Source organism: Echiichthys vipera (assembly GCF_963691815.1).
Source record: "Echiichthys vipera genome assembly, chromosome: 6".
NCBI lineage: Eukaryota > Metazoa > Chordata > Actinopteri > Perciformes > Trachinidae > Echiichthys > Echiichthys vipera.
This window is the reverse complement of record NC_139831.1, coordinates 31,857,513-32,001,691: the sequence shown is the minus strand read 5'-3', so window position 1 is coordinate 32,001,691 and position 144,179 is coordinate 31,857,513. Positions and strand designations below refer to the sequence as shown.

Here is a 144,179-nt window from a genome sequence, read left to right as displayed (position 1 = left end):
AGCAACAGCCGTCTGTGTACAAGTCTCTGGCACCATCAATTGCTTGTGCCTGCAAGTCAGGTCGCACTTTTTCATCCCTATATATTATGTCAACGCATGTGTGAGGTTCTCCTGTTCCCATTTGATCGGCCATATTTATTCCTTCATGTGTGAATGTTAGATTCGGGGCTTCGAGTATATGACTCAGTCTTCGTTGTCGTAACGCCGTTAATGTGAATGCTTGTGAGTTGACATATGCTACCACACTGTGTGACGTCAAAATGTGTAATTGATGGCCCATGACGACATGGGCCGTTTTCTGAATGATTTTAGCCAAACCTGCTGCGTGTCGAGTGCAGTCATGATGTCGTTTTTCCATTTCGTCTAACATGACGCTTACATACATTAATACTATCCTATCTCCCCCTTTTCTCTGGAACAAAATGCCGTTGGCACAGGCATTTGTGACAGAGACATCGAGACAGAACGGTAACGAGTAGTCTGGAATGGCCAATTCAGCGGCGGACGAAAGTGCCTGTTTAAGATTGATAAAAGCTTCTTCCGCCTCCTGGGTCCAGTCAAGAGACGCTGAGAGATTCCGCATACCCTGTTCTTTCACGAGGTTGCGCAATGGAGTCGTCAGTCCAACATAGTCAGCAATATACAACCTACTATAGCCTGTGAGTCCTAAAAATGACAGCATGTCTTGTTCCATCATGGGTTTTGAATGATGCAAAATGGTGGATTTATGCTGTGGAGAGAGGCTAGTCCCCTTCTGAGAAATTACCCCTCCCAAAAAAGAAACCTGCTTTCGACAAACTTGCAGTTTGTTTTTGCTGACTTTGAATCCCCCTTTTGCCAAATGAATCAGAACGAGTTGCGTCGCTTGTAGGCATAACGTGGCCGTTGGTGCAGCAAGTAGCAGGTCGTCTACGTACTGAACCAAAGTCACTTGGACGGGTAAGGGACAGTCGACTAACAGTTCCTTGAGGGTCTTATTAAACAGTCCAGGGGAGAGGGCGAAACCTTGTGGTAGGCGGGTGTATCTAAGTCGTTGTCCTTGGAAGGTAAATGAAAAAATGTCCCGTAACTCATTGGCCAAAGGTAAACAGAAGAACGCATTAGCCAAATCAATACAGGTGAACCACTGTTGGTCCGGAGCCAAATTCGTGAGCGCAACATATGGGTTAGGAACTGGTACTGTGGGAGTACGAAGGATGTCATTGATCGCCCTCAGATCATGTGCCATGCGATATTTACCTGTCCCTTTCTTTTCAACCGGCAAAATGGGCGTGTTCCATTCGGAATGTGATTGCTCCATGACCCCTGAGTGGAGAAGGCCCAGGATTGTGTCAGCTATCCCCTCCTCAGCTTGAGGCTTATGCGGATACTGCCTGATCCAGATAGGATTGTCGTCCTGTATCTGGAAAGTGACCGGCGAGCATTGTACCATGCCGACGTCCCTCGGGCCATTTGCCCATAAACTAGCAGGAAGTCCGGCAAGTATGTTGGTGGCCTCTGGGTGATCTGTCTGCTCGCGACCATGATGTCTGGACAACTGTGCATGTTCTAAGATACCCGATCAGTTCCTGAAACTAAAATACGATAAGTGTTAGTCGTATTCGAATATTGGACTTGTGGCAGCGGTGTGTCTACCCAATCCGTTTGCTGTATTGCCCTTTTAACAATGCTCCCAAGTTCCTTGGCCTGATGTTGAGGATGCAGCGCCAGAGAAACGTGTGGCGACGCCTCGTCATCCATCATGTACCAGGAAGTCTGTTCAGGTGTTAAGTTAACCGCAGCAGCCACACCCTCTGGTGCAACATAAATGTATTGTGTGTCAATTTCCCAAGTCTGCCCTTCAAGGCAGCTTTGATATTTATCCTGATACCAATCAGTTTGTGCTCTATCATAGAACAGTGTGACATGTGGTGGATCCGGAGGAGAGACGTAGGGCTCGATCTGAGCTATCCAGGGTTTCCAGAGAGAGTAAGCCGAAAGAACGCTACCCTGCCCCGGCGTTTGTGGTTGTATAGTTCCCCAGTATATGTCGACACATTGTTCGGTTACAGGTTGCAGCAGATATTGTCCAGCTGAGGCTGGGCCGTTCGAGCATGGCAGTCGAGTACCGTCCGGTAGAGTGACAACCAGTCCATCAGCACAACACAGGATGGATGCTCCCATTTTAATGAGCATATCCCTCCCCAGGAGATTCATAGGGACCATGGGAGAATGCACAAAGGGATGCACAAAAGTCTGTGGGCCAATTTTTGTTAACAGGGGTTTGGTAATCGGCAGAGTTTGTTTTTCCCCAGAGAAGCCCACAAGTGTGATGGTGTTTGAAGATAGAGAACCGGGAGGTAATGATTTTATCGTTGAGCACGTGGCCCCTGTGTCAACCAAAAATGGCAATTTGGCCGTTCCTACTTGTACAGACAACATTGGTTCTGCCGTGGGATTGTTGTCCGTGTGGTTCTCAGGGGTGTGTCAATATTGGCTGGACTCCTCCCAGCCACCCTCCCACTGTGGAAACTGGCCGGGATCATTGTTGCTGCCCTCTGGTGGGGCCTCGTCAGTGGCACGCCAAGGAGGACATGGAGGTCGTCGTCCTCCAGATGCACGGCCTCTGGCCCGGAAACGTGATGGACCGCCCTGTCCTCTGGGGCAGTCTCTGGCCCAGTGTCCTTGGTCACCGCATACAAAGCAACCCTCCCTCGACTGACCACACCCTGTACTGCCCTTTCCATGCCCTTCTCGGAACCTGCTGCCACCCCTCACGAATCCCCTGCCACGCCCACTGCCCCTCGTTTGTTGTGGGTGTGGTGGCACCCATGGAATGTGATCAGAGTGGAATGAGTCGGGCGTGTATGCTGCGGCAACCATCACCTTCCCAGAGTCCTTATTAGACTTCTTTTTGTCATTTACTTTTTGTCTCGCATCAGATAATTGTAATTTCAGTAGTTGTGTGTGTAATTCTTTAAGATCCTCTGTCTCTTTTTGAGTTTGGTCTTGTGCACGAGTCAAATGATGTATGAGATGTTTTTCCCAATTAGTCGACTCCGCCCCTAACATATCCGGATTATTGACCATAGCCACTCTGACTTCCTCCGGAACTCCCTCCAGTACCGCCTGTCTAAACCATTCACGTTCTGTACCTTCTTTGCCAGGGTGCATGCCTGTATATTTTAACCATAAATCTTTGCCTTTGTCAATGTATTCTCGCGGATTTTGCTTAGGATCCCACCTCATTTTGGGCATGGCGGCTGCGCTGGGCAATGGGTATTTTTCCCTTAAAAACTGACCAATCAGAGTGCTCAGCGCCAAAAATGGAGTATCATCACTTAGGCCAACGGTCCCTGCCTGTTGTTCAAGAGACGCTAAGTCTCCTCCTGTCATGCAACGTGCAGCTACTGCTCGGAAGTCACCCAGTCCTAGTTTCTGTCCCGCAGTTAACGCATCTAATTTGGCTAACCACAAGTTACCCCCTTCGGACATAGGTGGTAGTTTTTCAACAATGGCGCCAAGGTCTCCCTGACTATAAGGTTTATATTGTCCTCTATTGTTATTTGACGTCACCAGCGGATAATTGCCATGTGCCCCTCCAGAAAGATTTTCCTGATGGGTTGTGCGATTTCTGGCCGCAACCCTGCTACCAATAGTATTTTCCAGGGCTCTAACAGTGGCTGTTGATTCCCAAATTCTCTCCTGTAAAGCAGACCTCTCGCGTTCTAGTATTTCTGTTACAGAAGGAGACTGACGGGCAGATGCCGGATTGTTATTGTCCTAGGATCCTAACAGATCCATAGAGACAGGAACGACATTCCCAGTCTGTTCTTCTGCCCCTTTCCCCCTAAAGGCGGCCCATCCTCGACCTGTTGAATCGTGTGGTGGTAAAGGAGTATTAGAGCTCAGTGTGGGGAAGTCTGTAGGCTGCGACGGTGGCTGTGCTGTTGGAGCGGGGGCAGTGGTGAGTGGTGGAGGTTGGGGTTGGGTCTGTTGCTTCAGTGTCGAGTGGTACTTTTGTAATTCATTTTCTAACTTTGCCCATTCTTCGGCTTGTTTTTCACGTTGTTTGCGCAGATCAAATGGAACAGTGTCCATTCCGCCTGAGCTGGTATTAACCGTTGGTGGCGGGGGTGGAGGTGGCCACGAGGCCCCTCCTGTTGCCTGTGAGATGGAGCCTGTTTGTAGGCTTGAGGTGTTACTAGCAATATCCTGTGTGTACACTTCCTCCTCTTCACCGACCGTGAGGGTGCCCTCAGTAATATACAATGTTGGATACATGCCAGGGGTTTCTGAAATTTGAGTCATGGCTGAAGGGGAATACGGAGGTGGACATGACGAAGCTGTGGCAGAAATGGCGAGTTGTTTTTTAGTGGGTGTGGTTTTTTTGTGTAAGTGTTTTGTACTTTGCCAGTAAAACCCTAGTTCCGACCACTCCCTTCTATATTCCTCCAGAGCTTCCACTTTTTTCTTATATCCGGAACGTTTCATTATTCCTGCATTCTTACCCTTGTCGTTCATTTCATCCCTTGTCACCCGACTTTCACACTCCTTCTCCCATAACCACTTGCCCAATGATCCTTTCTCACCCATTTCTTTCCCTTTTCTCTTCACCAACCCTTCCACTTTAACTCTTATCTCTGACAATTTCTTTTCTTTCCCTTTCGGTCCGAGGGTGGTATCCGCTACTTTCATCATATTGTCTAACTGGACTGCAAATGACGTCCATCTGGAGTTGGGGTTAACCGGACCCCAGCCTCCATCGTCCTGCTCGGGATCAAATTCTCCGTTCATTATTTTCTTATATGATTACTGTCTTCTGAACCTTATTCTGAGACGGTGACTCATCCACGGCCAATCAGCTCTTGCTGATCCTGCTGACTTTGTTCGTTACAGATCACCTCTGATTGGAACAGCCAGGACACCGTGTTATTCGTTCACTTCGCTCTTATTGTGAGTCAGAAAACAGCAAGCCTGATATTTAATTATTGCAAAATGGCGCCTAAGTATCTCACTCTAAATATTCTGGTGACGTATATGGTGCAACCATAAATGAAATTATAACACTTTGCTGCTCTCGTCAACGGGGGTCATTGCCGGTAATGCCGTTCTAGTAAAGGAAGCTTCTACACAGACTCACGTCTGTGCGCCTTCACTCTCGGGGTTACCCCAGAACGTGCACCACTTTTCCCGTTTCAGATAAAAACAGCGACAGAATTACACCTCCCTCTGTTGTCCCACAGAAATGTGTATTCTTCAGAACCTGAGTCTGATGTCAAAGTGGATATACACACAAACCTCCCACACTTCGTTAAACACACATATGAGTCCCAGACTCAGCTTATAGCAAAATTTGTGATGCCTCTGTGAGCTAAAACTCACTTATAGAATTCGGGGTATCCTCAGTTCCCCGGGCCTCTAACCCAGTAACCTCCTAGGTTTTGTCCGTATCCTCGTCAGAATAACGGTGGGGTCAACCACGACCCAGGACCATTCTCAGTTTACCATTCTCAGTTTTGCCAATATCTCAATTTAAATAGTTTACTCACTGTGGCGCAGGCAAGACACAATGTTTTAGAATGCCCAATGTGCAGAGTTTCGATTAAACAGGTTCTGCTTACCTTTACTGATGTGCCGGCTTGTGTCTCACGCTGTTCCCCGTGAAGAAACCTTTTGGGTCGAATTTGCCTTCTCCTCCTTCCGATCCCGGACGGGCCCCCAAATTGTTGAGATCAACCTGCAGTTGCCTCCCCGGGTTCGTTGATCGGAGGATGGAAGAAGAGATCTTGAGACAATGGCTTGAGATCACACCAATATCTTTATTGGAGCACTTTGCAAAGCGGAGACAAGTTCTGATACAACACCAACCAGGTCATACATCAGACGAGTCTGTTGTGGTCTAAGAGTAGCCGCTTTAAATACACTGGTGGGCTGATGGTAACACCCCCAAGGTAAAAAAGGTGGCAACAGATGTTAACCTCTTCTTCCCTGAGACCCCGCCGGCGGGGGCAATCAGATAGTATAACAACATCCCCCTCTGCAGCAACATGTAGCTTGCATACAGACACACATGCTGGATACCACCAGAAAGCTAAGAATCTCTTCTACATGCTCATATAAACCATTTGTATGACCAACAAACACAGTTACAACAGCGAGCAATCAAACAATATGAGGCGAAAAAACAGAAATAAGAGCAACACAGACAAATAAAGCTGGCACAGTGGCTGTTCTGATATCAGCAAGATTTCACTGCATCCACTCCATAGCAGAGTCTCCACACGTTCCAAAAATACTATTTTTATCACTCTACGACCAAGTTTCACTGATCCAGCAGCCAAATATGACAGAAAACAACAAGCGCATTTGAAAACCAAAACCAGAAATGCTGTCTTACCTTTGCAGTATCACAGTGAAAAGTTTAATCCACAGACATAAAAACCGCTGAAATGGAAGGACAACATCTCCCAGCATGCTTTGGAGGTCTTTCCGCCTTCTTTGACCTGCTAAGCCCGCTTTTCAAAGGCTCTGATTGGGTCATAGCGCCTGCCCGTCATGTAGTGTAGCTCGTCCTTATCCCTTTGTGATTCGCTAGTCGTGTGGTTTAAGTGAAAAAAACGCCCACAACTTGATTCTATTGGTTCTTACGATTCCAACGAGGTGTCATGCTTCAAGATTGACCAATGTGGACGGAAGATATAGCCCCGCGTAAGGGCAAAGGGACTCTGTCGCGCTAACGGCGCACAGAGACACACACTGACACACTCGAGGCTGGCGTGAATACACGGACTGACACTCGCTGTTCTGCTGCTTTTATGCACTTTATCTTCCTGTGGCTGTGCAAGCCATGGATCTGTGTCTTGTAAATAGTTGAATGTACAAACTTCAGTTTAAAGCCACATGAAGAGAGCAGCTCATTTCTCTTACTTCCACACTAGTATCAGGTGCATGCCACAAGTCTCTTCTAGTTAGGCCAACTCAGCTACTTTAGTTCGATCAACATGATTTGCCTATTCCTCTACAGGCTTATTTAAGTTAAACCAACTTAATTTTAATTGTGTTAAAATTACTCCTTTTATTTAATCTAACTTATGTATCGTCCTTTCATTCTACTCAGAACAGTACACTTGCAATGCAAAAGACCTATGTAAACAACACATTGCAAATAATGATCTATATTTGAGGACTGCATAAATGTCTTAACTTTTAACACTACACCAACTGTAAACAACACACTGCAAATAATGCAATATTTCCTCTTAATTTGAGACTGTAAAACAATCCCTGAACAGTACAGATACTATACAGTATTTAAAAAACGCATTGCAAACACCACATCATCAACCTCACAGTTATGTGTCTTCAAGAATGTCTGTAAAATTGTCAAGATCTGTTTCTGTCAGTACCCTCCTCTCTTCCGTTTCGTGTGAGTTTGTCTCCCTCTGTCTGTGTTTTCCTGCATGTGTCTTCCCTTGTCCCTGTCTAGGTCCGGCAGGCGTTTCCCCAAGCTGCAGCCTGTTATGCTGATTACCCCACCACCATAAATACCTGAAGCTGACAGGCATGCAGCGCCGGACCGTCGTCGACCCTGTATTGGTAAAACTATTCCCCCCGGACTGGCATCCCCTTTCTTGTTGTGGTTTTCACGCTCCCCGAAGTAAGTTGATTAATCGTGTTTGTTTTCTGTTTTTCTCCGTAGTTTCCCGTGTTCCTGTTTCCCGTCCGTCTCCCTGATCTTCCGTCGTCTTCCTGTTCCTGTTATTCTCGTGTTCGTTTAGTTAGTCTTTGTATTTGTATTCTCTGTAGTGTTTTGCGTTGGTCCATCTATTATATTAAACGTTTCATTTGTAACTTTACTTTTTGTCCGTGTCTGCATTGGGTCCACCTTTTTGTGCTATCAACATGTGCCATAACATGGACCCTGCGGACATCGAAACCGAACCCCCGGGTTTTTCCGTGCGTCACGCGGTCACTTCCCAAGGAGTACTCCTCTGTAAGCACTCACAGACGCTGGAAGGAATTCTGGCAAGTCTCAGTCAGTTGACTGCCTGCGTTGTTCGTCTGGAATCAAGACAGGTGGGACCTCTCCTTGCCGCTCCTGTGAATGTTGAGTCACCCGCTGTTACCGTGAGTACACTCCTTCCTCGTGAGCCCTATGTTCCGGCACCAGAGCGTTATTGTGGAACGCTGGGTGAATGCGGGATTTTTCTTTTCCAGTGCTCTCTGGTGTTCGGTCAACACCCCCTCACATACACTAACGACAGCTGCGTTTTGGAACAATCCCCTGACTCGGCAGGCAACGTTCCAACAGTTCACCAGTGAGATCTTGTCTGTGTTCGATCACCCCCTCCCTAATAGCTATTCCAGCAATCGGTTGCTGGATTTACGCCAGGGTTCCGCTTGTGCAGCGGATTACTCTGTGGAGTTTCGCACATCAGCGGCAGAATTAGGATGGGATGATCGGGCTCTTCAGAGCATTTTGTTTAAGGGGCTTAATGAGGAGGTTAAGGACAGTCTAGGGGGTAGATCTGAGACTGCTAACCTCCAGGAGCTCATTAACCTAGCGATCAAGATTGACAACCGTCTGCGTGAGAGACGCCGCGAGAGACGGTCAGTGTTCCCCATAACTCCTGGTCCCCCTAGTTGTCTTCCTGAGCAGATCCCTGTTGTACCTGTGAGTAGTCGGATTCCTCTGTCCCCCGCTCCTGCCCAGGAGGAACCCATGCAGCTAGGTCGTAGCCATTTGACTCCCGCTGAACGTGAGCGGCGTTTTCGTAATAGGCTATGTATTTATTGTGGAAGTCCAGATCATCAGATAGCTCATTGTCGGAGACGGTTAAACGGTCAGACTCACCAGTCTACAGGCGGGGTTCTGGTGAGTCGTTCAGTGGTCCCAAATAATCCCCGTCAGCGCATAAAACTGGAGGTTATTCTGACTTGTGAGGGCAGGGAATATTCCCTTCAGGCACTGATTGACTCAGGTGCCAACACTAATATAATCGACTGTGATTTTATTGCCACCAACGCTATCCCCGTGAACCAGCTGGAGACTCCCTTAAGTGTTAACAGTCTCAGTCCCGAACGAGAGTCGATGGAGACCTACATTAACAACTCCCTCAAGTCAGGGATTATTCGCCCTTCGTCTTCCCCACTGGGAGCGGGGTTCTTCTTCGTAGCCAAGAAGGATAAATACCTGCGTCCCTGCATTGATTACCGGGGACTTAATAACATCACCATCAAGAATAAGTACCCGTTACCGTTGAACAATTCTGCATTCGAGCCGTTGCATGGCGCAACCGTCTTCTCGAAACTCGACCTCCGCAATGCATATCACCTCGTGGGGGTGAGGGAGGGGGACGAGTGGAAGACAGCCTTTAATACGCCACTCGGGCACTTTGAATACCTGGTCATGCCTTTCGGGTTAACCAATGCTCCGGCTGTGTTTCAAGCTCTAGTTAATGACGTGCTTCGGGACCTGCTCAACCGCTCCGTATTTGTGTACCTAGACGACATCCTGGTATTCTCTAAGGACTTGAACGAACACGTGGTGCACGTTCGTCAGGTTCTTCAGCGTCTCCAGGAGAATCGGTTATTTGTAAAAGCCGAGAAATGCGAGTTTCATGTATCGTCGGTAGCCTTCTTGGGTTATATTGTTGAGAGCGGACAGGTGAGGGCTGACCCTGCAAAGTCACGGCTGTGACTGAGTGGCCCACACCTACCTCTCGCAAACAACTTCAGAGGTTTTTGGGTTTCGCCAATTTCTACCGACGATTTATCCACAACTACCGTCAGGTAGTTTCTCCGATGACCAGGTTGACCTCTCCCACTACTCTGTTCGACTGGTCTCCTGCCGCCAACAGCGCCTTTTTGACTTTGAAGAAGCGTTTTTCATCCGCTCCTGTGCTAGTGCAGCCTGATTCTGGTCTTCAGTTTATCGTTGAGGTGGACGCTTCGGATCTGGGAGTGGCGGCAATTTTGTCCCAGCGAGCCAAGTCCGACAATAAGGTTCACCCCTGTGCTTTCTTCTCCAAGAAACTGTCTCCTGCAGAAAGAAATTATGAGGTCGGAAACCATGAGTTGCTGGCTGTGAAGCTAGCGTTGGAGGAGTGGCGACATTGGCTGGAGGGGGCAGAGATTCCATTTGTGGCCTGGACGGACCACAAGAATCTGGCCTATATCCAGAGGGCCAAAAGGCTTAACTCCCCCCAAGCCCGATGGGCTTTGTTCTTTGGCCGCTTTAATTTCACGTTGACGTTCATTCCAGGAAGTAAGAACGTTAAGCCTGATGCCCTTTCACGGCAATTTGGACCTGCCGAGGAGGAGGAATTTGGTATGGAGAACATCGTCCCCTCGTCTTGTGTCATGGCAGCATTGACCTGGGAGATCGAGGCTACGGTCAGGCAGGCGCAGCGCTCGCATCCCGATCCTGGTGGTGGACCACCAGGACGCCTGTTTGTTCCTGCCAGTGTTCGCTCTCAGGTACTCCAGTGGGGACACTCGTCTCGTCTCTTCTGCCATCCCGGAATCAACAGAACCCTCAAACTTCTTCGGCGCCACTTCTGGTGGAAATCCATGGTGCCGGATACAAAGGAGTTTGTCCTGGCCTGCACCGTCTGCGCCCGAGGGAAGGCATCTCATCGACCTCCAGCTGGTCTTCTTCGTCCTCTCCTGGTCCCTGGTCGACCATGGTCCCACATCGCGTTGGATTTCGTTAACGGACTCCCCGTGTCACAAGGTAAAGACACCAATTTACCTCCCGGGTCTGGAAGGCCTTCTGCCAGGCCTTAGGGGCTCAGAACGGCGGAGCAGAACCGCAAGATGGCAGATCGTCATCGCACCCCTGCACCCAAATACAGACCTGGACAAAAGGTGTGGCTGAATTTGTGTGACATTCCCCTGAGTGTCTCGTCTAAGAAACTCGACCCTCGTTTCATTGGACCCTTCGAGATCGAGGCTGTCAAGATCTGTTTCTGTCAGTACCCTCCTCTCTTCCGTTTTGTGTGAGTTTGTCTCCCTCTGTCTGTGTTTCCCTGCATGTGTCTTCCCTTGTCCCTGTCTAGGTCCGGCAGGCGTTTCCCCAAGCTGCAGCCTGTTATGCTGATTACCCCACCACCATAAATACCGCATGCAGCGCCGGACCGTCGTCGATCCTGTATTGGTAAAACTATTCCCCCCGGACTGGCATCCCCTTTCTCGTTGTGGTTTTGATTGAGTTGATTAATCGTGTTTGTTTTCTGTTTTTCTCCGTAGTTTCCCGTGTTCCCGTTTCCCGTCCGTCTCCCTGATCTTCCGTTGCTTCCTGTTCCTGTTATTCCCGTGTTCGTTTAGTTAGTCTTTGTATTTGTATTCTCTGTAGGGTTTTGCGTTTGTCCGTCTATTATATTAAATGTTTAATTTGTAACTTTACTTTTTGTCCGTGTCTGCATTGGGTCCACCTTTTTGTGCTATCCCCGTACCGTTCCTGACAAAAATGTCTTTTAAAATAGGTACTGAAGCTGTTTAAGAAATAAAGTGCAGATCTTCAACTAACTCATCAATACACCGTTGTGGTACATTGAATATGCTTTCCAATTCAAGCAGCAGGTGGGTTACATGTTTTTCTATTAAATTAAGCAATTCTCTCATTTCATCATCTTCAGCATCTTCACTCACTGCACCCTCAGTATCATCCTCATCCACAGGATGTCCACTGCATTGATGGGGATTAACATACCTCTCCATAAACTCAGGCTTAGAGTCACTAATGGTGTGAGGAATGTGTTTCAGGTTCCTATGAGAAGCAAATGTTCCATAAATGTTTGCTTTGAAAGGAACATTTTCAAAAAGACACACAGTTTCCTGTTTCTTTAAATGACGGCCAATATATTCAAAATATTCTCTTTGCACTAGCATTCCCAATAAAGACAAGGGAGAGATTCTCCACCATGACCATGTCTTAGTCTACAATGCTTTAGCAGATCGGTCTTCCTTGGTGATTCACATTTGCACATTTTATAGGACCACTTCATTTTTTTAAACAAGCAGTTCAGTTCACTCACTCACTCACTCACTCATCTTCAACATCTTGTCCCTATCAGGGTCGCGGGGGGGGGGGCTGGAGCCGATCTCAGCTGACATCGGCGTGAGGCGGGGTACACCCTGGACAGGACGCCAGTCTATCAATCAGAAGGCTATGATGCCTACAATTTGCAACTCGAGAACAATAAATTTGATTTAACCGTTTTTTTCAAGATGGCAAACAAAAGAAAACCCGCACAAACTACTGCAACTAAGGCATCAATATTCCTGTCGTCAATGCAGATTTTAGTAGGCACTATTGTTGCTGCAATGGCTGACGAAGTTAAAACAACCCAAATGTGTGAAGTCACCTACAACGACTTAGTCATGAGGCTATTTCTGCTCAAACATTACTACAAATTTTAAATACATTTGAAAGAAACAAAGTTAACCATTGCCAACACTTATCAACACTTGCCACTATGGTTAGACTGAGTTACTACAATTAAGTAACTGCTAGCTTACACAGTAGCCTACCACTGCTGACCAAGAAAAAAATACCTAGTGTTCTGTAAAACTATTTTTTATATCGACTACTGATTAGTTGCTGGAACTAATATGAGTCAATTTTTACTCACCAAACCGCAAAGTTAGCAGATGTGTGCTGAGCTCTCTTGCGTCCTCCAGTCTGTTTGCTCAGCCTTGTACTCAGCTATAAGTAACACGGACCTGGATTTTCAAGTTGTGCCAACTGAATATACCTATATGTTGAGTTAAAGCATGCATTATTGAGTTAAAACTTTTTTATTTATTTTCAGTTAGACCAACTTATTAAATTAAGTTATCAACTCATTATAATGTATAGACATAACAAACTTGTTTTTTCATACAGAAAAAGCTAATTAGTTAATTTTGAGCTGTACTTACTAACTCCATGAATCATCTCTTAGAGTGTACTCTAAGAGATGATTCATGATTCTACATGCATGAATACTTGCGTTACTGGAGAACTTCTCTAGGTCTGTTAACCCGGGTATGAGAACTCAGATTTTTAACCATGGTACGGTGTTTACATGGTGTTTGAGAAACTGGAGTATTGCCTTAACCCGAATATAATCAAATTTTTAAACTGCATGTAAGCGCTGCATGTGTTACACCAAGACACAGTACATGCAACATAACTACCCTACCTTATAAGACAAATGTATAAAAACTGAGCTAGTGGTTCTTGGAGCAAATAGATGTGTGTGTTGTCGGACCTGTTGTTTTTCTGTTCGGCACCCACGTTGACAGGTTGGAGCAGCTACAGCATGGCTTGGTTGCGTGTCGGAAGCAGAACATCTAACTATGCGAGGTCTCAACTTTTTTTTTAAAGTATAATTGGCAAGCTTAATGGAGAAAGGAATGTAGAGCTTCAGCAGCATCCACACACGTGTGCTGCAGCATTTTCAGCAAGGAAGCCATCACTAACAACAGGGGTTAAAAGTAGTGGTGGGACACTATTAAAAACTTTTATCTAATTAACTAGAGGCTTTGTAATGAATTAGTCGTGATAAATCACATTTTTCAATTTAAATGGATTTTGGTATGTGACTTAATCAATGAATAGACACAACAATGAGTTTAAACAATAAAATGTGTTTATTTTTATCAGTGAGCACTAACTTTGGTAAACATTTACATCCGAAACACATTTGATTTTGTTTATAAAAAATAAAACAGTGATTAGTACGGTATATTCAAGAAAAGTGGAAACCTAACATTGCAAAAATATTTAGAATAATATCTTTGGCATAAAATAAAGTTTAACACAGCGTGCTTTTTCTCCCATGTTTTCAAAAACACAGAAACAAAAATGATCCATCAACTAATGACAGTCCCTCTTAGGAGCGTTGTCTGTGCTAGCGTTAGCAGCAGCATGTTCAGTGTTGTCTGTGCTAACTTTAGGTGCATCATGTTCAGCATTGTCTGTGCTAATGTTAGCTGCAGCATGTTCAGCATCGTCTGTGCTAACGTTAGCTGCAGCATGTTCAGCATTGTCTGTGCTACCTTTAGGTGCAGCATGTTCAGCGTTGTCTGTGCTAACGTTGGCTGCAGCATGTTCAGCGTTGTCTGTGCTAATGTTAGCTACAGCATGTTCAGCGTTGTCTGTGCTAATGTTAGCTGCAGTATGTTAAGCGTTGTCTGTGCTAACGTTAGCTGCAGTATGTTCAGCGTTGTCTGTGCTAACGTTAGCTGCAGCATGTTCAGCGTTGGGGTGGAGCAGGGGCTGAAGAGCTCTGGTGGGAGGTGAATTTTTACACAGCCGTGCTCTTGTCCATGTTTCCACTTGGTTGGTTTTTGAGGGTTGGTCGCCCACTGATCCCAGCAACAACTCATCATCTCACTTCGCATCAGTTTAATTTCTCTCGTGTTGTGTCCTGTGCGTCAGTATTACGGGCGGAACTCCTGCAATGAGCAACGTTCCGCACTGAGCGCAAAAATAACTTGCGATTAATTGCGTTATTCTAACCGGAATTAACGCTTTAAAGTCCCAGCCCTAGTTAAAAGACTTATGTCTCAACAGGATTTGGAGAAAACAGGCATTTATCTTTAGTAGACTTGACTACTCTAACCGTGTCTTTACATGTCTCCCTAAAAAAGAAACCTGCAGGAAGAGCTCAGCAGGGTTTTTCTTGGTTTCTCAGAAGCAGACTGTTTAGTGAGCAGAAGGGGGGAATGAAGATATTGTTACTGAGGCTTGGATCTTGCTGTATCAGGCCATTTGTGTCATTTGCAATCTGCCCGAAGGCAAATCAATCTGCCTGTAAAGTCAAATTACAGCTATCCCTGCATGTAGTACGTGTGCATCATTTTGTATGTGCATGCTTATTACTATGGCCATATGTTCAAGCAAATGCCCTTCCCAGTGACTGCGAATACCACCCTGTCGTTTGGAGACTTGATTAACACAGACTCAGATGCACAGAAATGTTTCCTCCTCGTCATCCATCTGTTTGCACCACATGCTGCCTCACATGTTCAAAGCTACAGTAATTGTGGCTGTCAGTCTCATTATCCTGCAGCTGTAATAAATCACTTTTGTTCACTGAAGTCCTTCAATGTCTGAATTTCGTTTTTTCGGTGAACAAAGACAAAACACTGTTATAACACATCTGATTACTATGTGAGACAGAGTTAATAACAAAAAATGAATCATCTTTCTCTTAAAGTTGTACTCCATAAGATTTAACAGATCTTGTTTTTAGCGGCCTCTGTGGCAGTAAGATGTAACTGCAGGTGTGTCTGTTCTTTCAGAGCTTCCATTTTGTCACGTTCATGGTCAATATGTGTGTCGACTATTTATTTTTAATTTTTTTGTGAACTTTATTGAAACACATTCACCTCTCTACTTCCATTCCGTCCCTGATATGTTCCCCTCTTAAATCCATACATACACACACACTTTCTTATTACACTTCTGTCCTTACTACAAGCCTGACTCAGAAGTTGAGGTTCCATATTTTCAATTACAAGTGAATGCAGCATAGCCATTAATGACGATCTGGGCCGACAGACCAACTGCTGTCAGCAGTCACTAACAGGGAGGATTATTTACATCTAGAGAAGGAATGTCTCCACAGACACACAGATATTGGAATACTCAAAAAGTAGTAAAGGCGCATTCATTGGTGGGTCATGTGATCAATCACCATTGTTTTAACTCACTCTTTCATAGATAGGAACTTAAAAGACAATTACATAGATGAAACAACTTCAAGCTTGCATGAAAGCATTTAAATCACCATAATTTTCAGATAAAAGCTTTTCACATATACAATAATACAGTGCTTTATGACATATGCTACTGTTGACTAAGTTCAGCAGCACTGTCATGTTATCACACCTGATCACAGTTCAGCCAGTATGTTACAGTCTATTGTCTGGATGAAAGCAGTAGCCGTTCGACTGTTTAGTGTAAAGCAAAAGAAGGGAACCATGTACATAGAGATGTAGGAACAGATTGTTTTGGTGGCTCTGTTCTCTGTACATGGGGTTTGAAATGAACAGTGACTATGAAGTTAATGTGCTGATTCTCATTTTGAATTTTGATGGTGTTAATCACATGAACAGTATAGAAATTAGTGATGCCCAGATCGCAGTTATGTCCAAGGCACCACAGTTAATCTCATCTATCTTGTGGGTGGGTTCATAAAAAATAACATTCAGAATAACAGCAGATAGGTTGCAGGTTTGTGAAATAATACATCATTAAGGAAAGGATCATATTAATTACATTCTAGCAATGTAGCAGAAAGCAGAGCTGCTGCCCTCTCGAGCAGCCAAACAACTGATAATTTCTCATCAGGCATGTGTGTTTGTGTCCCGGTGTATGTTTGCATTTACAAACCAGGAACAGCTTAATGTTTAGTTCTGCTTCCTCTGTCGCATTTAAAACTATAGAATTTAGTATTGCTACTTAAAGGGATACTTTGTATGGATACTTTGCGACAGCGGAGATGAACGGTGAACGTTCAACAGATCAACCTCTTTGTTCCGTGGCACTATAGCATGGAGCGCTGAGGTCAGTCAAGAAACTGTCCATAAAATCTAGCTGTGTATAAAGGTTCATTACCCTTCCCATTATTATACCTGTGTATTCACTTGTATCAAGGCAGATGTGAGGATTTTATACAGACTAATCTGGGAAAGTAGGCAGAAGTATATAAACACAGCAGGAAATACAGAATCTATCCAGATTTGATAGAACCTGCTACATTTACAGATACTCTGAGCATCTCTCCTCTCTGTCTGTATCATTCATTCTCATCAATTGCAATGTTACTAATTCAACTTCTTCCCTGGAGTTGTTTGTACTTTGTCGTCTCGCAGACTTTCTTGACTTACAAAATTATCTTTTTGATCTACAAACATGTAATTGTGTAATTCATGGCATAGTCTGGCTTACCGGATGTACAGTGCTGGGATAAACATGTGGATGGGTGGGTGTGGGTTGCTGTATAGAAAGAGCTACACTTACTATACTGTTTATCTAATGAGTAGGAAGAAACTCAATTCAAGCTCAAAGAGACATTTTAATCTCAAAGTTACTTTTATATCCACTGTGATAGAGTATGGAGAAAAACAATAACAGAGACAGCAAAATAATTTCAAAATGAAGAAAAACTAGTCTCACATTGCTAGACCTGCATGAGTTATCATTCTGGGATAGATGAAAAATACACTATGGGCTGTTAGTATGTCTTTAAACCAATCACAATCTTCTTAGGCAGTGCTAAGCAACAGTTAAAGCAACAATGCTCTTCAAAATGGATAGCAGAGATAGCAGAAGGGACCTGAGATCTGGTGTCGTGCGTAATTCCCAGTCCCTACATCCTGTATCCAGACGAGAGAAGAACAGATACACTTGAAGTCCATGTAAGGAAATGTCAGCATGTACATTTATTTTATTAATCAGAGGTGGACACAGCAGAGGCATGGAGTGTTTCATATCCCCTCGAGGGCACATTCAGCAGGGCAAAACATCAACAAATGATCAGAAACAGAAAAACTGAATGCAGGGCCACATATATGCCCCCATTGAGACAGAGATTTTCACCAACACAGTTTTAAACCAATCAACCACTGATCTTTATCAACTGGAGTCAATGCTTACTTTTATATATTTTTTTATGTGTGCAATAGAGTTGGAGTTCATGTGCCGAAGAAATAGTCAAAGTTTTACCAACAGTCCAACAGGCAGAAAGCACAGACTCAGAGGAGCGTTAGGATGGAGATCACACGGAAATGGCAGAGTGGGGAAAGCCCTGTGGTGATTTAGCTCCCTCACTCTACCTGTAAACGGACATGCTGTAGGCAGGAAGTGTGCTTGGGGGCTGTGGCTGATGGGTGTGTGTGTGTGGGTGTGTGGTGGTGGTGGTGGGGAGGGGGGGTTCAGCCTTGGTCAGTGTTCTTTAAATGGAGTACATTTATCCCCACCTGCGACTGCTTGTCTCCAAGGCTTTAGTTTGGAATTACCCAAAGGAAAGGTTTACATTTGACAGAAAGAAAGAAAGAACGAAAGAGAGATCTTTCCATTTTCACAGAGGGATGAAAGAGCAGAGCAAAGTTCCCTTCAAGTGACAGCTCAATCCACATGGTTGTCTTCCCTTTAGAGAGACAACTTTTCATTGAGTCAGACTGTGCACCCGCCCGCTCGTCTCATTTCCGAGTCTGTGACTGTATGTGTGTTTGTGTGTGTGTGTGTGTGTGTGTGTGTGTGTGTGTGTGTGTGTGTGTGTGTGTGTCATCGCTTCAATCTCTATGGCGATGATGTCCCATTCAGCCAGGCACCTGCCAGGATAAGAGGTGGGGGGAGGAGGGAGGAGTAGGGGGCTCAGTCAATCAGTCAAGCAGGAAGGGGGGGAAGCATCAAAATGGCCGTCGCTCCCTCACCAGGTGTTGATGTATTGAAAAGAATCACACTTGCCGAAGATTATTCAGCTCCATTTACCTTTTGGGATCACCCAGGGCGCAGCAACCTAGGTGAGACCAGGATAACCATGGCAACGTATGTTGATGGTGACAATCTTGTGCATATGTGTGGGCTGAAAAAACATTCAGCAGAAGACAAAGTGACTTCGCAGAAGCACATCTGAAATATCATTTCATGTGTGATGCCGTAAAGTGGTCCCCAGGGAGTCCAGGAAGTCCCCAGAATCCCCCCCTCCCGGGATTGTATAACAATTCATTGTTATGGAAGTCAAAAATGAACTGTTAAATTACATGACATTGCACACAATTCCCTTATTACACACATCATGATACAGTTTTTTTTCAAAGTGCAAAGCTGGTTGAAAGACAGAGTCATAATGAGTGCTTGTTCAAAGGGTTTTAGACTTTTTGACCGATATACTTTATATAATAAATGATGCATCAATATATATGGCCAGGAGGTGTGGTCTACCTTCACAATGAAAGAGGTTGCTCTCTGACCACAACTGCTACAGTGTACATGTGTTGTCATTCTTTCCCGTCAGATGAAGCTGATGACCCACTTGATGCGAGACTATGGTCCTTCTGAAACAGGATTTAACACGTTCTTCCTTGAACAGTGAACAAATCAATTCATAACACATAAAATAAAAGGCTCAAATAAATAGAATTTAAGGTATTTGCTAACACAGCCTCATGGGCATCTCCACCAGAGAGCATTTATTTCCTATAGCGAGTAGGACAAGCTATCCTATAGTGCATTGTGGGATTGTTACGGTGAGATTTCATGGGGGTTACAGTGCGTTCGCCGATCTGTATTTGCATGAAGTTGACAAGACCTCAACTTTATACAAATGAGAGCGCCCACAACGTGATGAGGCCGGTTCATGGAACATGGATCAAGTTGTCATTCTAGGTCATTAAAAAAAAAAAGATTCAGCAGTGGCATTGCTTATTTCTCACCTTAAATGTTTTCGGAAATAGAATCTGTGGATTGTTTATACAGAATAACAAAAACTTTATGAGCAGCTGTTGTTTCCTGTCTGAAGTGGGTATCAGAAAGCAAGTTTAGGTTCAGGTGCATTCCAATGTAGGTTGTGTCACCTACTTTAGAAGTGGCCAGTTGGGTGGATCAGAGCATCAATCCAGCTGTCGTAACATCCTTTCAAAATACGATTTCCGGGTCCAATCGCTCCGTTGAAACAAAACAGTCAACAGCAACCAAACTTGTGAACTATAACAATCATCTCTCATCAGTTGGACATATTTTTCATCGACAAGAAAGAGGTAAAATGACAATTACGTTGTTTTTTAAAAACTCAGATCGGTTCAAACAACGGGGGGCACTGGGTGTTGTAGAAATACGAGGCTTGGACCCGGAAATCATAATTTGAAAGGGCGTTCGAGGTGGCTTAACAGCCAGATACTTGAAAATGCCCTGTTCCTTGATCTGGTGTGAGCGGTAGCTTATTGGCCAATGTTAGCTAATGTTGGCAAACTATTGATACTGCTGTGACTGACATTACTGAATCAGTCTTCTCTACTGGTGCTATTGTTACACTCTGATTGGCATTTACCATTATCCCATTAACGTTACTTGTGGATGACGTGGCTACTGTTGAACAAAAGTCTCCCTTCATTAGACCAGATCAGTGGAGTGTTTGTGCGCCCCATGGTGTAAAAGCCGTTTATAGGGACTTTAAGCAGCAATGTTTGAAGGGATGGCTACAGTGTTTGAGGAAAAAAAATGTCCACATTCTCAGCAAACATTACAGATGTAAGTCATTATGTTCCACCTGGTTTCCCCATGATGAGGACAGCTAAGAGGACCAACTAAGCTTGGCTCATAAAAGCATGCATAGGTTCAAATGTCAAGCAGCTCCTTCACATAGAACGGCAAGATACAATAACATCAAAGTAAATACATAAATAACAGGGCATCTTAGCAGAAGATATCTGACATCTAAAGAAAAATGCTCAAACCATATTGTAATAAAACAGATGGCATAATGGATTTCCTCATGTTTCCAGATATCTGTCATCCAGTCAACCTCTTAAGGAATATTTATGTCATGAGGTCTGATGATTAATCAAAATTATTCAACTTTGAGGTGAATGCTGGAATCCAAGAAACAAATATCTCGAAACATGCAGGGCAAATCAATGGGCAGATATCAGTGAAGGAAAGTCCCCCCCCCACACACACACACATGATTTGATGATTTTGAAGCATAAATATAATCTCCAGAAGTAAAAAGCTAATGTTAGGCTATAAATTAATTCCACCACCCAACAACTTCCAACTGACTTCTCTTCTACGGTGTGATGAAGTTTGTAGTCTTCACAAACTATTAAATTCATGGGTGGGGCATTGACTGAGGTATTTCATGTAGAACAAAACGTTAAAATCTCTCAAAATTATAATCCGTAAGATTTGAGATCCCTTTTTCTAGCGGCCTCTATGGCAGTAAAGTGTAATAACATTTAGGAAACAAAAGGTGTTGGTTAGTTTTAGTCCTTAAAACTACCGTAACGTTAGTTTAGGGGTTAGGCATCAAAATTACTTGGTTAAGATTTGTGGTTTAGCTTTGTACTTCTAGGACATGAACACAGCCACCAGTACATGAACCCTGTCCTCTGGGTGAAAGTCTGGTGTTTTGAGATGAGTTTATGGTCTTATGTTACGTCCCCTGCTTTGAACACGTGGAATACACACAAATTACTGTGCATTACTTGTCATGGTTATATGTACACAACAAAGATCTTATTTATCCCTTGTATGGTCTTCACTTTCAGGATCCTCTGGTATCCCTCAGGTCAAACTGACTATTTGAATATTTGGGGTTTTAAGTGTGAAATGAAATACATTCTCTTAATCTCAATTTAAAACAATAGAGATAGCATATATGTTTAATAATTGGAATCAGTCTCTACTAGATCACAATTAACAGTGGAAGTGTGACTAATTTTTTGTGGTGGTGGTGGAGGTGGACTGTATAAAAAATGGATTTAGCCTCTCCGTTGGGGTCCGTTCTCTCAACTTGATCCAATCGTCCTCGCCTACAGGAGTCTTGTCAGACTTTGACTCCGTCCTTATTTCCTCTTAACAAAAAAGGGCATGTATGTGACGTTGGGGGGGTGGGAGATACGTCCATCTGGCTGACGTTTACCTCCGAGGAGAAGTGAGGGCCAGAGGCTAGCTGTCACTCAAGAGGCCACGCCCCTAATTATTCATAAACTTTAACCTCCAATAAAATTAAAAAAATCACCACCCTTAGTGTTGACATGGAGATATGACCTAAACATACAGACTAGAATAGGACACATGACAAAGGGGAAATAGTGGGGACAGTGAGAGCAAACAGCTTCTATGTGCTGAGATTATAATAATGTAACATAATGTAACATTACCTGAATACCATACAAGGGTTTAGGCATCCAACCAAAAACCATTAAAAAATAAATACGGACTTTGAGAGGAGGGAACTTGAAGTGTCTATTGTGATGTCTTGTAATTAACCCTTGAGTTGTGTCAGCGTTTCCTCACCCTGACTCACCTCTGTGTATCAAAGTTGGTCAGTGGAGCAAAACAGCAGCTCTGGGAAGAAGCTAACTCTCCATGTGACATTACCAAAAGCTGTTTTAAAAAAGCACTTGCATGTTTTAGAGGGGACTTTTTCTTAATGTTTCTTGAACTCCAATGTAATAGATTCAAAGCAGGGGTCCTAAAAGTAGAGAGAGTCGAGGGCAAAAGCTGCAGGAATTCCATCTCAGACACTGTGACTGTGTTTGTGCATCTTTGTTAATCTGCGTGCATGAATGAGAAATGGCGGCGAAGGACTGTGTGTGTGTGTGTGTGTGTGTGTGTGTGTGTGTGTGTGTGTGTGTGTGTGTGTATGTGTGTGTGTGTGTATGTATGTGTGTGTGTGTGTGTGTGTGTGTGTGTGTGTGTGTGTGTGTGTGTGTGTGTGTGTGTGTGTGTGTGTGTGTGTGTGTGTGTGTGTGTGTGTGCCGATGCACCAGGACCTACAGAGTGTGAAATGGAGCAGGGAGGTTCAGGCTTCAGCCGTGACACACTGCAACACACACATCTCTCTCTCCATTTCTATCTCTTGCTCTCTCACCCATTACCCTCCCCCCATCCACAACCACTTTCTTCTCCTCCCCTGCTTTTCCCACTCACATTTTCATCCCCTTCCTAATCATTTTCTTCTTTTCCTCCTTCCTCTCTTTTCCCCCCTCTCTTTCTATCTCTTCAACTTCTGCTGTATCTCTCCGTCGCTGCTTTATTCTGCCGCTTTATCTCTCTGGATAAAGCTCTCCCTGCCGTGGAGTTTGTTTTTCCCCCTGCTCTGCCTTTATCTTCCGTTTAGATGTTGTGTATGTGCAGCAGCATGGAGAGACACACAGACTGAGAGAGAGAGAGAGTGATAGAGAGAGAGGAGAGAGACCGCATCCCCATGTCAGGCCAATGATGGATTAGAATACTAAAATACTGGAGAGAGAAAGCAGACACACTAGACGCTCAAATCTGACATGGTGTGTGTGAGTGTGTATGCGTGTGGGCACTTTCGTGTGTGTAAATCTACTGCACGGTAATAGAACAATAAAAAGAGAGCTTCTTTCACACACACACACACACACACACACACACACACACACACACACACACACACACACACACACACACACACACACACACACACACACACACACACACACACATCCTCCTCTATTCTTCTCACCCCAGAGGCTTTCTCTCTCTCTCTGAGTTGATTTAACGCATGGCTTCTCTGCTTGTTTATTTCAGTACATATTAATGTAAATCACCAGTGTCCACTGTCTCATCTCTCTCTCTCTTCCTCCACTGTCTCTATTTCCCCCTCTGTCCATCCCTCTTGTTGTCCTGCCACCGGGTGTTGGCCTGACGACAAACAGCCGAGACAACAATTAAAACAAACAGGTCGTGGTAAGAGGCTGCAGCTCCGGCCACACCATTCTGACTGCCGCCGTCCCCTGCTGATCTCAATTAACCCCGACTATTGGATGGGTGGGGGTGGGAGGCTTCTCACCAGGCTATCTAATTGTATTCGGGGGAGGACGGATAGAGGCAGTGATTCTGAGGTCAGAGGAAACTGCTTGTCGTCTTTAGAGCTCATTTACTCTTTAAAGTTATAATCCGTAAGATTTCACCTATTTGTCTATTTAAGTTCCTCTTTATCACAGAGTGAGTTCAAACAAAGGTGATTGATCATGTGACCCACTAATGAAAACAATTATGGCTTTTTTGGTGAATATTCCAATATCTGTGTGTCTGTGGAGACATTCCCTCTCGAGATGGAAATAAGCCGCCATGTTCGTGACAGCAAATACTAAAATTTAAACATTTAAAAAGTTGTCAACACACATAGTGACCATGAACGTAACGAGATGGGATTTCTGAAAGAACACACTTGCTTGCAATTACATCTTACTGCCAAATAGGCCACTAGAAACAAGATATGGCAGTACAACTTTAAGACTATTTGCTCACTTTTGTAGAATTTAGGAGAGAATACCCTTACTGTTACACACAGAGCTGTAGTTGTGTAATCAGACTGCTGCTTCTCTTGAGCAAGGCACTAAAATCCACATCAAAAGTGGTTCAACTAAGCCAACTTTTTCTCGCACTTGAATCCGAGCATCATTCCTGATCACTGCCCTTTCGTGCTTAAAAGAACCCTGTTCAGACTGACTGCTGTGATAAGATACAGCCCTTAGGCGGTGTAAGACCTCCAACTAGCTGCACCAGCTGAAATCTCAGCAAACCGCTTCCAACCGTTTTCCCCCACTGAATTATGTCTAACCACATATCTGGGCCATTTGGTCAATGTTGAGACTTTCACTTATTTCTGTATCAGCAGACTGCTGACCTGAAACTAACACATGATGTGCATGAAACTAATTACTCATGATTATTAGTGAGCTCATTATATAATTACAGTTTTTTTTCTCTCAGATTTAAGATTTTTTACGAAAGTAAAAAATCTTAAATTGGGTATTTTGGGTCGCGATTATCTTCATCATCATCATCATCATCATCATCATCAATCGTGGTGGGACAGAGACAAAAGGAAATCTGCTGTAGAAAACTGCTGGATAATCTCACACAAATCTTCTCTATGAGCTACAGTGAGTGTGTGTGTGTGTTCATGGTAATGAGCAGTGTGGCTCATTGGTGTTTTTCTAACAACAATGAAGCCATATGGCACAGAGGAAGAAGATACACAAAATACTTGTGAGTTGATACATTCCAGCGCATCCTCATACCTAAACATCTGAATAGGTCTATATACTCTCAAAACAACACGCGACCGTTCTATTAAAGGTTGAGAAACGGTCAGCAAACCTGGGTTTGTTTGACCCATCCATCCACCCGCCATCCAAACCTCTGACCTACACGTATCTTGTTGTTCTTTATACTACGTTACTTGACTTCTGCCTTTGGTCCCATCTTAGTTACTACGGCAACTAGAGGTCCCTGCTACTATAAGCATAAACATGGGTCATAACCATAGACTGTATAAAAAATGGACGTAGCTTCTCCGTCAAGGTCTGTTCTCTCAACTTGATCCAGTCATCCTCACCTACGGGAATCTCCATCTTGTCAGACTTTGACTCTTCCTCATTTCCTCTTACCAAAAAAGGGCATGTATGTGACGTTGAGGGGAGGGAGATACGTCCATCTGGCTGATGTTTACCTCTGAGGAGAAGTGAGGGCCAGAGGCTAGCTGTCACTCAAGAGGCAACGCCCCTAAGTATTCACAAACTTTAACCTCCAATAAAATAAAAACTAGCCTGGTACAAAAAAATTCACCCCCCTCATTGTTGTCATGGAGATATGACGTAAACATACAGACTAGAATGGGTCAATGAGAAACTGCTCTATTATGAAACCTGCCCCTAGTGGACACTCAGAGAACTGCAGTTTTTGGTACTTCTGTATTGGATCCACCAGGAAGTCGCTGTGGTGGGGGCCTAGTCATAACCATAGACCATATAAAATATGGTCTAAGTCTTTGTGGTCACCCATGGGTTTCTTAAAAAGGCCAAATGAACATCAAAGTTGGTGAGTCCCAGCAGTACGTAACACCTTCTTCAAAAATGGGCCAGTAAAACCATTTAGTTGTCATAAAGGGAGAAAGCTATGAAAATGCAAATATTTCTGCTATAAAGTTGGGGGTCTATGGGGATTGACTCACTTTTTGAGCCAGTTCACTAGAGGAACTGCAGTCTTTGGCACTTCCACAGAGTGCTACGAGAATGAATCCTAAAACCCTGAAGGGAGTCAGGATATTTGCACTTCCAGTTCCCTCATCTCAAAGTCAGTTGGGCTTTTGAAAGAGGGTTTGTTAGATGCCTTAAATAAGGAATGTGGTTAACACAGGCTTAAGACATATTAATGTGTTGATCAACAAATACATCAGTAAACACCCTCCTTGTGAAATATAAAAAAGGCCATCCCTTTACGTTTTAAAAATCCTTGAAGTGATCTCGATTTATGAAGATTACCTTGCTGGACAAAACGTGTAAGTATCAAATATTGTATTGTTCACTGCAGAGTTTATTTTCTACAATAGCTATGGTAAAATCAGGGCCGGCCTACAAAAACACTTCATACGTACACACATCATGAGCACTTCATAATTCAGCAGCGGCGATTGCTGCTTAGTCGTAATGAGCTGTTCGTACAGACGACCTACACCTTTTTCTTTGGTGAGGAAGGTCTGATACATTAACTACTGGTTTAGGTCTACGCATGGAATTTATTTAAACCAAAAGTTAGCTGTTCATGTGTGCATTAGCTCTCTGATGATTCCCCGTACAGCATAATGAAAACACTTCATGGACACTTCCCGATTGCTGTTTATGACTCTTAGTTAATACTTTGCCAAACACTACATCACTACTTAGTGCTCAGCCGCCTAAATGTAAGAGAAGTGTCTGAGGTGAGCTGCACTCTGTCTCTTATGTCACTTTAACTGATGGACAGGTGCTTTGTCTGAAGGTTGTGTTCACACAGAAAGGCCTTTGAGATTGTGTGTGTGTTTCTCAGCAGTTCACGCCAGAGCAGTGCCTGCGGAAAGAAAGAGGTCAAAGTACACTGCAGACCTGTCACCTCTATCTCTCTATCTCCCCCTCTTTCTTTCATTCCCTTTGCACTTTATTTCCTCTATGGTTTCAAAAGGAAACTTCTCTTCCTCCTTCACCCTTCTTTTCCCTTTCTGCTCCCCCTTCTTCTCCTTCATGTCCTTCTCCACTTTTACTCCCCTTTCTCTCTAATTTTCTTGTTCCCTTCTTCCATGCTCCCCCTCCTCATCCTTTCATTCCCCTCACTTCCTCACTTTCTGTCCTCGTCTTTTTTTCCTTTTTCTCTTATTCCACCTTTGTTTCTGCCTCTGCCTCTGTTCTTTCCCCTCTTCTCCTCTCATTCCTTCCTTTCCTCTCCTCTTTTCTTCTCCTGTCCCCTTATCTTACCCTCTTTCACTGTTGATTTCTTCAGTGTCTCTTCCCTTCTTTTTCCTCATTCCCTGCTTTCCTCCGTTGTTTTTTGCCTCTCTTCTGTCTGTCTGTGTCCTCTTTTTCTTCCCATTCTTCTATTTCTCCACCTATTTCCTATTCTTATGTCCTTCATACTTCCTCTCTTTTATGTCTTTTCTTTTTGACTTCTATTCCCTCTCTGCTCTCCTTTCTCTCATCTACCTCTTTTCTCCTCTCCTCACCTTCTTTTTTCTCTTCCTCTCTTTCCACCCCCCCCCCTCTCTCTCACTCTCTCTCTCTCTCTCCCTCTCTCTCTCTCTCCTTGCCCTCCACAATCCCTGGCTCCCCTGCAGATGGAAGTTGATTTTACACGTTCCAAGAAATAGGGAAAAAAAAAAATTAGTGTCAGCAAAAGATTTATAAGACATGGAAAATCAAGAGCCTGCGATTCTCTCTGCTATGTTTGTGCTCCAGGGTCTTTTCTGTTCTCGCTTTGGCGCACTATTTCTATCACTGCCTGAGACCCCCCACATCCCCCTCCACACACACACACACACACACACACACACACACACACACACACACACACACACACACACACACACACACACACACACACACACACACACACACACACACACACACACACACACACACACACGCACACACACACCGCCACCTAGGAGCCTGTCAGATGATAAAGAGATGTTGTCAGGGACTGATTATCAGCATCCCAACTAAAAAACAAGTAAAACATCAAACGCATGGAGACCACACAGGGACTTGGCCTTATTTTTTTTCCTAATTTCTCCTCCTCACATCTCTCTCAATATCTTTCACCCACTCCTTCTCGAACACTTTCATTTTGTCCCTGTGTCGGTATGAGAAGTAGCACATGTTTTTTGCCTGCTGGGGAGCTATTTGATTTGTTCTGCCATTTTAGAGCTCATATTGTTTCTGGTGTGTTGTTTTTATTATGACGGCTTTATTCATATCGGTGCCTGTGGCAGCTCGGGTCCTGGTCCTGACTCACCGGGGAGGAAGATAGGGATGGGGATAGAGCAATAAAGCAAGAAAGAGCTGCATCGGCTCAATGCATGGCAGGCAGTATGTGTGCAAATGTGTGTGTGTGTGTGTGTGTGTGTGTGTGTGTGTGTGTGTGTGTGTGTGGCTATGCTGACGCGGGTGGGAACGATGAAGTGCAAGATTCAAATTATAAAAAAAAGCTTTACCTTGTTTTCTCTGCCTGATCCCTGCACAAACACACACATCGCACACTCTGCACTTGATGTTCATTAAACAATGAGAGACAAGCGTGTCATTTGTCATTCACCGCGGCTGTAGTAAAGGGACAGGGAAGAGGATCACTCCATTCATCACCATGATAAAGTTAGACTGATGCGTCATATATCAGCACCCCTTCCCCTTCACTCTGGGTTAGCATGACCCACAGACGAGTAGGTCGCAACCAGTGGGACAAATCATCCATCAATGAGTTACATAAAAAACAACATCAAGGTCCGACTGCAGCCGTCGGGCGTAGCTGGATGTGTGGGCTGTTCACATCCAAGCACCACTAACTCCCTTTGTTTTCCTGTTTCCTGGCCCATCATCTGCTTTAACTCCAAAAATATAACATGTTTCCTTTTTCTCAACTTTTTAATATTACAAATGACCGTAACATTTAAAAAAAACATTGGCCAAATGAAGGAGTTTGAAGTGTAGACGCACTGAATTTTGTACTTATGTTCCCTAAAAGGGTCTTATATTCCCTGGTTGCATAGACCTCTGCCTTCGCTGATTTAATTCAGCATTTTGTTGGGGTTAGAGGTTACGGTTAGGGTCAGGGTTAGGGGGTAGTGTTAGGGTCTACACAGGCCTATTTGCCGGGTATTCAGCTGTGATTGTGGAAAAAATAACAAACCATAACATAACATTACATAACATAAGACCTTTTCTGTGAAAAGCGAGGAACATCAGACCCTTTGTTAAAAAAGGATCCGATGTTCCCCAGTCTCATACAAAGCGGGGAACATAGGACCTGGGGAACATAGGACCTGGGGAACATAGGTTCGCTCCTGAATTTTGCATAGCTGCTAATGATAGCTAGTTAGCAGACTTTGTTGGACGTTGATTATGTTCATTGTGAACCCTATAAAAAGTAGTGGTTGATTTTGGAGAAGGCTAGCTATACATCAAAACAGCCTATATCATAATACTGATGTATGTCTAGTGTAGGACATCATATCAAGTTAACTAACTAAGTTCCTTAGCATGCTTAAACGCTTGTCTGCACTTTAGCAACACGGCATGTAGCCTACTAATCTTTTCAGATTTTCTTTTTCTGTTGCAACAATCCAGTAACATTTGGCAGTAAACCAAATGAAAGAGTTTGGAGCTCGTTTCCATAAAGCTGTACTTCAATTATGTAGCTAGCATAGTTGATAAAGCTAGTCAGCTAATTATTTTTAACTGAGCCCCTCAGGTAACATAAGCTGTGCTTAAATGAGGAACACATTGAGTTAAATAGAAATGGAAATAAATTATTCCAACAGTATACAACTTCATAGTAGCTATGTGCTTACATTTGTTTCATTACATGCTTGCCGTTATTAATGCACTGTATGCAAAATGGTAAAAAAAAGAAAACACTATTGTTATGACTTGAGAGGGTTCACACCATGTGTAAAGAACACTGAATACGGCATTGCAGGCAGGGCACCTATTTATTCTTATGAAAGTTGGCACATGAAGCCAAAACAATTCAACTGCTGTGTCTAAAATTACCCGATTTATCGGCACTGCCACCGCATTATGGGGCTTTAGAGACTTCCGCCGGCTGGCAAGGCCTGGTTTCTTGCTCCAGATAAACTGAATGGGGATTAAATTATTTAATTGTGCTGCTTTTTCCAAATGTTACTGGACCGAATTAATCAAATTCTGATTTCTGTCATTTTGCAGGGGTAGTGGCGCTCGTAAAAATTATCAACAGATTTACAGACATGTCTTTTGGGTCAGAGGGCATCACGTGACCAACAAGGAAGTTGTAATTTCACTGTTTGGCCACGGTGTCAAACTGGCTTCAAAGCCCAGCACACTTTCTGGGAGCCTGGTTCACACCTGATATTCCCTCTTCTGCTAACATTAGGCACACTAGATAAATGGAAATATAGCCAAGCTAGTTGGCTAATGTTATTATGGTACATACTTGTAGTCTCTTGATAAGAAGTTGAAACAGACATTTACTGTACGACGCAGGTCATTTTTAAATAGTTGTATGAAGTTTAATCTAAATACTAGGTATGTCATTGTGTTGGACTGCAAGTATTTGTAGGTAGTTTGTGGACACTTGGTTGTTTCTTTTTGGCCACTGGGAGATATGATAATCACTACAGTTGATTAAAATTAGGAGGCAGCTGTGAACAGCTTTCTCCACTCAGCTGCTCGCAGTTGACTGATTTGACAAGCCAACATTTTATTGAGCTAACGTACCTTGGACTGCGAATACTTGTGTTACAAGAACCTAGCAAGCCACTCAGATGAACACATTTTTTCTTGACCAATGACAGGAACTGCAACATTATGCTCATTAGCTGATGGCGGCATGTGAACACCTACCACCCGGGACATTAATGCACCACTGCAGCTGCAGCCAAACCATGTTAAACAAAGTGCAATTTTAAAGGAGGAAAGGAAAAAAGCAAGGACACAAGTGAGGAATCAAGATGCTACTGACACAATGTGAAGTCCATTTCTTCACTATGTTTCCTATCATTTTACAGCGATCAGTCCAGGATCGTTGGCAGGTCCATCAAATGTGATTGTGTGTGTGTGTGTGTGTGTGTGTGTGTGTGTGTGTGTGTGTGTGTGTGTGTGTGTGTGTGTGTCTGTGTGTGTGTGTGTGTGTGTGTGTGTGTGTGTGTGTGTGTGTGTTTGTGTGTGTCTGTGTGTGTGTGTGTGTGTGTGTGTCTTCTCTGTATCCCCTGTTCTACCCCCAGCTGAGGGAGGCAGATAGAAGCAGAAGGAGCAGTAGAATGGCTTTAGGAGGGCTCGTGGTGAGGGATGCAGCCCCACTTGTCCCAGGGGAGCCCAGGATGGAGACAGTGGCCCTCTCTGAGTACAGCGGAGGCATGACCTCAAACTCGCCTCCTTCATCACCCTCCTCCTCTGTCAGTGTCAGGTCCTCGTCTTCCTCACTATCCACCACCTGACAAGGACAATGTCCTAATTTAGACATTTTCACATTTCACAATGGTACAAAGACAAACAGATACAAGAGTCTTACTATAGTACAAAATGTCCACCTCCACTCAGATGGTAAACTGCAAAGATCAAGTTTAAGTACACTGATTTATTTGGGCAGATATTAGTGCCTGAATCAAATTGAATATTGCATGATTTCTATTACATTATTTGGAATGGTATATCAAGTTTTAAAATTGAATGTTTCATGTCACACCCTTAGACATGCATATTTTTGTTCCAGAAAAAAAAGGTCAAATAGAAAACATAGATATACAAAGATGGACAATGCCTCTCTACGTCCTCCCACTTTACAAAAGTGAAGCTAAAGTATCTAGGTCAACCAAGTACTGTCCATACAGTAGAGAAGAGAAGTCATTTAGGACGTTTCAACCTGTTTTTATAGCATCAAATAACTGTTTAAAACCAAACACATCAGAAACAAGACACTTGAAACATCTGCTAAAAACGACCTACTTTGACAGAAACCATTTATTATCAATTTATTAGAGGTGTACTTTGCCTTTTTAGTTATTAGTTAGTAGATCCATGTCTCATCCACTAACATGGAGAGGGTAGGACTTGATCTGTGGTCTGTGATCTATACTGGAGCCACCAGCGGGTAATCCAGATGTTTTGCATTCACTTTTCGGGAGTTACAAAGGATTTCATGTTTTGAATGTTCCTTTGCAGGGAGACATTTTTTTACCTTGTCCTTCGAGCCAGGTCTGACATTTCCCCAGTAAACCTTGGCATTCTGTTCACACTGGAGGATGCCATGATGATTTAAATGCCAACAGTCAGTGCGAATGCGGGACATTCAGTCATAGACATTTGCATCAAGGATTAGCAGAACTGGTGCAGAGACTTGTTCCCGAGAAGCATCAAGGACTAAGTCCTTTTCAACAAACACATACATCAGCATTACATCTTTTTCCGTTGGATAAATGAGGACTCATGATCTGTTTATGGACTTGGTGATGTGTATTGGACTTCAAACATCAATGAGGCCTTTCAAATATATATTACCTATCCTACATTTACTGAAAAGTTTGCAGAAATACAACTGGTGCTGGCATTCATGCAGCAGTTGTGGCACTGATATTTCTAGCTGCTTGTTCACTATCAGTTATATTTTCCAAAAATCAACATGAAAATAATGCAAGATAGATCATTTTAATAATTATTATATTGTATATTCCCAGTTTTTAATTAGGGAGTCTGAGACCATACGTATTTCACGCACTGAGATAGCAGTCATACAGAGCTAGATCAGGTTATAATGTTAGGTCTGTAAACCTGCATGCATATGATGAGTTGAGCTGATGGATGAGCCACTGATGTTGAAGAATGAATGAAGCAGCTGATGCCAATCAGCGAATGCAAGACTTAAGTGCTCTTTCTGAAGGGACATTAGGAGTGAGATGTGATGTGTTGCATGGCCAACTTTCAAGCATAAGACTTTAGTTTTGCAACAACAAACGTTTTTTTTCTGTGGCTGCCCCCTCTCAGTCAGTTAGTCGACTAATCAGTCATTATGGTCTGAGTCAATTTCTTTCGTCGTTTATTCGTCTTTTGTGCTTTTCTCACGCTTAATGACTTATTTCCAAGATACTTCTGAGCACATCTCTGATAAATTTAAGATTTAAAGTGGGGATTTTTAATCATTCTTTGTGGAGAAACTCAGTTTTACAGCTCATCCATCAAGTCGATCAGTCGATTAGTCGACAAAACCTTATCAGCGTTGACAAAGAATTTCTGTAACAGAAAACAGACAACGATCTTACACTAAGCCTAACCATGCTGAAGTTGGAGACTGTTCTGCCAAGAAGAACATCTATATGACTCTTGCTCAAGGACACTAGGACAGGTGGACAAAAGGAGCCGTGGATCGCACCACCAATCTTGTGCTTGTGCTTGAAGGACTGTCTGAGCCCATAATTTTATAGCGTACGACTAAACCATGATCTTTTCAAATCAGAACAGATTTATGATGACATTCTGCAGATGAGGCATCAGAACATAAAACCCTCCTATGTGTTGTAATAAACGGCAGTCACAAACAACATATGAGGTGTGTTTCTACTATGGTTGAATACCCGGAATGAGGCGGGCCTATCTTGCCGAAATGCCCCTAATTTGCATGAGTTGCTTGAGCGTTTGTTGGCGCTGTGGGAGAGCAGGCCGGGGATGTGGTTTTTGTTAGTACAGACGCCACAACAACACGGTGAAGTAGAGCAGATACTTTTATCCAGTGGTGAAGAAGAACACAGCGAAGAAAATGATCTGTGCACGAGCATCTTTGCAAGGGCTTGTTAAAATGAGTGCTGCAGGGGCCGGGTTGGATTCTGTGGTCCTTTGCTGCATGCTCCCTCTGTCTCTCTCTCTCCCATTTACACACACACACACACATACACACACACACACACACACACACACACACACACACACACACACACACACACACACACACACACACACACACACACACACACACACACACACACACACACACACACACACACACACACACACACACACACACAATGTACTGCAGCAGGGTGACAGTCTGTCTGTCAACAAACACTTCTACAGTGCCCAGAATTTTTAAGATGGAGTGTTTTCTTTCATGTTACTTGTTACATAAGTAGATGTTGTGAATCATACAGTCCACCTTAAATCAAACTTCAACTTTTCTGTATTTCTCATTTTGAGAAAGAGCAGCGCTCCGCTGTATCACTGATCACCGGTGATCCGAACCCATTCAGAGTTATATGTCACCTCCAGAGTCTCCTAAATCTCTCTATTTTTTTCTATGGAAACACGGAGAGTGAATGACCATTTGAGAGGGCGTGGCCTTAAACTTTCAGAGTGGACACATTTTACTCTGATGAAAACATCTATTTTGTCATTTAATTTGGTGGATTTTGTTTTATTCATTTTGTTGTGTAGCTACCATGTGCAGATACGAGAACTCATTTCAAAAATGTAGGTTTGAATTTTACAGATGTCATTGAATCAATCTTCTATTCCGTGAGAGGGTTGTGGTCTGAGAAAACATTGAAATTGAAGAACTGAATTTGAACGAAGTTCGGCCAATTGAAATCATGACATTATTTGTTTTGCTATCAAACATTAATGTATCATACGTGAGCACTTTGATCAAGAGACGTCTTTTTAAAGTTTAAAGCTGTTGATGAATATGACCCAGTGCAGTGTTATTGGTGCTGAGTGTTGAGGATACCCAGCTGTTTAGCCTCAATGATATGCACCAGCATCTGGAGGTTATTAAGTGCAGATTGTTTTCTGATTGATAATAATCCTGCTTGTTTCGTGGTGTTGCTTTTTTTTTTTTGAAAGTTTAGTTTTCATCATCTAGTATGACAGTTGCAGAGGCTGTAAACAAGGCAGTTGTCTGGCTCTCCTTCAGTCACACAAACAGGTTATGGTTGGTCTTTTCACTTTTGTAAGGTGATGATAATAACAATAAACAATAATTTTGTTTGTTAGTATTGAAACTGATTCTAATACGTGTTGTACACAGCGTTTGGCAATAATATAAAATGGGAAGTTTAAAATAAGACCAGCTTGCTAGTAAGCTTAAACTTTTCCTGTAAGTCTCAATCTTGTACTGAGAGTCATATGACCTTTCCTTTGATCTGCTGCTTTTATTACACATTGGCGTGAAATAGAAAAAGCCTGAAGAACATTGTTAATATTTCTTTGAAGATAATTGGAGTGAAGAAGACAGACTTGTATTATTTTAGGATCAGCACATGGGCAGGGAACTTATAGATATATTTGTTATATACAGTGTTGTTATACAGTTTAATATTGCAGGTCATCTTCATCCACTGTTTGTTCATATGTCTAAGAGTAATGCCCTGTAATTCATATGTAATCCACATACTTACTACTATAGAAATTACATCCGAAGCAAAGAATTAAATCAGTTAACATAGTATAAGAGAGCTAGAATCCACATATAGACGAGTTTCGGGGTGGAGGATGGGTCCAAAACACAGGACTTTAACCATTGGACTGGTGTTTGTGTCCTGGGATTACTAAACCAAACCACAACCTTTTTTCTAATCCTAACCAAGTTGTTTTGGTACCTAAACTTTACCGTCACCTTTTGTTGTCTAAACAATTTTTCTGTCTACAACATTTCCATCTAGTTAATTGTCTTTTAAGTTCCTATCTATCAAAGAGTGCCGAAGAGTACACTTGTATTCGCTGCTTTGTACAGAAATATATTTAAGTGTCTGTGGTGACATTCCTGCGTAGAAATTCAAATGCAGCGCTCTATTAGTGACGCTTCTACGTCAGTCAGCAGTGTGGTCTGCAGGTGGAGCTCGTCACAAGTGTATGTTATGTTTCATTGTAATCTGAAAAGAGGGAACTTTCAACTTCTGAGTCAGGCTCGCACTGATGTACAAAGAAAAAAAAAAAAAAAATCTAATCAAAGAGAAGAAGGGCAAATAATCAAGAAGCATAGCAACAACAAAAAAGGGTGAGGAAAGGAACTCTGAGAGATGAGGTCCCAGAGGCTTGCCTGCAATTACATTTCACCACCAAAGAGGCTGCCAGAAACAACTCATCTCAAATCTTACAGTTTATAACTTTAGGGGCGTCTGTTGCCTGAAGGGGCTACAGGTAGAGGTAGCATAAGACATAGCATAAGTCTCGGTGTGTGGGCATTTTTTGGTGACCCTGTGGGTACTGAGAAACCATGGGCACAGAAGAAGAATGTTTATGCTGCCAAAAGAGCCTCATTTTTCACTGTGGCCTGGAATCATTAAATGCTGCAACACGCTGTGTGACTGCTATGGAGGATTCACATCCCTCATCAACGCACCGTACTGGACACTTGTTTTCCCCCATGTCCCCAGAATGAACTGGAAGAGGCGACCGATTCATAAACAAAGCACCAATGGGATCCTTCCTTTTGGACTGACTTTGGTAATCCACTTGAATGGACTTTACTATGATAGGAGCGGGTACAGGGGCCAGTAGGTAAGTCCTTAAAACACTCTTTTAATAAACTCTGGGTTCACTAACTACGTTGTGAACACACTAACTACCTCATACAGTAGACACTGTTTGATTTCCAAAGGAACTTTGACCGCCAAAGCGGCCGCTAGAAACATATTTCAATTCTTACGGACAACTTCAACTTTTATCAGCAACGTTTTGGTGCCTAAACTTAACTGTCACAGTCACGTACCAGTCACTGTTTCACGGAATTAAATAAAACGTCATATTTCGTAAGATATCATATGAGTTGTGCATAACTTTCCGTAACATATCAAACCTGCTGAGAATACTTGGAATATTGCTGTCTGTTGTTGGAAGTTGTCATGTTTTCAGTTGATTCAATAAGACTACATATAGTTCATCAGCCAGACCACATTTTCTGACTGTCTTACTGGAACTGCGATCACATCTCAAATAATTAAACAAACAAAAATATATGTTATTTTCACATGTTCACTGATTGGCTGGATAGCACAATGTAGCAAAAATGAATATCTCTACTTATGGGAGAATGAACATGCTACTGGTTTTTAAAATCACAATGAAATCCTACCTCACTACAACATATCTGATTGTATTCCTTGTAGACATGTAGAATTTAAAACAATGTAGAGTCATCTGTCATTCTAAATGTGACTTTTTCCCCCCACTACCTGAGCGATACTCTGCGTTTTTAAATGAAAGCTTCTGGAAGCTAAATCAAGAGACGAGGGAGAGACAAGACTAAGAGCTGAGCGACGGACTTTGAAAGACTGAATGAACTGAGAACAGAAAGAAAAGAATGAATGCAGAAAAGGTAGGATGGAGGAAAAGGACAGAAGAAGGGAAGTGGGGGATTTGGGGAAGGAAGATAAAGCAGGGGGGAGACATATGGGTATGAATAAATTCATACTAATGAAGCCTGACTGATGCGTTGCTTCCAACCAACACCTCATCTAATCCGCTCACTGGTAGAGAGACACAGACAGACACAGAGGGGGAGAGAGGGGGGGGGGGGGGATCGGAGGAGGGCAACTGATCAAGAGAGAGAGTTGGAATCCTGGAATCCCCTCTTTTCCCCTCTTGTCTGGCGGCCCAGATTATCTCTGGCACTGAGGCATGCTGGGAGCCAGGGAGCCGCAGCCACGGAAGATTGTGGTCTGGCCAAGGTTACAGTAGCCAGGAGCACAATTGGATTGGACCACATTTAATGGTCAATGTTGGACAAGGACAGCCAGGAGCTTTAGAGCCCTCAAAACATATGTGTTCACAGCACATTTCAGCATGTCTGTGTCTGCACATTACTGAGCTGGCACACTCAGTCATGATCCAGGACTGAATCAAAACACTGCAGGGCCAAGAGTCTGCTGTGTGAAGCCTCATTGGTCTAAAGAGGACACACTCAGCACAGTTTCAAAATTTGTTTAGTTGTAGTTGAGGTCTGACCCTGATAAAAGAAATATATGTAGACTAGGAATTGAAGGATTACTTCTTTGAGATTCGAACATTTTCACTCTTGAACTGGCTCATGGGAACGAAATAGGCAGACCACATATTTCTTCCTTTTCCCTGACGCTCTGAATAAGTCGCTAATTTGGTCGCTAGTCGCTTTTTATAAATAAAGTTGCTAAGAAGGTGTGAGCAGTTGCTGTATTACAGAGTTCTGAGTCGGTTTCACTGGTTTCATGTGGACACAGATATTTCTTGAGTCGCAGCCATTTGACGGAAAACTTTTTAAGTACAACAGAGAAAAAAGGTCGTTTTGAAAGAGAAACTGAATCCAAATGCTGTAGTAAACCTGCCAGGCCTGGAGGTGGTGCTGTAACTGCCACAGAAATACACCAATCAGGAGAAGAAGAGACAGGGGGATGCTGTGGAGAATCCAAACACCAGAGAGTTTCTCTCCAAATCGGGAGACTTCCCAAATCCTCCTCCATCCTAGAGAGAAATGTGTCACTGTTTCTGGAGTTAGTGGAGACTTTTGTGCTGTTTTGGACTCTGATGCACCAATCACTCTGCAGTTAGTGTCCTCAACGAGCAGAGGGTGCTGCTGGGAGCCCCTTCCCCGCCCCAAAGCACTCACAGGCGCCACTTTCTAACTAGATTTAGAGACTTTTAACACCTTCTTATTAACTTTATTTAGAAAAATCATCTTATTCAGAGCATTAGGGAAAAAGGAGAAGCATCTGGTTCGACTAATTCATTCCAATGCATGCAGTTCAGTAATCAGTCTATGGGTCTCTCCTCTCATGCAAGAGCACTGTTGTTGTTACTGTTGTTCGATGGGCCCTTAGTGCCTCCTCCAATGCAAAGGTGGATGCAGAGATGGATGCAGAGATATTCTTGCTTGTCCATGTAGTTGGGATCACAGCTAGAGTTCACCTTAATCACCTTTTCCTCTGTGGTTTCTCAGCTGTTAACATTTGAAAATCTCCACCAGGCAATCATACCAATGGCAACGTGTGTTGTCTTTTCATTTATTGATTGCATTTCTGAATGTCAAGACTAAACAATCATATCCGACATTTAGGTCCTATGGAACTAGAAAGCTCAGTCTTTTTACCAGGTCTTCCTATGTGACTAACTTCCAGGATTTGGGCCCTGACTGTAAGTGAATCAGTATCAGTTTTCATTTGAACAATTCATTTGGATGACCAGTGAAAACAGTTGGGTTTCTCAGCTGTTGAGATTTTCTACTCTGAGATGGCAAATTATTTTTATATTTCTCTATCAGGCATTCTGCAGGTTTATAGGTGAATGTCGTATATGTTCTGAATAACTTCAACTGTATTCATGAGGCTTCTCCCATTATCTGGATCTCAGCAGTGCTAAAACCACTGCTCCTGTTGGATTGTACGCACTCCGTAGAATCTTTTGATGGCTTGCCAAACTACTTTGATAACTCCTGCCCCAGAACTGCTCCTTTGATCTGCATCAAATGCTGACTCACTATTGTGTTATTTTACCACAATTTTGATCTCCTCGTGAGCATGACAACTGTCATTAGCCCCTTTCACACAGAGATTCTGCAACAGCACCGTAATGAAGCCACAACTGCGCTTTAGTTTATACAAACAGAACTAGGCAAAGGCAGCGTAATGTTGCCTGTGTCGGATTTCACACAGCAACCGGTATTACAGAAGCAAAAGAGATGTCGATGTCTAGTGTGTGTGTGTGTGTGTGTGTGTGTTTGTATGTGTGAGTGAGCCGATCTGCACAGTTAAAGTTGTACTCCATAAGAATAGAGATACCTTGTTTGTTTCTGTCTCTGTGGCAGTAAGATGTAACTGCAGGTGAGCCTGTTCTTTCAGAGCCTTCATCGTGTCAAGTTCATGGTCACTTTGTGGGTGTTAACTATTTATTTTTTATTTCTTTTGTAAACTTTATTGAAACACATTCTCCTTTTTACTTCCAGTATATGTTATATATATACCGGCTATATGTTCCCCTCTTAAATCCATACACACACACAAATGTTCCTATTCCATTTCTGCCTTTACTACAAGCCTTACTCAGAAGTTGGAATTTCCAATTTTAAGTGAACCCAGCATAACTGTTAGTGATGATCTGGGCCGACAGACCAACCTCTGTTAGCAGAGTCACTAACATGGAGAATTATTTACATTTAGAGAGGGAATGTGTCCGCACACACGGATATGTAATACTCTGCAAAAAAGGCAACAAGTGTTTTCATTAGTGGGTCATATGACTCACTCTTTGACAGATATTAATAGGCCGCGGGTTCGACTCCGACCTTCAGCCATTTGCTGCAAATCTCCCCCTCTCTCTCACCCCATTTCCTGTCTGTCCTATCTGATAAAAGTCTTGAAAACTGCCAAAAAAAAAAATCTTTAAAAAAAAAGATGGAAATATTACGGAAATATTACGGAGTACAACTTTAACCAACCAGTTGATGGCCATATATGGTTGGGGCGGCTGTGGCTCAGAAGGAGAGCTGGTTGTCCTCCATTCAGTGAAAGTAATTTCAACAATTATATTACATGATGAGCAGATGGCCTCTGCCATCAGTGTAAGAATGTGACAAGTAGTGTGAAAGTACCTTGAGTGGGCAAAGAACTAGAAAGTTGCCATGAAAGTATGAGTCAATTTACCATTTAGTAACATGGCTTCTGTAAAATGTCTGCATTAGTGCATTTCCTCTTGTACTGTACTGCAGGGGCTACCATTCACATCTGCACCATATGAATCTATCAGTGCAGACATCATTCTCAGCACTTCCTGCTGCTTCACAGTAAAAGCCTTCCAGTGGCATTTCCTTGGAGCTGTGCATTAACATGAACATAAAATATATTGCAATCTTCATGTCAATCATTTTATGATAATACAGTATGTCTCTGAGGTCTTTATAATACAGCCGATAAAGTAAACCAATCAATATATTGAATTCTGCAAGGTAACTTAAATATACTGCTCTTTTAAGTATTTAAAGATGTCCTGTGGAGTTTTCCCGTAAACAAACAAGAGTTATGTCATACCTGGGCCGCTGCGGCGAGTCTCTGTTTATGGGGCACCCGCTCTACCAGTTGAGCTAGTAGATTAATTTCATTAATTGATTCAATTTGTTTAATCATGGTCCCCAGACAATGTATTGTAATAACTGTGATGATCCTCTGACTTTACATCTAGCACCATTATTAGTAGCAGGACTGAAGACAGTCCAACAGCCTCAGCTGTACTTTGTGTCTACTGCCAATTGTTATTTTTTTACACACTAAAGTAAGATGGTGATTTCTGCATGTTAGCATTGTCACTGTGAGCAAGGTACATGCTAAAATTTGAATTTAATGGGTAGTTTCTGTATTTTTCAACCTATTTCCCCATGTACATGTAACAGAGTCTAGATGTGCAACACTGAATAGTGCCACAAGGTGGTGGCGCTTACTTTTTGTTTGAGTTATGTACATGGTTGTGTATACGGAGCCATCTTGTTGTTCACCCTGTCTCTTGCTCCGTGAACTTCCCCCAAGAAAGAACTCTCAGTAACGAGGTGGTGTAGGTTACGCTGTCTATGAATTACGGTACATGTATGACTTGTGAATGTTGTGCCATGGAGACCTGGCATTGTATGGTCAATACTGTATATTTTAGAATAAAGTTGCAGTGTGGAAATCCCCAGTCTGCCTATCGACTCGCTGAGGCTAATCTGCTATCCAGAGCCTCTGCTAACAGCTAATTCCGCTAGCCTCTCCGCCTTCACCGACTCCTGTTACAAGTGGCACCTGAACATCATTCTCTGGACCTCGTTTCAACCCTCTGTCTGAGACTAGGTACTGGACCGGACTGCTTTCGGTATCTTTTCGACGTGGGACTCCGCGTAAGTGGATGCTTTGCTGTTTCACCAGACATTACTGGGCAGAGTCTGAAGCTAACATCTCCTGGAGCAAACCTTGGAAGACCGCAGTAATACAAGGAGACTGGAAAAAATAAAATAGATAAATAAAAAAATGAACAACAACATTCCATATTCAGTCGGGATCAGAAGAACATTCAAAATTGAGACTCAAGTGTTTCACCTCTACCAGTAGTGTGGACATTCATGCTGCTTATGCTTAATGCTTATGGACTTGACTGAGTGAGTAGAGGACAGTGTAATTCAAAAAAAGAAAAAAAAAGAAAACGTAAAATTGTGATTGCTTATCTATTGAATAGTACATTATTTTCCATATAATTTTTAAGTCATTCAGCCAATTTAAGAAATAATAATAATAATTTAGTGTTTATTGTGCCTTACAGTGATGGGATTATTCTGCATTTTTTTCCTCAAATAGCATTTCGTTTATAGGTAAAACTTGTTGTGGTTTTGCTACATGTGAAAATCATATACACGCAGTACTAAGTGTAATTTGTAAGAGCCAGTATTATTTGATCCATTCGAATTACGGTAAATGTATGTCTTGTGAACGCAGCGCTGGGGAGACCTGGCATTGTATGGTCGATGTTGTATATTTTAGAATAAAGTTGCCGTGTGGAAATCCCCATTTTGCTTATCAACTCTCTGAAGCTAACCTGCTATCCGGAGCCTCTACTAACAGCTAATCCCGCTAGCCTCTCCGCCTTCACCAACTCCTGTTACATCCTGCACGAATGTATTTCTGTGGCAACAACCTTTTTTTGAAACTGGTCCAGTAGTGAGCACGAGCGCGGCAGCATGCTCACTGCGAACTGACCTGCAATGTAGTTGAATGGCATGGTATGACAATATACACTAAAAGTATAAGTTTTTGCCACTGACAGAGTCAGATTGTTATCATTGTTGTCTGACTACATTATGGAAAGATGGAGAACTTTCCATTATCCTGCCATGCTTTGGTGTGTAGCGACTGATGCAGGTCAACACAGTAACTTTAGCTAAAAGCATTAGCTTACCTGTGATCTGTTCCTCGGGTCCTATGTTCCCTGCTTTGTGAACACCTGGTATGTGACCCGGGAGCATCAGACCCTTTTTTCCCCGCTTCTCACGAAAAGGGTCCTATGATCTGTTATTTTTTCCACAATCAGTGCCAAATTCCCAGACTAATAGGCTTATGTAGACCCTCACTGTGTTTACACTGCCTGTGACAAGATCCACTCAGTCACTGCAAGGCTGCAGACACAGCACCATGAGGCATTTATGATCATCTCTGGGGACTTAAATCATGCAACTTTGGATTCTACCTTGGCTGTTTTTCACCAGGTTGTACACTGTCCCACCAGAAACAACAGAACAATTGATATCCCGTATGCTAATGTAAGGGATGCATACAGAGTGACTCCCCTCCGCCCACTGGGGAAGTCTGATCACAACCTGGTTCGCCTACAGCACCCCCTTCGTCCAAAAGCAGCCATTGACAACTCACACGGTCAGGAGGTGGTCCCCTGAGATGGAAAGTGCGAGAGAGACTGTTACCACACCACAGTCTGGGATGTGATGATCGACCCGCACGCTGAGGACATAGAGGGGATGACACATTGTCTTACAGAGTTGTCAAGACTCGGCTCTGTCAGTATCCTCCTCTCTTCCTTTCTTGTGAGTTTGTCTCCCTCTGTCTGTGTTTCCCTTCATGTTTGTGTCTCTCTCGTTTCCTGTCGTCTAGGTCCGGTAGGCGTTTCCCCAAACTGCAGCCTGTTACGCTGATCACCTGGTCTACTACTAATACCCTGAGCTGATAGGCATGCAGCGCCAGACCGTTGTATTCCTTAATTGTTATAACTATTCCCCCCGGATTGGCATTCATTTTCTCGTTGTGATTATCACGCTCCCCGTCATTAAGTATATTCTAATCGTTTTTTGTTTTCTGTTTTCTCCGTAGTTTCCCGTGTTCCTGTTTCCTCGTCCGTCTCCCTGATTTCCGTCGTCTCCTCGTTCCTGTTTTTCCCTCGACCGTCTCGTCATTTGTATTACCTGTTTACCCTGTAGTGTTAGCGTTTTGTTTGTAGTTCATTAAATATTTGTTTGTACTTTTACTCCGTGTCCGTGTCTGCATTGGGTCCACCCGTTTTTGTGCAGGAGGTGAAACACTGTTTGAGGGAAGCTAAGGACAGCTACAGTAGAAAGGTGGAGCAGAAGCTGAGGGAGAACACCATAAGGGAGGTCTGGGAAGGTGTGAGGACCATCGCAGGTCACAACACAAAGACCAGAGCTACAGGGAGGACAATGGAGAGGGCGAACAAGCTAAATGATTCCTTCAACAGGTTTAACCAGCACTTGTCCACCCCAACCCCAACCTCACTGCAGCCATCTCTCCTTCTTCCCTCTACACACCACAACACCCCCCCCTCCTCCTCCACCACAACACAATCCCTGCCTCACATCACCACAGACCAGGTCAAGCTGGAAGCCTGCTGTGGGCCAGGAAAGCAGCAGGCAGGGCGACACAGAGAAGGAGTATCGGAGTCTGGTGGGGTATTTAGCTCTCTGCTGCCACACTAACCACCTACAACTCAACACCTCCAAGACAAAGGAGCTGGTCATTTATTTTGGGAGGTCCAGACCAAGATCGCAACCAGTCCTGCTAGAGGGAACTGAGATGGAGGCTGTGCACTCATAAAAAATACCTCGTGCTGTGGCTGGAAAATAAACTGGAACGGACAACACACACCAGCCACCTGTACAGGAAGACACAAAGCAGGTTGTACTTCCTGAGGAGACAATGCCAGCCACCCCATGCACACCGTCATCAGCACCCAGAATAGCCTGTTCAATGGAAGGCTGCTCCTGACCAAGTGTAGGACCAACAGGCTCAAGAACTCGTTTGTCCCTCAGGCCATCATCCTCTACAACTCTTCACTCACAGGGGGAGGAGGAAATAAAGAGGACAAGGGAAGGAGTAGGAGCCACTCACTGTGCAATTAATAATCTACTCATACATACCTGGACACTTATCTTATTTTCTTTTTTGTGCAATAACTTTATCCACCACTTAAGTGCAGTAATTTAATCGTACTGCTCATTCCTGTCATAAACAGTCATACATATTTTATCTTATTCATTTCCTCTACATTTAACTTATCTGATTTCATTCTTAAATCTACCTCATATACATTTGACTAAAAGTTTATTGTTAACTGTTTATTGCTTTTATATATATATATATATATATATATATATATATATATATATATATATATATATATATATATATATACTTTCCATATTTATTTAGCTAAGAGTTTATTGGTTATCTTATACTGTATTTTTTCATACCTCCCTCATGTTTTTATAAGCTGCAGGGAATTTTCTAGCAGGACTCATCCCGAAGGGACCAATAAAGAGAAGTCTAAGGCTCATGGGACTGGGGAGCGTAGGGATGACCCCCTTCGAAGCATGTTTATGTAGTAAAATGGTCTTTGGTGGGATGTCTTCTCCTCTTTTTCTGGCAGTAGTGTCCCAGTCAAACTGCAGACCTGATGGTCTGAAGGTGCAGTGTTTTTGGAGTTATTAGGATCCATTTGGAGCACAACTAGACACAGCTTCTGCCTGTCTTTATTCAAAAGTCTATGAAAGCTTTGTGAAGTGGAGCTCCACTAACCTGACTCTCACCAGATGAATTCTGTTCTGCCTTGCTTCACTCATCCATCATTAGAAAGTGTTTTCAGGAGGCTGGGCCTTATCAAAAATCCTTGATTGGATAAACCACTTATCCGTCATCTTTTTGACATGCTACTTCAACCACTCACATAGAAACCAACCTGTGACGCTGATGAGAGCGATGCAGGGAAAACCAAAACAGAACACCCAACATCGTTTCCCCCAACAAAAGCCTTCACAGCCGTTCTCTGGTGTTCTTTTAAAAAAGAAATATTCTCTAGATTGGACAACACGGAGGAAATAGCAGCATCCAGGTTGACGCCTGCTTCCTCGATGTGGGCCGCCATTGTTGTCTGAATCATAACAGTCGCTTCCTCGCTACGTCACATCTATAAAACCCCCTGCCCGACGGTGCTGATTGGCTCGACCATTTTTTACGGACCCTGAAATCCCCCTGCAATGGAATGATCCCAGATGGTTGAGTGGAGCTAGGTGGAATAGAAGCGAAACAAAAGTCATCTGGCGATAGTCATGTTAGAGTTGGCACAATTCAGAAATGCACCAAAACAAACCATTATCTTTCAGAGATGGGAATTGTGGCTTCAACAAGTCTCCATGCCATGTATTTGTTCTGCTCAGTCACCTGACCAGCTGACGGCAATCAGCACAGCTCTACAGCCAGGGAGATGAGCCAATTATAAAATGCACCTTGTTCAGTGACTGTGCAGAACAAATACATGGCATGGAGATGACTTTTTGAAGCCGCAATTCCCATCCCTGTTATCTTTATTGAAACATGGTTTAGATAACACAAAGCTACGCTTCACAGCAAACTCTCTCAAGCCTCTCTCTAAAGTTTCCCTCCAGTTTAAACAAGTCATCTCACAAGATTTCAGAACGAGACTTCTAGAATGTAGACGGACTCTTGATAAAGTGACAACAATCTAAGCTTGTCAGTGGCAAACCAAGCATTTTAAGATGACATTTATTGTTGCTGCACAGTTCACAGTGCCCAGGCTGCAGCGCTATATACTTGACCAATTCTTTGAAAAGTTGCTACTATTAGTCACTTAGTCACAGGTTGAAAAACACAGAAATTCCTATTTAAGTGTGGTACAGGCTCATAGTGCTGGATGCATGACTTGAGATTGTTAGGGCTCTATCCTCCACCCAGGGCAAAGTGCGCAGTGCAGCGCATCTGTCATTGCTAGTTTCAGACCGTCCTTTTCACACCCACGTTGTGTAAGTAACAAGTTTACTTGCACCCATTTGTGCACCTAGGACTGTGTTGGCCTTATGATGTGTGGTGAAGTGCTTTGATGGTGAATTTCCATCTTGAAGCAGCAGAAAGAGATTGCACCACTGACAGCACAGTTTTTTCCTGCTGTTTAAAGGACGCTTCATTCAGATTGCAAGATGTGCCTACATAGACGGGTTCACAACCCATTTACACTGTTGTTACACACACAGGGACACAAGTAGTGCTGCTCCTCCTCCTCAGTTAACCAGGTTATCAGTGCACTTACTTATATGCAGTCAAATGGAGTTGATGATAATAGACTGACGACTGGGAGATAGCAGAGGCAGATGTTTTCCGATGAGTGGGGAGCTTTTGTTTTCCCTATCTCCTGAAATCATTATACCATTTTTTGTGGGGTTTTTTTTGGCATGGTGTGGTTGTTCTGGTGTTGTGCTGCAGGCACACCTGGCTTTAAAGCAGAGCTCTTCAACAGGGGGTCCTCAGAGTTACTGCAGGGGGTCCACCAAACTGTTTCATAATCTTTCAAAAATAGATTTAAATATGTGCAACATATGCAACATATTTTTTATCAAAGATATATTTGTTAAAAAAAATACATTTAAAATACATTTACATTACATTTATCAACCTTGATGATAGGCTCACTGGCTTAAAGGTAAGGTGGCTACTAAGGTAGACATTAAGGTAGACACTAAGGTAGACACTAAGGTAGATACTAAGGTAGACACTAAGGTAGACACGGGTAGTCACTAAGCTAAACACTAAGGTAGATACTAAGGTAGACACTAAGGTAGATACTAAGGTAGACACTAAGGTAGACACTAAGGTAGACACTAAGGTAGTCACTAAGGTATATACTAAGGTAGTCACTAAGGTAAACACTCAGGTAGTCACTAAGGTAGACACTAAGGTAATCACTAAGGTAAACACTAAGGTAGATACTAAGGTAGACACTAGGGTAGACACTAAGGTAGTCACTAAGGTAGACAGATACTCCATCTTTTGTTTGTTTTTGTTGTCACAAACCTAAAGTTAACAGTAACATAATGAAAGTGATATAAGCCGTAGCCCCAGTTATGGAGATAAAACAGCTACAGTGAATAAACAAAACACATACCGTATGTGAATGTGACGAGATGAGCTCAAAACAAAGATAAAAGAAAAGACCTTGGGATAAATGTCTGAAAGGTAGTTTAAAATGTGAAGGCGATGTGGTGATGAGCTGAAGTACTCACGATGTTGTTGTGTTCAGGCAGGTGGTTGTTGCTCAGCAGCTCATCCTCCTGAACCAGCGGGGAGGGTCTGGGAGCAGGAGGGGGGGTGATGTCTGCAGGCAGGGAGCCAGGGCTTCCCATCCAACTGATAGAGTTACCTGCACGGAGAAACAGCCCCATCACTGCCTCTGTGTGTGTGTGTGTGTGTGTGTGTGTGTGTGTGTGTGGCCTGCGTGCTGCGATGCTGCGGCTTAGTGGGTGTAAACCTACATATCTATTTGGCAGCTTTATTGTTTGAGCTGTCAGCAGCTTGATAAATCACAGAGCTTTATGGGAAGTGTATTGACGCATCGATCCAGGCTTTAGTGTTTGGACAGTGTGTATCGACAGCTTTATTGACAGCAGCTGTGATTGAGTGACAGCCGGAGGGCTTTACCCCCGGGCTCCCCTCCTCACATCTCTTCAGCCCTGCAGATGCCTCAAGCTGCAGATAGGGATTGTAAGACTGTTATCAAAGCTAAGGCCTTAGCATGTTGCAGACGTATAAAGAGGTAGAGCCCGGTTCATAATGTGAACATCGCTGCAGGAGCCAACCAGCCCGACACATTCAGCAGACTTTTTTTTCTATTTATTCTCTTTGAGTTGTTCCTCAGAATATCTTTGGTGGTGACATATTTATTCTGTTTTTATAATTCTGGTCCTCAGATACATTATTTAAAACAGGTTTATAAAAACAATATGGATAGCAGTATTGCGGATAAGACTTTTTAATGTGACTTCTGTGTTCCAAATAATCCTCAAAATTGGGGTAGAATGCATCTAAAACCATAACAAATAGTCATTATATCAAAATCGTTTCCTTTTTAGATCATTCCGGATTAGAGAACTTGCACAAAATTAAAGATGCAATGAATAATCAATTAGTTATCAGCTATTAAATTAATCATCAGCTATTTTGATTTTTGATTAAAGTCCGGCTCCAGACAAATGTTAAAGTATTTAAAATATACAATGATTAATATTTTATTTAATATGGATGAATCACATCCACACCTACTGTTTCTACCTCACTGAAGAATTCTGGATCCCCCCGATTTAGACCTTCTCCGACTTTCTTGGTTGCCAGCCTGTGGACTGACTTCTATGTAAAGGACTTGGAAAAAAAATTCTGGGAAACTCCAAAGGATCTGACGTTATGCGCTACAGAGTCCACCGCCTGTCTTCAGCATGCCAACAATCAACAGTGATAGGTAAATGGAGTCCACTAACATCACTACATAAACCGGCAGACTGTATAGTGGACTTTATTGTGGTGCTAAAACAAAACCCTTTTCCATCGGTGCTGATAAAAATCCTAGAGGAAACACTGATATGTGAAATATATCGTGCTTTTAGCGACTGATGTTAACAGACTTGCTAAAGCAGAAAAATTGCTAGCTACTGTAGCTTACGTAGCAAAATACTGCCTTGAGTGGATAACGTCAGTAAATTCATACAGACGACCGGGGCCAATCTGGCTGGCTGCTTGCAAATGACCTAATCAGCTAATTACAATGCTAACAACATCAGACAGTAGCGTACCTATGTTCCCCGGGTCCTATGTTCCCTGGTCTGTTATTTTTTCAATCAGTGCTGAATTCTACGGCAAATAGGCCTATGTAGATCCTAACACTACCCCCTAACCGTAACAAAATGCTAAATTAAATCAGTGAAGGCATTGGCTTATGCGATTAAAAAAAGGCTCTCATAGAACCCGGGGAACATTAGCGTTAGCTGGCTGCAGCTCAGCTGCATGGCATGAATCTGCCCTTGGTTGCTTCATGGTGCTGGCTGGTGGAGCGACTTGCAAACAGCAGGCTAGTGTTATTGTATATATGATTGTAATTCCTTTTACAGTATAATATCAACATGATGCCGGTCAATTTTGTTCAGTCTCACTGTTTTGCCTGGCACTCGCTCGCAGTAATGGAGTGTGCATGCACACAAGCCCAAGCACCATGATGCTGAGTTCACTAAAGGCCACGTGTGTTTTTTTGAAAGTTACACAGTGAACCTCTATTCGTCAACCTTTTTTGTCTTTTTTTGACGAAACTTTGTCACCTTTTTTTGTCTAAACTTACCGTCACAATTCACAACATTAAATAGAATGTTATATTTTAAAAGATCTCATACAAACCCATTAATGAGAAAACGTTGGCCATACTGGAACATACATCCAAACAAATTTGCATTTAATCAAATTACCACAATCACACATTATGAACCAAAGGCTTGTTTGTCCCTGGGGTTAAACACCAGTAGATAACATGTGTATAGGGTGTAGACTCACGAAGGCAGGTGTTGTGGGTGAACATGCGCTGCAGTCTTAGGCAGTCCTGCCACTGGTTGCCACTGCCTTCACAGTTACACCACAGTGATACGTCTGCTGAGCTGTTACTGATGTAGTTTGGTGTCATGATGGTACCTACAGGTCAGAGGGGTCAAAGTTAGCAAGTTAGCTTTGGACAAGTCAAAGAACCTTTTTTTTTTACTTTAATGGTAATAGCAATTTGGGAGGAAATCAGCTAAATTGATTCACGGCATGACACAGAAAGAGGATACTGTTTTTTTATTTCAAACAAAACGGAAACATGCTACAGCCTGTAGAAAACATGATAGGAGCTGAAGGGACAAAGCCTAGAGGTGGTATTTTTCTGCTCAATGCTATTTTGGCAAACTTTAAATGTCGACATCTGCAGCCTGTATGAAGCTGAGACAGCACAAACTCTCAAAACATCCCACTTTTACGTCTTGTAGAAAGAGTTCAACATTTTGGGAAATATACTTACTGGCTTACTTTTTAATGGGCGGACGCATCAATACATTTTTCTCTCATGTCTGTGCATTAACTTCCAAGTTTGAGCCAGCCTAGCTTAGCATAAATACTGAAAGCAGGAAGCAGTTTGACTGTCCAAAGTTAAAGTCCCAGTGAAATGAAAAATACATTTTCAAAGTTTGTGTATATTTTTATCTTGATATTTATCAAATGTTTCAAAAAATCTCAGCCTTTTCTCTTCAAATAAAACCAAATAAATAAATAAATAAAAAGTTCGAGGACTGCACTTGTGTTTGTGGGTGGACTGGTGGTTGTACTAGCTAAAAGAGCGATGGGAGAGAGATGGGAAGAGATATATTGTGTGTATTTGGATTTAATTATATAACATTTATCCATAGAATCTTGGGTTACCGAATATATAACCCACACTTTCATTTCCAACACAATGTGACTGAGGTCTAAATCATTGGAAGCTATATTCATAGAATCCGGGGTTATGGTACATAACATTGCTTTTAGTGACACCTTGGCCAAGGACTACAGAGTCAGTCAGGACCCATGTGAAAATGTTCATTTCCATGTGTATTTATTTAGTGTCCCTTTTCAAATAAATGAAAATAAACTAAACCAGCTTTTTTATTTCCAAAACAATGTGACTGAGGTCTAATTCCTCAGAAGTTGTATTCATAGAGTCTGGGTTTACCATGAACCATGCTAAACTTTTAGCCTTATGAGACCATCCTAATTTCTCAGCTCCATTGTATTTTACTCTCAGATCAGTCTGGTGACATGCAACATAGAAAATTTGGATATATATATAAATATGGATATGCAGGGAAAATGAAATTCAATCTGTTGGAGTCAGGTCACTGAACTTTGTCAAATGTGAAAGATTTGATTTAGGGCGCAATCACACTGTCCTTCCGCACCGCGCCCCGGGCTTTAGGGTACTTGCCCCCCCCCCCTCTCCCCCCGCGCCCCAGGCCCATTTGTACTCACATTGCCTGGGCCTCGCGCAAATGCTTCTTGCTGTCCATACGTCATCATGCCGTAACACGTCACATGCATTGATTGACATCATTGCGATGTGACTCTTTGTTTACAAATCTTTCCATAGACCTCAGAGTTTTTGTGCGTCTTGTCCGACTGTTTTTGAATATTTTCATCTGACCAAATCTGCAGTAAACACTCCACCTCCGCATCACACCAACGTGAACCTTTCGCCGCCATTGTTGTTGTTGTAAATGTCCGCGCATGGTCCGTCCTTCTATTTACTATGTCTGAACAGGCGCACATAAATGACGTCAGAACCGCCGTAGGCATCGTGCTTGTGCTCGTACACGTACACGTGGACGCGCTAGTGCTCGTACATGTGCAAACACGCTCTACAAAAGCCCACCTCTCTCAGGCGGGCCGTGGATGGCCCGCTGGCCGCAGTTATGCACGGAGCGGGTGCACTCACACTGGCCAAACGCACTAGGCTTTAGCCGAAAAAATGGTTTTGGCCCGGTGCGGAAGGACAGTGTGAGTGCGCCCTTAAGTCCCTCTTGCATCTGGTCACAGCTCAAATATTCAGTTTCACAATACATCATAGTAGAGATTCCTAAGACGCTTCACCTTTTATTTCACAGGGACTTTAAAGAATACACCAACAACTGTTGTTTTATTATCTCTGGTAGCTCCCCTTTTATAAATATATGGATCTGCAGGTTGTGCCTTTAAGAAAGCTATGAGCCTGATGGAAAAGTCATTCATCATTGTCAGAGCAAGCAGAAAGCCACTCAAGGCCTCTCCATTCACCTCTCTTGTCAGCTGTCATGCCTCCTCACTTCTATCACGCTGATTTTCACGTCCACTTCTGCTCTGCCTGATCACCTCATGACTCATGACTCATGACTCTCCCATCGCAGCCATCTATCCTTCCACTCATCCACCCCACTCCTTTCTGGACAGCCACTTTTATTTGGAGAGTTGCACGTTATGTGCTCTAGAGAGTCTTAGGACAATATACTCAACTTTTTTTTCTGTTTGTCTGTCACCCATGATGGCAATTTATTTTTCAACTTCTTTGTCTTTTCTCTTTATTTCAGTCCATCTCTTCATCCAAACCAGCATGCCGATGTGCTCTTGTTGACCAATTGATTGAAGTTTATTAAAGTGGACCTTTGCTTTTCCTTAGTTTCTGTCATGCATATTGTTATAATGTGGGATGTTCACATTAAACATAACCAAAGCCTCAAATAATGAGGTAGACATGTGTATGGGTAACCAGTCTAACCCTCAATGAGCCGATCCTCTCAGGACACAGACTGTTTTTTCTACTTTCTCGGTGGTCAGACATCAAGTCATCAAGTCAGATTTTTAAATAAGGTCATCTGCTTCAGACACGACACGCCTGGAACGCCCATGAAGTACAGCTCAAACAGCTCTGGTAGCTACAACGGGCTGCTGTTTACTACATGGAGCTACATGCTAGCAGCAGAGAAGCTGTAATATTTGTTGCTTTTGACTCCCTAATTTCAGATCACACATCTGCTACAACATGTCCGGTGTTTAGTTTAGAAGGTAATTGGTGACTTTTGACAGGAGACAATCCCACTATGCACTCAGTAGCAGTCAGTCCTCTGCAGTAGTACAGAGACAGAAACTGAATAGCGGAGCAGAGACCAAGGCTATGGAAGGAGGCATTGAAACCAATCAAAGATGCCGGTGCTTTGGGGGTATGACACATATGCAGTGGAACTGGAGCTGACCCTACAATTAAAGTGATGGTTCCTGCTCAGGAGGTTTGGGTGCATTTGAACTGTTTCTTCTTTTATTTTTATGATAGTGCGCCACCTATTGAGCCTTATCGCAATTGCAGAACAGATTTTACCTCGCATGTGTCATACCCCCAAAGCGGCGCCATTTTGGTTTTGTGACTTAGCCTCTTTCTACTAGTCTCGGCAGAGACCAGAAAGTGCCTGACAGAGCAGACTGGGCTTTTCAGTAGGGTTTTTAAAGAGACAGGCGCTGCAACAAAGCGTCTCAGACAGAGGGTGAATACAGGTGCAGTAGCCATGAGCACTATGAGAAAAATAAAGTGTTTTTTGAACATTAAAGCATGTAAAGACCGCATGTTCATGTAGAAACACAAAATACATGCATGAATCTGAGTATTATAGGTCGCCTTTAATCACAAAAAACAGTTGCTGTGGATGCACTGTTCATATTATGGCAATCCCTTTAATATGTATCTGTAGTGGTAATAGCAACTGCTTTTTGACTAGATAGAATCCCAACAATCTACAACAAAAATATTAATTCTTTATATCAACCATCAATTTCTCACTTTTTTTTTTTAAAGATTATTTTTTTGGCAGTTTTTCAAACCGTTATTTGTAGCACAGACAGGAAAGCAAAGGGCCGCAGGTCGGAGTCAAACCCACAGCCGCTCCCTCGAGGACCTTCAGCCTCTTTACATAAGGAGACTGCTCTAACCACTTTGCCACCGGCCGCTCCAATTTCTTACTTTTGTACCACAGTCCAAAAGACATGCAGGTGTTAGGTTCATTGATGACTCTGAATTGCCCGTAGGTGTGAATGGTTGACTGTCTCTGTTTGTCTCTATGTGACCTGTAATAAAATGGCGTCCTGTCCAGGGTGGACCCCGCCTCTCATGCCCAAAGCCAGCTGGGATCGGCTCCAGTCCCCCCGCGACGTATCCATAATGTCAACTCAATTATCACTTGTCAAAATGTCAATTATTAATATTAAATTTGCAGTTGGCAACATTTGTTTGATCATATTTACTGAAGCTGACACTATGCTCCCATAGAAAAACATAAATCATCTGCTCTAGGTGAGCCTCTACGTGCACCTAGAGCCTGTTGTTTGTTTTGCAAAAATCCACAGCGCCTGTATCATTCCCCTCCCCGCTCACGCATGTTACAATATCACAGGCACACACCTCCAGCTAGGCATACACTAAATGACGTTAGCAGTTGCTATCTATGCAGACGTCAAACTCAGTCAAAATTATATTTTTGATTGGAATTTTGGTTTGGTCTGTTGATATATCTGAATATATCAGATATTATCCATCCATCTTCAACCACTTGCCCCTATCAGGGTCACGGGCTGGAGCCGATCCCCCAAAGGGCCGCAGGTGGGAATCGAACCCCGGCCACTGCTTCTAGCCTCAGTACATGAGGCGCCCGCACCAAGCAATGAGCCACCAGGGGCCCCTCATTTCATGTGAAAATATATTTGTAACATGTCAAAAATAATTTTACAGATATCATAAATAATTGAACATTTTAACTTGTCAAAATAAAATTTTTTGACATGCCTGAATGTCATTTCCACTAGTGAGAACTATATCCATACTCACCCTGACTACTTAAATTTTAAAAGAGCTCACTTTGACGGACCTTATTAGCATAGTAGCCTAGTAGTATAAGAGATAGCCTAACTAGTCAGATAATTTGATGGCGCGTGAATATCTTTCATAAACTTGAATTGACTGAATGGAACAGAAAAGCCAAACTTGAACCTTTTGGTTGGTTTGTTTCAGTCAGTTGTTGATACTGAGGCCTGCAATGGTGCACACTGTGGCCTGCTGTACACTCACTTAGACTGTGAGCTCCAACAGAATCTGGTGACTGTTCTCTTCTGCTTTGAGATGGATTTAAGCACTAACAGTGATCACAGTTCTGTCCTCTCTTGCTCCAGACCCATTGTTGCATGCTCTGACATTCTGACTTTTAGATTGGTTACCATTATGCTTGCTCAGTAGTTCTACTTCTACTTGGCAGAAACAACTTTTCATAGTGTCTAGTTTTACGATGACTTTCCAAAATTCATGCCAAAATATAATTTATAGTTAAAATGCCCAAAGTCTACGTGCCGGTCAAAAGTCCAGACTATTAGATGGGGTATTTGTATAGTCCCTTTGCTTGTTTTTTTGTCTCAGAAAAAAAAATATTCTTACTCTCAATGGGGCTCTCCTGGTTAAATAAAGGTTACACAAATAAAATAAATAAAAAGGCCTCTCAAATTTCAGGGAGTTATTAGGATTTTAAGCCTGGTGGAGATAAAATGCATGCAATTTCATGTAATTCTCATCATTCCTCCTTTCCCATCTCTTCCCTCCTTTCCCGCCCCCCTGTATCCCGTACCGATCAGTCCAGCGTAGGCTCGGAGGCACAGGCCTGCTGAGTCTTTCAGACAGCCGCTGGCCGTCAGAGGAGATGGCTGGCAGTTATTGAGGAAATCAGCCAGTCTGGACCTGGCAACAACACAAACAACAAATCAACATCAAACACAAGAAATGGGCTGGCCACGTGGATGTGTATGCTGGGGTGTGTTTGTGTTCATGTACACATGGATTCAACAGATGTAGGGTTCTCAGTCCATTACCAGTGTTCTAGTACTCCGTCCTTTCATTATTATTTAATGCTTGATAATTTCCATGTATGTACAGTAGGACTGGGGATTTATATGAAGTTTTTAGGGCAAATACCAGCTTGCTATTTTGTGCCAATCTTTATCGTCATAGGTATCACTATTTTACCCATACATTTAACATTACAGGATGGAAGAGCCAATTAAACCATCATAGGACACTAAAATGAATAAGCAATCATCATCAACATCATCATCATCATCATCATCATCATCATCATCATCATCATCATCATCACCACCATCATCATCATCATCATCATCATCATCATCATCATCATAAACATCCGGTCACACCACTTTTTCAAAAGGCTGTTTTGGTTCCTTGCACTTTTTGGCGTCTAAAAAAAAACGTTACGCTATAGTAAATAGAGACGCGTCAAGCACCACGACCAAGTGGAAAATGGCCGCTCAAGCTGAAGCCTCTTTCCCTTAGTTTAGACCGCTCACAAGCTCCTTGATTGGCTCGGCAGTTTCTTGTGTGATTGGCCGCCGCACTGTCACTCTATCTTGTGTGTGTGTGTGTTTGTGTTCTTGTATTTTGAGATGCAAATTGACGGATTAATTGATAATGACAATAATTTTAGTATTGTACCCAGCCCTACTCTTCCTCTGAATAGCTAGTGCTTGTTGCCTTCGTTGAATAGGTTATGACATGAGGAGTGAGATTGGTTCACCTTACTTATAGATTAACCTGCTGTTCAGTCTGACGTAACATACTTTCAAAATACGAATTCCGGGTCCAAACGCTCCGTTGAAACAAAACCGAAACAACGGCCGAACATGTGAACAATTACAATCACCTCTTTCTTCAGTTAGACATCTTTTTCATTGATAAGAAAGAGGTAAATGATAATAACATTGCTTTTTAAAACTCAGATCTGTTCAAACAACGAGGAACGCACACTATCCAAATCAGCAAACACAGTAAAAAAATATGCATCAGAGTTGTGAATTTCTGTTTCCTGGAGGTTTAGAAACCCCCATGGGAAAGCCTTCTCCTTTTTTTCCCATGTACGCCACACATTCTCCCGAATTGATTTCACCTTAATCATTAACAATCTCCTCGACTGTGTGAAATGCATGTGAATATCACCCGATATTCCTACCACAGTTGACATTAGTTTTCCACGAGATACAATTCCACGGTCACCGCGAAGGTTCAGCTCACACTTATTATCGGATAGGAAGTTTTAATATTTTGTTGCGACTCAAATCGGCTCTTACATAGAGTTTAATGACACCCCTGATGTCAGCAGTGGCACTCTGTGGGAAGCACTCAAAGCTACGACTCGAGGACAAGTGATATCCTATATTTCTCAAATGAGAAGGGCTGAACGGGCTAGGCTGGTGGAAGTTGCGGAGGAACTAGTAAAACTCGGTGAACCTTACTCCACCTCTCCATCCCCCCTCGGAACACAGCCTCTTAATGAAACGTCTAGTGGAGACACAGCTACGACAATCCAAAAAAAAAATTTTGAGCAGGGAGATAAGGCAGGGAGACACCTGGCACAGCAGGCCTGCGCAGCTAGTGCTTCCAGACTAATCTCTAAAATTAAACTACCAGACACTTCCGACTCAGTGATGATCAACAAGTCTTTTTCTGATTTCTACACCACACTATTTACTTCTGAACCAACCCAATGCATGAAGCGATCAAGTCTATGCAGAACAGGAAATCTCCTGGTCCTGATGGTTTCACAGTCGAGTTCTTTAAGGAGTACTCGATGCTTTTGCTCCCATCCTTGTGAGAATGTTCAATGACTCCTTTACTGAAGGCAGACTGCCAGTGACCTTGTATGAGGCATCAAATTCATCGCTCCACAAGACAGACAGGGATCCTACCTCATGTGGCAGCTAAAGAGTGGTCTCGCTTTTAAACGTAGATTGTAAAATCCCGATAAGGTCCTAACCCTCCGCCTCCAAAGTGTGATGTCATCGATAATTTCAAAAGAGGCCTTTTTTGCTATTAGCTATAGGCCTGTGAATGTTCTCATTCGTCCAGGTCATCGTTATCCTCAAAGCAATTTCAGTCAAAAACAACTGGACTGGTTGTTTGTCTAGGAAGACGTTTCACCTCTCATCCAAGAGGCTTCATCAGTTCATGTACGCATCTGACCAGGCTGGGACTGGTCCAACTAACTGGTGTGGAGATCCAGGTATTTAACCTCTCACAAGGCCGATGATGTCACTGACACCCTTTGGCATTTTTTACAGACAGAAACACGGCTGTGCCATGGGTTCACCAGTATCCCCTATTGTGGCAAATCTGTACATGGAGGAGGTAGAGGGCAAGGCTTTGAACTCCTTTAAAGGAGTAACCCCAAGCCATTGGTTCAGATATGTGGACGACACATGGGTTAAGATCAAATCCAAAGAGGTGCAAACTTTTACTGAACATATCAACTCAGTGGACAGAAACATCAAGTTCACCAGAGAGGAAGTTAAGGACAACAGCTTGCCCTTCTTGGACTGTGACGTCCATATGGAGAATGACAGGAGCCTCCACATAGGGGTATACAGAAAACCCACTCACACGGATCAATATCTACTTTTTGACTCTCACCACCCTTTGGAACACAAGCTTGGCGTTATCAGAACACTGCAGCATAGAGCTGATAACCTACCCACTAGCTCACAAGCTCAAGGGGAAGAACGCAAGCACCTGAGAGGCGCCCTCACAACTTGTGGCTACCCCAGCTGGACCTTTGTTAAAACGGCAGCTGCCTCCAGAAAGAAAACCATAGTGGTTGAGAAAGAAAAAGATAACAGGAGAAACAACATAGTCATTCCGTATGTGGCTGGGGTATCGGAGAAACTCAGGAGGATTTTCAACAAACACTGCATCCCTGTGTATTTCAAACCCGGTAACACACTCAGACAGAGACTAGTACATCCGAAGGACAGAACACCACTCCACCACAAAAGCAACCTGGTTTATGCTGTCCAATTCAACGAGGAATGCAAAGATCTTTACATTGGTGAAACAAAACAACCACTGCATAAACGCATGGCCCAACACAGGAGAGCTAACTCCTCAGGCCTGGACTCGGCTGTCCACTTACACCTCAAGGAGAAAGCCCACTCCTTTGATGACAGCAATGTCCAAATCTTGGACAGAGAGGACAGATGGTTTGAAAGAGGAGTAAAAGAAGCCATCTATGTAAAAGTGGAGAAACCATCGCTAAACAGAGGAGGGGGTCTGAGACACCACTTATCTCCAATTTACAATGCCGCTCTTTCATCCCTTCCCAGGAGATTGAACAATCTAACCTCAAAGGACAACTGTTCACACATGGCCCGGGTGACCCCAACGACTGTCGTTCAGACTCAATAGAGCACTAACGAAGTCGAAACCAACTGCCCACCAACGACTGTCACTCTAATGACGGGCGTGGGCACTTGGAGCACAAAGGCTGTCAGTGACATCATCGGCCTTGTGAGAGGTTAAATACCTGGATCTCCACACCAGTTAGTTGGACCAGTCCCAGCCTGGTCAGATGCGTACATGAACTGATGAAGCCTCTTGGATGAGAGGTGAAACGTCTTCCTAGACAAACAACCAGTCCAGTTGTTTTTGACTGAAATTGCTTTGAGGATATTAGCTATAGATTTCATTTTATTACTTATTACTTATGTTATATGTTGTTCAATTAGTTGATTACTGTGACCATGTCTGACATGGTTGTTTTTGTTCCTGTTTCTTCACTTTAAGGCAGATGCATTGACACACTGTACAACTGTTGTACTTTTTCTTCTTTGACCATCTGAAAAATTCATTAAAAAAATGTGGAAGAACACTGTGAAAAAAACAAAAAACCGGGAATGCGACGTTGTAGAAATACGAGGCTTGGACTGCCTTAGACCGGCTTGGACCGGCTCGGACCGGCTTGGACCCGGAAATCAAAATTTGAAAGGGTGTAGACGGATAGCTGCATTCCAACGCACACTGTACATAGACTGTACTCCCTACTCTCTGTGTATGTCAGTTAAGGGAACGAGTGAACCGTTGTTCAGTTCCTCCCTACACTGTTCACAGTACCCTTTGAACTGAGCATTGTTTGCTCCCAGCGGTTTGGAATCTTATGTAACATGGCTGAATACCCTGTGCAGCCCTCTTCGCAGGGAACAACCAGGCGATCGGAACGCAACTCATGCCATTGCCTGTCCCTCCAGACCATCCATTCTAGCATTCACCATTGTAGCAGGCTAACTCCTACATAAATGTCTGTGTATATAAAAAAATAAAATAAAAAATATCCGTACAAACTGACACAATCGGCATTGTCTCTTGACACATCATTTCAAAGGACAGTATAGCCTCTATTCCTACCCATAAACACAGACATATAGTGTCTGTGTGTTACACTCCATTGCTATCAACTTTACAATACATATGTAATCAAATTGCCTCAAATGCTGTTGTTTTACAGTCTTTTACATTTTAATATGAACAAACAGCCTCAGCCCCATACATATTTCTGGGCTTCATGTCTAACCTGCAGAGGTCATCTCGGCGGCAGAAGCTCTGCTGGTGGAGGCAGTTAGGTTGCAGACCCTCCATCTCCTGGAAGGAGCAGGAGGGAACAATGGTTTTTCTCCTCCTCTCACCACACAGGTTGTTGGTGCAGGGGCAGAACAGGACACCCAGACTGTACTCCTCAGGCACTCGCTCCAAGAAGCGTCGCAGCGCCCGGTGGCACTTGTGCTGGTTGCATCGGTTGGTCCCGGGCACACGTTTGGTGCAGGCCAGGACATACTCTGATCGCAGAGAGCCACACTTCTCGTACAGGCCACAGTCCTGTGCTGCCTTCAGGCACTGGTTCTCAACGTCCAGCTGCATGAAAGATGAGGCTGAAGGGGTGAGGAAAAGTCTTATTAGCCAAACACAGAACACCTGTGCAGAAAGTTGTCAAGAGGGATGGAAGTGCCAAGCCTCATCCAAAAAGCTGCTCAACTGCTCAAAAAGCACACTAGCTATTAGATTTTAATCTGTGAGCTGCAGCAGGAGTAGAAGACTCCAGGCTACATGTTAACATTGTTTAAGGGGGTACAGAAAAAGGAAAAAAACGGACAGTGGTACAAGAAATAATTTTCAGTGAGTTATTGTCAAAGTTCAAAAATTCTTATTGGCTGGATTCTTACATCTTGACAGAAAGGACACATCGATATGAAAACATCTTGATGTATACTCAGCATTTATGTGCACCTGATATCTGTTTCATCTTTGGTTTTACACTGAACCCAAAAAAGATTAGAGGTCATTCAATTTGTCTGTAACTTTCTATGAAAAATATGTTTAGTTTTTCATATTTGCTAAAACTGTCACAGACTATCTGATAAAAAGTCATGAATCTTTGGGGCCATCCACACAAAGGCAGGTATTTTTGAAAGCGCGTGTTTCTATTCATGCACAACTAACCACAGTTGTGGGGTCCAGGGTGAACTTTTTGGAAAAGTCCGGTTTCAGCAATGATGTGTGGACAGGAAAACCGAGGAAACCACAATTTCTTGTCGACATTGTTTGACGTCACACTTTGCAACGGTAACAGTCAATTGTATCCATGGAGACTTATGGAGCAGTCTAGACGTGACCACTTGATGGAGTTGCTGTAATGGAAGACAGAGCCAAAATACTGCTGCTATTTTGCAACTTCTCAGCACTTTGTGTGTGTCTCACTGTCAGTCCACACAAAGGAATCCGCCCGGCCTCGGTTCAACATTGTTGTTTTTCCCATATGAATTTTTCCAGTCTTGTGATTGGCTAAAATAGCCTTTCTGTTAGGACTGCTATCTCCACCTACTGCTTTGGCATGTGCATGACATTGTTTGAGGCGGATTTTGCTATTTTTTTTGGATAGGAATTTTTTTTAACATTGGGCCATAAAAGTTCGGTTTTGAAAATACCTGTGTTTGTGTGGACTAGGCCTTTACCCTTACCTTTTGTTCCTGTCTGCTCCCAGATTCCTCTCTGTCCTAATTTCATCTGCTAGATCCCACCACGCCCAAAGAAAAACAACCAATAAGGGCAGAGGAGTATCTGACAAAGTGTCAATAACTGTTGTGCACTCTGATCAAACTGTAAATATAAATATGAATCAATATTCTACTGTATTGCATATTTCTCACATAAAGTGTTTTCAGAATCATATTTTAATCACTGTTTAGCTGTAAAATGAGACAGTCCAGACAAGCTTTTCTCATTGATCAGTGATTTAATTGCCTCCATCGCTCCCGGTGTGAATGCACCGTATGATTCCCCAGTGATCAACTCAAACTACCTGTGTTACCTGCCACTAGGGAGGCCATGCGAGTATCCATGAGTGTGTCGTCATAGGGGGATATTTCCAACTCATCCTCTCCTGGAAAAAAGGAACACAAACATTGGCAAACAAGTTAACAACTGGTTACATTGTGGCCCACAGTAGCTTGGAGGGAGCAAACATAAGACAAACACGGTGGTAAAGAGAGGAAACAGTGATTAAAAAACACCTATGAAACTGAATGTGACTCCGTCAAATGCAGTGTAAGCGAGTCATCAATGTGGGCCATAAAAAGATATGAAAAGATGAATAAAACCAAAGCATTACTATGTTTTTCCCATGAAATAAATGTTACATTTGTAGTGTTTATTTAGACCATGTCCACTCAGAGGCTGGTAAATTTCAAACTGCAGTGTCCAAACTAGTGTCCATTGGCAGCTAATATTTGAAAAGTTGTCTCATCAATATAATAGGAAACAGCAAAATATCTAGCCTAGGATTAAACATTGGGGCACACCACAAGCGATTGACTCTTGTAATAAGAACTTAGGAAATAAATCACAATTTTTTTTATCTGTCCTAAAAGTGCCTTAAAGGAATATGTATATACGTTTTTAAGTCTCTTATCAACATAGGAGTGGATAAATATGCTTGCATTGTGCAAATGTATGTGTCCGGTAAGAGTAGTAGTAATAATAGTAGTAGTAATACTACGACAATGTACACTACCCTCTACTAAGTGGGATCAAAACAGTAAATAAAGTGTGCATATCAGTAAAAAGTTAGTAATCGCGAACTAAGACTCAGCCTTTATAGTGCAGTTAGAATGTAGTTTATACCTTAATTCCATTGAAATTTCTTTATTTAAGAAAAGTGACTGTGTACATTCATTAGCATTATTTTTAAAAATAAAATAAAATGTAAATGCACTTGAGTTAGCTTAAAGTGAAATTCTGGCGTAAAATCATCCCAGGGTCTTTTTCGGCTAATACACTCATCAAATAAGCCATCGAGACAATTTTTTTGTTAATGGAGAAATCCCAGAGAGTCACGTACAGTCGCTAACAGCGTCAGTGGCTAACCACTAATACTGCTCAAAATAAAACCAAACCTGGGCTCCTTCCTTTGGGATTGACTTTGGTAATCCACTTGAATGGACTTTACTATGAGAGGAGCTGGTACAGGGGCCAGTAGGTAAGTCTTTAAAACACTCTTTTAATAAACTCTGGGTTCACTAACTACGTTGTTGCTACTTTGTTTTCTGTGTAGGGACTGTTCTCATGCTGCTGCAGAGGTTTGGTGTTATTTTGAGCAGTATTAGTGGTTAAAAAAGATGTTTGAATGCCTTCACCGTACTGCCCCGAGCTAATCAGTGTGTTAGCTGCATTCGGCTGTTAACGGCTGTTATTGACTCTCCGGGATTTCTCCGTTAATAGTTGTTACATGAAAAAAATTATCTCGGTAGCTTATTTGATGAGTGTATTTGCCAAAAAAGATCCAGAATTTCGCTTTAAGGGCTAGTTTTCATCGGCAGTCCCTTCACTTGTTGTTAATGGGCATCCTTAACTAAAACAATACACAAATACAGCATATACATCGGATAATATACACATTACATTATTGTCTTATGTAGATCTGATAAAAGCTCATTAAGTTGGCATCTTTGGGTGTTGACAAGCCATTTTTTGGCATTAAGCTTAAAAGAGTGATATGATGGGGACTCTAAGTCCATTCCACCTCTGGTAACTATGCTGCTAGTAGATTTGAATGTAAGGAAACCAGATAGAGGAGGAGGCGCTAGGCCATGCATCATCTTGTAAACTAAACAGATATTTTTTAACTTAATATTTTCCCAGGTGAGCAGTTTGTACTTTTCAGGATGTGGCAGTGATGTAATTTGATTCCAGTCGTTGCTGTAGTGTGTGTTATGAGACAATCCGTGCTATAACGTTTACGATAACCAATGAAAAAAAGTATACCATGCTTCAGTTGATAGATAAACCTGAAGTTTGTTAAACTGAACTATACTTTATTAGTATTTTACTTAATGTGTCTTTTATTGCTGAGATTTGAGTCTATGTATCGTCCTAGATATGTATCATCTGTTACAACTTGTATCCTCTCTCCAGAAATAAAAACATCTGATTTCACATGCATGTTGTAGTTTTTTGAGAAATACATAGAAACAGTTTGGATAAAACCTTATACTCAATCGTATACTTTATACTATATATACATTTGTCAAGGGGGAGGAGGGCTCTCTGCATCAGCTGTATACTTGACCAGCAAGTTGTATTTGAAACTGAATGTTCTCTAGTGGTCGCTCAGTTCACATGGACAGTAAATGCAGATAACTTTGGTCTTGTCCAGAGAACCATCTGGCCTTAAAGCTCAACTTGCCATTCGAAAGAGCCTCTATTCATTTCTGCTCCAGGAGGTTTGTTTCTGCTCGACATTCACAAAGTTAATGCTGCATCTCTTCCTGATTTCTCAAACTACGGGGAGGGCCGAGGGTCATAATCACAGAATGTGCACACCTTAATTGTGCCCAAATTAGTACCGTAAAGTGGAATTTGCAAGGAAGCCCTTAGGAAGCCCTAAAGGGTCATACAGTTCCCGTGATGATGAGATAATTAACCAGAATCAGAAGTACTTTAATAATCCCAGCGGGAAATTATTTTTGTTAGTAAACTCCAGATTTACAAACAGCAAATATTATACAGACGACATATATTTAAGATCTGTCGAATCAGTGTATCAATGTCAGAGGAGCAGGAAAATATGGATCAGCATCACATATCTCTTCAATCAAAGCCTGACACTGGCTGAAACAACTTTATGCCTTTTTATTACAGATTATGTTCACATTAGTGTGCGTCATGTAAGAAGACGTTAGGAAAGCTTCAGCTTTATCAGAAGAGTGAGTGAGTGACTGAGCCTGATGTCCTCATTAACTACTGTTTTTTTTAACAAACTTTATCTTCAACAATATTATACGACAACAACATAAATACCAGTACAGGGAGGAGTTTTACAATGTGCACATAAATGTACAGATTACAGTTTAATTCCATAACAGTAAATAACCAACTGAAATCATCTGTCAGTGTTGTCTACAGTGTTCTTCAAGATATGAGAAGGCTTTAGGAGGCATGACTGTCACTTGGATGGGAATCTCAGGACTATCACGTTTCATTCGTTAGCTTTCAAATTCAATATCTTGTTATTTCGAGGAAAATGAAAGATTATTCTGTTACCACGGGAAAACTGAGGAAATAATATGTATGTATGACCCTTTAGGGCTTCCGTAGAACTGCACTACAGCAAGCAAAAAGAAAACAGAAAATAAACTTTTCTGTTTCATAAATCAGCATGAGCTATGCTGATTCAAACAGGAGACTACTAGTTGTTTTTGGCAGAATGATGATGATGATGATGATGATGATGATGATGATAATGATGATGAAGAAGTTATCTTTTCTCTGTAATACATGATCATGATCTTTAAATATTTAAGTATTTGAGTATTCAACTGCTGCTAAAACAGTTTGATAATTATTGTTTTATACTGTAAAGTTTGATCAATTTTTAAATTGCACCATTTTCCTTTAAGATGACAAGGTGATTGGTTATGTCACCAATATAACACTTTATTGGGGCAGTAGTATGCAGTGACACACAGAAGAGTAGATAAAATATCCGTAGGCGGTGATACAGGAAAAAGATAGAGGCAGTGGTGGAAAATCCTCCAATGATAAGATGATCATGGGTGTAAACGAGTCATCTACAACATCAACATGTACAGTGTGTTCCTAAATGATTGGTAACAGTACACTGGCCTCACCATCATGCTGCTCTGTGTAAATGATTCTGTCATATACTCTGTTCTAGCTCTAAATTAAGTTTGCTCTGGCAGTCCACTGCATTGAATTGACATTTACTTTACAAAAGCTAATTAGAAGAACAAAGGGAGGGGTCCCTGGAGTGAAAGCACCCCTTTGCACAAACATTAGCTTCCTTACTTGCCCCTTTGAGTCTGTAGTAATTAGGAATAATTATGTGGGGGGAAATATTAGCACCAGATTTCATGGCAATCCAATCAATATGAGTGAAGTTGAAGAGTGCGGGGATCACCAAAGACTTTAGGGGTCCATGAATGTCTGGGGCCCCACAGAGCAGCTAGGAAGCCTCCCCTGACTGGACTGAGTGCTGACATTGATTGGTGGATGTCACCATCATTTCAAAGCAAAAATGTGAAGCAGTCCTCAAAGCTAATGTGTGTTTTTATCCTCTGTCAGTCAGTATTCTACAGCTCTAAGATCACCATGCAGTGCCTCACATCTGATACGAGCAGGGGCGGAGTGGGCATTGGCACGACAGGGAGATTTCCCGGTCGGCCGGCGTCCAATAAGCTCAAGTGAATCGGCCAGCAGACTGCCCTGCGCAGTCGTGGGATGTTCATGACCGGCAGATTGAGTTATAACTCTTCAGAATGAAGCAAATTCCTTTGAAAATCTCCAAAATCTCTCTAAACCATACATACAGAGTCCAACCACTATATCAAACACTTGTTGTGTCTCTACATCTCACTCATGGTCACTCTCATTAATCCAGCCTACTGATTTTTGTTTAGCCTCTTATCTTAATGTAATTCATTTTATTCAGATTTTACATGACTTTCATGACCACAAATATAAAATGGCCAACGATTGAATTTGTTTTTTTGGACATAAATTAATGTGGAAAGGTCGGAGCAAGAGCTCAGGGGAAATGGGAACTGCGTATCGCTCCAACGATCCCTCCGCATATCCAATGAACGAATGGGGATGAATGAGCGGCTGTCAGACAGAGAGAAAGCGGGCAAGTAGTGGATTTTCTTACAGTGGAAAAGGAATCAGATTTGCGTGTTCAATTTGCTCAAAAAACACAGATTTATTCTGAAACAACCAGGCGTCAACTAGTGCTGCAGGTGAGTGGACAGGAAAACGGTTAGCTCAAGCTTTGACATTGTTACGAATTAGCAAAACATTTGAGCTGAGTTCTTCATAGTTCCTCCTCAGTGGGGCGGTGTCATCATCATGATCTACACACACACACACACACAAACACACACACACATACACAAAACTGTCATTTAACTCGTGTCAGAATATAAACAGTCGCCGTACAGATCAGTGGGCTCTGCAACACATAAAAGTTTTAAACTTACACTTTGTCGTCAATTGTATGATTTGGCCTTCTGCCATCTAGTGGTCATGTTTCCGTTAAGTCTTGGTGGAGGGGATAGGTTGGGCCTGTTGTGGGCCTGTTATGGGCCAGTGCAGTCAGAATTGTCCTGATTTTTGTGTCGCACTCCGTCCCTGGTTACGAACCACTTTGCAGGGCTCCAGACTAACTGTTTTCACTAGGAGCACTGTGGCCCCCAAGTGAAGATTTTAGGGGCGCACACCTTAAATCAACATGCCAACCAAATATTCACATTTCTACTTTACGGTACCAGCAGCACCCTGGGTTTGTCCAAAGCTAAAACATAACACTACCAACACCAGCTGTGAGGGGAAAAAAAGAAATGTAAATACAATTTGTTGTTTCAGAAGTAGTTACGTGGAGTAACTATTCTCTAGCTCACTTTATGCACATACTATACATAAGAGTGGTATAAATCTTCTCATCTCTTTCTCCACACTCCTCTTTTGGTATCATTTCATTCCTCTTATTACAGAGGGTTTTTTAACCATGCAACACAACATGATAAACAACCTGTGACACTGCATACTACACTCCCTCTGTCATTTAAAGTGGTCCTATTATGCATTTCAATATTTTCTGTCATATATGTATTGTTATAATGTCGGATGACCAAAGTCTCAAATAATGAGGTAGACATGTGTATGGGTAATCAGTCTAACTCCCCCTTGTTCATTAATCCCTAATTTGAGAGCACACACTTGTGTTGTGTTTGGTTTATAAAACATTATTTGTGACTTATGACGGTAGAAAATCCCACTATGCACTCAGTCAGTCAGTTTTCTGCAGTAGTACAGAGACAGAGAACGGAACATCGGGAGACCCGGGAGTGCTGACCAATCAGAGCAGACTGGGGTTTTCAGAAGGGTATTTAAAGAGACAGGCGCTGCAACAGAGCGTCTCAGACAGAGGGTGAATACAGGTGCAGTAGCCATGAGCACTATGAGAAAAATAAAGTGTTTTCAACATTAAAGCATGTAAATATGTTGTAGTAAAAACAAAAAAATACACGTATGAACATGAAAGAGAGTATAATAGGTCCCTTTTAAACATCAGCAACGTGGCCAACTTGAGGAAAAAAACAGAAGTCACCATGAGCCCTGATGGACTAGTAGTAAACAAGCCGTTTGTTTCTGTTATTTAAAAACACTCAAAAGTTCAAACCCAATCAAGAATGTAATAGCATGTAAAGTGTTTATGTATGTAAATCCTATTCTAGGCTATATATTTATGGTAATGACACGCTAGAGCAGCCTAGCAGCGTTAGGAACTGAAGAGTGTGTAATTACACTAATGCTCTGCTGACTAATAGGCCACAGGGGAGGAGAAGTCCGCTGGCTAGTGTTAGCTCACTTACTGATGCACACATCACACCAGCACTCTGGATACGCTTCTGTTATTGTGTGTGTTCAGTGAGATCTTTTTGACTGGATCGCACCTCTACATGAGAATGCTTTATAACACATTTTATGGTTAAAGGGGAAATGTACCAGGTTTGCGTAAAAGTGTTCAGATGAGGTTTATGGAACAATCTTAGACTGGTGGTTAGAAGTCTCGTGTAAATGTGAATGTTTTGAGTGAGGCGTCTCACTGCCCATTTTCTGCTTGTATAGCCATGACCACAGATTAGTTTTCTCATCTATTCAGTAGTGTGTTTAGCCTATTTTAGGGGTGCTCAAGCATGGCACAATCCACTTTCTCTCTCCCACCTGCCCTGCTCACCAGAAGCCCTGCAGTAGCCAGGGTGAAGCGCGCACACAGTGCATGTAGTTTCTGTCTGTGGTGGAGTCGTTCCAGTAAGTAGCTCAATCAACGATGTGTTACACATTCTTTACGCTTACCAACACATTTTTGCTGCACTAAATCACAGATCACTCTGTATATTGTTAGTTAAGAGTGAGAGAAGCTAGCTGGTATGCCATTGGTATGTGTTGATTGTGTCTGTATTTGTATCATCACTGACTAGCTAACTAACCAACTAACAGGAAGCCAGGGAAGTCAATTAACTTTATAGAATGAAAGATATGATGAGATAGATGCAAGATGTCCTACTCCCAGCCTACCTTAAAGAGGACCCGTCATGCTTTTCTGTCTTTTCTGACCTATAAATGTCGTTATAATGTTTTATAGTCACGTTAAATAATACCAATGCTTCAAATAATGAAGTCCTTACATTTAGACGTGAGCTCTGGGTTGGCTGTGCTCAGCTCTGAATTTGTCTCCGTTGTCACAGTTTGCCACACCCCTGATTAGTCTACAGCTTTCACCTGCTGCTCTCACCTGCTCACCAACTCCAATAGAGCAAGTATATATGCAGCCTCACTCTACTCACTCTTTGCCAGATTGTCTTCGCTCTCATGCCTGATTCTCCAGCACTTGTTCCCAGATTGCTTACCTGGTATCGACCCGACTTGCCTCTGACCTTCGCCTCTCGTCTAAGCCCCGGTAAATCGACCAGCCTTCTGTCCCTGACCACGAGTATTGCCTGCCTGTTTTCTGTTCCTGGTCTGCCTGTCTGCTGGTGTTTGTTGGCTGGCCTGTTTCTGCTTTCCCCTGGTCAGCCGTGTACCTGCTTTTACCTGCTGAATAAAGACTGTTTTAAAACGAATACCTGGTTCATCTGTGCTGCAATTGGGTTCACTCCACACCCGTTACAGTACAATCTGGCCAGCTATGAACCCAGCAGACAATCCCACACCCCTCAGTCGCCTGGAGACAATTGAGGGTGTCCTGCAGCAGCATGAGGCCATGATGACTGCGTCTGCTTCAGAAGCCAGACAAGCTGCTGAGACTCATGGACAAGCGCTAGCGGCGTTAGCGAGACAGATGCAACAGCTAGCAGTCCGCTTCTCCCTACTCTCACCATCTGCTGTGTCTGTCCCCTCTTCTGGAGAACCAGCTTCTGCTCCTGCACATGTACCAGCCTCTTCACTGCCCAGAGATGCCCCTGAGCCCCGGGTGGGAACCCTGGAGTGTTACGACGGTGATCAAGAGACTTGTGGCCCCTTCCTCACCAACTGCTCTCTTCTGTTTGCCCTGCAGCCCCACACCTTTGCCACAGAACCGGCAAAAGGTAGCATTTGTCATCAACCACCTGACGGGCAGAGCTCGACAGTGGGGAATAGCTGAGTGGGAGAAACGGTCTGCAGCCTGTGCTTCCTTTGACCTGTTTGCTGCTGAGCTTTGCAAAGTTTTTGGGTTCAAGAATTGTGGATCCGAGTCAACAAGAGGACTGATAAGACTGAACGGTGGCAGATTATTCTATCGATTTCTGCACCAGAGCCAGCCGAAGCAGTTGGAACAGTTCTACTCTCTGTGATGCCTTCCTCCATGGTTTGGCTGACTATATTAAAGATGAACTGGTCTCACATGACACCACCATCACCTTGGATGGGGTGATTGATTTGGCCATCTGCATTGACCTACGCATTCAGACCCGTCGACGAGAGAAGCATCAAGGGGGGGCCCAACTCTCTTTTCCACCTCGCTCCCGTGGGGGCACTGCAGCAGCCAACTCCACCTCACTGCATCAGCAGGTTGAGGATCCTGAACCCATGCAGTTGGGTCGCACCTCCCTCTCCCTGGAAGAGAGGAAGCACCGCCGCAAGGGTAATCTTTGCCTCTATTTTGGGGCAGCAGGACACTACATCTCCAACTGTTCCAGCAAAAGCCAGAGCTCACAAGTAGTTGGTGAGATCCTGGTGAGCTCAACTGCCCTGTCACCTCCCCAAAGCCAGAGACCTCTGTTTCAGGGCCGCCTTCTCCTTCCAGGTGGCCCCCACACCTTGGCTATCTTCATTGACTCTGGGGCTGATGCCTGTATCATTAACAAGGAGGTGATCCTTCAACTGGGTCTCAAGCGGGTTCCTTTGCCTGTCCGGTTCCTGCTAGAGCCTTAGATGGACACATATTGGGCACTGTCACGCATCAGACCTCCCCGGATCACCTGCTGCTTTCTGGTAATCATCACGAGACAGTCCAGTTCCACATCCTAAGCTCTTCCTGTCTGCCTCTCATCCTGGGGTATCCATGGCTCCGTCTTCACAACCCTCACATCGACTGGGCCACTGGGGCCATTCCGGAGTGGAGCTCCTCCTGTCATCAAAGGTGCCTGCAGCATGACTCAGCTCCATTTCACTCCTGCAGTTCCAGCTCCAGCCCTTCACCTGACCTCTCCGGGGCGCCACCTGAGTCCATCCTACGTACGTCTTGCCTTGTTGCCACATTGACCTGGGACATAGAGGAGAGATTGAGAGCAGCCACAGAAGGAGAACCGGGCCCCAGCTCCAGCCCATCTAACTGCCTTTTTTCCCTCCAGCCTTGGGGTCAGATGTGCTACAATGGGCCCACTCCTCCAAGCTCTTCTGCCACCCTGGGGTAAAACGGACACGACATACCCTTCTCCAACGTTTCTGGTGGCCCACCGTGCAGGAGGACATCCAGGAATTCGTCAAAGCCTGTCCCACTTGCAATCAACACAAATCCCCTCGCTGGCAACCTGCTGGGCTGCTTCAACCTCTTCTTGTTCCTCATCGCCCATGGTCCCACATATCTTTGGACTTTGTTTCTGGTCTTCCCACCTCTGACGGCCACACTGTCATCCTGAACATCGTGGACCGCTTCAGCAAGATGGTCCACTTTTTACCTCTCTCCATGCTCCCCACTGGTAAAGAGACTGCTCAGTTGGTCCTGTTCCATGTATTCCGCCTGCACGGCCTTCCCGTGGATGTGGTGTCAGATCGTGGTCCCCAGTTTTCGTCTGTGTTTTGGCCACTGCCAGTCTGTCCTCTGGATTTCACCCCCAGAGCAATGGACAGACTAAGCGCATGAACCAAGAACTCACGGCCTCCCAGAACCCCTCGTCCTGGTCATCACAACTACTGTGGGTTTAATATGCCCATAACTTTCTTCTCTGCTCTGCCACCGGCCTCTCTCCATTTCAGTGTGTATAGGGCTATCAACCACCACTGTTCCCAGCCCATGAGAAGGAGATTTCCTGCCCTTCTGTCCAAGCCTTCATCCGCCGCTGCCGCAGAACTCCAAGCTCGCTCCTTCATTCCGTGGGTCGCTACACTGCCGCTGCCAACCGACGCCGTACACCTGCACCTACATACCAAGCAGCCCACCCGAGACTTACCTCTTCGAGTGGAGTCCAGAAAAATGGCACCTAAGTTCATCGGGCCTTTCACGATCCAGAGAGTCGTCCAGTGGCAGTCCATTTGAAGCTCCCGTCTTCCATGAGAGTTCACCCCACCTTCCATGTATCCAGGGTTAAGCCAGTTCACAACAGTCCCTTGGTCCCTCAGGCACCACCACCTCCCCCTCCGCGTATTGATGATGGAGGTACGGTGTACGCAGTACGGCGCCTGATTCGCTCTCGTTGGCGGGGTAGAGGTCTCCAGTACCTTGTGGACTGGGAGGGTTACGGTCCAGAGGAAAGGTCCTGGGTTCCTGCTCGCCATATTGTAGTACCCAACCCTCATAACCAAATTTCATCTGCAACACCCCGACCAGCCAGCCAATGAGTCAGCTCGTCCAGAGACCCGCACCCCGCCTGTTCAGGATGTTGGTAACCATTCTCTGATAGGTGTCGGGGCACAAGTATTGCCTGCCTGTTTTCTGTTCCTTGTCTGCCTGTTTGGCGTCTGGCCTCTTTCTGCTCTCCCCTGGTCAGCAGTGTACCTGCTTTTACCTGCTGAATAAAGACTGTTTTAAAACGAATACCTGCTTCGTTTGTGCTGCAATTGGGTTCACTCCATACCTGTTACATCCGTAGAAGATTCAAGATTCAAGATTCAAGAAGCTTTATTTATACCGAGGGAAATTATTGTGCAACAGTTTCAATACAAAGATGGGAAAGGATCAGAGTGATAATAAGCTAACATAATCAAATAAAATAAAGCTAACATAAAATAAATCAAACAATAACTAAGTGTGACAGAGTGAAACAGACATTGTGGTTAAGCGTAGGTATATACAATAAACAACAATACGCACTGTGCAGTTTAGCAGCATATTGAAATAAAATGAGTACAAACTAAATAAGTGATAAGGAGCGATAAGTGATAACAGTGTTAAAGTGTAGCAGCATTTCTGACTGAACTAAGTTACAGTAAAGTACAGTAAAGTGTAGCAGCCTTTCTTACTGAAGTAAGTTAGTTACAGTAAAGTACAGTAAAGTGTAGCAGCCTTTCTTACTGAAGTAAGTTACAATACAACTAAATAAAGTGATGCAGTGGTGTTATAAAGTGACAAAGTGACAAAGTGACATTTTCTCAGGATACAGTGTCTCCACGGTTCCTTACCTGATTGCAGAATCGTCAGCAAACTTCTGCAGGTGGCAGGACTCAGAGAGGAGCTGAAAGTCTGAGGTGTACAGGGTGAACAGAAAGGGGGAAAGAACAGTTCCCTGTGGAGCTCCAGTGCTGCTGACCACAGTGTCAGACACTCCGTCCTGCAGTCTGACATACTGTGGTCGACCCGTTATGTAATCCGTAATCCAGGAAACCAGGGGAGGGTCCACCTGCATCGCCGTCAGCTTACGTCCCAGCAGAGCAGGCCGGATGGTATTGAACGCACTGGAGAAGTCCATGAACAAGATTCTCACTGTGGTTCCCGGTCTGTCCAGGTGGGCGCAGGCACGGTGGAGCAGGAAGATGATAGCGTCTTCCACACCTAGTCTCGGCTGGTAGGCAAACTTTAGCGGGTCCAGTGATGAGCTGACCAGGGGCCGAAGAAGTGAAAGGACCAGCCTCTCCAGGGACTTCATCAGGTGCGACGTCAGCGCCACCGGTCTGTAGTCTTCGGAGGTGCTGGGACGCACCTTCTTCGGTACTGGTACCAGGCAGGATGTCTTCCACAGCACAGGGACCTTCTCAAGACGTCTGAGGTTGAAGATGTACTGCAGGACTCTACTCAGCTGGGTCGCACATGCTTTGAGGACCCTCGGGCTGACACCGTTGGGACCTGCTGCCTTGCCTGGGCGGAGTCTGCACAGCTCCTTCCTCACCTGCTCTGCAGTGAAGGTCTGTCTGCTGTGTGCGTTGGTGGGGATGGAGAAAGGTGAGAGAGGGGGGGAGGGGACAGGTAGGGCAAAGTCAGGAAGGAATTGAGGGGGAGGGGGGGTGTCAACAGGGCTGGAGGTTTGGAGGGGAATGGTTGTGGAGGAGCCGTTGGGGGGTGGTCCAGAGCCCTTTCATCAAATCTGTTGAACAACAGATTCAGCTCATTGGCACGTTCAGTACCACCACCTACTGTCTGGCTACCAGATGTTTTTTAGCCAGTGATGCTCCTCATGCCGCTCCACACGTCCATTACATTGTTCTGCTGGATTTTGTGCTCCAGCTTCCTTCTGTGGGTGTCTTTGCCCTGTTGAATCCTCTTCATCGGTCTCCTGTGACCATCTCCTCACAGTCCTGGTGGTCACAGGAAGCCGCTGGACTTGGGGCTTATACAGGGGCTGCAGGTGGATGAGGTTGTGGTCCGATCTTCCAAGAGGAGGAAGGGCAGTGGAGCTGTAAGCCTCCTTAACATTAGCATACAGCAGGTCCAGTGTCTTGTTTTCCCTGGTGGGACAGTCCACAAACTGCTTGAAAGTGGGCAGTGTTGCAGCCAGAGTAATGTGGTTGAAGTCCCCAGATATTGCAATGAATGTATTTGGGTGCCGTGTCTGAAGGCCCGCGACGACAGTGTGGATGACGTCACTCGCGTGCGCCGCGTTTGCAGTCGAAGCCGTCCACAGTTACGTTAGAGTCCGGGATGTCCTCGTGGAGCCACGTCTCCGGGAAACACAGCACACTGCTCACACGATACATCCACTGAGTCTTCACCAGGCCCGCCAGCTCGTCCATCTTATTAGCCAGCGACCTTACATTCCCCATGGTGATGGAAGGGAGAGATGGTTATATCTCCTCTTCTTTTCCCGGTGTTTACGTCCAGCCTTACATCCCCTGTACTTTCTTCTCAGTTCTGTGGGGATTTCAGGCCTCTCCCGCATCAGCGCCGTTGGTGTTAGCGACGACAGCTGTTCGCGGGTGTAAACAATGAAGCCGCCGCATTGTTGCGTCCAGACGGAGACGCGGTCGGCAAAAAAAGTCCCAAGAATTAGACAAATGGACAAAAAACATGTAAGAAAGTTCACGAACATAGTTGGCTAAGGTTAGCACGACGACTTATAGGAAAAAAGCACTGATAAAAAGACAGTTAATAAGATAAAATAGCTAAAAAGTGCGGAAAAGAGAGGGAGCAACTGTTGCTGGCTGCCGCTCGACACAGCGCCGGAACCGGAAGAATCCTGACTTCCCTATTGGTCATGCTGCTACACACATGCTCAAAACTGCTGCTTTCTTGGTGTTTATTTTTGGAGGTTAAACTGTTAAAGCTAACTTTAGCATGCTGCGCTGCTAACGTGGCTAGTTTTTATTTTGATGTGTTTCCAGCTGCTCACTGATCACTGATTCTGTATCATTGACTATAAAAAATTGACCTAGCCTCTCCGTCGAGGTCTGTTCTCTCAACTTGATCCAATCATATTCGCCTCTGGGAGTCTCCATCTTGTCAGACTTTAACTCCGCCTCATTTCCTCTTACCAAAAAAGGGCATGTATGTGACATTGGGGGGAGGGAGATACGTCCATCTGACGTATACTGGTGTAGCCACATCAGCTCCACCGCCTGGGAGCTAGGCTAACAGAACACATTACTAGATAAACGGGAGTGGGTGTCAGTGTTAAGATTATTTTCCGGGACTGGGAGCGAACGGGAGTCTTTTTTAAAATGTTGTAACTGGAATAGGATTTTTTAGAGGGTAGAGACTGAAACAGCACTCCGTGTCTCTAACGGAGATTACATCAGCTCTGGGGGTAGAGTGCAGGCAGCATTTATGATCTATGATTTAAACTGATATTCAACACAGTCCCATGCTCATAGACTGTAAAACACTGATCCTCACAGCCTGAATCCTCTTGCTGCTCCAGATTAGCATCTAGTGTCTGCGTCACTTAAAGTAGGCTATATTCAAGTCATGGTGTGGCTATTTAATTAGCATAACAGAGTTAACACGTTGTGTTTCTAAATAATCTGTTTGTACAATTGATCAAAGAGCAAACCATCTCGTCACTTATAGTAACACAACGCGAATGACTACAGTTCATTCGAAAAATACAAATATGACCGTGAAAACTAGCATAATTGTGCTTCTTTAAATAACGTGTGTGTGTGTGTGTGTGTGTGTGTGTGTGTGTGTGGCCAGGAAGAGAGAGAGCCAGGTTTAGAGGAGAGAGTAAAGTAAAGAATGATGTGACTTCATTGTCCACAGTAGGGGGACCAGCTGTCCTGAAAAATCCTGGACCGGGTTTCTTTTTAAATAGATCCTACTTTGCTTTTTGGGTTTTTTTCTAAGTAATAAAAAAAAAAAAGATATTTCATGGCAAACGGAGTTTTGTCCATGTTGTTTCTCCCTCAGACAGCACTTCTTTTTACCTGAAACGTTTCAATAGCATTTTCATGTTTACTTCTGTGAAAATAGTACACAATTCGTGCCCCAGAATGCCTGGCAGTTTACGGCTGCTAGTTAGGCACGCCCTCAAACAGACCTGTGCAGACATGCGCAGAGACTAGCAGTCAGCCACTGGGACCTGTCAGTTACCTGCTCTGTAACCAAGAGCGAAGTCGTCATGTGCTCCCATCATCAGAAGAGCAGGAGATCCAGTGCATTCACTTTATTTTGTTATTTGGATTTCTGCCTGAAATGTCCTCAAAATGACTGAAAACTATTACTTCTTCCACTCTAGCGACAACAAAATTTATTTTTTGGGGCATTTCCAAAGCCTGCTTGAATGAGTGCTGACAGTTGAATGGAAACACAGCTAATGAACCACACTGTTGTACTAGGAGACAAACACACACACACACACACACACACACACACACACACACACACACACACACACACACACACACACACACACACACACACACACACACACACACACACACACACATACACAGACAGTAGTTTATTTTGATTCAATCCAACATACACCGTCCCTGCTGCCCCAAGTTCACCCTAGAGCACCTAATGTGGATTCATCCGCACTGAATATAGTCCCCATTAAAACCTTTTCAGTTGCTGACCCCTTTCTGAATATGAGGTTTGGGGCTGAGATCCACAAACAGAGTTCAGAAAGAATTAAGTAATGTAATAGTTGGTTTTGGTATTTATATGTGATTTTTAATAATGAAAAAAATAATAGAAAAAATAATACTAAGCCCAGCGTTATAATTTAAAACAGTGTAAGTTCTGTTGAATAGCAGCCACTGGGGCCGCGAGCAGAGCTATTGTTGAAGCTGCACTTGTACTGTTGTTTTCCCTATCATGCATATTTGGGTTGTTACAGTTAACTTGTTAGCATACAGTTAACTATTTACACAACCAGTAGACACAGAGCAACATTAGCATTTAAGTTGTGTTTGTGTTCACCTGATGAGTGTGTGTCTAATATTTTCTCTCTCACAGCTGTGTTTTTGGTCTCCAACAACTCTTTAGCTGCTAAATGCTCCACTATGTTAACCAGCTAGCCTCTAACTGTGTCCGTCTGCTGTTTGGTGCAAATCAGGTAGTGTACAGTGGCTTTATTACAGCTTGTTTGTTTAAATCAACGATCTGCTACAGCTGGAAACTAATGCAGAGTTGGTGCTAATTCTGGATCAGGTTCATCACTAAAATCCACTCCTTTCACATTCCACATTCAGTCATTTTAGAAAGGTATTTTTCTGTGCAGCTTAAAACCCTGTGATAAGCTGGTGACCTGTCCAGGCAGGATGTACCTCACCTCTCACCAAATCCATGCTGGGATTGGCTTTAGCCGCCCACAATCTTGGAGTGGATAAGCCTGACCCTCACACCCCTGCCCCAGCAGAGGCCTGACTGACCTGGCAGCAGGCGAACCCTCCAGTATATGCGCAGGCACTGCTCCTCTTTGCGGAAGCCACGCTGGCACTTGCAGGCCAAGAGAGAGGGGTGTTTAGCCAGCAGAGCATCCTGTCTCTCCAAGCACTCAGCAGCTGCCTGCTCCCCCAGTGGGGACACCGCTGCATCGGCCGCACACAGCTCCAAGCCCCGGTACAGCGCCTCGCACCGGGGGTCAGAGGAGCACACTCGATGAGCTTCAACACAGTCGGTGGGGGGAGGAGGGAAGGGGAACATGGGTGCTGAGGTTGGGAACACACCTAAGAGAGGACAAAAGAGATGGAGAGAGAAGTGTTAAAAAAACGAAGGAAGGCAACATGTCTAGATGGGAAAAAAAGGAAAATAACGCAGGAAAATAACGTGAGTTACTGGTGAGTTCTGAGACAACAATGGGCAGTCCCTCAAGTCAGAGCCTAAACTCAAACAAGCACAAACAGTCAGTATGTATGCTGTGCTGGCTAGGTATGGCTTATGTCTGCACAGTATGTAGATTGGCTGTTTGGAGCAAATAAACAGACTACAAAAGTCGTGAAGTAAAGTTGTACTTTAACTGTAAGATCTTGTCTTTTAAGTTCCTATCTATCAAATAGTGAGTTAAACGGTGATTGATCACATGACCCACTAATGAAAACACTTCTATTTGCCTTTTTTATATATATATATATATAATATATATAATATGTGTGTCTGTGAGATTCACGGGCTAGATGTAAATACACCACCATGTTAGTGACGCTGCTGACAGCCCAGATATCACCGATGGTTATGCTGCGTTCACTTGTTATCGGAAATTCCAACTTCTGAGTCAGGCTTGTAGTAAGAGCAAAAGTGTGTGTGTGTGTGTGTGTGTGTGTGTGTGTGTGTGTATGGATTTAAGAGGGGAACATATAGGGGACGAACTGGAAGTAGAGAGGTGAATGTATTACAACCAAAGAGGTCGCTAGAAACAAGGTATCTCAATTCTTATGGAGTACAACTTTAAACAGAATGATACATTGACACGACACCAACAACCCCAGAATAGAGAGTACTTGAAAAGGAGGTTCTCGGTCTGCTTTTAATCAAACTCTTGTATGGTTCGTTCATGGTGTGAAAGCAAAACAGACCAAATACAGGATTTTACGATTGTGTGACGCCCTATCAGAGCATGAATTCATACAGAAACTTACTGCAAACCTAGATGGTTAGATGGTTATGGTTAGGCCCTGACCTGGAATGGTTATGTTTAGTATATGTGGTCTGGAAACAAGTCTTTTGCCAATCTAAGGGCCTGCTCACACTATCCTTTTGGCCGCGGCCAAAACCGGTTTTTCAGCTAAAGTCTAGCACCTTTAAGTAGTGTGCGCGCACCCGCTCCACGCTCAACTGGGGCCAGCTGGCCCTCCACGGCCCGCTTGAAATAGGTGGGCTTTAGCGGAGCCGTTTGAACATGTACGAGCACGAGCGTGCGCACGTGTACGCGCACGAGCACGATGCCTACGGCGGTTCTGACGTCATTTATGTGCGCATGTTCGGACATAGAAAATAGAAGGACGGACCATGCGCCGACATTTACAACAACAACAATGGCGACTATAGGCGCTTAGAGGAGGAGCGCAGCAGGCTGGACATAGAAACACTTAACGCCTATATCACCACTCAGGCAGAGACTGAGGTCCGCCGACAACAGCGGACAGATGCCATGTTTCAGCAGCTTCTGGGTGCCATGACACAACCGGCCAGGTCTATGTCACAGGAAAACCTGAGCTACTGTCAGTTGTGACATTAAAATTATTAAAAAACAGAGCCGGAGTCTGCCAGAGGACTGCTGCGTGCACTATTTTTTGTATTTAATTTTGTTATTGTAAGGTATTTAACAACTTCCATGCATGTTTATTTTAAATAGTTTTTACCTTTTATATAACGTGATTGTGACTTTTTATATTTTTTAAGTGTTTTTCTAGATATGTTGTTTATAATTTTGTTTTGCCAACTTTTAATAAAACTGTCTTACCATACATCTTGTCTTTTTATAAACCTATAAGGTCCATACATCTATTGGAAACAATTTATTGTAAGCCTCAGTGCATCAATCAATACATAAAGATCAGGTTATGAGATGTAAAACAACACAGTTTAAAACAAGTAAATGTAGACAACAAAAATGGTTTTAATTCTATTTTATTTATACAACCATGTCATAACGCTGCTTTCCATTATGTGCGAGTGCGCCCCTGAAAGACCGCGCGCATTTTATAAACAAAGCGACGCATCGAGATGACGTCTATCAATGCGTGTGACGTGTTACGACGTGACACGTCACACGCATACGTGATGACGTGATGACGTACGGACAAGCAAAAAGCATGGGCCGGGGCCGAGGCCGGGGCAGTGTGAGCACAAACGGGGCTGGGGCGCGGGGGGGAGAGGGAGGGGGGACAAGTACCCTAAAGTCCGGGTCTCGGCCCGGGAGGATAGTGTGAGCAGGCCCTAAGGTTATCAGTATACATCCTTTCTTATCAACCACTGACCTTTCTGTTTAAACTACAGTAGATGCTTTTCAGCCAAACTATTCAGGCATGCATGATGTTCTTAGTTACCTTTCATTCACTACAGAGAGAACTTGAATTGTGTGGAACCCAAAGTTTCCCTAACAATAACTGTTGTTTACTCAAGTGTGTCTGCTTCGATTTGCAGTAGCAAAAAGGAGAAGCTCCCCTGGTAAAAATCCAGCTGATACGCACAGGGGAATTGCAGAGGAGTTGTATGAGGACAGCAGAAATGTCATACTTGGGAGAGGGGAAGATAGGGGAACGAAAAGATGGATGGAAAAAGGGAGGGGTGGGAGCTGAGCAGAGGGTGAGACAGATAGAGGCAGAGACAGAAAGCGAGCGTACCAATGTGAACCTTGATGGGTTGGACACGTGCACAGTATGAGGCACAATCAGCATGCACCGCTGAAAATGATGTTCTTAGAATGACACAGATATGCACACATAAGCACACACACACACACACACACACACACACACATACCAAAAAACAGCACATAAATACACCCGTGCATGGATGCCCTGAGAAGGACCCTCATATGTGTGTCCTGCTGGGAGGGAGACTGGGAGGAACAAAACCCATCATTACTACAAGAACACAATACGGCACAACCGCAGGGAAGGGGGGAGGAGGGAGCAAAGCAATCTGTCTAAGACACACACACACACTCGCATAGACTTCCACACACACATCTTGGTGTCAGAATAAAGTGGCTGAGAGAGCATAAACAGCTTAACATTCAGTGCCGGATCAGTAGACAGTATGTAAATTGAATACTGAGTGTGCTGATGAAAGACTAACCACATACATAAAACATTGTTGGTTGAACAAACAGCCTTTGTGGAGCGCCGCATCCCGATACTCCGCCACAACTCACTTTGTCCACACATCAGACTGAGTGCTCAACCAGATCGGCTTGATCGAGACCATCTCTGACCAGAGGCTGAAGGCCTCATCCCAGCATCACATCCTCAAACTTTGACAAACATTTCCATCTCTGCTGCACAGTAAACACTGTGTTTTCCCTTGGAACCCAATGACAAGCTCAAGTCACACAAATAATATCTGCCAGACACACACAATAGTGTTTAGGGATTTTGAGTCTCAGTTATGGCTCTAAGTGCATACAGTCTTATTTTCCTGTGCAGGGTCACTTCAGTCATCCAGGTAGTACGATGTCAGTTGGAAACAAAAAATAAACTGCTTCACAATTTTTGACAACCAGAAAAAGGAGTTTGCTTTCCCAAAAAATAATTTCACTTTAATGGTTTGAATAAAGGAAGTCTCACTTTTTGTTGTATAAACTTAACCATCACCTTTTGTTGATTAAACTTAACTGTCACCTTTTGTTGCATAAACTTAACCATCATTATCATGTGCTGTTCACAGTTTCACACCATTAATATAATGCCATATTTTGTAAGATATGGTAACAATGTGTGGATGACAATATGTTGCACTGCATGCCCCAGCTATGTCAGATCCCCCGCACCATCGTCTTCTGCATTATGGTGTTTACTAAATGCGATTAATTTAGCTTGCCTAAATGACATAGTCATAAATGAGCACTTGATTTAGCTTTTATTTGGCATTATTCCTATAAATATGAATAATAAGAATAAGAAAACAGTGTTAAAGAAGAAGCAGCTCACCAATAACATGCTATATATCTCACTTAATCAGTCAATATATAAAATAATACAGGAACATATAAAAAAAAATGTCAAACTCAGAGGTGAGAATGAGAGAAACTAGTTCACGGAGAAAGAAGTAATGACAAGCAAAACCGACATACTCTATTCATATATACTAATTTTCCTCAATAGACCATGTAACACTGACATATATTTCTTTATTGTGGCACTAATCAACACAGCTTTATTGTACACTACAAAGACGAGTGGCTCTGGCTCTGTGTCAAGTGCTCCAGACAGCTTAATACCACATCAAAAACACTGTCTTCTGGCCTTTGCTCAGCTTTCTGTTGGAATATACAGAGGAAAGCTCAGGCTCTCTGAGAGGACACCATCTACAAAAAAACTATTAAAAAAGCTTTGATTTTCTTTAATGTACCATTCTTATCTAGAAAAATGGAGTGAACCACACAAAATCCTTCTGAGTAAGGGTCAGTGATTCGTATTATAACAAATGTCAATGCAATGTGAATGACGTTTTACACTATGATGATCTTAATGCTGATGAGGTCAGAAGCAAATGAATGATGCCAGAGCCAGAACCTCATGGCAGTGGGTCCTGTGACAGGAGCTCACACTGAACCACAGTGTCCCCCTGAAATGAATAATAGCCAGTGTTGTTGTTGCCTAGGAATTGTACCCGTACACCCCTTTAGAAGCTTCTCAAGAGGTGTTCCCACAGGAAGTCCAAGCCTCAGAGTTATTGCTGCCAAGCCAGAGGGCCAGGCTGACTAGAAAGAGGGCCAAGCATTGAAGTGAAATTGTTTTGCTAAACTGAACTTTGGCAGTAAGCCTTTTTTTTCTCCCAGACTGCAAAATCTTCGGTAATAGGAAGAAAGCTCCACACTGATTTATGTTCACCGCAAAAAAATGAGGAGCACTTGCTGATAAATACATGTATGTGTGTCCATTTTGGTAGAAATTCCAGAACCTGATTGCATGTTTGTGTAACATCTACTCAATCCAGCAACACAGGTCACATTTCTTACCAAGTGTTCCAGGTTTATTTTCTCTGACTCACATCCTTAGGGCAAATGTCTGGACAGCCGCTACGCAAATAAAACTGACTGCAGAAAACATTCTAGGAGTCCAGTTCTGGCAAATAAAACAGTTAGCTTAGTGTTCAGTCTGACAACAACTTGGGAATGTCACTTAATTACATACCTGATAAGAGTATGTTAGAATGACCGTTTAGCGGCTGGAAGATGCAGTAGATGCCAAGGCTCGAGCCGCATCCATATATCAGTCAGATGATTTTATTGGCCAATATTGGCATATCATAGACATAGCAGTATCAGCGTACATTTTTCCTGATATGCACCAATATAAAACCTTTTTTGCAGAAAATAAGGAGAAAACGACAATGCAGAAATGCATATATAGTTTTTATTTATTTTGACTAGTACATTGCCTGTAGAAAGCAAGTAGTCCTATGGAATAGTGGTAGCCCAATGAGCCTTTACACGTCCAAATGCAGCCTGTCTTTGAAAGTGGGACACACAAAGAGGGGTACATGTAGCCAGTCTCACAGTCACTCACACACATACCATACACTGTGACAGACATGGACACACACTGAGACACACACGGACAACAAACACAGTTAATCTAAGAAAAAGACAAACACACATTAACCAAACATGGTGAGACATAGACACAGAAAAACATGAACATACACATTAACACTACATGCAGTACATAAACATACAGCCTTGAATACAGAAGTTGATGCTGATGTGAATGACGGACATTTAGGTTTGTTGTAAACTGGGAGCATAAACACAGGCTAACATGTAACGTAGTCTACTAAATGAACTGTGCAGAACATACTATTTAACCTTGTAATATAGCCTAACCTACATTTGCAGTTTGCTAGAAGAGAAGACGTAATGTGTTGAGATTTGTGTATGTGTGTTACCAAATAAATGTAGTGGAGTAAAAAGCAGTGCTGTCCAAATGAAGCTTCATGAAGCATTTTCTTTATTTTCTGAGTCCACTAGATGGAGCTCTCTGTTCAACACAGGGCTGGAAACTCACTGAATCACCATTTATTGAGCACTTTTCTTTAAACCAAGAGCTCCATCTAGTGGACTGTGAACAAATACAACTAATGCTTCATGAAGCTTCATTTGGACATCACTAGTAAAAAGTGCAATACTTTCTGTGAAATGTAGTGGAGTAGAAGTATAAAGTAGCATCCAATAGAATATCTCAAGTAAAGTACAAATACATACAGTACTTGAGTAAATGTACTTAGTTACTTTCGACCAATGAATATCCATATACTTGCAGGAATGACAACAGTATATTCTGGATTTTAACAGAACTGTCAGGTTTTTAAAAAAAATACTATACTTGATGCTTTGACAGTTTGGTCATTCTTCTTCACGTCACAACGTCACAGTTGGCTGCAGTATCAGCAGGTTGTTTGCTGCTAGGAGAGGCACCACCCTTAGCTTGCTGCTCCTGGCTCAGTACTTTTTGACTGACGGAGAGTTCTGTTATCATTTGACTCCGTTCTCTTTGTGCCTGTTAGGGTCAAGGCCAACTCTATGGTCATGTTTTTAGTCTTCTACTTTTGTCTGTTTACCCAACATTGCTGTGGATCATTTAAGTTAATGTGACATTCCACATCCTGGACAACAAACTATTGGGCGTAACGTAATAGCCTACCGGCGAGAGCAGAAAGGCAAGCATCACGTAGTGTGCCCTGGGTAATGTAGTTTAAATGCCATGAATTGCAGAGAGACAGATTTTGAGAGGAAAGGAAAGGGTTCTGAAAGCTTCTGAGAAGTCCAAGAATGATAAAATCTAGAAGTGGGGATACTGCATACAAGTGGGTACTGACCCACTTAAAGCACAGGTTGTTGGTCTTAAAAATCCCATATCTGTTGGGCCCTAGCCAAGGCAGGGGTTAGATGTATCAAACCATGAAGGCTTATTCACAAAATACGCTAACAAAAATGCGAACAACCTAACACTGATCCATAATTGAGTGCACTTTTAAATCATGATATAGTACATACAGGTATAGTGCACAAAATTTAACAGCACGTTATTCTACCCACGGTTCATCAACTACGAACAAACAGCATTGTCAGAGCCTACTCATAACACCACTCTCTAAGTGGCAAGACAAGAAGACACTCAGCCATGGGTTAAAATGTTCAAAAGTATTGTATTCACTAAATAAAATCAGTAAATATTACTAAATACTACCAGCCCTGCTAGGGCCTTGTCGGGGGGATGTATTTGCCGTCTTGTCCCCTCCCTCTCCGTAAACTCTGAGCAGCTCAGCTACAGGAGCTTCTGTTACCATGGAGAAGGAAAAGACCGATACCAGCGAGCAGTGCATAACAAGCATTTTAATAACTTTAGATGTTAAAATGTAAGTCTTCTTTTGAGGCTGGCTTGGCTGTCATTGTGGTCTGCCGGCCGGCTTCTTGCTCTGCCAGAGGGGCTGTGTCGTTAGGAGGCGAGGGAGGGCGATACGAACTGGGGGGCGAAGAAGACTGTCTTATGACTGTGAACATTCCCGGTCTGATAAACAGCTATGTCAACACCTGTTAGCATACGTGAGCCATGTGTTTTTAGCATTGTAAACTAACGTTACATTGCCCTCCAGAGGGGGCGTGCCGTTAGGAGGTGAGGGAGGGGTTTGGTGGGGGGAATGCTTTTATTTAAGTCTGGCTCAGAGAGCTTTAAGGTGCATTTTAAGTAGTTAGGTAAAGGTGCAATCAATACAAAGCGAAAGCCTTCAGTCATTTGTAATGAAATGTCCTTCGTTACATAGTAATATGCCATTTTTTTCATTGAGCAATTGTAGCACCCTCTTTTATATAAGTGTGTCACCATAATTTTCTCAGCACTGATACATTATGTGTGAAGGTCAGATGAACAAATCTAAATCAAATTTTCTTTGGCAATTGAGTCAACATCACCTGAGGCTCCTTCACCTATCAAAGCTGCAACACCAGATCATCATCTAATAATGAGACACTTGAGCATTAAAAAATCATTTCCACATACATTCTGAGATGGTAATATGATTACCATAAACCAAGAGCAGCAGATCCTCCTGGCCTTTTACAGTGTATCTTACATCGTGTGCCACAGGGTGGGATGATTTCATGTGAAACCTGCCACACAAAGCGCTCCTGCAGCTAAGCCACCATGTAGTTTTAATAACAGGTGGAATCACACAGTCTCACTGACTTATATACTGAATATAGTGGCTGTTATCAGTTCTTATCCGTCTCTCTGCACAAACATCCTCTTATATTTGCCACAGACTCAGAGCTTGCTGCGATGAAGAAACAGGGGAAACAAGTGTTTGTCTGGGTGAAAGTATTCCCACCACTTGGATGAAGTGGAAGTTATGCGTTTCACATTTGGGGTTTGTTTGGAACAAAAAGACGAGTTACCAGTCGCATAGAATGAAAAGTGATGGCAACACAAACTTCAATTGACAATCCAAGAAAAAAAACTCAAAAGTGCTTAGTATCAAAGACACTAACCAAATACATAACCCTTAAATGTCATGTCAGTTTCAGATGGATGGTGTCAACATTTTGATGAGTGAGGTAATCAGTTAATGAACAGGAAGCTACTTTAATTATTCATAAGCACATTACTGTACTGTAAAGCTGATGTAGAGCTTTAGTAGCGAAGCATGAAAACTCAAGTTCCCTTTGACTTACTAAAGAAATGTGTGTGAATGTGTCTGAATTAGAGTTGATTCAATACCAGTACCATTATTGGAAACGCCTCGGATACTGCCTGGTGTTGCTATTGGCAAGTATAAAAGTCGAATTTTTAGGGTGGAGTGTTCTCTCTCACGTTACTTGTACATAAACTGATGCTGTGAATAATATGGGCCACCTTAAATCAAACTACAACTATTCTGTATTTCTCTTGAGGAAGAATGTTCCGCTGTATCACTGATCAGCTGATCACTGGTGATCTAAACTCATTCAGAGTAACACTTCATCTCTGGGGCCTTTTTTTTAATGTAAACACAGCGAGTTAATGGCCATTTGAGAGGGCGTGCCCTGAAACTTTCAGGGAGGCCACTCTATAGGGCTAATGGAAACATGCCAATGACAGAGCCTACGTGTGGCCAGAGCAGGACATCCTTCCCAAGAGTATAAGGGCGCACTCACACTGTCCATCTGTACTGTGCCCCGTGCTTTAGGATACTTGCCCCCCCCCCTCCCTCTCCCCCCGCGGCTTTTTCACTAAGCAGAGAACATGAGGCTTAAAAGTCAGGCAGTCATCAATAACAATACCAATGTACTTATGAGATGTGACAACCTGTATTTCACTTCCCTCAAGAGTGACCACAGAAAAAACATTCATTGGTCTATTCCTTGAGCCAGTAAATAACATAAGTTTGGTCTTATCCGCATTGAGAACAAGTTTCAGCTGATGAAGACTATATTGGACAACAGTAAAAGCATTCCCTAAATTCTCAATGACCTGTTTAAGACCTTATACTTGTAAAATGATATGTTTAATTGCCAAACATCATATGTGTAGATAGTTGCACAGTTCAAACGGGATCAAAAATATTTATTAATAATCATTTAAATTTTATAATAATCATTTTTCTCTTCTCGTTCACTACGGTACATGTTTTTTTTCAGAAATAAGGACCTATGGTGGTCCACCTGTGGTCTTATAATGTCCTTAGGTTGATATCAACCTCATTTTATTGCACTTCAGGTGTTTAACAGGCATGGAGAATTTAACATGACACTCCTTAAGGGCGCACTCACACTGTCCTTCCGCACCGGGCCAAAACCCTTTTTTCAGCTAAAGCCTAGTGGGTTTGAGCAGTGTGAGTGCACCCGCTCCGAACAAAACTGCGGACAGCGGGCCGTCCACGGCCCGCCTGAGAGAGGTGGGCTTTTGTAGAGCATGTTTGCACATGTACGAGCGCGCGCACGTGTACCAGCACGATGCCTATGGCGGTTCATACGTAATTCATGTGCGCCTGTTCGAACATAGAAATCAGAAGGACGGACCATGCGCAGACATTTAACAACAACAACAATGGCGGTGAAAGGTTCACGTTGGTGTGATGCGGAGGTGGAGTGTTTATTGCAGATTTGGTCGGATGAAAATATTCAAAAACAGTCGACAAGACGCACAAAAACTCTGAGGTCTATGGAAAGATTTGTAAACAAAGAGACGCATCGCGATGACGTCCATCAATGCGTGTGACGTGTTACGGCGTGATGACGTATGGACAGCGAGAAGCATTTGAGCGAGGCCCAGGCAGTGTGAGTACAAATGGGCCTGGGGCGCAGGGGGAGAGGAAGGGGGGACAAGTACCCTAAAGCCCGGGGCGCGGTGCGGAAGGACAGTGTGAGTGCGCCCTTAGGCCACACCAAAGCCTTACAGCAGCAGAGTAGCTTTCATTGCTGCACATTCCTAACTGAGGTTTGAGTGGCTGGGGCAAACTTTTACCGAACATATAAACTCAGTGGACAGTAACATCAAGTTCACCAGAGAAGAAGTCAAGGACAACAGTTTTCCTCTCATAGGCTGTGACATCCATATGGAGAATGACAGGGGCCTCCACATATGGGGTATACAAAAACCCACTCACATAGATCAATATCTACTTTTTGATTCCAACCACCCCCTGGAACACAAGCTTGGAGTTATCAGAACCCTGCAACACAGAGCTGATAATTGTAACCTTCCCACCCATTACGGCGCCCCTGGTAAGGACTCTTATCATGCTACTGCAGAGGTTTGATGTTATTTTGAGCAGTATTAGTGGTTAAAAAAGCTGTTTTAATGCATTCACCTTAATGCCCCAAACTAATCAGTGTTAACCACGTCCGGCTGTTAGCAACTCTCTGAGATTTCTCTGTTAATAGTTCATATACAAAAAAACTGTCTGGATGGCTTTTTTGATGGGTGTCAAAAAAGACCATGGGTTGATTTTACGCCGGAGTTTCTCTTTTAGACTATAGCGCTCCATTCACACATACCAATCCATACAGTGGAGATGCAACAGGATGGGAAGTGTTGTGAACTGAACCTGAATTATGGCCGCTCAAAGGCTCAAAAGGCAGCAGTGGTGGGTCTTCTGACACGTGGGAGGGAAAACCAACCGTGCTCCTTTTGCTTGACTGTGAATCTGAAGCTCATAGTTGTTCTCTACTCCACTCAATTTCATAAATGTACTTGAACCAAAATGAAAAGCTGAAAAAAGGCACAGTGGCAGTTAACAGCTTCCGTTAACTCTGTGCGATATAACTTTAACACACATTCATGCTCACCAAAGGGTGAAATCTTTGTGTTTTGGACACTGTATGAGCTTTCTGTTGGTTCAATCTCCAGGACAAGTTGTATACATTCCCCTTTTGAAAATTCATAAATTAGATTGGTATGACATTTACAAAGGACATTCATGATCCCCAGAAGATTAACGGTTAATGATCACTTGATCTGTTGCGCATGAAGCTCTTATGATCCCACTTCTTGTAAAGCTGTCCAAAATTTTAGATGTTTTGATTTAAGTCGTCCTTAAGCACATACAACCCTGGTCCTGCTCACATGATAATCAAGTCACTTTATTTAAAAAAAAGAGAGGGATGGTACTTTTAAACAGTTGACTATTTCCTTTGAAAAAGCAACTAGACAAAGAATTCTTAAAAACTACTTGCTTGTTTTTTTTCTCGAGCTTTTAGTCTTCATTTGTGAATGAAGCTTAGTGGACTTTGTGATCAAAATTATTTCATTAAAGAAAAAGCTGTGCATTTCTTCCTGTATACACAGTGACAGTAGAGAGCTTACAAGAAATGAGAGATGGCTGGTGAATGACAGAACATAGTGATTATATGGTCCAGTGGCTTCAGAGGAATTGCTTGTCTGAAACATCCACCCCTTGTACACACACACAACTTTCCAGTGTCAAAAGTGAGGGGCTCTGGCAGTTTTGGTAACTTTTCGAAGCCAACTATCACAGCAACTTTGTGCAGCGATTAGCCACATCTGCAAATGTATGTAGGGTCATTCATTATTCATTTAAACAACTAACTGCGACATGAATGCCTTCAAGAAAGTCAAAGTGAGCTGAAACCTGGCTCCAATCTGCGTGTGTTATTACGGGGCCATAGACTGTGTTTGACCACAGCTGCTACTGCGCACTGTGGTTGAGACTCTTGGGTGAATACATTTCATTTCTCCCCGAGGTTGATCAGTGAAATAGCATTTCAGGATGGAAAAACATCAGAAAGAATCAGGCATAGGCCTACATGTTCGAGCCGGTTACAGACAGGAGGAGGCGGGGCAGTGGAGCCACTCAGGCAGGTGACTATCTCACGGATTGGATGGACAAGGAGCCTTGGATACCTGTCGTCCACAGCAGTCTGCAACTATAGTTTGTGCTTCCTGAACCCTGCAACAGTCAGACTCAGACTTAGATGAGGAGTCTGTTGTCACTAAAATGGTGGACTAGCAGACGTATCAGAATAGCAAGTGTAGTTGGCATCTTTTCTTAGTTTCTGTTGTCTGTTAGCTTGTTAGCTTGTAAGTGTCAGTGTCTGACAGCTATGGTGACAGTGTGTTTTCTCTCTGTACTGACAGCCTGCTCTGAGCTGGAGCTTTCACGTTTCTTTGCTGGTGTTGTGTTGAAGTTGTTCCCATGTAGAATAGTGTTTCACATATCAGACGGTGATTGGTATATGGATTAGTGACGTCCCAACTAAAACTGCCGGAATACGTTTGAATCTCAGAGCTGAGAGAAGTGCACAGACATCTCCTCCTTCAGGAGAGGAATGTGAAAACACCTTTACTAGTACCAAACTTTTCTCAGATGCAAGTCACTGCAGTCAATGTGAGACATTTTAGAGGAGACAAACACAAGAAAAATGTTGTGCGCATGTGCGAAAGCTGCACGCTGTTACTAATCCCGCCTTTGACTTTTTTTAAATTGTCTTTTATTCTGTTTTTGTTCGTTCTGTTTCTTCACCCTAACTCAGTGAAGTTCTGCCCTCTACAATGAGGTTACTTCGCTAGTTTTGTGTTTTTTTTCGTGCTGTTTTTATCAATGCCGCTTCCACCAGGACAAGCTGTCTTCGTTTATTCCGAAGAACAGCTAATCGCGCTAATGCCGACCGGAGAAAAACACACCAGGAATGCAGAGGTGGGAAGCAACGTTGGGGCAATAGAGGAGGGTCGAGACGGTACAGGTTTATGGAGAGGAGAAGATTCAAGCCGTGTCTCCCCTCTATTGTTATGGGAAATGTACGGTCTGGATGAACAAATGGATGAACTGACGGCGCTAACGCGGAGCCACCCAGAGTACTGTGAGTGCAATCTGATGTGTTTCACAGAGACATGGCTGCACAGGGACATTACGGACCAGAACGTGTCTGTTGAAGGCTTCCACACCATTTGGAGGAGGGGGGGGCTTGCCGTTCTTGTAAACAGCAGATGGTGTAATCCTGGTAAAATCCCTGTAAAACAGCTCTGTAGCCCTGATGTTAAACTGCTGGCCGTTGGACTCCGTCCATGCCATCAGCCTAGAGAGATCTCACATGTCATCACCTTTGTCCTGTACATCCCTCCCTCTGCAAACCAACATCTGCCTGCAGCATCATACACACCACCATCTCAAAACTCCAGACTCAACACACCAGTGCCCTCATCATCATGCCAGGAGACTTTAACCACATCACCTTGGATAGAGTTCTGCCGACCTTCCAACAGTATGTGAGCTATCCTACCGGAGAGGAGAAGACTCCGGACCTTATGTATGCTAACATTAAGCTCTTCTCTCCCCCCTCTGTGCAGGTTAAATCACAACCTGGTTCACCTCAAACCCCGCCATGTTCCTCTGGTGAAGAGGAAACCTAAGACCACAAGGACTGTGAGGAGGTGGTCTGAGGAGGCTTAAAAGACATTGCAGGGCTGCTTTGAGGTGACTGACTGGCCTGCACTTTGTGAGCCACACAGGGAGGACATTGATGGGCCCACGGACTACATCAATTTTTGTGTGGACTGCAATGGCCCAGCTCGGACTGTAACCTGCTACGCCAACAATAAACCTCGGATCACCAAGGACATTAACGCCATCCTGAATGAAAAGAAGAGAGCATTCAGAGATGGCAACCGCGATGAGGTGAGGAGAGTGCAGGGGGTACTCCAACTTAAAATCAGGGAGGCTAAAGACAATTATAGGAGAAAGCTGGAGAACAACAACATGAGGGATGTGTGGAATGGCATGAGAACCATCAACGGGTTCCAGAAGACTGGTAGCACAGGGTTGGAGGACCGTGTGGACCGGGCCAATGAACTGAACCTATTTTTCAATAGGTTTGATACGGCGGCCCATCCTCCACATGAGTCTGCTGCTGGCTGCCACTTTACCTCCCGCCACTCCTCCTCCCTACAGACCCGTTGACTGCCCCTCACCACCTCACTTCACACCCACCTATTCCATCCCTCTCCCCTGCTCTAAAGCATTGTCCTCAGACGACCTCAGCCCTCCCCCAACGGACACTTCTACAGTGTCCTTCACGCCTGACCTGGTGAGAAGACAGCTGACAACACTCCACTCTGGCAAAGCTGAGGGCCCCGATGGCATATTTCCTTGGGTGCTTAAAGCCTTTGCCCCCCTGCTGTGTGGAGTACTGAGTCAAGTCTTCAGCCTGAGCCTGCACCTCTAGAGAGTCCCTGTGCTGTGGAAGATGTCCTGCCTTTGCCTGTGCCAAGGACGCCGCGTCCCAGTGGCCCTCACGACTACAGACCGGTGGCCCTGATGTCCTGCATCATGAAGACCATGGAGAGACTCGTCATGGAGCAGCTAAGGCCTATGGCCAGGCCCTTCACTGATCCGCTACAGTTTGCTTACCAGCCCGCCTGGGAGTTGAGGACTTCATCACCTACCTGCTGAACATAGTCTACAGTTATCTGGACAAGCCTGTGAGCACTGTGAAAGCCATGTTCTTTGACTTCTCCTGTGCATTTAACACCATCCGTCCAGCTCTACTGGGTGAGAAGATGGCTGCACTGCAGGTGGAGGCCCCCATTGTGTCCTGGATTGTGGATTACCTGATGGGCAGACCACAGTATGTACGCCTACAGAACTGTGTGTCTGACAGGGTGGTCGGCAACACTGGGGCCCCACAGGGGACTATCCTCTCTCCCTTTCTCTTCACTCTCTTTACCTCAGATTTCAACTAGTCCTGCCACCTTCAGAACTTTTCTGATGATTCAGCAATAGTTAGCTGCATTCGAAAGGGGGATGAAAATGAATACAGGACTGTTGTGGCAACTTTGTCACTTGGTGTGAGCAGTTTCATCTCCAGCTCAATGTGACTAAAACAAAGGAGCTCGTAGTGGATCTGAGGAGGGCAAAAACACCTGTGACCCCTGTCTCCATCTAGGGGGTCCCTGTGGACACTGTAGAGGGGTATAAGTACCTGGGGGTGTACTTCAATAATAAGTTGAACTGGACTAGAAATGCAGAGGCTGTCTACAAAAAGGGCCAAAGTCGATTCTTCTTCCTGAGGAGGCTGAGGTCCTTTAACATCTGCCGGACAATGCTGAGGAAGTTTTATGAGTCTGTTGTGGCCAGTGCGATCGTCTTGGCTGTCAAATGCTGGGGCAGTGGGCTGAAGGTCGCAGACACCAACAGACTGAACAAACTAATCAGGAGGGCCGGTGATGTCATGGGGGAGGAGCTGGACACCCTGACGACCGTGGCAGAGAAGAGGATGCTGTCCAGGCTCCGGTCTATCCTTGACAATGTCTTCCACCCTCTCTACGACACACTGGCCCAGCAGAGGAGCACCTTCAGCAGAAGACTCCTCGCACCCAGATGCACCACAGGGCGCCACAGGAAATCTTTCCTGCCTGTGGTCCTTAAACTATACAATGCATCCGTAGTAGAGTCTCTCACCCCTCTCTGTAATATGGACTCAATGACAAACAATCTGTTCTTTGCACATTTTTAGGGTACTTTGCACGTTATTACAGTACCTTTGATCTGTATATATTACTATTGTAAATTTGATATTTATATATATATAGTTTTATATTTCTGTTTTTACAAATATATGTTATCTGTATAATATTGTTGTTGTTAAATATGTTGTTTGTATATCTGGAGTTTGCAACGAAATCAATTTCCCCCTGGGATTATTAAAGTATTTCCGATTCTGATTCTGCTTCTGAGGGGGACTTTACGCTTTTAGCATGACATGTCATCATGGCAAAATGTGGTCCTGGAGACACAAGCAGAAACTTACACAGAGCCGGTTTTGAGTATTTTGTCCGGTGTTGAAGACTGAGAACAAAGACAGGTGGAAGTAGGGGGGTAGAAAGTAAGAAAGGGGCCATTGTCCCAACACTTTGAGGCTTGTTTATGCTCTACATTAGACACGCATACGAATATGGACGGAGCCTTCTGTCCGTACTCTGCATACATTTCATCCGTTTTTCCAAACGTTGCAGTACCACTAGAAATTGTGGGGGCAGTGTCGGGCATTGTTCACAAAAGAGTTCTGTGAATATCAGGAGCGAGCGAGTTATCAAAGCCCCGCCGGACATCCTGAAATACTGAAAGTGACGTTCATCATCAGTTTTTCTCATTTGTAAAACCAATGTCCGTAATTCTCCGTCCACACTCTGGGATGTCTTTAGTGTCTCACAGACCGCCGCCGTCTAAAACGCTGCTTGTGATTTGCCTCCTTCTTAACAGACGCAGGATCGTTATCTACTCCGTCATCGCCATGATTGTTGTTCTCCAACTTTATTGGAGTAACTTTTGAATCTGAATGACTCCCTCTAGAGGATGTTTTGCTGAATGTCCATTCCAAAATAAAGGATGCATGAAAGCACGAGGGCAGTGAGGCAATTACACATGAAATGGGAGCATAAATTAGCCTTTAGGCCCCTGGACCAATTTAATGGTGCGGCTGGTGTGATCCAATGCAAGATGGTCTGTAGTCTTATTTTGGCTATATTCTAAGACCTTTTGATCAGTCTCTCTTGTACTTTTCTAACTTCTGTCAATCAGATATTATTTTTGGACACACAAACACAAAAGTTGTAGGATGGCTTTGCTGGGCCAGAGTTAGTTACAGTATCAGTTAACTTTTTGAAAATGATTTATTACTGTATGCTTTATTATTTATTAGCTTCCCATGGACGATGCCTAAACCTCTTTATATCACATGGTTCACTGCTTCCTATTATGTCCTACTGTTGGACAAAGAGTAGAGAGGGGAAAATACATTTGATTCAGTGTGTTTCCAAACATTTTGACGATTTGAAGAAGGTCCGCCTGCAAACAGGGAGGGCAGACTGTGGGCAAGACTAACTGGGGATTGTAGATGCAGCCACAGATCTGAAGCCAGTATCCGACACGTCTGTCATCATGATAGCAGATGGGCCTGAGGTCATGCCGCAACCGACCTGGGATCAGCCCTGGCTCCGACTACAGAGAGCAGCAGTACCTTCAGGGACCACTGACTCGTGTCCGACTCTGAGTTTGAGTAAGGACACACCAACATGCACATACAGCACTCTATCTAATGCCTTCCCACACTTGACACACACACACACACACACACACACACACACACACACACACACACACACACACACACACACACACACACACACACACACACACACACACACACACACACACACACAGCCACAGAAGCAAAGCCAACACACCATCTGCTGCCCCTATGTTTGAGTTCCAAATCCCAGTTATCAGCAAAACACACAGAAGACCTCCAAACTACCCTCTTGGATGCACCATTCCCTTTGAGAAGAACGCTGTCAAAACACACACACACTCACATGCACACACCACATACACACCTCCGCACCTAGATCAGATGGAACCAGGTGGATGGAGGCCAGGTATGTTGCTCATTTTTCATTAAAAATGAAAGAAGAAGGAAGATGGATTTTCTCACTTCTTTCACCAAGTTCATTCACCTCACACACTTCTAATCTTCTTCATCCCTCCCTCTCTCTCCCTCACTCTGTGACTCTCTCCTCCTCTCTCTCTCTCTCCTCTGACCCAGGATGATCGCCTCTCCTATTCCGAGCAGCTTTTTACACTTATCATCAAAGCAGGTTTATAATGCTCATTTTTCTTGCCTCATTGCTCTTCATCGTCTGTCACTGGAGATCAATACAGATAAGACATCTCTCTCTCTCTCTCTCTCTCTCTCTCTCTCTTGACTTGAGGGACTCCTGTTGTTCACAGTACAACCCCCTGCAGTTCTATGGAATCGTCAGTAATAGCACAGTGACAGCCTGCAGCATACTCTTTCAAACAGCCGACCCCTGTGTGTTTTGTGTTCTATAAATGGAGTTAGTGTGTGCTGAGATGAGGTAATTTTGAGAGTTAGACCATAATTATATATGCAATATATCAGCTGATTTAGTCATATTTATGACTGCAACACAATACTTTTTAGTCGACGAACAGGTATTTTAGTCAACTTTTAATAGAAAGGTTTTATGGTTGTCAGCTAGATTTTTATATAGTCTTTTTCCTGTGTCAAATGTACAGATCAGATTATACTGAACATTTTAAATACTCTAGTCTGGCCAAAACCTAGAATTTTGTAATTTTAGTCAAACTGATTTCACATAAGATTTTTACTTTTATCTCATCGTAATCTGTTAAAAAACTCTGGTGCCTGCAAGCAATGTTATCTTTTCACTGACTTGAGCAGTTTAGATAAGAGACACTCCTTTACACTCCTGTAGTTATTACAGACATTTGAACTAATCAGTTTAGATTGCTGAAGGTGCTGCAAAGCACTTCCAAATCATTCCGCCACCCCTGAAAGGATGAAGAATGCAGCTGTGCAGTTTCTCCGAGTCCTCCTGACTCTGCTTATTAGTGATGCACGGCATGGACCAATAGCACACTGTCTTGACAGTCCTGACCTCTGAGGGAATGGAGAGCCAGAGAATCAAAAAATAGAATAGAATAATAGAAGAAGTCATTGTTGCTCATTCGCTAATCCATTGATGTTTTTTTCTAAATTTTAAGGGTTTAAACTTATTGTGCCGTTAGTGAAAGGGCTAAGCTAACTAGCTTTGTAATTGACCAGTAGCAAGCTTAATTTTCCTCAATGACCAACATGCATAACAGGTCATAAATATTCTTTGTGGTTGACATATTCAAAATGCTTTACAACACAAGTCAACATTCACACACACCTGTATACACACAGGCTGCCATGCAAGGTGCCAACCAGTAACCTTCTGATTAACAGACGACCGCTCTACCTCCTGAGCCATGCTGCCTTTAAGACTGATAACGATGGTTATGTGGCCAGCAGCGAGCACTAAGCTGTCAGTTCACAAAATACATTTGGTCACCAATTAGCACAGCCAGTAGTTACTACGACACCAAACTTTCACTATCCAATACTTCCTGAAAGGTTGCAAGTGTGACGTCATCAGGTTTATCTCAGGTTGGTCTCAGAGACTGTAAATGTTTTACAGAAACCCTGTGGTACAAACTGGAGGTGTGGAGTTTGAAAGATGTGAGCATTTACCACACACTTATGAACGTTTCTTACATTATGAACAATGTAGCATCATTTCGGAGCTTTCCTCATGACTAATGGTTTAATGGTTAACCAAAATATCTTCAACAGGGAGTCCACCAAATTGTATGATCTTCCCAACTTCCAACTGGAAGGTTTCTAAAAATATATATTAAGATGACTGTGTAATACTGTGTAATGTATTATTAGCAAAGATAAATTTGTCAATATATAAATAAATACATTTGCACAACCTTGGTGAAAGGCTTAAAGGTAAGGCAGACACTAAGGTTAACACTAAGGTAGACACAAAGGTAGACACTAAGGTATTCACTAAGGTAGACACTAAGGTAGACATTAAGGTAGTCACTAAGGCAGACACTAAGGTAGTCACTAAGTTAAACATTAAGGTGGACACTAAGGTAGTCACTAATGTAGTCACTAAGGCAGACACTATGGTAGTTACTAAGGTAAACACTAAGGTAGACATTAAGGTAGTCACTAAGGTAGTCACTAAGGCAGACACTAAGGTAGTCACTAAGGCAGACTCAAAGATAGTCACTAAGGAAGTCACTTAGGTAGACACCAAGGTAGTCAAGAAAGGCAGACACTAAACTGGTCACTAAGGTAGACCCCAAGGTAGTCACTAAGGTAGATGCTAAGGTTGTCACTAAGGTAGTCACTAAGGTAGTCAATGAGGTAGACACTAAGGTAGTCACTAAGGTAGACACTAAGGTACATGCTAAGGTAGTCACTGAGGTAGTCACTAAGGTAGACACTAAGGTAGTCACTAAGGTAGACACTAAGGTAGTCACTAAGGTAGACCCCAAGGTAGTCACTAAGGAAGTCACTAAGGTAGACACTAAGGTAGACACTAAGATAGTTACTACGGTAGACACTAAGGTAGTCACTAAGGTAGACACTAAGGTAGACACTAAGGTAGATGCTAAGGTAGTCACTGAGGAAGTCACTAAGGTAGTTACTAAGGTAGACACTAAGGTAGACACTAAGGTAGTCACTAAGGTAGTCACTAAGGTAGTTACTACAGTAGACACTAAGGTAGACATTGGTCACTAAAGTAGACACTAAGGTAGTCACTAACCGAAGGGTCGCCGGTTCGAGTCCCTGTGTGGACCATGATTGGAGCGTGGACTGGTGGCTGGAGAGGTGCCAGTTCATCTCCTTGGCACTGCCGAGGTGCTGTTGAGCAAGGCACTGAACCCCCAACTGCTCGGGGCACTGGTCACTGGCAGCCCCCTAGCTCATCTCTCCATTTAATTGCATGTATATAGGTCCTGTCTGTGCGTGTGTGTGTATTTCGGTCCTGTGTGTGTGTCACATGAATAACAATAATAGAGTGAAAAAATCGAATTTCCCCGTTGCGGGACAAATAAAGGAATTCTTCTTCTTCTTCTTCTTCTTCTTCTTACTAAGGTAGACACTAAGGTAGTTACTACGGTAGACACTAAGGTAGACATTGGTCACTAAAGTAGACACTAAGGTAGTCACTAAGGTAGTCACTAAGGTAGACACTAAAGTAGACACTAAGGTAGTCACTAAATTAGATACTAAGGTAATTACTAAGGTAGACACTAAGGTAGTTACTAAGGTAGACACTAAGATAGTCACTAAGGTAGTTACTAAGGTAGACACTAAGGTAGACACTAAGGTAGTCACTAAGATAGACACTAAGGTAGACATTGGTCACTAAAGTAGACAGTAAGGTAGTCACTAACCGGAGGGTCGCAGGTTCGAGTCCCTGTGTGGACTATGGATGGAGCGTGGACTGGTGGCTGGAGAGGTGCCAGTTCATCTCCTGGGCACTGCCGAGGTGCTGTTGAGCAAGGCACTGAACCCCCAACTGCTCGGGGCGCTGGTCACTGGCAGCCCCCTAGCCCATCTCTCCATTAAATTGCATGTATATAGGTCCTGTCTGTGCGTGTGTGTGTATTTCGGTCCTGTGTGTGTGTCACATGAATAACAAAAATAGAGTGAAAAAATCGAATTTCCCCGTTGCGGGACAAATAAAAGAATTCTTCTTCTTCTTCTTCTTCTTCTTCTTCTTACTAAGGTAGACACTAAGGTAGTTACTACGGTAGACACTAAGGTAGACATTGGTCACTAAAGTAGACACTAAGGTAGTCACTAAGGTAGTCACTAAGGTAGACACTAAAGTAGACACTAAGGTAGTCACTAAATTAGATACTAAGGTAATTACTAAGGTAGACACTAAGGTAGTTACTACGGTAGACACTAAGATAGTCACTAAGGTAGTTACTAAGGTAGACACTAAGGTAGACACTAAGGTAGTCACTAAGATAGACACTAAGGTAGTCACTAAGGTAGTCACTAAGGTAGACATTGGTCACTAGGGTCGCAGGTTCGAGTCCCTGTGTGGACTATGAATGGAGCGTGGACTGGTGGCTGGAGAGGTGCCAGTTCATCTCCTGGGCACTGCCGAGGTGCTGTTAAGCAAGGCACTGAACCCCCAACTGCTCAGGGCGCTGGTCACTGGCAGCCCCCTAGCCCATCTCTCCATTAAATTGCATGTATATAGGTCCTGTCTGTGCATGTGTGTGTATTTCGGGCCTGTGTGTGTGTCACATGAATAAGAATAATAGAGTGAAAAAATTGAATTTACCCGTTGCAGGACAAATAAAGGAATTCTTCTTCTTCTTCTTCTTACTAAGGTAGACACTAAGGTAGTTACTACGGTAGACACTAAGGTAGACATTGGTCACTAAAGTAGACACTAAGGTAGTCACTAAGGTAGTCACTAAGGTAGACACTAAAGTAGACACTAAGGTAGTCACAAAATTAGATACTAAGGTAATTACTAAGGTAGACACTAAGGTAGTTACTACGGTAGACAATAAGATAGTCACTAAGGTAATTACTACGGTAGACACTAAGGGCGTACTCACACTGTCCTTCCGTACCGCGACCCGGGCTTTAGGGTACTTGTCCCCCCTCCCTCTCCCCCCCGCGCCCCAGCTCCGTTTGTACTCACACTGCCAGGGCCGGCCAATGCTTCTTGCTGTCCATACGCCATCACGCCGTAACACATCACACGCACTGATCGCGTGTGTGTGGCTTTGTTTACAAATCTTTCCACAAAGGTAATTACTACGGTAGACACTAAGGTAGTTACTAAGGTAGACACTAAGGTAGACACTAAGGTAGTCACTAAGGTAGTCACTAAGGTAGACACCAAGTAATATATATATATATATATATATTTTTTTTTTTTTTTTTTTTTTTTTTAAATATAGCTTTTAATAAAGAATCTACATGTTCAACCTTTAAGGTTGTGCTTATTGTAACTCCCTTTATATCCTTTTGGGTAGGTTAATCTGCAGCAATGCATAATATTCTATAAGATCATCATACATATCTTTAAAAGGTGAGCTTTTCATGTTTTCACCTTATGACAAGACTATTTTCCAGTGGATTCAAGAGGCTTTTTAACGACTTTATTGTCCATGTCATGTCAGTGATGAATCATAGGCTACAAGGTAACGACTCATTTGGACTAATCAATTAATTTTACAACATGATTTAACGTTAGCCAGTCTTCAACTGGAAGTCTTTTTTTGAATGGTGTGTAATCCATTAGCTAGCTCTAAACCCAAAATGATTCTTGTTTCTGTAGTCTGATGGGCGTGAGCAGAGCAGCAGCTTCCACAGCAGTGACAGTGAGGCTAAAGGCAGATGAAGAGATGGAGGGACTGAGGTTTGCACAAAGATAGCTGTCAGGCAGTGGTGTTGTGAGAATGAATATAGAGATGGGTAAACTGAGTTGAACCACCTAGCTGCGCCGAACAACAGACAATCCTGGCAACCTGCAATGTCGCTATTGGCTTGTACAATGGAAACAGAACGTGACAGAAAGTCATTGTCAAACCTATCAAAAAAAATAAAATATTAAAACAGATAAAGATTCTACATATTCAACCTTTAACCTTTTAACACAACATTTAGCCAGCAACACATAAAATGCTACTCATTTTCCGATTAAGGTCAACAAGACAAATATCAGCTGATACCAATGCTCAGCTGAAAAATGTTCGCATTCTGAATAAATATGCAACAATCAAATGTATAGTTAGGAGAAAACTTATTTTGATATTTATAATGCAGTTTGATCCCAAAAAAGAATAAAGCCATAACACCACAGACAATATCTCTCAGTTTAAAGAACCACGCCGGTTAGTTAGAAGTAGTATTTTATCTAGGACCCTGACACTCACAGTAAGAAGAGAATTAAGATTGATTTTCAAGGCATTTAAGGGGAACTCTGTACGTTAAAGGGTTAAAACAAGGTAGAAGGTAAATATTCCCTGTGGGCAGCTTCCCTCCAAAGGATCAGTATCAGTATAGGTCTTCAAAAACCCACTAGAGGCGTCGAGGCAGAATGAGACCTGTCACGCAGACTCCAACCCCTAAAAATACACACAAACATGCACACCTGCCTGTGCACTGATAAGACGTCAACCACCGCCGCTCCAAATGTGTTTGCACACCGGTGTCGGTTGACTGCACTTCCTCATTGAACGACTTGAACAATTTATTCTGATGCACCACTGAATCCGAGGGGGAATTTAGATTGAGATTGAAAAAGAGGAAAATGAGACACGACCTGAACACCAGACAGAGAAGGGGGGAGACGGGATAAACCCCTAGGCAGAGAGACAGGGAGATATATGAGCCTGTCACTCAACATTACAGTGTCACTACAAGCTGGACAATCATTAACATGGCTAATGAACACAGCGGGGCCATACTGCAGCGCAAACCACGCTCACATAAAGCCCCTGTGGGGGAATTTCATTAGTCCTGCTAAAGCACAGATCTAATCCACTGAATACCAAGCAAGGGGTACCTGAGGAGCAGGTCAGCTAAAATAATAACAATTTGATTTGATCATATATACACTGGAGATAAAAATTACAGAACAAATTATTAATTCTTGATTTATTCTGAAATATTGTTATTTTTTATTGTTCATAATCTGATAAGATATCCACTGTGTCTATACCACTGCTGTACTAGAATGTTCAACAACAGTGATCAAAATGAGAGAACAATAACCATTGTGTCAGAAGAAAAGATTTAAACAATTTTTTCTTCTCTAGGATTCAAAAATGAACAGGAAGTGTAGAGGCCGAAGCTTTGAATGACTTCAGCACATCTGCGCCCACATGACATCACTAGTTTCTCACACTGCTCTGGTTTGATCTTGGTCCATTCTGACTCAGTCTCTTCCACAGTTCACTAACTGGAGTGGGTTTCTTAAACTTTACTTTGTTACCGAGGATTTTCCAGAGATTCTCTATGGGGTTTAGATCTGGACTCTGGGCTGGCCATTTCATTGTTTTAGTACTCTAGCTTCAAGGAACTGCTTCACCTGTTTTACAGTGTAGCTCTGCTGAAGGAGGTTCACATAAATATTTGCATTCACCCCGCCATGTAGCTGTACAAGGCCCAACTCCTGCTGCAGAAAACATCCCCAAACCATGACAGCTGTCATGCCACTGTGGGAAAATAAATGAAAGTCAAGAGATTAACCTGGTGCACCACTAGTCACGTACCTGTCAGCCTGATGTAGTAAAACATATCTCAGAGTATCTCCTTTTTACAAAGTCTATGAAAAACATAATCCTGTTTTCATCATCTGCAGTCACTACGGCAACCGCAGAGGCACTCAGCTGAAAGTCTCCAGTTAACAGTCATTGTTAAACCAAAACAAGTCAGTCGGCTTTAAGTTTGATTCTGAAGTTATCAAGTCAGTCTGCTTTAAGTTTGATTCTGAAGTTATCAAGTCAGTCTGCTTTAAGTTTGATTCTGAAGTTATCAAGTTAGTCTACTTTAAGTTTAATTCCGAAGTTATCAAGTCAGTCTGCTTTAAGTTTGATTCTGAAGTTATCAAGTCAGACTGCTTTAAGTTTGACTTGATAACTTTAGAATCAAACTTAAAGCAGACTGACTTGATAACTTTAGAATCAGTCTGCTTTAAGTTTGATGCGGAAGTTATTAAGTCAGTCTGCTTTAAGTTTGATTCTGAAGTTATCAAGTCAGTCCGCTTTAAGTTTGATTCTGAAGTTATCAAGTCAGTCTGCTTTAAGTGTGATTCTGAAGTTATCAAGTCAGTCTGCTTTAAGTTTGATTCTGAAGTTATCAAGTCAGTCTGCTTTAAGTTTGATTCTGAAGTTATCAAGTCAGTCTGCTTTAAGTTTGATCTAGAAGTTATCACTGGTATCGCTGGTAATGCAGCCACATAAAAGTCAATATGTTACCCTCTTAAATCCATACACACACAAATGTTCCTGTAATGCTTCTGCTCTTACTACAAGCCTGACTCAAATTGGAAGTTCCCAATTTCTGTGTACTGGTGAACGCATCATAACCGGCAGTGACGAGCTCCAGCAGCAGACCAACCACTGTCAGCAGCATCACTAACATTTAGAGATGGAATGTCTCCACAGACATGGATATTAGAATACTCAGCAAAAAGGCTACAAGTGCTTTCATTAGTGGGTCACATGATCAACCACCATTGTTTGAACTCATTCTCGGATTATATCTTTCAAGATACTTTTTGTAAAATTCATACACGGGTCTCAGGGGGCTCTGAGAGCTGAAATTCTATCAGTTTCAGTTAACCTTCCAACACCCCCATCCCATAGTAGCAGAGAAAGTGCTGGGGAGAGGGGTTGTTTAGTTAAATCTATTAGTCTGCCTGACTAATTGATATTTTATCTGACTAAGGTTTGGACAGTTGAAATCTATGGCCCTGACCATAGCTCTGAAATATCAGCAGCCTAACTGTGTATTGATGAATCCATCCAGCAGTCGGATTTGTAATTGCAAGTTGAGACATCCAAAAAATGGTTCATGGGGCGGTTCACTAATTGCGATGAACAAACCGTCACAGACCAACAAGGAAAGACTTTGAACTGAGTGCCAAAGTAGGATTTCGCAGAAAAATTATGTTTAATGCTCAAAAATCTCTCTGTGTGTACTCAACTCTGAGACTGATTAAAAAATGAAATCACTTTCATACTTGAGTCTCTAACAAACCTCCATTTCTACCTACAATGTGTTGAATTTTATCTCATTTTCAGGCTTTAGAGATTTTTATATAAATATTTAGCAGTTTGCTCTTCTTCTGTTCAGTCACTATTACTCCAAACTTCTTTGTCCATCTTTGGTAGATCTGCCTCTGTACACTGACCCATACATACTATCTGTAAAGTATAGGGCGGCCCCCAAATAAAAAATCCTTAGCCGACCAAATTTTCATTAGTCCATTGGTCGCAGAAAAAAGAAATTTGGAGCCGTGTCTTGTCAAAATCAAGTGAAAATCTATGTGACTTGCGGCTGACCTCAAATACTGGAAAGCTTTTAATTTAAAGGGCCAGATACAGGAAGTTGTGACACTCACTCACTGTCAAGCAGGTCCCTTCGACATCACGGTTAGACAGTTAATAATTTAAAGCCAATCATGTCGTGAAAGACATCCAAATTATGGGATCACTTTGAAAAGAACAAGGATGACCCCAAGAAGGTCACATTCAGAGTTTGCAAGAAAAAATTTGCCCATCATTCGTCCAAGACAAACATGACCTACCACCTTAAAACATGTAAGTAACGTTAGACGAACATGACCTACCACCTTAAAACATGTAAGTAACGTTAGACGAACATGACCTACCATCTTAAAACATGTAAGTAACATTAGACGAACATGACCTACCACCTTAAACATGTAAGTAACATCAGATGGACACGACCTACCACCTTGAACATGTGAGTAACGTTAGACGAACATGACCTACTACCTTAAACATGTAACCTTATACAAACATGACCTACTACCTTAAACATGTAAGTAATGTTAGACGAACATGACCTACCACCTTAAACATGCAAGTAACGTTAGACAAACATGACCTACTACCTTAAACATGTAACGGTAGAAAAACATGACCTACCACCTTAAACATGTAAGTAACGTTAGACAAACATGACCTACCACCTTAAACATGTAAGTAACGTTAGACTTACATGACCTATCACCTTAAAACATGTAAGTAACGTCAGACGAACATGACCTACTACCTTAAACATGTAAGTAATGTTAGACGAATATGACCTACCACCTTTAACATGTAAGTAACGTTAGACGAACATGACCTACCACCTTAAAACATGTAAGTAACGTTAGACGAACATGACCTACCACCTTAAAACATGTAAGTAACGTTAGACGAACATGACCTACCATCTTAAAACATGTAAGTAACGTTAGACGAACATGACCTACCACCTTAAAACATGTAAGTAACGTTAGACGAACATGACCTACCATCTTAAAACATGTAAGTAACATTAGACGAACATGACCTACCACCTTAAACTTGTAAGTAACATTAGATTTGATAGTACAGTCGGAATCTGGCTATTATGCACCAACTCAGCATCCAGAATATAAGTATCTGCCCCTGAATCAATTAAGGCTTAGAGAGGTTAATCTCTGTCCTCGCAGCTCAAAATAATGTCCAGGTTAATACGTTTACGAGGTAGTGCAGGGACAACAGAACGACTCACCAGAACCCTGTCTGCAACTGGTGAGCCTGGGAGTTTAACCGGACCGGGCAGGAGGTCAGTTGATGGTTAAGAGCCCCACAGTAAATACACAGCCTCTCCCTGAAACGACGTTGGCTTTCTGCCGGGGTGAGACGACTAGGACCCAGTTGCATATGTTCCTCCCTGGAAAGAGCGGAGGGCTGAGGAACACTCAAGTTAACTGGTTTGTGAGGCCGACTAGTAACGGGATCGGGCGGAACTTCAAGTGGCATCTGAAAAACAGGAGGTAATGGCCGACACTCACGGTGTCTCTCACGGAGACAGTTGTCTATTTTTATAGCTAACCCGATGAGTTCCGGGAAGCTACTGGTCTCGGATTGACCCACCAAGCAGTCCTTTACCTCCTCATTAAGGCCCTTGAAGAAAATACTCTGCAGTGCTCTATCATCCCATCTCAATTCAGCCGTCAGGGTACGAAAATCCGCTGAATATTCTGCTGCACTGGCGGAACCCTGGCGCAGGTTGAGCAACTGTTTGCTAGTGTCATAATCAGAAACAGGATGATCAAACACAGAAAGCCTTTCACGAGAAAATTGCCGAAAGGTACCGTATTCAGTCTGGGAGTTATGCCAGAAAGCTGCTCCCCAGGAACGGGCCCTACCTTTGAGCAAGCCTAACACATAAGCTATATTAGCGCTGTCGTTACCGTAAGTAGGGGGCTGTTGGCCATACACTAGTGAACACTGAAACAAAAAATCTCTGCAATCACCTAACTTCCCATCATAAAGCTAGGTTGCGGGTACATAAGGTTCGCGTGAGTCACATCCGGCTATTTATCCAGGCGTTGACGAGGAGATGAGCTACGCCTACCAGCTCCAACAGACAAACACACAGGGAAAGACACATGCAGGGAGAAACAGACAGAGGGAGACAAACTCAAAGAGGGTAGAGACAGGACTGGAATCCTGACATAAACGTGTAAGTAAGGTTAGACAAACATGATCTACCACCTTAAAAGATGTAAGTAACGTTAGACGAACATGACCTACCACCTTAAACACGTAAGTAAGGTTAGACGAACATGACCTACCACCTTAAACATGTAAGTAAGGTTAGACGAACATAAGCTACTACCTTAAACATGTAAGTAAGCTTAGACGAACATGATCTACAACCTTAAAAGATGTAAGTAACATTAGCCTAACTACCTGAACATGTGCCGTCTCGTTGCTGATTTCTTCACATTCAGAATCTGAAATAATTTGTCATTAACAGGCGGCAAACTGACTATATATATATATGTATATATAATTGTTCTAAATGACGACCACTTGTCGACCAAGACAATCCTTGGTCGGGGCAGCCCTAGTAAAGTATGTAATAAAGAATGTAATAAAGGGCAATGGTCACTCACTAAAATGTCCCTTTAGCTCTTTGACTAAAACCGCCTTCACACTTGCCCAAGACTCTCAACACATACTATACCATATAACAGCACAAAATGGCTGTTTTAGGCTTGACCACAGCCCACTGCGCTATAACAATAGAGTTCCCTGACAGTAAGTTTATGGTGCTGTAAAGACACCCTATTCCCTTTCAGTTTCCTTTTCATTTACAAGCGTTTAGTGGCCACACAGACATTCTGCTCAACTAACCCCACACAAAACCTAACCCGGTCACCGTCAGGACAGCTCCACGCTAACCCAACAGCAAGTTATTTCATTACAACCTGATCATTTGCAAGCAGCATGTAAATCGATACAAGTTTAAAAAATGAAATGTGAGAGATATACCATTTTTATTTCGTTTGAGATTTTGGACATGTGTGTGTGTGTGTGTTTGTGTTTGTGTTTGTGTTTGTGTGTGTGTGTGTGTGTGACTGTGTGTGTGTGTGTGTGTGTGTGTGTGTGTGTGTGTGTGTGTGTGTGTGTGTGTGTGTGTGTGTGTGTGTGTGTGTGTGAGAGAGAGAGAGTAAGAGAGACTATTATGGCATTAGGTGTCTATGAAAAAATGTTTTAGCTGAAAACATGCCCATTATCATAATTTTATATAATATAGACAATTTGTAATATATTAAAGCAGAATTGAAGCATCCTCTTGACATTGTGGATAGTCTTCTTTAAAAAACAATCAATGGAAAAATGAGAGACATTTTAACAGTAGGTCCAAAATCAGAACATTAACTGTAAATTGTTATAAAAAAAACTTGGTAAAAGTGTTCTATAAAGGTTCTCTATTTACAATCAGCAAGATATAACATCTGTGGAGCTGTAAAGAGATCTGTGAGGACGATTACACTGGGGCACAATTGGAGAAATACCCCTTGAAAATGACATCACAATACTCTTTGTAGACACACGTACAAACTATGAGCCCATAAAAATGAGTCATTTTTATGCCTGGATTTGTTACTTAGTTTGCTGGGGTACAAGCTGATTAAATACAATAAAGTGATCCAACCATAAAAAATCACTGTTGTGCCTTCAGGACTTCACGTACCGAGGATCGAGTTAGCCCTGATTTCTTTCAACAAAAACACTTATATATATATATATATATGATGGTTATTTATTTGCTCTGTTTTATCAGATATGTTATAAAATCTAAATTCCTGAATGTCCTGTACAATATGTCATATATTAGTAATGATAATAACTCTAATACTAGGAATGCATCAAGAGGTTTCTTTTCACTTCCTGTTTCAAGACAAAGGCAATTGCAGCATACTGTTACGTTCAGAGGAATTAAACTATAGAACCATTTGTCATTACATATTATACATTTAACAGGTAAACAAGAGTTTAAAGAAATACCCCATGGCACTGAACAACAGCTCCTCTCTCAGTAGGACATGTTTTGCTTCACAATATCTGAGGAATTTTCTTGATCATTTTATTTTACTATGCAATTTTTTGTTTGTTTGTTTTAGCTGTATCAAATGTTTTTACTGACTATTTAGATTTAGTGTGGGCACTTGTTGTCTCTCTCTTCAAGACAACACAGACACAGGTCGGTTCCTCATAAACATACTTGTTTTCTTTTTGTTACTTTCCCCCTCTATTTTTAATTTCATATTATTATTTTTATTGTTATTTTTATTGTTATTATTATTGTTATTATTATTATTATTCACTTGTGTGAAACACAGGACTAGTAGGTACTACCTTAGTAGTGGCTAATAGGGATCCAAATGAATAACAATTATGTATATATATGCCTTGTTTCATCTACAAATGGGCCCAAATATTTTTTTCAAAATGTGTTATTTCAAAACTTGAAAGTGCTTTTAAACCGAGCTCCTTGTAAAACATGCTCCAAGTCCATGAGGACCGTGTTCCTGAGGGTGTGAGCCTTCCGCCAGATGTTTGACATGTTTGAAAGTTTCAGAGCAGGGCTGGAGCTGAAGGGCGTAGCCTAGTGGCGCTTTGGATGACAAAAAAATTGCTTAATAGATTTATTGTGTTGCTTGAAATAAGAGCAGAGGAGCGCAGCCAAACAGAGAATTATTGAGACAAAAAATAGACTTGACGATTAAACAGCAAAATGAAACATATTTTTACTCTTTTTTTTGCTTTAAAAGTTGAAAATAAAAAAACAGCATTTCCCTCCCCGTGGACCCAAGACCATGAAATTAACCAAACGAGCAGCAAAATGCACCTCGGAGTAATGGAAGCAGTTAACAGAGAGGCCGAAATCTCTCTCTTTACTTTGGAGCACAGTCTGAGGGTCCAGATGAAGTGGGACTCCCTCTCAGCTCCTCTACCTAACTTGCGTGTCCAGGGCTATCAACTGTAGACAAAGACTAATTTCACCGAAAACAGGTGAAATAGTGTCTCTCCGTTACCGTAAAAATTAAATTACTGGACGTACCTGAGAATAAGAGAGCCAGCCCAATCCCGAGGAGAATCATTTTTGCCGTGTTCGGGACCCCGGACGGTGAAATTGGGATGGGGGACTTGGTGCGTCTCGGCTGATCCAGCAGCACCGCTGTGCGCCCCGCAGACAGACACCCAGCCTGCCGCTACATTCACCGTACCGACACTATCCGTGCGGCTGTCTGCCTTTTGTTCTCTGCTGCGACGGTAAAAGTCGCTCAAGTTTCAAATCCCCAGAAGGAGGAAAGGAGAAGCCTCGGAGGAATGTGTCGGAGCAAAGTACGCACGGAGAGGCACGGAGAGGCAGCCTCTGAGCGCGTGGAGCGTGAGTGTCTGTGCCAAGGCTCCGGCCGCGTGGAGAAATCACCACTGGATGGAGGAAATGTCAAGCGTCACCGGGCTGCAGCTCTGCCCGCGGACACTCATCACGACGCGGCTCCGCTGGTAAAGGGGGTCCCGGTACACTCTGCGATCATGATGCTGACAGGCAGAGGACGCTGGGGTTATTAGCTGGTGATATCCCTCCTCCTCCTCCGCCTCCTCTCAGATCATCATCATCACCTTTGGGGACAGTAGAGAGGAAAATAGGCCCACACTGAGGTCATTAAGACTGAGGACTCACATATTTGAACTTTATTTCTTTAATTTAGACTTTGAATTTAATGCAACCCAAGTGGCTTTTGAAATCAGCCCCAAGGAAAAAAAAAATATTTTAGCTTTTATTAATAAAACTTTTAAGGTTGAATATGTAGAATCTTTATTAAAAGCTATATGTAAATAGTAAAAAATAATAATAATAATAATACACCCACGGAGGGGTACAGAATAAAAGTATTGCTTTTCCATAAAAAATATAATATATATGAGGAGCTCTTTTCCAAAACGCTATAAATCCATTTTAATAGTTTTCAGGAAAATTACATTTTTTACCTAAACCCACACATTTGGTTAATATTCAATTTATCTTGTCAAAATGGTTTATGGCTCAGTCTGAACATGTTGAACGGACGGACGAAACAAAAAACTCTCCCGCTTCAGGGCACCACCATGTTGGATCACATCGAACGGTCATTGGTCGAGAGGACGTATCGCATTTAGGCTAAAAATAGGTTTGGCGCTGGTCGCGGTTTGGAAAGGAACTGCATCTCGAGGACCATTTTAAACAAGGAAATATAGCGATTTGGTGTGAAACATTGATGAAGCAGTGAATAGGTTCTGTATACAGCAAAGTGGCATGACAAACTAATTTTTTTTTTAATTTGGCTTTTATCTCGTTTTGGAAAAGAGCTCTTCATACTGTTGATATATATATTGACAGGCTCAATAATATCTTTCTGTCCCGTTGTGTTTCCATGGTAGCAGCCAATAGGGTTGGGCGTTGCTGGTTGCCAGTGTTGTCTGTTGTTGGGTGCAGCAACTGTAGGCTGGCACTGGGTGAAATGGAGTTTGCCAATCCTGCAGCTGCTTTAGAGCCTCAGTGAAGGGGGCGTTATTTGTCCCAGCAGCTGAGTGAGCGGAGACGGGCAAAAACCAGAGTCAATATAGGCCAAGCATTCACTCCATGGACTGAGATAAAGGAGTTCAACAGCATTAAAACGCACGCCCAAAGGCTACGTTTCTCCTTGATCGCTAACATCACTTTCACGCTAACGGCTAATGCTAACGGCTAATGCTAACGGCTAACGCTAACTGTCAGTCGAACTCCTCTAATCCTTGTTTTTATGGTGTGATTTTCCGGAGGGGATGGGTTCAAACAGGCTCAAAACGACTCCGGTCTCCTGACCAACCTGGCAACCCGACTGCTGGACTTATTTTTTGTTGTTGTGTCTACGATCTTGAGACACGAGATGACGGTGTTCTGCTCATACTCCATATTCAATCTTTAACGTATTTTGAATAACTAATAATTATTGTTGGTTGCCATTAAGCCAAATATTACATTGATTTTGTTTAGAATTTGGCAGCCTCCCAGCAGTTTATTGGATTGGCATGTTTAATGGGTTGTACACTATAATGTCTAAGACTCTTACAAAGTAAGTAGTGCATTTAAAAGTAGCTGCTGTAGTTCTTATTATTCATCTATGAGCCTTTTAAATATTGCATGATGATACACCTCAGCACCTTTTAATTCTCTGAAAAGAAAGATCGTTCAGCCTGCAGACACTATTCAGGAACAACGTGTTGTATGCAGTCGTGTTGTTTCCACAAATGTGTTATGTGTTAATCACTACACCCTAACATAGTTCAATCTCCTCATTTAAAGCTGCACTATAATATATATTTTTATGTTAACAGTCAATCAGAGAGACTACAGTTCACCTCAGCACTGGGGAGCATTCAGCGTCTTTCAGCTCATTTTTTTGGTGCTATGGCCAACGTATTCTCATCAATGGGTTTGTATTATATCTTATAATATATGACATTCTATTAAACACTGTGAGTCACCCAAACTTTACTGTTTTAGTGCACCTCCATTGCTCTCCTCAACCTTGCGGCGTTTTCAGTGAAAAAGCTCTGATAAACCCAAAACAACCTGTTCAGCAGCAAACAGCAGAAACACAACACAGTAAGAGATGAGCTGGTGACACAGTGGAGCATTTAGCTGCTAAGGAGACATGTTTTTTCTCAGCTTAAAGTTATAGTCTGTAAGATTTTCCTCTAGTTAAAAGTTAAGTTTCTATCTATCAAAGAGTGAGTTCAAACAATGGTGATTGATCATATGACCCACTAATGAAAGCAGAAACTCAGAAACTCATAAAAGCGTCTGCGGTAACATTCCTGTGTAAAATCCAAATTCAGTGCTCTATTAGTGACACTTTTAACCTCAGTCAGCAGCAGTTGGTCTGCAGGGGAAACTCCTCACTGAAGCGTATTCTGCATTTCACTGTAATCGGAAACTTCCAACTTCTGAGTCAGGCTTGTAGTAAGGACAGGAGTGGAACAGGAACATGTGTGTGTGTGTGTGTGTGTGTGTGTGTGTGTGTGTGTGTGTGTGTGTGTGTGTGTGTGTGTGTGTGTGTGTGTGTGTGTGTGTGTGTGTGTGTGTGTGTGTGTGTGTGTGTGTGTGTGTGTGTGTGTGTGTGTGTGTGTGGATTTAAGAGGGGAACATATAGGGGACGGAGGTGAATGTGTGTCATTAAAGTTTACAAAAGAGCAAAGAAAAGTGTCCTGTCTGGATATTTCTATACTGCCTGAGTAGGGCAGGATACCAGGCTCACTGTGATGTGTGTGACCGGTGCAGGTCCATCTCATTACTGCTGACTCACAATGGTGGATCATCAGACAGAGAAAGAGGAGCGTTCAACTCCCAGTCCAAAGAAAAAGAAACAAAGAACAAAACAAAGTGAAGAAGGGCAAAAAATCAAGAAGCATAGTGACTAAACGTGACAAGATGGAGGCTCTGAAAGAACAGACTCACCTGCAGTTACATCTTACCGCCACAGAGGCTGCTAGAAACAAGGGATCTCAATCTTATGGATTATGACTTTAACATTAAATCTCCACTAGTTCTACTCAAGCACTTCCAGCTCTCCTTCTTTCAGAAACTTTCTCTAATCCTACACTTGTTTACACAATTTTAGCTTAGCAGTTAGCTTCACAGCTGGTGATGGCTTCCCCCGCTCTCTCTCCTGCTCTCTCTTGAGTTTCTCATGTTTCCTCTGCCTCCTTTAGTGATAATGGTAAATGCAATAGGTCTAATGTATTTGTAGCATTAGAGGACCATGGAAAGTCTCTCGTTTGCCACTGTAGCTAGCTATCCACCTATTTTAGCCAGTGAGGACCGACATAGTGTAGCTTCTGCTTGCGGTTTTCCGGCAATCCCAGAGCAGCCGAGACCCTGATTGATTGTCGTCTGAGGGACGCATTGTTCTAAGCCGAGGTCAAGGTTTAACCACCGACCTGTTCATGTTTCAAACAAGTTTTCTCCCCTCAGTCATTTAGTGAGCATACAACTGTGGTTATAGGCCACTCTATTCTGAGAAACGTCAAGTTAGCCAAGCTAGCAACCATAGTGAAAAGTGTCCCAGGGGCCAGAGTAGGCGACATTTTTTTTAATTATTAGACGAAAAGGATCATAACATTAGGACAGGAAAATAACATACAGTAAGTCATAATAACCAAAACACACTTAAAACAAAATCACACTACAACAAACATAAACACAACAACACAACAGAGAAATCTACTGTATGTCATCACAAATACCATCAGACCCCCATCTACTCCAAAAAATCAAGTACCTTCTTACCAGCCTTCCTCTTCAATGAACCTTTCCCACCTTTCATAAATATTTCAATATTTTCCTATTTTCTTCCTTTGTCCTAACGATTTATCCCTCCGAAGTAAAGTGACATTTGGTAAACATTCTAAAATGACTGATATTCAAGGATTTCAAGGCAACAGTTTTAAAAATAAATATTTTCCCTAACAAATTCATTAAATTAATGATATAATTACTCATCTCTCTTAAAGCACCCAGAGTTACAGAGAAAAAGCTGAGCCGAAAACACAATTTCATTTTTATTACAGATCTTTTGTGAGTTGATGTCAAAAGGATGGATGCAGATTTTCTCTTCCTTCTGTTTCAGCTTTATCCTGTCTTCTTCTTCTTCTTCTTCTTCTTCTTCTTCTTCTTCTTCTTCTTCTTCTTCTTCTTCTTCAGTTAAAGCTTAATTCAGCTGAAACAGTGAATTACAACACAATCAAATAACTCTCTGGCTATTATGTTAAGTTTCACTTTGTCTATGCAACATAATCACGTTTCAATGTATTGTGTGGAGCTGCTATGCTTTAGTTTAGTACATATAACAGATGCTTTCCCCCATTTCTCAGTGTGTGAGGAGACATATTCTAATTCCCCAAAGGAATATCTCTGAATAGAGATACTAATATCAGGAACATTGTAGCGATTTGAATGGCCTTAGGTGACAAGAACGGGATGGAAACTATAAAAAGAACCAAATTAGGGTGTTATGCAATATTACAGGATTTGCCGTCTTGTAGCCTTCAGAGTTATTTTGTCTCTAAAGCAGTGGGGTCATTTTGAGGGCTGCAGGGGCTCTACCTGTTAAACCACTGTAGCGTCACTTTCATTCCACATAACACCACAACAGAATGACAATAGAATGACACTCTCACAGCCTGCAGTAATACATGTCTCTACATTAATCATAGTAAAAACAATTCATGTGTCCATCTCTTGTGAAGTTCCTCCACTTTTAATTGACTAGGATCTGCCCCAGACTCCTAAAAAGTAAGATAAGTCATTTTAACTGCAGCAATATCTTTTGTGGTTCTGTATTCTTACCTGTACCTCTCCTGAAATATTCCATGTCTTTATCAGCAACAGTGCAGTCTCTTATGTGGGGGAATGACTTGTTCATTACATTCTGTAAACATTCAAAAGGTATATAACTGAATTTGTTGACATCAGTCGTACATTAATTGTGGAAATCTGATCTTGTTCCAAAAGAAAAAGTTAACGTTTTATGGCCATGTATTATGCTCTATTTGGTCTATTTCTAAGTACAAAAACAACAGTTTTAACGAAACTATATTTATGTGCAAGTTAATCACTGGGTGGGACCACTGTTGCCTCACAGCGAGAGGGTTACTGGTTCAAGTCCTGGCTGGCGCCTTTCTGCCCTGGACTGGGGCCCTTCTGTCTGGCTGGCCCTATAGCAAATGTTCTGGCTCCTAGAGGGCACTTTAGCACACGTTTTTCAACAATAGGGCAACAACCAACAATGGCATGGTTGTATGCAGTTTACAACACAAGGCTATACCTGCCTGGTATTATCTATGAACACATGTTTAGATTTATTATTATTATTTATTAAACAAGGACCATGCATAAAGACATTGATCTCATAATGAGAATAAATTATTTATGCCAAATTTAGCCCATAGCTATGTTCCATCTGCAGTCACCAGACACTAAGACATTCATTTACAGGCAACATCGTTATATATATAATGTCTGAATATATTAAATAAAATAAAATATGTAATAGTCTTTCAGACAAAATCTACCAACACAGACCAACAATACCAGTACATTCACAACAGCACAGAATACATTTACAACTATTAAAACTTGAATCAAAATGAATGTTACATGAATGGTTGAACAATATCCATTATTTACACCATGGAAAAAGTAGTCATCGTTATCCCCAAAGCAATTTCAGTCAAAAGCAACTGGACTTGCTTATTTGTCTAGGAAGATGTTTCACCTCTCATCCAAGAGGCTTCATCAGTTCATGTAAGCATCTGACCAGGCTGGGACTAGTCCAACTATCTGGTGTGGAGATCCAGGTATTTAACCTCTCACAAGCCCGATGATGTCACTGAAACCCTTTGTGCTCCAAGTGCCAATGACAGTCGTTGCATGATTGAGATGTTATTGCAGATATCTGCTGTTAACCTAGTGTTAGCCTTTTGCTTATTATTCTAATATCTGAATAATGACATCACAATGACGTACAACTGACTTCAGTATCTTCATAATCAACAAACCATGGCAACAACAGCATGTCACCTTTTAATTCAGTTCAATTCAGTTTTATTTAAAGTGCCAAATCATAACTCAGGACACTTTACAGAGTAGGTAATGACCACACTCTATGACTTATATATGATTTACATAGACCCAACAATTCCTCCGTAGAGTACAGTGACAACGAAAACCTTCCCTATAACAGGCAGGAACGTCGGACAGACCCAGCTCTATAGAGGACGGACATCTGTCTGCACCGGTTGGGGAGGAAGAAAAAGAGAGAGAAAGAGAGAGAAAGAGATAAAAGACAGACAGATGGATAGAGAGACAAAGACAGACAGATGGACAGAGAGACACTTCAAGAGATGCATTCAACCACAAAAGTAACCATACTATAATAATATCTATAGTAATGTGAATATGACTTATATGTTATGGCAGTTAATACAGTAGAATAGTAGAAACAAGCACATCTAAGGTGATAGAATATGAAAATGATAATAATTATGGTGGCAAACATGATCAGTGATGAGTAGTGGCAATAACAGCTACGATACAGTAAGATATACCACTGATGGTGTTTTTAAGGATATACATTTTATAATTATAAAACTAATGTTATATGATGAGTTATATGTGTTTATATGACTAATAGTTATAACAGCAGCAGGAAGCATCATGAAGGACCACAGCAGCAGGCACCACCACAATCAGCAGAGACCTGAGAGATGACAAAGCACAAACAACTCGGAGAAGAAGTTGAATTAGTAACATGCATTGATGAGAAATGAATGATACAGAAAGAGAGGAGAGAAGCTCAGAGGATGAGGAACATTATTATCCCCCAGCAGACTAGGCCTATAGCAGCATCATTAAGCAGAATCAAAATCTTCTAGTCTAGTATTTTGCAATGATTTTCTGAATGTTGTGTGTGTCGTCCTATGGTGAAGATATTTCTCCATTTTGCCTTGTGTCTATTTTTCTGTGTTTCCCTGGTCTGTAGACAGACAGTACAGATACAGAGAAAACGTAATTTCTCTTTCTCTATCTTTTGGAGGATCGGTCTTGAAACTGCTTGCATGTATTTGTAATTTAATTTCCAAGTTTGAGCAGTTGAAGACAGGCATATGTCTGCTGTTATTACTGCTCTCTGGTCGTTTAAGTGCTGAAAGTGTAGATGGTGTCTGGATTTGCGCTGTGGCCCCTCATCCGCAGTGCTGTGGAGTGGACCGTTAGTGCACTGCTGGACTGGATGATTGTGTAAATGGATGAGAGAGGAGCTAGAGGAGTAACTTTTATAGCTGGTCGACCATTAATAGCACTAACTCATAGGCAAAGTGCAAACACACATACATACACACACACACATACACCATCATGTGTGCTTAAATTTCCTCACATGCAATTTCTATAATTGGTGATGGAAGCAGCGGCGATGTCATACAGTTTTATGGGTGAGCATCTGCAAAATGCTAATGCCTGAGTGACCATTAGTCTCACTGACACAGGAGAGACAACATGATACAATTAGAATTTCAACCAAAATATCTGGATTTGTTTTGCATGGAATCATAAGTGTGAGATCAGTCTGCTCTATAGTCAGCAGAGCAACCAGGAGGGAACAGAGACACTAAGGGGCAGGGTGCTTTGTTCATGTTTTAACAGCTTTTTCAGCTCTGCTTACAAATTGCAAACTGTAATCAGTGAGTCCATTTTAATGATGACATGTGCACACATATACATCGTCACAGGCGCACACACAAAAGTGTTACAACCTTGTCCCATCAAGCAAATTACATAGCTCTCTGTTCACTCCCAGAGGTCATTCAACCTCGTGGCCTGTTGGGCAACAAGCTGCTCTGCTAATCAGTGGAGAGCTTCCTCTTTCCAGGGAGAGACATATGGTGAACAGCACTGACATCACAACAAATAACAACCTCTGTGCATCACAATAGAGGCTGTGCAGAGGCAGAATTAATGTCTTTGTGACGACATCTGGCTCTACTATGGAGGTCTGCTGCCAAACTGGCTATATGGTCCATATTAGGCTACATTCATACTGCAGTTCCAAATGACATGAATCTGATTTCTCCTCTTATATGGTCCCATATCTGATTTACTTTGGACAGTGTGAACAGCACAAGTCCCATTGAATCTGACATTTTCAGAATTCAGTCCAGTCCTAGCCTGGTCAGATGCGTACATGAACTGATGAAGCCTCTTGGATGAGAGGTGAAACGTCTTCCTAGACAAACAACCAGTCCAGTTGTTTTTGACTGAAATTGCTTTGAGGATAACAATGACCTGGACGAATGAGAACATTCACAGGCTTATTGCACAAGAATTTGGGTCGGCAACCCTGAAAACGGTGCGGGAACATGAAAGGTTGGCTCGGAAAATTGCAGATTACAGAAACCACCTACGGTTCAGCCTGAGATGCAAACAACAAAGGCTTACACCAACTAGCCTATGTTTGAATTCCACTATGAGAGGGCATAGAGTGGAGAAAACCATCAATCAAAGCGGACCTCTCACTCCGCAAACTGACATCGACCCTACCTGTCTCTATCATGGAAAGAGTTGTGGATTTCACCCAAAAAGCCCAACTATCTCAGCACAACAAGAGCAGAGAGAGACAAACCAAGAAATTTCACAATTTGCAATCCCGGGATACTGGCAAAAACACAGAAATACTCACTTGGAGGCAAAAAACGGACTTTCCAGCACAGGAAGAAACACAAAACAGATGGGTTAAGAATTTGTCGGACAGAGATCTTTCCCACCCAGAGAAGTAGGTCTTAGCCAAGGGCTTGAACTTTGCCATGACACCAAAAGAGGTACCCGTTGTGGAGTTGATTACGGCTACGGAATCGGCTATAAAGAAAAACAACCTTAATGGAACTGAGGCTGAACAGCTAAGGTTGAAAGTGTCAGCAGCGTTGTCCCAGGCTAAGATCCCCCCATCCAACCTCACCATTGAGGAGAGAAAAGCAGTAACGGCACTGAGCAAAGACCACAGCATCACTATCCTTCCAGCAGACAAGGGTAGATGCACAGTTGTTCTCAATACAACCGATTATCAGGCAAAGATATCTGCATTACTCAGTGACTCTAACACTTATGAAACTCTGAAAACGAGACCCTACCAGCGCTTACAAAAAGAAGGTGATAGAATGTCTACAGCAACTACAAAAAGAAGGAGTCATTAGCAAACCACAGTATTACAGGCTTTACCCCCAGGACTCAACCCCCTGCTTATATGGACTCCCAAAAATCCATAAAGAAGGGGCCCCGCTCAGGCCCATTGTCAGCAGCATAAACTCGGTCACTTATAACATTGCCAAGCATGTTGCCAATATTCTGGCACCACTGGTGGGAAACACCCCACGCCACATCCAAAACTCCATAGACTTTGTGAACAAAGTCCGAGACCTAAAAATGGATCCAGATGAAACCATGGTGTCCTACGATGTGACTTCCTTGTTCACCTGTATTCCAACCATGGAGGCTTTGGCCACTGTAAGAGAGCGGCTCACACAGGACAATTCCTTACAAAACCGAACAAATCTCAAACCAGACCACATTTGCCAACTTCTGGATTTGTGCCTGAATACCACATATTTCCAGTTCAATGGCATTTTTTACAGACAGAAACACGGCTGTGCCATGGGTTCACCAGTATCCCCTATTGTGGCAAATCTGTACATGGAGGAGGTAGAGGACAAGGCGTTGAACTCCTTCAAAAGAGTGACCCAAGCCATTGGTTCAGATATGTGGACGACACATGGGTTAAGATCAAATCCGAAGAGGTGAAAACTTTTACTGAACATATCAACTCAGTGGACAGAAACATCAAGTTCACCAGAGAGGAAGTTAAGGACAACAGCTTGCCCTTCTTGGACTGTGACGTCCATATGGAGAATGACAGGAGCCTCCACATAGGGGTATACAGAAAACCCACTCACACGGATCAATATCTACTTTTCGACTCTCACCATCCTTTGGAACACAAGCTTGGCGTTATCAGAACACTGCAGCATAGAGCTGATAACGTACCCACTAGCTCACAGGCTCAAGGGGAAGAACGCAAGCACCTGAGAGGCGCCCTCACAACTTGTGGCTACCCCAGCTGGACCTTTGTTAAAACGGCAGCTGCCTCCAGAAAGAAAACCAAATTGGTTGAGAAAGAAAAAGATAACAGGAGAAACAACATAGTCATCCCATATGTGGCTGGGGTATCTGAGAAACTCAGGAGGATCTTCAACAAACACTGCATCCCTGTGTATTTCAAACCCGGCAACACACTCAGACAGAGACTAGTACATCCGAAGGACAGAACACCACACCACCACAAAAGCAACCTGGTTTATGCTGTCCAATGCAACGAGGAATGCAAAGATCTTTACATTGGAGAAACAAAACAACCACTGCATAAACGCATGGCCCAACACAGGAGAGCTAACTCCTCAGGCCTGGACTCCGCTGTCCACTTACACCTCAAGGAGAAAGCCCACTCCTTTGATGACAGCAATGTCCAAATCTAAGACAGAGAGGACAGATGGTTTGAAAGAGGAGTAAAAGAAGCTATCTATGTAAAAGTGGAAAAACCATCGCTAAACAGAGGAGGAGGTCTGAGACACCACTTATCTCCAATTTACAATGCTGCCCTTTCATCCCTTCCCAGGAGATTCAACAATCTAACCTCAAAGGACAACTGTTCACCCATGGCCCTGTGTGACCCCAACGACTGTCGTTCAGACTCAATAGAGCACTAACGAAGTCGTAACCAACTGCCCACCAACGACTGTCACCCTAACGACGGGCGTGGGCTTTTGGAGCACAAAGGGTTTCAGTGACATCATCGGCCTTGTGAGAGGTTAAATACCTGGATCTCCACACCAGTTAGTTGGACCAGTCCCAGCCTGGTCAGATGCGTACATGAACTGATGAAGCCTCTTGGATGAGAGGTGAAACGTCTTCCTCGACAAATAACCAGTCCAGTTGTTTTTGACTAAAATTGCTTTGAGGAGTTACAAAAAATACACTGTTCCAGTTACAATAAAAAGAAAGGAAAGTCTGAAAAGTGACTTTACATGTTATTTAAATGCTTTTTACTAGAAATAGTCCTCATATCTAAAGGAAGAGTGTTCCCCAACCAGGTGGCTCTATATACAACAGGGCTTTTAATTTAATGAGTTATTGGTCATGGTAATGCAAGTAGGCCTTGAGTTGAAGCTCTGGTACTCTAGTGGTGAACATCACCATTAAAACCTATCACTCATCCAAGACCTGATGCATTCAGTCAACACTAGATCTATAAGAAAAATCAGGAGGAAGTCTAGCTGCCCTATTTTGAGCTGTTTGTAAATTTGTAAACTCAGACTTGGGTGCAGAAGCCCAAATAACTGAATAATAAACCAGATGACACAACACCAATGTTTATACTACTTGTCTGTGAATTGCAGGTGTTAAATAGGGAGCACATTTCCTAACAGCAGCAATACTTCGACCCATCTTGGCGACAATTTGATCGATATGTTCAGACCACGAAAGTGTATTACTTATGGTACTGCCCAAAAGTCTCTCTTTATCATCGTTTGATTGATTGTCCTAAAATCTGTAAGTTAAGTGCTATAATGCGGTAATCTTAGGCATTACCAAATTTGTACCCTATTTTACAGGGTACAAATCTCAGAAACGCCCATTACTGTAGAAAAATCCATGCCTAGAAGCTACTGATTGAAGAGATGATGACTACGGCAGCAGCAGACCCAACGTTGGACGATACATTCAGTGCCCGATATCTGGCTGGAATACCACCATCTATCCAGTGGAAGTTGGATGCCTAGGCTATGTGGGACTAAAGAGCTGGCAGAGGAGGCTGAGAAACGAAGCTTTTGGCTCTGGTTAAGGAGGTAAGACAAGTGCTGGGCAACGAACAACTAACCCCAACAACAGCCGCAGGGGGAACACCTGTAGCTGCAGGGGATGGCAGGGAGACGTCCCTGTCATTGCTCCGCCACCAGGAGACGTTCCAGGATTAAAGAAGCGAAACATTGTTGATTGGTGGTTCTTGGCTGATGACCCTGCAGGTGACCCATGGGCACCGGAGGAGGTGCGACCAGCAGCAATGCCTAGCAGGGTATTCCATCTCCGTCTTATCTCTATTGATTGTATGTTTTTAATGTGGCTATGTTTCATGTGTGACTGTTTAAAAGCCCTTCTTGGGGCGGGCATTGGAAATTAGCAATAGCTATAAATGCTCTGATGCTCTACCTTGGAGATTTGTTGTTTCAAGTGTCTATGTATCTGTCCCTATCAAATAAACATGAAATGGGAAAAAAATTATGGATATTGTTAACACAAGCTCTTTAAAGAGTTCCAGGACAGGAAAATAGAAGTATCAACAGTTGCAGGCTGTTCTCTGGATTGTTTCACTGCATGAAAAGTGGGATTTGTGGCAGTCATCGTCACTGTAAATTGCTTTATAACTCCCAGTCAACTGGAAGTTTCAGTCAGCAGAGATCTAGTTTCTCAGTTCATCTGACTGCCCCCCTGTCACTCTGCAGCAGTGCATCGCAGCGGTAAAAGGGGGATTAAGTGTGGGCTGCACTTGATAACATAAAACACCATGGGGCATTACTAAGAAATCTACTGACAGGATTGAAGGAAAATACACCCTCCGACCTCAAAGTGAGTTGCAATGACAGAGTGGCACTGTCCATATTTCTACATGTTGACTCCACAGGAAATAAGCAACTGAAGAAGTAACCTGACACTGACAGCTACAATAAGCTAAAAACAATAACCCAAATATGAGATATTTGTGTCTTGCCATGTTTCTGGTGAATTAAACTCACAGGGCTTGATGTTGACATGTGGACTAATAGGACTGATAGGCCTCTCAAGTCTCACACATTGAGGACCAAGATCAAACCAAAGCAGTGTGGGAAACTAGTGATGTCCTGTGGGCGCAGATGTGCTGAAGTCATTCAAAGCTGTGGCATCTACACTTCCTGTTCATTTTTTAATCCTAGAGAAGAAAACATTGTTGAAATCTTCTCTTATGACACAGTGGTTACTGTTCTCTCATTTTTGTTGAAGTGCCTACAACTGGGCATTAAAACATGTTATGAGACTTTTACATGAATGGCTAAGCACAGAACTGTGTCCTTGTTATATTTTTTATTTTTAATGGATTTGGCTTTTTAGACATTGAGAGAATTCCAACTGCCTGTCTGTTTCTTTGTCTAGTCACATGTTCACACATCTGGGGAGGAACAAAGGCTTTCCTCCCTGACTGCAGATCCCCCATGCGCTATCTCTCTTGTCTCTCTTCCCTCTCTTCCCTCTCTTCTCTCTCTCTCTCTCACACACACACACACACACACACACACACACACACACACACACACACACACACACACACACACACACACACACACACACACACGTTTGCATTTATTAATTTGTTGATAAATGTTTGTGTTTGCAATATGTATGTTTATTTAATATTACACAAAGATGAATGTGCCAGCCTCAAAAGAACTTAAAATCCTTCAACTGACTAAGTTTATTGACATAGTGATTTTGTGAGTGATTATTAAGTTGATTATTAATCATAATCCTAAATGTAATATTTTTTAGCTTTTAGTCTGAGACATTTACATTTATTTGTGCTTAACCCTAAATTAATATTTTTGTATATTTCATGAGACTTTTATATTAGCTGTCACTTCCGTCAGTGGCGGTGGTGCCCCCCGAAGAAATTTGGTTTAACCAGAATCATTTTTGTTATTATCTTTGATAACTATTTGTGAAAATATTTTTATATTATATTAATTGATTAACAATAAGTTTATTGAGAATTCTCATTTTCATAATATGTCCGTGAGTCAAGGCCCTATATCTGTCTGACATAGACTTCTTATGTACAACAGTGCCCTTGGTGGGGCCATGGACGGGCTCCCAGTGCAAATACACCACTGGTCAATTATTCTGACTGTTATTCAAGGACACATTTAATTAGAAAAACTTGAGAGAAAAAGTTCATTATTTTTAACTGAATGTTATTGGAGTGGTTTGAATGCATCTGAAGTCTCAGTCAAGCTCCATTATCCATCCAACACCTTCACATGTTGACCAGGAAGTAATCTCATTGTCCAGTCCATCACTCAGTGCGTTTCCATGCAGTTTAGTAACCGGGTTATTCATGCATGTACAGCCTTCCCGGGTTACTATCGGGTTTCTTGTCTGTGCATGCTCTGTGGGTTATAACTCCCGCTCCCCACTCCACGCCAGTGGCTTTTGACCTGGAAATAGAGTAAACCAGGAAGCAAAAGCGCAGAAAACCACATGAAAAAAAACAACAACAACAATAGAACGTTCCCTTTAAACCGTGGGAGGACTTCACCATGGCAACTAACATCACTACCAAGAAGACCCGTTTTGGTCATAATTCTGTCCAAAAGTCGGCCATTTTCCCCTTCTTGGGATTTTGACAAAGGGGAACCAGAAAATAAAGCCGTATTCAGTCCAGCTGTATGTTGGCGGAGCGCCACCTACTGTACAGGAAGTCGAGTTATTCCCTAATATTTCCATTCAACCCTCTTTCATGTATACGTGGGGAACTTCAATAACCGGATTATTCCCTTAACCAGGGAAAGACCATTTTAGGGTTACTGATGTGTATGTGAATGCAATGATTTTTCATCTCTCAGGCTGTTGCTGACAAACTATTGGTCTCATCACAGGATACCGCCTAATTACCGATCCGGAGCTTGAGCTGCCGGCTGAATGGAAACCGTCATTCATGTAAATCTATATCCATCCAACCTTTACTTACTAAGCAAACAAATATGACTTGGATGGGAGGAGAGCAATTTATTGGGCGTGACCTTGGCGATGGCAGCTTGTTGCGGTGATTGCTGCTGGGGTGACTGCAACTCAATAAGCCTGCATGGGAAAATGTGACATCAAAGTGAAAATTTTCCACATCTATAAGCTACCAGCTGGGTCACTGAAAGATAAGTTATGTAACATGTGCTAATATTCAGTTATTTCATGTGGTTTATCTATAAAACATGCCGCCCTCTCAAAACTTCTAAACAAATGTGTATTCCGAACAGGAATCTCCCTCCTCAGCACTGCTCCATGGCTCTTCCTTTATGCTCCTTGTCAACTCTATGGATCAATGGATCTGCCGAATAAAGTTATTAACATCAAATACATTTTCTTTATTTCACATTCATTTTGTGTTTTATATGTATGTAAATAACCTGTTGAATAAGTCCTTCCATACGTGTCGTATTGCCTGAGGTGTTGTATTGTATCTGTCTGCAACACAGCCTGCAAATTGTTGCTTTTCTGTCAACAGCATGTTCAACCAGAGTTCTGTGATTCAGCACTCGACTGCTCTTACTCAAAGACCGGATGTGTTTCTCAGTATAACTAAAACTTAAAAGTGAGAACTGGAAACAGGCTGCACCGATACCAGGTGAAGGAGAAAATCATACACAAAGCCTGCGCCAGGAGAGGGAAGCTGCAGTGCAGAGGCTCCCTCCGCGCCATCTACGAGGATTATGCAATGGAGGTGGTTGAACAGCGCCAGAAATACAGAGAGGTGATGTCGGAGCTTTACAACCTGGGCTTCAGACCCACACTGCAGTTCCCTGCCAGGCTTCTCATCACGATGAAGGACGGAGGGAGGAAAAGGCTCCCTTTTCTGTCACCTAGGCGAAAACCTTCATAACATCCACCTGCACGGACTGGCCGGAGTTTATTTTTAGACCGCTGCATTAATAGTTAAAGTTGTGACGGACTGCTGATATTCTGTCTGTTAAAGAGGTCCAAACAGAAACTGCTAAATGCACATTTGCACAAATCAACATATCACACACTGTGGACATTATTTTGAGATCCAGTGTTTTCTGATATTTTTTTTTAATTCACATTTTTCTTTCTTTCCGTGCCTGCTCACACTATTATGTTAATTCAGATTATCTTTAATCGGCCTTCGTGCGAGGTACTGGAAGCTATCCACATGTGGATTTTAGTCTGTTATTATAAACTTTCTTCACAGCTTTATTTTATTCTGTTCTGGATGTTTATCACCCACCGCCATAGGGTTATCTGAAATATCTTATTTCTCGGGACTCGTTCGGTCAAAGTGCAGTGTATGCATTCTGGCCCGGGTTGGAGGCCCGGGGTGGGGCTTCGTAAAGGCAGGCATTCTCTTTCTCTGTCACCTTCTGAGGGGCTGAATGGTTTTCCGATACACCTTGGTGCCGCCCGAAAGTCCTTCTTCATGACTTCTCTGAACTTCTCCCACACCCGCTGCTTTGCCTCTGACGCGGCAGAAGCTGCAGCCCTTCTGGCCCTTCAGTACCTAGTAACTGCCTCTGGAGTCTTCCTTCTTCAGTCGGACAGCTCTGGTACCACATACACTTATGAGAATCTTTATGTTTGAACATGGTGTTAGTTATAGACAATCTGTGACTAGCACAGAAATCTAATAACAGATGACCGCTCGGATTTAGATCAGGGAGGCCGTTCCTCCCAATTACGCCTCTCCAGGTGTCTCCATCGTTACCTACGTGAGTGTTGAAATCACCAAGCAGAACTATGGAGTCCCCCACTGCAGCCCCATGCAGGACTCCATTTTGGGTCTCTGAGAAGGCTGAATACTCCGAACTGCTGTTTGGTGCATATGCACAAACAACAGTCAGACTTTTCCCCACTACCACGAGCCCTCCTGGAGCCAGGCCCAGACGGGGGCCCTGGGCTTCTTACGGACAGGGTCTCTCTTCCTCTACCTTGTTTGTCCATAGAGTCTTACCTTATCTCCCTGCACAAAAAAGCTTGTTTGGATTGTCGCAGCTGTCTCTCAACTTTGTGTGTCATTAACCCTCTGAGGTCGATGCTTGCGCCGGCGCATCCTAGTGATGTTTTTTCACTGTTTATATCAATATCATAGCGATTATACAGCGTACAAGCTTGATCTATATATTGCCAGAGATGGAAGACTCTCCTTTTCCGCATTCATTTTACTGCAAGCTCATAGGGTCACTCACACGGCAAATTAGAAGACAGGAAAGAGCACTTGTGACCAGCATCATTGGATCTCAGTGTGTGGTTGGTGGACAGTGGTGTCCATCACCATTTTCTGTGAAACTCAACAATATACACTCAGAAAATCACTGAAGACCATCCCACTCCTGTCAGCACGCTAGCCTGAACCTTTTACTGCATCCTGACGCTGGCAGCAGATCACAACAGTGGATAACACATGGACACACGTTCTGGAACTGATTTGGCGGTGACGAGGATTACGGTGTTTCTGGGCCAGAGCATTGATTCCTCCAACAGAGTGGACCAATGGTGATCCATTTGAAGATGAGTACGTGTGTTTGCTTCACTATAACAATGCGTAATTGTGACCAGATTGGCCAATGTGTGCTTCTGTGCACAATGCGTTATTGGTCTGTGTATCAATAGTCAACGTTGTTTGACAAAATTGACTGTCCATTAGTAAAGTATTACTCTGTAATAGTTATTTAGTTTTGTATTATTGATTAGTGAGCATCACTTACTAATGGTCTACATTAATGGATATGTTTTGGCCACTAGTTCAGCACACTGTTCTGTGCAGATGAAACTGTCTTTCATAGAATTGAATTTCTTTATTTGTATGTGATTTTTTATAATGAATGCAACAGTGAAATCATTTTTCTGTCTGCCACCAGGAACACATCCTCCTTGTCTTGTGTTCCTGGTCCTGTGCCTGCACCACAGCCATCACCACCTCACCAGCACATGGCACAGCTGAATATATGATTAAGAGCAATATTGACAAAATGTACTACTTTATTTATATATCACACTACTTTTGTGAACCTAAGACTTTGGTAAACTCATTTCAAGCACCAAAAACATTCGTCCACATGAGTAAAGGTAAATTTTCATAAGAGATATGAAGAATTTCAAGAAAGGCGGAATTCAATTTTCAGCATTTGGGCCAAATAATCTCTTTACACATTGTTCTAGGACAAATTTGGGCCTCATTGTACATAAAGCTGAGCACAGAAGCACATTTTGGCCAATCTGGTCACAATTATGCAACATTTTTGTGAAGTAAAAACACTAACTCATCTTCAAATGGATCTGTATTGTTCCTCTCTGTCTGAGAAATCAACCCTCTGGCCCAGAAGCGCCGTAATCCTTGATCAGTTCTAGGTGCTTGTGTTTTCCACTGTTGTGATCTGCTGCGAGCATCAGGATGCAGTAAAAGGATCAGACTAACTTGCTGACGGTAGTGGGTGGGTATTTAGTGATTTTCCGAGTGTCTGTTGGTTATGTGGCGAGCGGAGGGAGGACACAAGACACGGTAACGCCAAATTGCCTGTGTTCAAAGGGTAGGACTGCGACAACGCCACCATGGGACTTTCACCCAAAGATTTAGGTCTGTCAATTGATCTCAGGACACGCAAGTCAGGTCACTCATTAGGCATGAGACGTGGTTCACAATCAAATACAGTTTTATTATTAAATGTTAAAACAATGCATACAAGTTATAAAATCAATAATTCAGCCTGAGGCTCGCTGGTGTGGGGGAAAGTCCCGGAAGTCACCCGGGGACGTGACAATTACACTCACACACACACTTGGTGAATAACGAAAAGAACCCAGGAAAGCACAGCACACAGGGAAGGAAAGGAAACCACCACCCCCGTCACCAGCACCAGCACCACCAACAGCCTCTGCAAAGAAAACAAACAAAAGAATAATCACAGTGAAACAAAACTAGTATAAAAATGGACACTGGGCGAATTATGATTTAAACCAAACAGAATATATATTGTATAAACCACGAAAAGAAAACAAATAGCGCCGACTGGATGCAAACAAAACTAAACACCACCTGTACTAAACAAAGGAATTGCAATAGCTAATTAAATCAAATTAACCAAAAGGATATCAAAGTCAAGACAGGTGGGATAAAGAAAACAAATTAACAAAGAAACAAGTTAAGGGGTCACAACGAAACTAAACACATCCATGAAGGCACACATGCTAACAGTAACCTGGCCACGAACAGCCGCCAGGCTCGACTAGCATTAGCTATCGGCCGCACCTTTCCTGATTGTTCCTGAGAGAGCACTGCCCCCAAGCCACCATGACTCGCATCCACCTCCAAAACGAAGGGGAGGGAAAAATCTGCGTAGGTCAATACTGGTGAGGTAGTGAGCCTAGCCTTCAATCCTCGGAAAGCTTGTTCACAGTCATCAGTCCACTGCCTGATGACCCCATGCTTAGACTTTTTAGCCATCTTAGTGTTTCCAAACTCTGCCATAGCCTTATGCAGAGGGGCTGCCAACTTGGCAAAACCTTCCACAAACCGCCGGTAGTAACTGGCAAAGCCAAGAAAAGACCACAGGTCTGAGACTGTCTCGGGTGTTGGCCAATTAGCAACTGCCTCAACCTTGCTGGGCTCAGTGGAGACACCATCTCCAGATATCATATGGCCCAAATAATGCACCTCCTTCTGGAAAAAGGAGCACTTGCTGAGCTTGGCCTTGAGGCCCTCTTTTTGGAGTCGGTCCAGCACAACCCGCAACCGCTCCAGATGTTGTTCCACGGTCGATGAAAAAACAACAATGTCATCAAGGTACAGCAGTAATGACTCACACTGTTTATCCCCCAAAATACGCTGCATGAGCCTCTGAAACGTGCTGCGCGCGTTACTAAGCCCAAAGGGCATTCTGTTCCACTCGAACAAGCCAAATGGTGTACAGAAGGCAGTTTTGACTTATCAGACTCAGTAACTGGCACTTGATTGTAACCACTGGCCAAGTCCAGGGTGGTAAACCAGCAGGCACCTGAAAGCGCATCAAGGAGCTGGGAGGAAAGGCGTCCTTCCTTGTTTTACTATTGAGTTGTCTGTAGTCCACACACATACGCAGGCTACTATCCTTTTTCCTCACCAACACAATGGGGGAAGCATATGGGCTGCTACTCTACCGGATTACCTGTGACGAAAGCAGTATATTTATGTGTTCCTTCACCACTTCATATTCTGAGGGTGGGATGCGCCTATAAAGTTGCCTTACAGGGATCGCATCGGCCACGGGGATGTCATGGGAGATCAAGTTGGTGCAGCCCAGATCCCCATCTTGGGCTGAGAAGATGGGGGCGTACTGCCCAAGCAGAAACCTCACCGGAGCTGTTCCTCGGATGACAACGATGATAGGTCTACCTCCTCAACCTGCTGCTTTATAGTGGGGACAACTGTCTGCGCTGACAGAGTGGCAACACAAGGGGGCACCTCACTGACTCCCGACGGGAGGCTAATGATATTCACGGCATCTAGTTTGCCAACAACCATGCGGGCATGCAACACCACATCGTTGAAGCCTACATTAACGACCGGTATGTAAGTCATACCTCTGATCACTTGAACCAGGGCAGGGGACGCAAGCAAGCCAGCAGGCAAACCAGATGCAGGGGGCTCAAACAACACTGTGGCACCAGAATACCTTTCAGCGCATGTGGCTGCCACGATCTTCATGAGGCCGCCAGGAATTCGCCATGCCCTTTTACCTCTGACTTTTTCCCTCCCTGAACTATCCTGATGGGTCTGAGCATTCGCACATTGACACTGCTGCAGTGCCTGCATGTTGAGGGGTGGAGTCCCCGAGACACAGGACTGAGAGAACAAAGCCTCACCATACTGTCCAAGATTCAAGATTCAAGATTCAAGAAGCTTTATTTATCCCGAGGGAAATTATTTTGCAACAGTTTCAATACAAAGGTGGAAAAGGGTCAGAGTAACAATAAGCATAAACATAGATCAAATCAAAACAAAGCTAACATCAGATAAATCAAGCAATGAACTAAGTGTGACAGAGTGCAAAAGACATTGTGGTTAAGCGTAGGTATATACAATATACAACAATACGCACTGTTCAGTTTAGCAGCAGATTGAAATGAAATAAGTACAAACTAGATAAGTGAGAAGGAGCGATAAGTTATAAGTGTTAAAAATGTTAAAAATGTAGCAGCATTTCCTACAGAACTAAGTGACAGTATGGCACAGTGGAGTGTAGCAGCATTTCATACTTAAGTAAGTTACAGTAAACCACAGTGAAATGTAGCAGCATGTCCTAAAGCACAGTAAGTGTATCAGCAGATAGTTACAGTACCATTAATAAATAAATAAGTGATGTAGTGGTGATATAAAGAGACAGTGTAAAGTGTAGCAGCAGTAAGTTACAGTACCACAAATAAGTGATGTAGTGTTGGTATAAAGTGACAGTGTAGTATAGCAGCATTACTTACTGAGTAAGTGACAGTACAACTGAATAAAGTACAACTGAATAAAGTGGTGCAGTGATGGTATAAAGTGACAAAGTGACATTTTCAGGATACAGTGTCTCCACTGTTCCTTACCTGACCAGGGGGAGATGAATTACAAAGTTTGATGGCCGCCGGAAGAAAAGACTTCCTCCGGCGTTCAGTATTACACCGGGGGAGAATGAGTCTGTGGCTGAATGTGCTTCTGCTGGAGGTCAGCAGCTGGTGGAGAGGGTGAGAGTTGTTGTCCAGGATGCTGTGCAGTTTAGACAGCATCTGCCTCTCAGACACCGCCACCAAAGAGTCCAGTGTGACTCCCAGGATGGAGCCAGCCTTCCTGATGATCTTACTGATCCTCTTTGCGTCTGCTGCCCTCAGTCTGCTGCCCCAGCACACAAGAGCAGAGAAGATGGCACTGGCCACCACCGACTGGTAGAACATCCTCAGCATGGTGTTACAAACATTGAATGACCGGAGCCTCCTCAGGAAATAGAGACGACTCTGGCCCTTCTTGTAAACAGCCTCAGTGTTCTTGGAAAAGTTTGTTGTCCAGGTATACTCCAAGATATTTGTAATCCTTGACAACATCCACAGTCACGCCGTTGATGGAGATGGGTGTGGGGGCAGATTTACTCCTGCGGAAATCCACCACTAGCTCCTTAGTCTTGGTGGCGTTTAGAATCAGGTGATTAGCTGCACACCAGTCGACAAAGGAGTCCACAACGCCCCTGTACTCCTCCTCCTTCCCCTCACTGACACAGCCAACAATTGAAGAATCTAAAGCAAACTTCTGCAGGTGGCAGGACTCAGAGAGGAACTGAAAGTCTGAAGTGTACAGGGTGAACAGAAATGGGGAAAGAACAGTACCCTGTGGAGCTCCAGTGCTGCTGACCACAGTGTCAGACACTCCGTCCTGCAGTCTGACATACTGTGGTCGACCCGTCAAGTAATCCATAATCCAGGAAACCAGGGGAGGGTCCACCTGCATCACCGTCAGCTTCCGTCCCAGCAGAGCAGGCCGGATGGTGTTGAACGCACTGGGGAAGTCCATGAACAAGATTCTCACTGTGATCCCCGCTCTGTCCAGGTGGGTGCAGGCACGGTTGAGCAGGAAGATGATAGCGTCCTCCACACCTAGTCTCGGCTGGTAGGCAAACTGTAGAGGGTCCAGTGATGAGCTGACCAGGGGCCGAAGAAGTGAAAGAACCAGCCTCTCCAGGGACTTCATCAGGTGCGACGTCAGCGCCACCGGTCTGTAGTGCTGGGACGCACCTTCTTTGGTACTGGTACCAGACAGGATGTCTTCCACAGCACAGGGACCTTCTCGAGACTCAGGCTGAGGTTATAGATGTACTGCAGGACTCCACACAGCTGGAGTCCTGCAGTACATCTATAACCTCAGTCCAAAGAGCTCTTGGTAGCACTTACGAATGATGTTCATACCCAGAACACCAGGCACTTGAGCAGGCACACCACTAGGAGGGTCCTTTACACTCAACACTCCACAGTTGGGCATCAACCTTCCACAAAGTCGTACCTCAAGCTCCAAGTAGCCAATGTAAGGGATAGCTAAACCGTTAGCAGCTCGAAGCTGCAAACAGTGGCATTACTGGAGGCGCTCCTGACCCCAAGGCTCATAATACCGGCGAAATAAACTCTCAGACACACAGGACACCATGGAACCAGTTTCCACTAAACAAGGGACCTTCACCCCACCCATGCCCACATCGACCTGGGAACAAGACGAGATTAACTTGGGAACATTTAGAATACTGGAACCAGCATGCGAGCCAATAGCCGCCCCACCCAAACTGTGGCTCTGCAGTTCGGTGGGCTCTAGTTTCCCGATATCGAGGCGGAGCGAGACTGTCTACCTGGATTAGATAGGGGTTGTGAAGAAGATTGAATGTAAGGAGCACACACACGTCACACTCCCTTGCAAAATGGCCGGGCTGTTTACAACGCCTGCATATGACAGGGTCTGCACGAGAAGGACGGCTGCGCCAGTTTGAGTCCTGCAACCGTGTGATGCTTTCAGTGAGCTGGTTGAGCTGCTCTTGCTGCCGCTTAAGCATCTCTCTCATCTCACTCACATCAGGCACTGGGGGTGAATGGACAGCGCCATGATGGCCACCTTGAACACTATACTGGACACCAAATACCGAGGTGACCGAATGACTGCGGCCTCTCGCCCCGCCAGGCAAACCTTCCCGCTCCCACTGGATCACCTGACATCGACAAGGTGCAATCAGGCTGTTTACGCACAAACTTCTTTAACTCACGACGCAACCCTCCAACACATTCTCAACGAATTGGTCTCTCAGAAGAGCTTCTGCATTTAGCATCCCAGTAAGTGCACGCTGTCTCACCCTCTCAACAAGAGCCATCAAAGCGAGGGAGAACTCCTGAAGCGTCCCTCCCTCTTGCTGCTTCCTAGAAAAGAAGGCCTCCTGCAGAGCGACATAAGACTCGGTGCACCCGTATAGTTCCTGCAAAATAGTAAGTATTTTATCAGGGTCCTCTCTTTCTGCACAAGAACGATGCTTGATCTCCTCCCTAGCCTCACCCTATAGATGGTCAAACTGGAAAAATGCACAGATAAGGATAAACGCTGCACCCTCATACACGCTTGTACCTCCTCTATCCACTCAATAAGGCCTATACCCGTCCTCCCCCTAAAGATGGGACACCTCCTATCTCGGGGTACGAAGACTAATCTCTCTGATACAGGGACATTAGAAGTTGAGGAGGTAGTAGATGTCGCAGAAGATGTACTAGAGCCAGCTTGCTCCTGCCGCAGCCCGTCGTTGTCAGTTTTTAACTGTGAAACCAAGGCTCTAAGTTCCTGTAACCCTTCCCCCATGACTCGAACACTCACTACACAACAAGTAAATACTATGGCGCAGTAGCACAGCCAACACTAAACCTATAGTAAGAAACCTCACCCGAACCGGCACGGAGATCCGCTGAAAACCACTGCTGCTTTGTCTTTTACAGCTGCCCAGTGTGCCTACAAGAGAAAACATTAAGAAACAAAAAGGAAATGGAGAAAGGATAATTACATGAACACACGTCTCTGCCTTTAGAGTAAATCCTGCCGACAACGCCAGGTGTGGCACGGTAACGCCAAATTGCCTGTGTTCAAAGGGTAGGACTGCGACAACACCACCATGGTGCCAAATTGCCTGTGTTCAAAGGGTAGGACTGCGACAACACCACCATGGGACTTTCACCCAAAGATTTTGGTCCGTCAATTGATCTCAGGACACGCAAGTAAGGTCACTCTTTAGGCATGAGAAGTGATTCACAATCAAATACAGTTTTATTATTAAATGTTAAAAGAATGCATAGGAAGGAAAGGACACCACCACCCCTGTCACCAGCACCACCACCACCACCGGCCTCTGCAAAGAAAACAAACAAAAGAAAAGTCAGTGAAACAAAACTAGTATAAAAATGGACACTGGGCGAATTATGATTTAAACCAAACAGAATATATATTGCCCGGTATAAACCACGAAAAGAAAACAAATAGCGCCGACTGGATGCAAACAAAACTAAACCCCACCTGTACTAAACAAAGGAATTGCAATAGCTAATTAAATCATATTAACCAATAGTATATCAAAGTCAAGACAGGTGGGATAAAGAAAACAAATTAACAAAAAAACAAGTTAAGGGGTCACAACGAAACTAAACACATCCATGAAGGCACACATGCTAACAGTAACCTGGCCACGAACAGCCGCCAGGCTGCAGTAAAGCAGCGGCAAGGCTGCAGCAAAGCAGCGGCAAAGCAGCGGCAAAGCAGCAGCAAGGCAGTGGCAAGGCAGCGGCAAGGCAGCGGCAAGGCAGCGGCAAGGCAGCGACAAGGCAGCGGCAAAGCCGCGACAAAGCAGCAACAAAGATGGAAACAAAACAAAGCAGCAGCGGTCAGCTGATCGTGACTTCTCTTATATCACATGGATCCTTTGGCCCATTGGCCGTATCTCATCGGATCGAATACACACAGGGCAGTGAGAGAGGGAGAGACACATGCGGCTACCAGCATTTACCACCGCAACACAACGGGACCAGCGCACACCAAGCGGGGCACCTCAGCTCAGCCGCTCTGCCGAGAGCCAAAACTTCCGGACCGGAAGTGACGCGTCAGACAGGAGCGCAAAGAGAAAGCACCGGGGAGAGCTGTCCTATTTATACTCTGTTCTGCCTACCATGGGTGGCTACCATTAGCCCTCAATTTATGATCAGATATAAGAGCATTCTGCTGCTACATTCACAGAAAATGATGACGGACACCACGGTTCACCAAACACACACTGTGAAGCAAATGATGCGAGTCACAAGTGCTCTTTCCTGCCTTCTAATTGGCCGTGTGAGTGACCTATGAGCTTGCAGTAAAAAGAATGTGGAAGAGGAGAGTCTGCCGTCTCACGTTTGTACGCTGTGTAATCGCTAAGATATTGATATAAACAGTAAAAAAACATCACTAGGATGCGCCGGCGCGGGCATCGACCTCAGAGGGTTAATAGTTCCATCGAAGTAACCCGGGGTCCCCCATACGTGGTACTACCGAGGACTTAACTTTGTGGTTTCAATCCACCTGCCTTAAAATCCTGGAGATTGTGGCTCCATTAAGACCAAGTTGCCCTAAACCACAATCTGAACAGTAGTTTAACGATGTTACTCATGCTGTCAGACGTGAGTGTAGAAGAGCTGAGCACAAATGGAAGTAGTACAAGCTACAGATGTTGTTCGATTCACTGAAAGACAGCTGGCCTTCTTATCAGAAAATTGTGAAAACTGCTTAAAATGATCACTTTTCTAATATAATAATTAAAAAATATATATTATTTGATCTAACAATCACAAGCCTCCTGTTTTTTTCAGCACAATAAATTCCATTTTGAATGCTCCTCCGTCTGTCTGTCTGTCTGTCTGTCTGTCTGTTTGTCTGGAAGCCTCTTCTGAAGTCTGTGAGGATTTTCTCAAATTTTTTAATTGATATAGTTATGTCTACCAGAGCACTCATTTCACCTCCATCCTATGACCCATCTGTCTCGGCCCCTTACTCTGCTGTCTTCCACCAGTTGGAGCCTGTGTCCCTCTCTTTTTTTAAAGAGATTGTTGGTCATAGCAAACCCTCTGGTTCTCCCACTGATGCTGTCTCTCCTTGTCTTTTTAAAGAGTTCTCCTCCACCATAGGACAATTTGTTCTTGCTATTATTAATAGCAGTCTGGCTGATGGTATGGTACCCGAAAATTTTATACATGCCATAGTGCAACTACTGATCAAGAAACCTGCTCTAGATCCCACAGTTCTTTCAATTTCCAATCTAAAGTCCTGTAAAAAAAAACGTTTTATCAAGTTACAGGCCTTTTTAGAGAAAAATTATATTTTTTAAATGTACCAGTCTGGTTTTAAAACTTTACATGTCACTGTTAGCTCTCTAAAGGGTTTTAATGGTATTTTCTGAGCTGCTGATTCCGGTGACTTAGATTTAACAGCAGCTTTTGATACTGTGACATTCACAACATTACAACATTCTCATCTCCCGTCCGCAGCACTGAGTTGGCATTAATGGTGCAGCTCTCCACTGGTTAAAGTCCTATCTGGCTGAAAGGAGTTTTTCAGTTAGCCTTGTTGCCTTTGCTTCCTCTATGGCACTGCTCTCCTGTGGGTTGCCACAGGGTTCAATAATAGGCCCCCTCATCTTCATCTTCTCTTTATTTGCTGCCTTTTAGTTTGATCCTTAGGAAACATGGCGATTCTTTTCATTACTATCCAGAAATCCAAAACCAGCTTCTTCCAGTTGAGGCAGCTGGCCAAAGTTAAGCCTGTCTTATAACAACTACAACTCGTTTGGACTACTGCAATGCACTTTATGTTGGTGTTAGCAAGGCTTTCCTCTCTCACCTGCAGTTGGTGCAAAATGCTGCTGCCCGTGTTTTAACAGGCACACGCAAGCATGAGCATTTCCCCCATTTTAGCTACACTATTGGCTCCCAGTGCCCTACCGCATCACTTTTAGAGTCCTTCTTTTTACCGTCAGATGTCTCTCTGGTCTTGCTCCACTCTGCCTCTGGAACCTCCTTCAGCCCTAAATACCTTTGTGGTGCCTCAGATCAGCTGAACAGTTGCTCCTGGTCCTCCCAAAAACTAGGCTGAAGCTCAGAGGGGATCAGACTTTTGGAGTATCAGCTCCTTTGAACATCAGGCACTCACAACCTCACTACCTGTTCTTAAATCTTTCATTAAAACCCACCTCTTTTCTTGGCTTTGACAAAGCATGAAATTTCATTGTTTTTTTGTTTTTTATTGTTTTTGTATTGCTTTTATTGGACAATGCAAGTGTTTTTGTCGTTGTTTTATCTTGATGTTGTTTCTTATATGATCTTTTTTTTCTTCTGTAAAGCACCTTGGTCAACAATGTCCAGCCCCCCAGGAAGTGAACCTACAGAGCAGGGAGTGTTCTTTCTACAGGAACTGGTGGTTCATCGGAAGAACTGTGTGACCAGGGGGCGGAGGATTCATGAACGGAGAGAGCCAGTCTGGGAGTGACTGACATTCTAAAGCCTGAACCAAGGGACACCTCAGCAACTTTCTGAACCAATCACAACCCAATGAACTTTATTGCTGTATAAATTATTTGTGAAGGAGGAGCTCGGGACTCTTTCTTCCTCAGTGGTTGCATCAACAGCTTGGCTCAAAGCCAGGATGACTGCGATTTCTGACCCCAGAGAGACACCTTGGCAAAGCAGAAAATTCTTTGCTGTTTCTTAGACTTCAAGTAGTAGTTTGGCTTTCCTTGAGTAAGAACAGACACTCTGAATGTGGTGATGAATTCAGTATGCAAATTATGTTACATTATAAATTCATTTAGCACCACCTTTGTTCTTTAGAATTATGAAACACATTAGCAAAGTTGACACATACAGAACATTAAAGATGCAAACTAAAAAATGTGACAATTTCGACTATATCCATCAGAAATAAGATGTCAACTTACTTACAAAAGGCTCCAGCAGGTCTTGGGGTCAGCTCTGCTTGAATGGTCTGAGGCTTCATATGCCATTTCAGCTGCAGATCTTTTTCCCTTTGCCAGCCGTGACCTCACATAACTTTGTGGACTTAAGTGCTCTAATAGCTTGCTTATAACAAGGGCTTTCCTTTTGAAAGTAAGAATGTCATTCATGCTACTGAAGGCTTGCTCACATTCATTGGTAGACACAGCAATGGTGTGGACAGCCTTAAGTAGAGGCTCCATATAGACACACCCTTTTCTCTCTACTTTTAGAGTCATACAAATGGATCACCTCTCCATCACCATGCTCTCTATCCAGTTCTCCTTCAGGCCAGGTGTATGGCTGAAGAACTCAGTTGGTTATCACTATGTGTGGGGCTCTCTTTTGTGTGCTGACATGAGAGGAAGTTGTTGGAGCATTTCATATTTTCAGCCATACTGCGAAAGTACAGTCCTGCATTAATTTTCACAATCCTCTGACTATCATACAGGCCTGCATTCTTGAAAGTCTTCTCTGTTTGAGCTTGAAGGACAGTTTTTGTGTATGGGCCTGGTGAGGAAACCATGGACTCAAAGACCCAAACCTGTAGAGCCAGCAGCTTGTTTGCTTCAGGCAGTGTCATGTCTCTCTTTTGGAGCGTCCTTGACAGATCACTGAGTTCTGTTAGGGCATAATACATGAGTCCAAGATTCAAAACAAAGGACAGACAGGTGAGACTATCATGAAGTCCCTAGTATTTTGCTCTCTGTTGAATCCCTGGTAACATCCATGGCAGCACTGAAAAAATTGCACCTGAAGCTCTCCCAAACAGCTCTCACCGTTCTCTCACTTGAAGCCACCCAGCAGATTATCAAAACACGCTGTCTAACCGTCTGTGCACACTGACACAGTTCTCTGATTTTTGGGTGAGGCATGATAAAGAGTGTACAGCTTGTCGAAGAAAATCCTAAAATGATTAAGTCCACTGACCTCCTTGAGAACATCTTCAACTGCCAATTCCAGATGATGATTTGAGCAGTGCCACAGAAACAGGTCTGTGAATCTGGCACAAAGCTGTGTAGCTACCCCTGCTCTTCTGCCCAACATTACTGATGCTCCATCACATGAAAAGGCCACAAAATACTCACCCAGGAAGAGGTCATCAAAGCCATTTTTGGAAAGACGTGCCAGCAGTGTCTCTGTGATATCAGTTGCTGTGGTCCCATTCACTCAAGCAGGTCAAAAGTGATTGTGTCTAGCTCTGCAATGGCAATTGCCTGTAAACAGACCACCAACACAGACTTGGCACTGATTGTGATGGATTCAACAATCAACACACACACAATTTTCGTCTGTTTTTCACTATGTCTTGAACTATTTTTTTCTTCATCTTTGTTGGAATATGATCGATGATATCAGCACATTTGTTGTTTGGGTGCAAAACTTTGCCCATGTTCACTCCGTTTAACTCCTGCAGACATTGATTGGCATATTAGTGAATGGACGTCCATGCTTACCAATGTTATGAACTGTTCTGAACAACTTGTATCATATTCAGTAGAGATGAGCGAGTACAGCATTATCTGTATCTGTATCTGTAACCGTTTACCATATGAATTGTCCGTCATTATCAGGTCTGTGTGTGTGTGAGTGAGGGAGACAGAGAGAAAGAGAGATAGAGAGACAGACAGACAGAGAGAGAGTGTGTTAGTGTGTGTGTGTGTGTGTGTGTGTGTGTGTGTGTGTGTGTGTGTGTGTGTGTGTGTGTGTGTGTGTGTGTGTGTGTGTGTGTGTGTGTGTGTGTGTGTGTGTGTGTGTGCATGCGCACGCAGTTAAATTTTAAACGTTTACAGAACTCTGCTGTTAATAAGTGAGAACAAACCAAAGTTAAAACAAACCTGAAGCTGAAGAAACTTAAAAGTTAAAGGAAAAGACCCGCGTGCATGTGTATGTGTGTGTGTGTGTGTGTGTGTGTAGTGGAGGGGGACACAACAGCAGAGCGGCGCTGTGACAAACATATCACAGATGCAGACACAGTCCGCTAATGAGGATTTTCATTCAATCCGAGTACAGATATTGACGCGGATTACTCGGATTATACTCGTACTCAGCAAAAGTCTGTTATCCATACAGGCTCATCTATAATATTCCACCTTGTGCATGTCTTGAAAATGTTTTTGTATATCAGTGTGTGATTCCTTCTTTCCTATCTCTGTTTCTTTGAAGTGGGATCTGGAATTTCTGTGTTCTTTAATTTTCTTCATAATGAATGAAATTGTTTTGCCCAAAGCAAATACAGAGATTAAACAAATACTCCACTCACAACATCCTCAATCCCTGTGAGCCAACTTGGCCACATACCTTGCACCTACGCTTCTTGTTTATAATAATGACCCATGTTCTGGGACCAGAAAATACCGTACTTCTTCTACTTCTTCTTTGACCAACTGTCTGGCCATTTATCTTGCAGGAGGTTATTGTTAATCTCACAGTAAGCTGGAGGAGCATTAGAAACAGACATTGGTATAGCAACAGGCTGTCTGCTGCTAGCAGCTGGGCTAACGTAAGCTTGCTGCTCCGGGAGCCTACAGTACCTGGGCGGCTGTGGCTTGGTGGCAGAGTGGGTCGTCCTCTGTTCGAGAGATTGGTGGTTCGATCCCCATCTCCCCCCGGTCCACATGTCGAAGTGTCCTTGGGCAAGACACTGAACCCTGAATTGCTCCCCGTGCTGCGCATGGGTGTGTAAATGTGGTGTGAATGGTTAGATCAGATCAGATTAGATGGTATGTAGATGTCCACTGCCATCTGTGTGAATGGGTGATTGTGACAGACACTGTGAAGCGCCTTGAGTAGTCAGATGACTAGAAAGGCGCTATATAAGTACAAGTCCATTTACCATTTACCTATGGTCCCCGGGTCCTATGTTCCCCATCAACATCAGACCCTTTTTAAAAAAAAAAAAAAGAACTTTGGACCCTTTGTCCCAAAGAAAAAGACGTCGCCGCTGCTCCTGACCTGCCTTTTCTGGCTCAGCAGTATTTGACAGAACTCTCTGTTATCATCCAACTCCGTTCTGGTTCTTTTTTTGTCTGATTATCATCAACATTGCTGTGGATCATGAGCTAGTGTTAATGTGACGTTCCACTTTCGGAAACCATTCAGTTTGTCTGTCACTGTCAGGATATGCTCATTCTTCTTGCATTTTAATGCTGAGGTTATCGAGGTGGCTAAACATATCTGCAAGATAAGCGAACTTAACCCACCACGATTCATCATCCATTTGTTCTTTGTAGGGCAAGTCGTACTCATTTACAAATGCTATTAGTCACAGAGCTTGTAGACAGCACGTAGATAGCACCTTGCCCCACACCAGCTAGCAAACCTCAGTGTGCAATAAAAGGCCTTGGTGCTGAGACCCATCTCATTGCATAATGTGCTGAAGAACTGCGACTTAAAACGAAAACAAAAATAAGCTATGTATGTGGAAAACAATGACAGCTAATATATTTGAGAGAAACACAGAGAGCGTATACTGGAGTGAAGAGCAGGTGAGTTCCAACTCAGAGCCTGAACCCAACAGCCAAAAGAACATAAGAGTTTGCGCCAGCTGCCCCATCTGTTCACGTTCCCACTCCAGGCAAACATGGTTATCATTTCTGTTCATTCATTTTTACCAATTTATTCTTTTTTACTTATTATTTTATGTGAGATAAAACATAGATGATACCATGATAGAACAGCACAGCCATTTGAAAAACTGTGAATACAGTTTAACTAGATATTTTATTTTGTTCCTGTGCTCCACTTCCTGTCCTGCACGATCTGATCTCTGCTGATGGCTCCGCTTCCGGCATCCGGTAAATATAAATGCTCTGCGTATATGCTCAGGCTGTGACCGAGTCGGAACGCAGCGCAACCGAAGTCAGTGGAAATTCACACATTGGCCCTCATTTATCAATCTTGCATGGAAACGGGCGCAGATCTGAGTGCAGAATTGGTCGTACGACAGGACACACGTGATTTATGAAACATTCGTATCTGACCAATCTCAGCGTACGAATGAGCAGGCCATGATAAATGCGGCAGCTGAATTCGATCGTCATTAACATGTTACGCCCTTAAATATTCCTGGTTCGGAGGCCTCGCCCTCTGAGGTCAAACATGGAGAGAAGAAACACTGGTAAGAAAGGAAACTTTTCCGACACAGAGATCGGCATCCTGACATCCGAGATGGAGCAAAATAAAGCTGAGCTTTTTGGCAGTCTCAAGAGTGGAATAAAAGGGGCCAATAAAAACGCTGTATGGAAAAGAATAACCAAAATGTTAAATAAAAACACTGTATGGAAAAGAATAACCAAAATGTTTATTCATCTGATACCTTGTTTGATTTAATGCGATTTATCGAGGGTAGCCACTTACCTAGGAGAGGACTTTGTCTCTGCAGTGCGCCTTCCTGCAGCCGCGCGCCAACACATTCATTCATTCATTCATTCATCTTCGACCGCTTGTCCCTGTCGGGGTCGCGGGGGGCTGGAGCCGAGCTGTTTTGAAATATAAAAGATTCGTGTGTGTCCCCCTGGCCACCTGGCCGCCACATTTAAAAGCGATAGC

The 144,179-nt window shown here is 43.2% G+C and overlaps 1 protein-coding gene across 1 annotated transcript; it reads right to left on the bottom strand.

Moving 5' to 3' along the window:
• Positions 1-30,961: 30,961 nt before the first annotated feature.
• gfra3 (GDNF family receptor alpha 3) lies at positions 30,962-110,820 on the bottom strand (the record flags this gene model as incomplete). The annotated part of the gene is made up of 8 exons (XM_083915866.1): positions 110,709-110,820; positions 78,436-78,732; positions 62,285-62,356; positions 60,494-60,848; positions 55,709-55,818; positions 50,064-50,198; positions 47,756-47,892; positions 30,962-31,180 (listed from the first exon to the last, which is right to left on the bottom strand). Exons 1-8 carry the CDS (start codon positions 110,746-110,748, stop codon positions 30,962-30,964), a joined length of 1,365 nt encoding a protein of 454 aa, XP_083771992.1. The 5' UTR covers positions 110,749-110,820.
• Positions 110,821-144,179: the final 33,359 nt, after the last annotated feature.